The sequence below is a fragment of the Mytilus edulis genome, chromosome 3 (genome assembly GCF_963676685.1).
Source record: "Mytilus edulis chromosome 3, xbMytEdul2.2, whole genome shotgun sequence".
Lineage (NCBI taxonomy): Eukaryota > Metazoa > Mollusca > Bivalvia > Mytilida > Mytilidae > Mytilus > Mytilus edulis.
The window spans coordinates 52,848,325-52,992,503 of NC_092346.1; the positions used below are offsets into that span (position 1 = coordinate 52,848,325).

A 144,179-nucleotide genomic window follows, 5' to 3' on the forward strand; every position below is an offset into this window, starting at 1 on the left:
TCTGTTAAAAAAAAAAAAAAACAGGTAAATATGTATTTTTCATACATTCTGATGCATAGTGGAAAAGTAGATAAAATGTAAATTGCTAGTTACCTCCCCTTAAAACTGTTAATTTTATAAATGGCTCTAAAAAATCCTCCTGTATATCAGATTTATTTGTCTTTGTCTCAATATCTTTAAAAATATCTGCTCTTTATAATTTATATATTTACTTGCATATTTTTGAATATTTGAATAAGATTTTTCCAAACTTAGTAATATGATGTAGAAAGTGACCCTTGTACATGGTTTCTTTCAGATTTGAAACTGTGATCATCTTTAAATGTTTAGTTTGTGTGTAGATTGATTGAATAGGAAATATTTATGTATAAAATAGTCTTACCTTTGCTTTTCTTTTGCAGATTTAACAGGTTTAGCCTTTTTTGTGTCACTAGATTTTGATCGCAACAAAGTGGCAGGTTTGATCCCAGTGTTGGATAGACTCTTATCTTCCTTATATGGTACATTTTTTACAAGATTTGTCATTTCACGGGTAAGTCTAACATAATGTGTTTGTTCACTGTCACTTTGTTTGGAAGAAACACCTTTTCTCATTTTGTTATGTGGCACAAGTCCAACTTTAAAACCAACTTTATGTCCTTTTTTGAATTTTCCCATTGTATATTGCTGATTTTTTTGGTTATTTAATGAATTGTTGTATCAATTTTAATTTTAAATGTGAATTTTGTTATGGTGTCTATACTTTTATACTGTTTTGGTGGTTTTTAGTGCATTTAGTAATGAAGAATGACAGTTGTAACATGGTCACCCATAAATTTTTCAAAAAACAGAAATAATTAGGATAAATCACATTAATTTTTCTGCACATTCTCACCCATGACAGAAATGATTTATATTTTTATACATCATCACTGGTTCTCAGTCAACAAGATAAGGCAGCTTTACTGGTCTTTCAGTACAATCATATCTCCAGAGGTCACTTTTATTTATGAAAAAATAGTAAATAATTGAAATTTTCCCTGTGGTTATAAATTTCTGGGTAGAATCTACCCCTATTAAATATCTGATGAAGACAACCTCATATACAGTATCACTGACCTTCCTCCACCTATATACATATGTAACTTTAAAGAAAACTAGAAACTTTAAGAAAAACATCAGTTTTTCCATGATGATTTTTTTCAAAAGATAGCGAAAACCTGGCCGTGTCATGAAAGGGGTATGCATATTATATTGTTGGTAACTTGGGTATACATGGACAGATAACTCTGATATTTCACACCATATTGCGGACTAGGTTTATTGTTTATAAATAAGTAAATTTGCTAGATTCTGATTTTATTTGGAAATTGTATAGGTATCAATGTACCAAATGAAAATCCATGGGCGCAGCCATCTTGGTGAAGGGAACATGACATAGAGAAGAAAAATGGTAAGTCTTTGTGATTGGTTGTTATATTAAATGGATATTTTTTTTCTGGAAAGCCTCTTTAGTATGACTACAGTTAAGCATAGTTTTCTTGTAAAATTATTTACATAGGAATTATTAGAATTTTTTTTACTACTTGAGGTGAAGTGCTAAAAATCAGTGACATTTTTCTGCGGGATTGTCATGCGTTCTTGACAACCCCAAAATTCACCCGTAAAAGCCATGGGACCATATATTTTTTTGTGTTGTATTTTGATGACAATAAATTGTTCTTTCTTTTGATACCACTTTCAACCACAAAATTTCTTTTATTTAGAAGTAATTAAACAAAAGGCTAACATTGTCGGCAATGGAAAACTATTAAGTACTTTGTATTCTAAACTGGGGGTACTTTCACTTTCATTTTAACTTTTGAAAACGGTCTGTGGAGTCAGATTACTGATGCAAGCGTTTTGTTGATAAACTCATCATGGGAGACTTTTTCCAGCATCTAGAGAGAATTTTTTCATTGAAAACAAGGAAATTGGGCAATGAATATGCATGTATTGTATGGGAGGGCTATGTTGACAAATATGGCTATGGGGTGAAGAATGTAAAATGGCCCACTGAGGGTTTAAAAAAAGAAAGGGCCCACAGGGTGGCATATATGATTAGACATAAACTCAGTCGAAATGATATGCCAAAGCTAGATAAAAATAGCAATACAATTGAGTGTAGCCACCTCTGTCAGAATAAGCTATGTGTTAATGCAGATCACATTATTCTAGAGACCCATGCTACCAACCAAGACCGAATACACTGCAAGGGACAGGGATTTTGCTCTAAAAGCCATGAACCACACTGTTTACTTTGTACATTTTTATTTTTTGCTACTTCTGTGTATCCTTTTCACCTTTGCGTAACCATGTTCTTGTTTTTTTCCAGCAATTTTCTTATTTGCGTCGGATAAAAGTTTGTTTTTTTCATAGTCTCGATTCTCCTTTGCGATTGCGTATGCTTTATAGAGATACTTTCTTTTGTCAGACATAGATTTTTTATATTTCAGAGACTTTTTATGCTCCTTTTGAAGTTTATCAGTTCTTTGTACTAATTTCAGAGATTTTTCGACAGAGGAACCTGCAGTCACTGGTGCACCCAGCTGATCACAAATTAGCATCAAGGATTCTCCAGGACCAAGATTTACACTGTGGACTGCTGCATGGACCCTGCCTTCAAAGTTTTTGGTGAAGGTAACATTTTTGGGAAGTGACCGTCGTAAGCTTCGGTTAAATCCTTCAACTTTTTGCGTATTAAGGTTAAGTTTAGTTTTATTTAAGGCATCTGGGCCAAGACGGTACAGTATGCATTTTCTTATTTCACTAATATTGTCTGTTGTATTCAAAATTTTAAACATGGAAGTTAAAAAGCTACTACTTTTCAGCCAGAATTTCTTGCCACCTTTACACACAAAAGAATGACGACGGCATAGCTCATGATTTCCTGTATAACACATTGGGATGGCATCACATATGAAGGAAATTTTGTTTTTCATTTTTTGGAAGTTACCACCATATTTTTCCATTGCCTCTGTAAATTCAGAGGTGCATCTTGCTGATAAATCTAAAGAAAAATTGTTTTGGAGATTTTCTTTTTCTTTTTTAGTTCTTCCAGGCATCATATTGAGAATTTGGGGATTTTTCTTTATATTTTTCCTGTGATTATCTGCCAGATGTCGGGTGTCCAGGAAATGTTCGGGCTCAGTTTTTGTTATGTTTTCATGATATAAATCTTCCGCAGCTTTAAATGCAGAGCTGTCGGGGTCAGTTGTAAAATGTTTTGCCTCGATTTCATCTGCATTTAAATCTGTCAGGGCCTCCTTGGCCCAGGAATATTCATCGCCGATGCTTTTGAGAAAGGTCAAAGTTGAGCTGCAGTTTTCAGTACACTGTTCAAATTTTCCACTGTTTGGATTAACTGGGTGTATGGAGCACAGTTTATTTTTTGCAACAACTGTCAGTATGCTCTTGTCCTGTGTCTCATTTTCAGCAACAGTGTATACCATTTGGGTCGCAGGCTGAAATGGTGTACGACCGACCCCAGAATACAATGGGTTATTGTATGCACCGTCGCCTTGAAGACTTACGGCAGATGGATTTTCCGCACCACGTAACTTTTTGATATTTATTAATCGTTTACGCAGTCTTTTCATGTCACTCTCATTTATTTCTTTTATCTTAGGCAGTACAGCATTGGCTCTCTTTTGAAGTCCCTTTGCAGATGGAGCAACAGAATTAGTTCCTAGCAAGATTTTTCTAAAGCTTGTGGTTGAAATAGGAGTTTGAGCTAATGCGGCTTGGGCACCTATATTCATTTTAGCAGGCTTTCTACCCTTTTTTCCTGTCTTGACCTCTTCATAAAGTTTATATTTTTTAGACTGGTAACTACATGTGTCACATATAGCACATTCAGAGTTGCCAAGGCCCCATCTTTCTTCTTTGGACATGTCCCATTCAAGAAACCCCTTACAATGTGGACTTAGTTCTGAATGTTCATGAAACACAGCATTCCACATGACTGCATTTAACTTTATGTTGATAGTCCTGTTGGTTTTAGACTCAATTCTGTTAAAAAAAAAAAAAAACAGGTAAATATGTATTTTTCATACATTCTGATGCATAGTGGAAAAGTAGATAAAATGTAAATTGCTAGTTACCTCCCCTTAAAACTGTTAATTTTATAAATGGCTCTAAAAAATCCTCCTGTATATCAGATTTATTTGTCTTTGTCTCAATATCTTTAAAAATATCTGCTCTTTATAATTTATATATTTACTTGCATATTTTTGAATATTTGAATAAGATTTTTCCAAACTTAGTAATATGATGTAGAAAGTGACCCTTGTACATGGTTTCTTTCAGATTTGAAACTGTGATCATCTTTAAATGTTTAGTTTGTGTGTAGATTGATTGAATAGGAAATATTTATGTATAAAATAGTCTTACCTTTGCTTTTCTTTTGCAGATTTAACAGGTTTAGCCTTTTTTGTGTCACTAGATTTTGATCGCAACAAAGTGGCAGGTTTGATCCCAGTGTTGGATAGACTCTTATCTTCCTTATATGGTACATTTTTTACAAGATTTGTCATTTCACGGGTAAGTCTAACATAATGTGTTTGTTCACTGTCACTTTGTTTGGAAGAAACACCTTTTCTCATTTTGTTATGTGGCACAAGTCCAACTTTAAAACCAACTTTATGTCCTTTTTTGAATTTTCCCATTGTATATTGCTGATTTTTTTGGTTATTTAATGAATTGTTGTATCAATTTTAATTTTAAATGTGAATTTTGTTATGGTGTCTATACTTTTATACTGTTTTGGTGGTTTTTAGTGCATTTAGTAATGAAGAATGACAGTTGTAACATGGTCACCCATAAATTTTTCAAAAAACAGAAATAATTAGGATAAATCACATTAATTTTTCTGCACATTCTCACCCATGACAGAAATGATTTATATTTTTATACATCATCACTGGTTCTCAGTCAACAAGATAAGGCAGCTTTACTGGTCTTTCAGTACAATCATATCTCCAGAGGTCACTTTTATTTATGAAAAAATAGTAAATAATTGAAATTTTCCCTGTGGTTATAAATTTCTGGGTAGAATCTACCCCTATTAAATATCTGATGAAGACAACCTCATATACAGTATCACTGACCTTCCTCCACCTATATACATATGTAACTTTAAAGAAAACTAGAAACTTTAAGAAAAACATCAGTTTTTCCATGATGATTTTTTTCAAAAGATAGCGAAAACCTGGCCGTGTCATGAAAGGGGTATGCATATTATATTGTTGGTAACTTGGGTATACATGGACAGATAACTCTGATATTTCACACCATATTGCGGACTAGGTTTATTGTTTATAAATAAGTAAATTTGCTAGATTCTGATTTTATTTGGAAATTGTATAGGTATCAATGTACCAAATGAAAATCCATGGGCGCAGCCATCTTGGTGAAGGGAACATGACATAGAGAAGAAAAATGGTAAGTCTTTGTGATTGGTTGTTATATTAAATGGATATTTTTTTTCTGGAAAGCCTCTTTAGTATGACTACAGTTAAGCATAGTTTTCTTGTAAAATTATTTACATAGGAATTATTAGAATTTTTTTTACTACTTGAGGTGAAGTGCTAAAAATCAGTGACATTTTTCTGCGGGATTGTCATGCGTTCTTGACAACCCCAAAATTCACCCGTAAAAGCCATGGGACCATATATTTTTTTGTGTTGTATTTTGATGACAATAAATTGTTCTTTCTTTTGATACCACTTTCAACCACAAAATTTCTTTTATTTAGAAGTAATTAAACAAAAGGCTAACATTGTCGGCAATGGAAAACTATTAAGTACTTTGTATTCTAAACTGGGGGTACTTTCACTTTCATTTTAACTTTTGAAAACGGTCTGTGGAGTCAGATTACTGATGCAAGCGTTTTGTTGATAAACTCATCATGGGAGACTTTTTCCAGCATCTAGAGAGAATTTTTTCATTGAAAACAAGGAAATTGGGCAATGAATATGCATGTATTGTATGGGAGGGCTATGTTGACAAATATGGCTATGGGGTGAAGAATGTAAAATGGCCCACTGAGGGTTTAAAAAAAGAAAGGGCCCACAGGGTGGCATATATGATTAGACATAAACTCAGTCGAAATGATATGCCAAAGCTAGATAAAAATAGCAATACAATTGAGTGTAGCCACCTCTGTCAGAATAAGCTATGTGTTAATGCAGATCACATTATTCTAGAGACCCATGCTACCAACCAAGACCGAATACACTGCAAGGGACAGGGATTTTGCTCTAAAAGCCATGAACCACACTGTTTACTTTGTACATTTTTATTTTTTGCTACTTCTGTGTATCCTTTTCACCTTTGCGTAACCATGTTCTTGTTTTTTTCCAGCAATTTTCTTATTTGCGTCGGATAAAAGTTTGTTTTTTTCATAGTCTCGATTCTCCTTTGCGATTGCGTATGCTTTATAGAGATACTTTCTTTTGTCAGACATAGATTTTTTATATTTCAGAGACTTTTTATGCTCCTTTTGAAGTTTATCAGTTCTTTGTACTAATTTCAGAGATTTTTCGACAGAGGAACCTGCAGTCACTGGTGCACCCAGCTGATCACAAATTAGCATCAAGGATTCTCCAGGACCAAGATTTACACTGTGGACTGCTGCATGGACCCTGCCTTCAAAGTTTTTGGTGAAGGTAACATTTTTGGGAAGTGACCGTCGTAAGCTTCGGTTAAATCCTTCAACTTTTTGCGTATTAAGGTTAAGTTTAGTTTTATTTAAGGCATCTGGGCCAAGACGGTACAGTATGCATTTTCTTATTTCACTAATATTGTCTGTTGTATTCAAAATTTTAAACATGGAAGTTAAAAAGCTACTACTTTTCAGCCAGAATTTCTTGCCACCTTTACACACAAAAGAATGACGACGGCATAGCTCATGATTTCCTGTATAACACATTGGGATGGCATCACATATGAAGGAAATTTTGTTTTTCATTTTTTGGAAGTTACCACCATATTTTTCCATTGCCTCTGTAAATTCAGAGGTGCATCTTGCTGATAAATCTAAAGAAAAATTGTTTTGGAGATTTTCTTTTTCTTTTTTAGTTCTTCCAGGCATCATATTGAGAATTTGGGGATTTTTCTTTATATTTTTCCTGTGATTATCTGCCAGATGTCGGGTGTCCAGGAAATGTTCGGGCTCAGTTTTTGTTATGTTTTCATGATATAAATCTTCCGCAGCTTTAAATGCAGAGCTGTCGGGGTCAGTTGTAAAATGTTTTGCCTCGATTTCATCTGCATTTAAATCTGTCAGGGCCTCCTTGGCCCAGGAATATTCATCGCCGATGCTTTTGAGAAAGGTCAAAGTTGAGCTGCAGTTTTCAGTACACTGTTCAAATTTTCCACTGTTTGGATTAACTGGGTGTATGGAGCACAGTTTATTTTTTGCAACAACTGTCAGTATGCTCTTGTCCTGTGTCTCATTTTCAGCAACAGTGTATACCATTTGGGTCGCAGGCTGAAATGGTGTACGACCGACCCCAGAATACAATGGGTTATTGTATGCACCGTCGCCTTGAAGACTTACGGCAGATGGATTTTCCGCACCACGTAACTTTTTGATATTTATTAATCGTTTACGCAGTCTTTTCATGTCACTCTCATTTATTTCTTTTATCTTAGGCAGTACAGCATTGGCTCTCTTTTGAAGTCCCTTTGCAGATGGAGCAACAGAATTAGTTCCTAGCAAGATTTTTCTAAAGCTTGTGGTTGAAATAGGAGTTTGAGCTAATGCGGCTTGGGCACCTATATTCATTTTAGCAGGCTTTCTACCCTTTTTTCCTGTCTTGACCTCTTCATAAAGTTTATATTTTTTAGACTGGTAACTACATGTGTCACATATAGCACATTCAGAGTTGCCAAGGCCCCATCTTTCTTCTTTGGACATGTCCCATTCAAGAAACCCCTTACAATGTGGACTTAGTTCTGAATGTTCATGAAACACAGCATTCCACATGACTGCATTTAACTTTATGTTGATAGTCCTGTTGGTTTTAGACTCAATTCTGTTAAAAAAAAAAAAAAACAGGTAAATATGTATTTTTCATACATTCTGATGCATAGTGGAAAAGTAGATAAAATGTAAATTGCTAGTTACCTCCCCTTAAAACTGTTAATTTTATAAATGGCTCTAAAAAATCCTCCTGTATATCAGATTTATTTGTCTTTGTCTCAATATCTTTAAAAATATCTGCTCTTTATAATTTATATATTTACTTGCATATTTTTGAATATTTGAATAAGATTTTTCCAAACTTAGTAATATGATGTAGAAAGTGACCCTTGTACATGGTTTCTTTCAGATTTGAAACTGTGATCATCTTTAAATGTTTAGTTTGTGTGTAGATTGATTGAATAGGAAATATTTATGTATAAAATAGTCTTACCTTTGCTTTTCTTTTGCAGATTTAACAGGTTTAGCCTTTTTTGTGTCACTAGATTTTGATCGCAACAAAGTGGCAGGTTTGATCCCAGTGTTGGATAGACTCTTATCTTCCTTATATGGTACATTTTTTACAAGATTTGTCATTTCACGGGTAAGTCTAACATAATGTGTTTGTTCACTGTCACTTTGTTTGGAAGAAACACCTTTTCTCATTTTGTTATGTGGCACAAGTCCAACTTTAAAACCAACTTTATGTCCTTTTTTGAATTTTCCCATTGTATATTGCTGATTTTTTTGGTTATTTAATGAATTGTTGTATCAATTTTAATTTTAAATGTGAATTTTGTTATGGTGTCTATACTTTTATACTGTTTTGGTGGTTTTTAGTGCATTTAGTAATGAAGAATGACAGTTGTAACATGGTCACCCATAAATTTTTCAAAAAACAGAAATAATTAGGATAAATCACATTAATTTTTCTGCACATTCTCACCCATGACAGAAATGATTTATATTTTTATACATCATCACTGGTTCTCAGTCAACAAGATAAGGCAGCTTTACTGGTCTTTCAGTACAATCATATCTCCAGAGGTCACTTTTATTTATGAAAAAATAGTAAATAATTGAAATTTTCCCTGTGGTTATAAATTTCTGGGTAGAATCTACCCCTATTAAATATCTGATGAAGACAACCTCATATACAGTATCACTGACCTTCCTCCACCTATATACATATGTAACTTTAAAGAAAACTAGAAACTTTAAGAAAAACATCAGTTTTTCCATGATGATTTTTTTCAAAAGATAGCGAAAACCTGGCCGTGTCATGAAAGGGGTATGCATATTATATTGTTGGTAACTTGGGTATACATGGACAGATAACTCTGATATTTCACACCATATTGCGGACTAGGTTTATTGTTTATAAATAAGTAAATTTGCTAGATTCTGATTTTATTTGGAAATTGTATAGGTATCAATGTACCAAATGAAAATCCATGGGCGCAGCCATCTTGGTGAAGGGAACATGACATAGAGAAGAAAAATGGTAAGTCTTTGTGATTGGTTGTTATATTAAATGGATATTTTTTTTCTGGAAAGCCTCTTTAGTATGACTACAGTTAAGCATAGTTTTCTTGTAAAATTATTTACATAGGAATTATTAGAATTTTTTTTACTACTTGAGGTGAAGTGCTAAAAATCAGTGACATTTTTCTGCGGGATTGTCATGCGTTCTTGACAACCCCAAAATTCACCCGTAAAAGCCATGGGACCATATATTTTTTTGTGTTGTATTTTGATGACAATAAATTGTTCTTTCTTTTGATACCACTTTCAACCACAAAATTTCTTTTATTTAGAAGTAATTAAACAAAAGGCTAACATTGTCGGCAATGGAAAACTATTAAGTACTTTGTATTCAAAACGAAAGTAGAACGGACTGGTTTCCCATATCCAAAGAACCAGATCTAGGAGATACTAAAAATGGATCAAGTACGGAGATTTCGGAATTATATTTATTTACGATTATCTGTTGATTTTATGAACCACAAATGACCACATGAATGATATTTATGTCAGCACAGAAGTTCTGACTTAAGGGTTTGCAGGGAGGATCCAGCATTTTGGAAATGGGGCAATAATTCATAAAACAGATTAAAAATTTTGGGCGATTTTAGGCTTAAAAAATCATAACACGAATTGTAAAAGTGATAATATAATATTTTTTTTTAGATCAAAAGGGGGTGAACGAACCAAATGATACCAAGCCACACTCAGTCTTTCCATCTTTCACTAGCTTAAGCTACCCCCAGTGAGTAACTCCAGTTTAGTAAATCAAACATCCCATTCATGATTTAGGACACTGTTACCAAAATAACTTTTGAAATGAAAACATCTACCATCTAAAAAAATGGTGTGAAGAATAATAACAACAAATTTAATCAAAACATTGACATATATATCACACCAAACAGTTAAACAGAGCAAAAATAGTCTCTTACCATTTGACACTTGCGTGCCCTGTCCCATGGAACATGCAGGTGTATAACCATAAGACAACGTTTTGTGTATAATCATGACCTTCATGTGACATTGGTCTTTGACCTGGATATTGAAATTAATTTTTATGATATTTTGTTGTCCAGAAGAGAGATTTTATACTTTGACATTCTTTTTATTTTGGGCACATTGTTGCACCTCAAGACAAAGTGTCATGTATTCTTAAAGATGACATTGGACCTGCACATAAAGGTCAAATGAGTGATTTTTAAGAACAAGTTCTTGTACTTTTTAACCATATTAAAATTCTTGTTTGCCTTAGCATACCTGATTAGGGCACAAAAAAGGTTTTGAAATCTTAATAGTCCCCCAGAGGTTCACCCAGGCATGATCCTCTCCCTAAATCTAAGACTTGCTGTGTAAAAGACCCTTTGGTGGCCTTTGACACATTTCCCGTTTCGATCCACAATTTTATAGGCCAGCTATTCTATAATATGGTAATTTTGGCTTGTGTGACAAATCCTTTCTTCACATCAATGTAAAGAATCAATGATTCCACAGACCAACTGAATATGCAATAAACAAGAATGTGTCCATAATACATAGAAGCCCCAATGGCGCTATCAATTTCTATGTTCAGTGGACCATGAAATTGGGGCCAAAACTTACTAGTTTGAATTAGAAATAGAAAGATCATATCATAGGGAACATGTGTACTAAGTTTCAAGTTGATTGAACTTCAACTTCATCAACAACTACCTTGACCAAAAACTTTAACCTGAAGCGAGACAGACGGATGAAAGAACAAACTAACGGACGGACAAACGATCACACAGACCAGAAAACACAATGCCAATAAATGGGGCATGACTCATATAAACCCTGAAACCAAATTTTAGAAATCCTTGTAATGTAGTAACTAAGAAAAATGTGACAAAAAATATTCATTGGACGGACGGACAGATTGAAGGACAGACAGACAGACAGACAGAGGTTTAACAGTATACCCCCATTTTTTTAAAGTGAGGATATTATAATAAACAATTCAGTCTTTTAAAAATCTATAAATTATGGCATATAAACGCTTATTAAACATAGGCACCATTTGATGTATTTAAGACATTGTGCTAAAAGTAAAACAGTAACGTACGAATTAGAAGATACTTATGCATTTTTTTCTTCATATTTTACCTTGTTCGATAGTCTCACAGACAAATATTACAAAAAGAGAGTTAGCAATAATCCCTACTTGCACCATCATTTTCTATGTTTAGTGGACCGTGAAATTTGGCATTATAATTAGAAAAATCGTATCATAGGGAACATGTTTACTAAGTTTCAAGTTGGTTGGACTTTAACTTCTACAAGAACTACCTTGACCAAAAACTTTAACCTGAAACGAGACAAATGGAGGAACGGACGGACGGACGGACGGATGGATGAACGAACAGATGCACAGACCAGAAAACATAATGCCCCTCTACTATTGCAGTTTGGGCTTAAAAATAAGTAAACTTCTTTTTATCAATTTAGATAATTTTAATAGATTGTCAATAGGACATATCATATCCTCCTCATACACTTGACTATATGAAATTTTTATGTGAAATCTGGTTAAAATGAATTTATTTGGCATATATTTTTTTTTTAATTTGACATTATAACAAACATATGGAGAGTGTTTAAAGTCAATATGACCACGTCTTCTGAGTAAACTAAAATGTTAACCTGATATTGGATAAACTAATGGGCACACATATTGGAAAAAATAATTATATTATAAATAACATCAACAATAAATAAATATCTATAAAACAATATACAAAAATATAAAACGCTACTTTTCATAACAGTGGTCCAAGTAATTGATATATGGTAACATAAAAAAACATATGCAGGTACTTTAATCAAGTATTTATAGAAAAATAAATGAAAAGGGAGCCCAAAGTTTTTTTGAGGACTAATAATTTTCATGAAACATAATTCTAGAGTCTAGAGGTAGATACAATGTATTGTACTTAACAAAATAACTACTTAGAAGCAAGATAGATAGTCTGTTGTACAAACTTGTTCATTCAATGAAATAAATACATGGTCTTTCTAATAAAGCTTTTGTCAAGGTAAAGACATTATTATAAAAAATACTGCTAAAATTAGAATTCAAATCATCAACTTTTCACAAAGAAAGTAGTGCAATTCTGCTTTAATGAAATTGAATCAAAATTAAGGAGCAGTATGGCAATACAAATATTAATAATGTAAACATTGGTCCAAACTCTCTTCAAAGAAAATCCCCAAAATAAGCATGAGACAGCTATAGTACAGATAAGAAAGCAATGCTGTATGATTGTCTTGAATTTTTCTGCTTATCAATATCCTGCATGCTAAGTAAACAAAATACTGCAAACATGTTGTCTAACCAATCCTTTTCTCTATTATATCAGCCAAAGAATCTTTCTCATCTAAAAAACATAAATTAATTTTAAATAAATTTTTATCATTGCAATTTGTTTGACTTTAATTTGATTGATTGATTGATTGATGGTTGCTTAACAGGGTTGATTAAAAACATAATGTAAGTTACAGATTTCAATAAAATTAAAATTGAGAATGGAAATGGGGAATGTGTCAAAGAGACAACAACTCGACCATAGATTAGACAACAGCTGAATCTTTATAAGTATATAAATTTTGCACTTTTAAAATAATACATTTAACCAAAAATCCTCCATTTCAACTAAAAACTGCTATAGAATCATGCATTACAAAAAAATAGTCCCAACAAGAAATTTGTTAGCAAGACAAAAGGGTGAAATGACAAAAAAAACAAACAAATGATAGACATAAATAGCACTGTATAGCCTGGCCAAATAGAAATGGTGGGAGATTAAAATGTTCAATATTTTCAATTCCTGTTTGAAACAAAGAAGTTTTAATATATAATACTTTAAGGCACAAACTTAAGTTTCCATAAATTCAGAAATCAAGAAACTGCCATCAAGCAAGTGTTTGGATCAATCAATCTTTTGTATTGAATATAAAAATAATTTCATTTCTTTCTTTCTGAATTTTGAAATTATTTATCCAGCATACTTAGTTTGCACCCTCAAAAATATTTATCCTTTAAGCTGTTAATTTAATGAATAAATGGTGTTATGGCTAATGGGTACCAAAATGTCAGGAAAATATTAAACCTCTATTTTTTCAGTACAAATTTTATTTATAACACTATTAGTTATAACTTTATAATATGGTACAAAAATCAACCCAAAAAAGCGATTCGGTTTGGCGACAGATGACTTTTAAAATGTTTATATCATTGAAAAAGCTCCAAATTATCTCCCTTTGGAGCAAAAATGCAATTTTTTGGCATTAAATTTGAAATAACTTTATTAACTCATCGGTGACCTATATTTTTTATTATTGTTTTCAAATAAGCTGTTCATAAACTAAATAATTGTAAAATTTAAGCGATTTCTGCAATTAGGTAAATTTTTTATTTCGATATTACCTCTATTTCTCCTATTAGTTCAACAGAAAAAAAGAACATTAACAAAAATGTATGCTTCTTCCCGAGGCATATTGTGAGCTTAAATGAACGGTGACCCCATTTTTTTTATTTCATTTTACTTTTAAGTATATGATAAAGTTCATTTATAAAAAAATATAGCAAAATCCTATATTAGAAAAAAAAATTGATTTATACCCAGGAGCCCCCTTAATACTAATTTTTGGATGTACATTCTGATGATCATGATGTCATTTATAAGGATAATAAGACTGCACAAAGTTGAATTTCTTAATTTGTCAATTAAGCATATTAATCTTATTGATACATATCAAATGCACGGAAAACTCACCATCAAAAAAAATAAATTCACAGCATTTGGCTTTTACAGGATCAGCTGACTCCATAAGATTCTTAACAATCTTATAAAAATTATATGCTTCCGATAAAATAGTGTCTGCAGTAACACCAGCAATCCTCCATTCCTTCATCTCATGTAAACATGTAATAGGTGCAGCATATTGTCCAATAAAATATTTGTTCTGTAAAATATAATAAAATATTCATATTTTTAAACATGTGTATACCAACACTGAGAGAAAATGATTAAAGAAAATAAGAGGGAAAAAAATAAATGCAAACAGCACTTTATAAATTTCATGCGACTGAAGCTCTTTTCTGAATTAACCTTCATCTGGAATGATCAAAGTGGTGTTGTTTACAAAGGGAAAGAAGCATGGCATATGAGAATATGAATAAGTATGAAAACAGACATACCGGCTGATCAGTAATTTTATATATTTGACAAGAAAACGGTCTACTTCCACCAAAAGGATGAATATCAGGAGTAGTTGTAAAGTTAGTAATTCTGTCATCTTTGTCTTTCATCACACCTTTAGCATCACAACTCTTTGGTATAATTATAAACAGAGTTTCAGGACATTTATAATTGCTGATATCCATTTTCTTAAAAGACTGGTCAATGTTTTTCAATGCATCTGTAAAAGAAGAAAATACTGAAAATCACCAAAGCATATCTTATCTGAAAATATGTATGTTCGACTTTCTCTATTTACTCTTATTTGAATTTGAAACAAGAAACACAAACGAAATGTGTTTTACATGTTAATGTCAAGCTAGGCAAAGTTTTGAGTCAACCAGGAACATGCATAAAAACCTTTGCATTAATCATAAGTTTAGCTCCCTACAAAGTGTGGGGGGGGGGGGGGGGGGCTTGGGCTACATATGCCACCCTTTAAATATACCAACTTATTTAACGATTTTAATGGTATACCTTTGCAAATAATCTTTCTTGTAAGATAAAAAATTAGTTTCAGTCCATGAAAATAGCTTCAATATTCCTTTGTCATCACAACAGTCACTCACATTGACAAACCATGCTCTCTCTCTCTCTTTCTCTCTCATAGTATATTAATGATCTTACCTGGTAGGATAACTCTTAGATAATTAACAACATAACCCCAGGCAAGTCCATTAGCTACATCACCAGCAGGTAGTAACATTTCTGTTTTCAATGGAAAATCTTCCCCTAAAAGAAAACCAATCGTTTACAGACCTGCCAGGATTATGTCCCTTTAAAAATGGAAAAAAAATTGAAATATTTGTTTCTGTTCTTTAATTTAAGTTTGCCTCTACTAAATGTTATGAAAATTTTACACAATGATTTTTACCACAATACACAGATCAAGTTCAAAGTTTGGTGGCGTCATTTTTACTATTCTAGAGTGATGTCCCTTTACAAATGGAAATATTTGTGAATTTTTCGTTTCTGTTGTCTTACTTTATTTTGCCTCAATGGGATATTATCAAACTAATATACAATGCTTATTTCATGTACCACAAAACAAAGATTAAGTTTGAAATTTGGTGTCATCACTTTACCTTTCTAGAGTTAAGCTCCTTCACAAATGGATACATTTATGAATTGTTTGTTTACATTCTCTGACTTTAGTTTGCCTCAACCAAATGTTATGAAACTTATACACAATCAAGAGATCAAGTTTGAAATTTGGAGCCTCCCTTTTATGTTCATGAGTTATACCCCTTTACAAATGAAAAAAATAAGTATTCAAATTATTTTTTTCATTTATATGGTCTCCTGACCTTTGGATTTTTTAGCATGACCTGATGAAGGATTATTAACTCTTTTAATAATAATAATAATAATAATAATAATAATAATAATAATAATAATAATAATAATAATAATAATAATAATAATAATAATAATAATAATAATAATAATAATAATAATAATAATAATAATAATAATAATAATAATCTTTATTTCAAGAGGGTATGCTCAATTAGTACAACCACTATTCTCCCTTGAGGCCCTCACACTCCACTCACAATGCAATTCACACAATTTCTTCATAACAAAGAAAAACATAAGAAAAAACATAAATCAAAGTTGATACATAGTCATTTAAATATTTCCTGGATTTTCAAGTAAAAACTTAAAGCAGTTTGTTTTAAAAGTATTTATGTTTGACATGTGTCTTAGTGCTTCTGGTAGTATATTCCATAAAGTTGGGCCAGAATATGAAAAAGATCTTCTAAATGTGTTTGTTCTTGCCTTTGGTATATTAAGTAATTGGGTAGTATTTGATCTAAGTTGCATTCCATTTTTATTTGTAACATAGGAGATTTTGTTAGACAAATATTCTGGGACAGATCCATATAAACATCTATGAACATATAAGGCCTTGTGGTAAATCACACGATCAGTAAATCGAAGCCATGATAACTTTTTAAACATTGTATTAGATGGGGTATCATAAGGAAGTTCAAGAATAATTCTAGCTGCTCGTTTTTGAAGTTTATCTAATCTATTTGTATTTTGGTCACTGGTGTTTCCCCAAATTGTACAATAGTAATCCAAAATAGGGAGAATATAACAATTAAAGTATAACTTTCGTGTTTCTAGGGGTAGGGATTTCTTTATCCTAGACAAAAGATTTAGCCTTGTACTGATTTTGTGCACAAAGTGTCAATTTGGGCTGTCCACTAAAGATTTTCATCAATAAAAACCCCAAGGAGCTTTTCGCAATTAACATCTCTAATGTGTGAGTTACCAACACTCAAATTAAGAACATGGTCTGTTTTTGCTAGTTTCTGTCTAGAACCAATAACCATAGATGTAGTTTTTGTTGGATTTATATACATCTTATTTCCCTTGCACCATTCTTCAATTCTTTCTAAATCATTTGTAATGCTGTCCTGGATGGTATTGAGACTACGACCTGTGCAGTGAATGGTAGTATCATCTGCATAGAGGTCTGCTTGAGATGAGGTTATATGAAGGGGCAAATCATTAATGAACAATAAAAATAAAAGGGGGCCTAATATGGAGCCCTGAGGTACTCCAGTTTTTATTTCTAGTGCCCTTGACTTAATTGTCCCATTTTCCACTTGTTGGAATCTATGAGATAGATATGATTTAAACCAGTTACATGATAAATTTGAAATTTTGTAGCACTGCAGTTTTTGAAGAAGGATAACATGATCTACCAGATCAAATGCTTTTTTTAAATCTAGGAAGATAATACATATAATTTCTCCATCATCAATTGCTTTCAACCACTGATCAATAAGTTTTAGTAAAGCAGTATGACAAGAGTGGTGGCTTCTAAATCCAGACTGACTTGCATGGAGGAGCTTATATTTTAATAGGTATCGGTATAGGTGTTTGCAGACATGCTTTTCAAAAATCTTTGACATAGTAGGCAAAATAGATATTGGTCTATAGTTGTCGACAGTATCTTTAGGACCCTTTTTATGGCTTGGCATGACACGGGCATTTTTAAGCTCAGAAGGAAATATACCAGCAGTGATACTCCTATTCATAATATAAGCTATTGACGGTGAAATAACTTCTGATGATAATTTAAGTATGCGAGGACTTATCTGATCAATGCCTGTAGCTTTTGCGACATTTAAATTGATAAGGCAGTCCTTACCTTCTGCAACTGTAATCAAGGGGATGTAAAACCAAGTATCTTGAGGTACTTTTGCTGCTACCTCCTCATAAATCTTGTTACTATCAAATTTGTATGATTGAGATGTTGATAGGCTATCTTTTGGGGCAATATTTATAAAATGTTTGTTAAAAGCGTCAACTATATGCTGAGTTTCTGTGATACACCATTGTGTGTCTTAAGTTGGGATGGAAAAGGAGAACTTTTAGTTTGGTTGAGCCCCTTGACATATTTCCATAATTCTTTTGGATTTTTAGCCTGTTCAATAGATGTTTTATAAAAATTGTTTTTTGCATCATCTATAAGTGATTTGCTTTTGTTCCTCCAGAACCTGTATCTGTCTAAATCATGCTTTTTATGGTAATAATCCCTGTTTTGTCTGGTAGTTAATATTTCAGGGGTTAACCATTAGGTTCTTATAGTAATATGTGTTGTGTTCACTGAAATTTGTATTATACACTTATAACAAACAAAATAAACCAAAAAAAAAACTAAAAAATTATCTTTCTTAGATAAATAACAGGCACTTACCACTGACAATATTGTGTAGACTTTTAAGATGAGATTTTGTTTGTCCATTATAAGGTACATAAGTAACCCACTGTAGAGCATCAGGAATGTAGATGTCATTACGTCTATCTACCACAGGGATCACCCTTACCTTCCTTTTGAGGATACCATCATGGAGCGCAGCTAGTACCCTCAGCTGAAGCATCTTGTCTTTAACTGAATTCTGGGTCATCAGAAAAATAAACCATCTACAATTCTGCACAGCTTTAATTAGTGTATTAGACTTCACCTCTGGATTATTTGGGCTGTCAGGATTTTTCAGGATACTGTGTATCCCCTTCTGTTCCAGGTATTCAATAATTTCTTTAGCACTCTGTTTGTCTTCTGTGTCTTCAGAATGAGCTATATACACCTGATATTGGTATTCAAGTTCTGGTGTAGGTTCTAAGTCTTCAAGCTTAGGTCTGATTGGGGTCTCCTGAAAATGATTCAAATATCAATACTATTTTATATGATGTGTGTTGTCATAGATAAAAATGTTTTTAAAATTATAGATACTGTATATTTTAAATTAAAACTTATAGTAATAATTAAATAAAACATCATAGAACAACTAGAAACAACAAAAAGGCTGCAGACATTTGTTCTTATTGCCTTATTTGATTCCACTTTGTATGAGCTTTTAATGACTATTGTATTTCTTGTTACAATTCAAATTAAGGAGTTTAAGGGGACAAAATCATATCTTTAATCTGTTTACTGTGTCCCACTCTATTATTGTGCCTGTACTTAACTGTGTCAAGCACAATGTTGTTTCTACAGCCAAAATTCATATACTGTGGATTCATTTATTTTCATGAGTATCAATTTTCGAGGATTGCTGAAAACTTGCATATTCATGGATATTTTATTTCGTAGTTTTGCCAATCTCAGTATGCAAAGCCTATTGAAAATATATTATTCGTTGAACATTTGAATTCATGGTTCACCTGTACCCACAAAACCCACAAAAATTGGTTTCCAACAAATAATAATGAATCCACAGTATACTTAATCAATGTTTCAGTATTAAGTTTGAACAGGTGAACACTATTTTAAAGGAAAAACAAGTTAGACATTAATACAAACCTTTGGCATTACTTTTTCAGTTAATTGTAAATCTTGTTTTATTGCTTTTACTAAAACTTCAGATACTTTCTCAGTTTCATCTGTAAAAAAATATTATTTTTTATGCTACATTAGAGTTTATAAAACAAAAATTTGTCTGCATTTTGCACAGTCTTTATAAGACTGGTAAATTTTAGACAGGAGGTGATTTATATTTGGCAGGAAAGACTTGTTTTTTATGTTGATTTCAAACACTAGACATATTGTAAATAGCAACTTTAATGTCGAATGCCTGTTGGTGACCTTTTGCTGTTGTTTGTTCTATAGTCGGGTTGTTATCTCTGTGACACATTCCCATTTCCTGAGTGATTCTCAATTTTATACTTTATTGTTGAAGACTATTTCTAGGAGACTTCTGGTTATTTGTCTTACCTGGGTTGCTGTTTCATTTATATATAACAGTTACCAGTTCCACATGATGCCAATTCCCTTTTTATTTATTAGATGTGCACAAAATTATCATTATCATTTATTATCACAGTCTGCATGGTTAGCCACTTGTCCGATGCCCCAGACTCGTATAATTTAATTCGGACTGGTTTTGAAAAACTTTGTTTGAACCAATAAGAAAAAAATCAAAATATTGGTCTTCAGACTAGAAGTTGAAAAATATTGTGGTGCAGACTGTTATTACTATTATCTATATCAAGACTTCATTTTGTATTATAAATTTTCAATTTTTGTATATTACCATTGAAAAGAACAACTCTTGCTTTATTTCTACTCATGTCAAAATGGTTTATGACAGAGTTCATGGTATAGTAAAACCTTGCTAACTGTAACTTCTTGTCATCTATACTAAACTTTGCTAAATGGTGATCTTCCATTGCTTTCATTGCCCCTATGGCACTTGGGTATTCACAAATGCAGAAATATGTCTGAAAAGGTATTTGAAAAGCATGAACAAACACTATATAATATGAGTGGTACATTTCTTGTGAAGCAATTATTCTAAAAGTCTATAGATAAAAATACTTTATTTCCTAAAAATCCTTTTGAGAACACTCTTACTACAACATATATCACGGTGTAGAATGATAACGGACTTATCGAGTTTTTATCTGCGTTTCCACACTCATCGGGTTCGACAACAGACTTATTGCATTTTCAGATGACAACATTTGCCAAAAAATAAAAGCCAAGAGTGGTAAAGAAGCAAAATGAAAACTTTTGCAAACTTAGATCAAAGGTGCCTTCCGTGATAATATAAGCATAAACAATAAAGACTTCTTTTTGTCTATTGGCTGATTTAGTGTCACACTGTCTGGAAACAAAACGCGATAAGATAGAATTTGGTTATATGCTGTGGTGGAGCATTCTGTCATTGGCAATCATATTTTCAAACCACATCTTTTTATTTTTTAACTTTTTTCTCTTAAGGTGATTTATTTTGGTCATCTCTGCAATTTTTCAAATGGGTTAATAAATGAAAACAAACACTATGGCAAAGGAGTAGGTTCGGTAAGGACTCATTTTGGCCTCAAATTTCAGTTTCATCTGACAAAAGATTTTGACCACTTTTTAAACCCTCAAATGTCTATTTCACTTGATTCAATTAGTTTTTTGAAAGATTTTAAATAATGTAGTCATTAAAAACGCTCCGATTCAAGCTCAAATATGAAAAATCTCTCAAATATGCCAAAAAACGTCACTTTTCAGATGGTTTTTGTCAAAAATGAAAGTGGCCGCATCCGTGTTCATCCACAACATTTATATATGTTATGCATTATCATAAAATACAAGTTACATTTCAATATTAAGGATGAACACGAATGCGGCCACTGTCGTTTTACACGGAAATCGTCTAAAATATAACTAAAATGATAGAATTTTGAAGATTTCAGTAATTTAGCATGACTTACTAGTGCTACAACCGGATATTTGTGCATTTTATTGTCAAAAACAGCCCATATTTATGTAGCAGAAGCATTAAACTGTCAAATAAATAACTCAAAGCTTACATTTTAACAATTTTTAAAAACTGTTATATTTTGGGACCAAAAAGGGGTCTTACCGGACCTACTCCTTTGTTTAATTTAACTATAATGTCTCATGCAAGCACAACATGATATATCTCTGAGGTATTGATTTTAAAAAGACTGTTTTTTAGCCTGTAATTTAGTGGTTGTCGTTTGTTTATGTGTTACATATTTGTTTTTCATTCATTTTTTAAAATAAATAAGGCCGTTAGTTTTCTCCTTTGAATTGTTTTACATTGTCTTATCGGGGCCTTTTATAGCTGACTATATGCGGTATGGGCTTTGCTCATTGTTGAAGGCCGTACGGTGACCTATAATTGTTAATGTTTGTGTCATTTTGGTCTTTTGTGGATAGTGGATAGTTGTCTCATTGGCAATCATACCACATCTTCTTTTTTATATGTTATGATAAAACATGTACAATCATGAACTATTATAGTGAGGCTTTACACGCTTATATATAGACTGGAGCTCAAGGTATCGTCAATTATGAAATCATTAAATATTCACCTGATCACCATCAGTAATACCGTAAAGTTTGACAGCAAATTTTCTAACGTTTCCCCCTCTAATTGTATTGGAAAGTTCCAAAACTTTGACCAGTTTGATATTTTCATCTATTTTCGACAGATCAAAATGGCAAGTACATGATGTTGGTACCATTTCATAAAACTTTGTTGACACATGGTTCTGAACGGGAGCTAATTGATTTTTATACCATTCAGATTCCTTCAAATTATTTTCTAAATCTGTAAAAAAAAAAAATGAACAAAATTCTCAAAGAGGGTAAAATTAAATTCCAAATAGATTACTAAAGAATAGAAGGTAGAAATTCAAACCAAACAGCAATAGGTTTTAATGCTAAACATTTTTTGTTCATATGCACAAACATTGAGATACTATATATGCGCTTGAATTTTTACTTGATAACATTTTTGTTCACTTTGCAGATTCCATATATCGTCAAGTTATTGGAATTCCAATGGGGACTAACTGTGCACCACTTATTGCAGACCTGTTTTTGTATTGTTATGAGTTACAATTTATGACTGAAGTTAGCAAAGACCCATCGAAACAACAAAAATTTAACAATACTTTTAGATATATGGATGATATATTGACTCTCAATAATGACAACTTCAGTATGTATACTAAAGGAATTTTTCCTGTTGAACTTACTTTAAATAAAGCTAATACTAACAATGACCACTACCCTTTCATTGATCTTGATAACCGGGAAACTTAATACAAAAATTTATGATAAAAGAGATGATTTTTCATTTCCTATCGGTAATTATCTATTTTTAGATGGTGACGTTCCCTTTTCAACATCTTATGGTGTTTATATATCTCAACTTGTACGATTCGCTCATGTTTGTAACAACGTATTAGATTTTAGTGAGAGAAATTTATGTATTACTGAAAAATTGTAACACCAGGGTTTTCGATGTCACAAACTAGTCAAAACATTTACTAAATTTTATCATCGGTATAAGGAAATAATTTGTAAATATAACTCAACATGCAGACATCTTATACGTTCAGGTATTTCACATCCAATCTTTTATGGTTATCTTCTTTACAAAGCACAAAAATGTCAGTATTCACCTCAAAAGCTTACAAAACCTTTAAACAGACTTATTAAGAAAGGATATAATTACGATACTGTTGTCAGGTCATTAAAGATTGCATATTTTGGCTTTAATATTGATTCACTTATAGCATGTATAGGGTCTTTGTATCGGAACTAAAAACATTTATTTAAAAAACAGTTGTTGGCATGACACAGGTTATGTTCTTCTCATATATTTTATGATAGTATGATACTAAACCCCTAACGGGAGGGATTGTGCCTGATATTCATATAATGAAGACATAATATTTCAATCAGTTTAATTGAGGTCTGGAGCTGGCATGTCATTTAACTGCTAGTAGTCTGTTGTTATTTGTATTATTGTCATTTTATTTATTTTCTTTTGTTACATCTTCTGACATCAGACTCGGACTTCTCTTGAACTGAATTTTAATGTGCTTATTGTTATGCGTTTACTTTTCTACATTGGCTAGAGGTATAGGGGAGGGTTGAGATCTCATAAACATGTTTAACCCTGTGGCAATTTTGCACCTGTCCCAAGTCAGGAGCCTTTGACCTTTGTTAGTCTTGTATGATTTTTAATTTTATTTTCTTGTGTATAATTTGGAGTTAAGTATGACATCCATTATCACTGTACTAGTATACATATTTTTAAGGGACCAGTTGAAGGACGTCTAGCGGTGCGGGAATTTCTCGCTACATTGAAGACCCATTGGTGGACTTCGGCTGTTGTCTGCTCTATGGTCGGGTTGTTGTAGCTTTGACACATTCCCCATTTCCTTTCTCAATTTTATTATGATTAAGTTGAACTTATTTTTTGCTTATGACTTTTTATGTGTGGTTTTCTTCCTTCCCCCTGACAGTCTAAAGAGTGGTGAATACTTAGATACACTTGTAGGCTCAAACATTTTCAATAAAAACATACATCTTTGACCTATAATGGTTTTTTTTAAATTACAAATTATGACTTTGATGGAGATTTGTCTCATGGCACATCTTCTTATATCTAAAACCATTCATTTAAAATAAAAGGTATACCTGGTAGGATGTATTGAAGTAACCCTGCATAATGTGACCATACCAGACCATGAGCTACATTTCCTGCTGGCATCAATTGTTTTATAGTTTCTTTTTCTGAAATAGGAAATCAAACATTTTTTTATACACTCTTTTCTTAGGCAGCAACCATTTGATTTTCTGGGGGGGGCTATGGTTTTTTTTTCTGGACAAATTTTTTCGCCTGCGGCGAAAAACAATCTATTTTTTTCAAGACAAGTCGAAAACAATTTTTTTCTTTTAATTTTAGCATTACATATAGTGGCAGCTGAGGGTGAAACAAACAATTATTTTTTCTCAGAATCAAAAACAAATTATTTTTTTCTCCAAAAACTGGAAACAAACTTTTTTTTCCAAAAAAAAACATAGCCCCCCCCAGAAAAACGTGGTTGCTGCCTTAATAGCTATGTGTTCTAAAATTGCGAAATAAGTTTACAATACTTACAAAAAAAGTAGTATAAATAAGTAGTAGCTTAATCTTTACTTCTCATTTAACAGGTCGAGAACTCTAGATTTTCTGACGTCAGAATATATTTGCATAGTAATTTTCAAAACACAAGACCAATACAACCTTGAAAAAATGACCAATCGAGTAGTGAATCGACTCAATGAACTACAATGCATTGTGGGCTACTACGAATTTACTATCACTTGCAAACACGTGGAATTAGTGGAAAACTGTCAACTAATATAGTGTCCGGGACTCTCAAAATAAATGTTTTTGATCTGCGAATATGTTTATTGCAAAATATATATAACACAATCTTCAATTTGCTATGGGTTTTTTTTCTGTACAAACTTTTTTTTTGCCTGCAACCAATATATTTTTTTCGCAACAAGTCGAAAACAATTTTTTTCTTTCAATTTTAGCATTACATATAGTGGTAGCTGAGGGGGTTACAAACAACAATTTTTTTTTTTTCAGAATTCAAAACAAATTATTTTTTTCTCCAAAAACTGGGAACAAACTTTTTTTTCCAAAAAAAACCATAGCCTCCCCCCCCGAAAAATCAAATGGTTGCTGCTTCACAATTCGACTTTCTTTATCGCCTTGTAAAAGTAGATGAACAGGTTTTTTCAATTGTATAATTGTACCTGTGCAATAATTTCACGGCGTGAAATAGTGAAATTTTAGTTGAATTGACCACTGTTTGTATGATTTTTTTACTTCATTTCTGCCTCCTCGAAAAACATGAAAACTGACACGTAATCACTTCTATCTGTACTGGATAGGCAATTTTTTTTTCAGGATCTGTACTATAAGTAAGAGCACCATAATATTCAGTATTCTAAAATTAAGTGTTGTAAACGCGGGGACGGTAAACAGTTAAATTTAGAAACTTTGTATAGTTTCCTTCATCGATAAAGCCTGTCTGTTGCTATTTTTTTCTCAAAATATACCTCAATAATTACTTATGAAGGAGTTTTTTTTCTAAAATGTGTGTTGTATATAGAAATAAGAAAGATGAGGCATGAGTGCCAAATGAGACATCTTTGAATTCAAAACCAAATCTAGTAAAGTAAGCAATTATAGGTTCAATGCTGAAAAGTAAGCTATAAAGGGACCAAAAATTACTTATGTAAAACAATCCAAACAACAACAAAAACACAACAAAAACAACAGCCTTATTTAATATACAAAAGAACAAATTCATCCAATAATAAATGAAATATCATAGTTTATTTCCAACGATTTCACAAAACATATCAAAGCTCCCACCTTGTCGCACATAAACATGGAAACTATTATCTATGGATGTAATAAGGTTGGCAAATGTCCGAGTCCGTTAAAAAAATCCAACAATATCTCCATTAGAAAAAAATCAGACTTTGCAAAGACGAAAAAAAATGAAACTATAGTTGCTGCTTCACTACCTTCAGAAAAAATGGAACAAATTTGAAAGTCCCAAATACTGAAAAAAAAACCAATTATACCTATAGATTTTGTTAACACTGTCAGAAAATAATTTAAAAAGGTTTTGTGCAGTTTTGATGAAATATGATGGATGATATAGGTTTTGTGCATTTTCTGTACCTTTTAAATTCTCAATATGAAAAGATTACAGACGTCAGTAAATATTTCATTATGGAAAACCGTGCTGTCTGAAAGATGTTTGTATGCAAAAATAAGGAGATGTGGCATGATTGCCAATGGTACAACAATCCATCAAATGAAGTGGATGCAAGTAGTGATAGGCATCTGTAATGCCGTCAACGATGAGAAACACCCATACCGGATAATCTGCTATAATTGGCCCCGATAGATGAATATTCATTGTTGTTTCCTAAAGACAGAAGAATAAACACGTTCTTTTCCTCGATTTAAGTTACTTTTTAATCATAAAACTTAGAAAGTTTAGTGAACTCATCAGATATTTGACAAACTCTAAGTCTTCGCCTTTTTACGAAAACAAAACTCAAGGATCATACATTTTTCTACTAGTATGCACAAGTTGCTACCCTCATGAATATTATCCCCGGCTATCATCGACAGCTAACCTTACACTAGTAAGTTTGTCTGGTGGAAATTTTGTTTTACACTGTTGTTTCGCTGCTGTCTGGTGGACGATTACCCGAAATCTCTGTGTCATTGTCAAACATGATAATGGCTGTATATCTGATATTTCAAATGCTTGTTTCTTCGCGTAGAAACATATGTTTGTTAATCTGAGCACGGAACGAATGCTTTACATCACGAACTATAAATATTGATACAAAAAAAGAAAAACTAAGTGAAATTGTGAATCCTGCATTGCACAAAAAATGTGTTGTACTTCAGTAAATAACACACGTTTTTGGTTGATTGTAAACACGTAGTAGTCCATCATGCATTGTTACTCATTTAGTGGATTGGTCAAAAACCCTGGTATAAATAAATTGCGTCACACGTAAATAAACAATAACATGTGCGAAGACATAAGTATGCTAATTCATGCATTTCCATATAATGTAGTGTTCCTGACCTGTTTAACAATATTTTTGAAGTATAAGGACACACAGTATTAGTACTTTTTAGCTCACCTGGCCCGAAGGGCCAAGTGAGCTTTTCCCATCACTTTGCGTCCGTCGTCCGTCGTCCTGCGTCCGTCGTCGTCCGTCGTCGTCCTGCGTCCGTCGTCGTTAACTTTTACAAAAATCTTCTCCTCTGAAACTACTAGGCCAAATTTAATCAAACTTGGCCACAATCATCATTGGGGTATCTAGTTTAAAAAATGTGTCCGGTGACCCCGCCAACCAACCAAGATGGCCGCCATGGCTAAAAATAGAACATAGGGGTAAAATGCAGTTTTTGGCTTATAACTCAAAAACCAAAGCATTTAGAGCAAATCTGACATGGGGTAAAATTGTTTATCAGGTCAAGATCTATCTGCCCAGAAATTTTCAGATGAATCGGACAACCCGTTGATGGGTTGCTGCCCCTGAATTGGTAATTTTATGGAAATTTTGCTGTTTTTGGTTATTATCTTGAATATTATTATAGATAGAGATAAACTGTAAACAGCAATAATGTTCAGCAAAGTAAGATTTACAAATAAGTCAACATGACCAAAATGGTCAGTTGACCCCTTAAGGAGTTATTGCCCTTTATAGTCAATTTTTAACCATTTTTTGTAAATCTTAGTAATCTTTTACAAAAATCTTCTCCTCTGAAACTACTGGGCTAAATTAATCCAAACTTGGCCATAATCATCTTTGGGGTATGTAGTTTAAAAAATGTGTCCGGTGACCCGGCCATCCAACCAAGATGGCCGCCACGGCTAAATATAGAACATAGGGGTAAAATGCAGTTTTTGGCTTATAACTCAAAAATCAAAGCATTTAGAGCAAATCTGATGGAGTGAAATTGTTAATCATGTCAAGATCTATCTGCCCTGAAATTTTCAGATGGATCCGACAACCGGTTGTTGGGTTGCTGCCCCATAATTGGTAATTTTAAGGAAATTTTGACGTTTTTTGTTATTATCTTGAATATTATTATAGATAGAGATAAACTGTAAACTGCAATAATGTACAGCAAAGTAAGACCTAAAAATAAGTCACCTAAGGAGTTATTGTCCTTTATAGTCAATTTTTAACAATTTCATTGTAAATTTTTACTAACATTTTCCACTGAAACTACTGGGCCAAGATCATTATAGATAGAGATAATTGTAAGCAGCAAGAATGTTCAGTAAAGTAAGATGTACAAACACATCACCATCACCAAAACACAATTTTGTCATGAATCCATCTGCTTCCTTTGTTTAATATTCACATATACCAAGGTGAGCGACACAGGCTCTTTAGAGCCTCTAGTTTTTTATTGTATATCTAAGCTAAAAAGCTCTAAACACTTTAGCACATTATACTTCAGCTACTAATTTCTGTTGGAAGTGGAATTTGGAGTACCCTGGGAAAACCATTAACTTTTGACAGGAAAATAGCAATTCTAGTCAATTAAGAGTCAGATGCACCTTGCCAAGGGCGGGGTTTCAACTCACAACCTCAGTGTTGACAGCCTAGTTGTCACTGCAGATGAACTACCTAAACCACTCTACTGCAGTCTAAGCTAGTGTTATATCTGTTGTCCCTCTTTTCATTGGCATACTGTTTTAGTTAAAAATGCATGTTTTTATACTCCTAGTTTAACATAATTTCAAACATGAGGCAGTTTTCCTCAAACCAAATTAACCACTGTGTAAAACATACATTATAATGATTAAATTAAATGTTCATAAAATATTAGTGGTATTTAAATTATGGGTTAAAGACATGGAATGGATCCATTTACTTTTGAAACTTGGGGTTGCTTAACTTGCTTATGCAAATACGCAGCGGAATAACAGAACAGAATGCCATTCTTATTTTTGCAAATTTCTTCAGCTTTGAATGTAATTTTCAGGGTAATGTTTTCTGAAATTGTTTGTCTATTCATTGGTTTTTGTCATAACATATTCATTTTCTCTTTGAAAAAACAAGCTTTCAATTTTCCCTTGGGATCTTGTGCCTTTTATTTTGTATGACATACATCTATGATAAAAGAAGATGAGAGATATTGTGTCAACTAAACAGTCTAAGGTAAGGTCCTGGTGTTGTTTATTTGGATTTTTTATTTCTGAAACTGTCTACATTTGTAAGAAAATGTATTATCTGATGTCTTTAGTGGTTCTTTAATTTACTATTTCAACATACCTCTTAACCTTTCAATGGTCTCTGTAACCCAGGAATCATTTTCTTTCGTAAACACAATTTTTCTAGCTTCTTGTAATACTGCAATTTGTGGAATCTATTACAAAAATTTAATAAATCTAAACTATAAAACTTATTTAATGACAAAAATACAGAATAATAAAAATCAAGAATGGAAATGGAGAATGTGTAATTAAAGAGACAACAACCTGACCAAAAAGAAAGTTGGTTTTGTGGTAATGTTCTAGCCCCAAGTGCAGCTTGTGAGTGAGGCCATATGGTCAAGTTCTATCTAGTTCAAAGACTTGAAAATTGGTGTGCTTTCCTGTTAAGCAAATTCCTGCATTTTGGAGTTAGTGCATACATGGCCAATTCAGAATTAAAATAAAAAAATATTTGTGTGGATGGGTATAAACGCCTACGACCATTATCTTAATCATCTCTGACATCTTTGATAAAAAATATATTGCATTGGACCAAATTAATCTTCATTAATGATCATGTTTCAGATCAAATCTTAACAATTCATCTATGACAAATCCATGATCTTATTAGTTTAAGATTATTCAGACTGAAAAATATTGTTACCTTTTTAAAAAAAATGGTAAAATGTTGACTTTATAACATTACAAAGAATATGCGTGTACCACACAATTATGTAATATGAGTAATAATTTTTTTGATTCCTTCTGTTTTAAAGAAGGGTTGAGTTAAGTGTTAAAATAACAAAAATGTTTATACATACATCTTTCTCTTCTATACCATGAAGTAAAAGAACTACTGAAAGCTGCTGTTTCCTTTGGGATCTCTCTAGACCTATTAGTAATTCTAGATTGCACCAGCTACTTTGCATGGCATTCTTAGTGATGAATAGGAGTGTCTTATCAACTTTATCCACCAATTCTGTTAAACTAGACAGGAAAATTTGTCCTGGTTGTAATTCATCTTGGGTAAGGATGCTTATGTCTTTAAAAACTTCCAATTTTGGAAGGATTTCATCAAATACCAGTTGTTGATCATCAAGTTCATTACTGTGAGAAAGAAATACTTTTATGGCAGTCATTCTTTTCCTGAAACAAATTTTAAAAGTACATTAACTATCTTTTGTGGTGTTGGGGGCATTTCATCATACCTTATCGGTACAGTCATGACAAGATGCTGATCCTTTACTTTGAAAAAAAATGGGGGCCGCCAGTCCTAAAACTAGATAAATTTTGAGTATTTGAAGTACAATCAGTAAAAATTCTAGATACCATAAATGAAGCATTAAGGGGAGCACCATGCACCCTAAATTCACCCCAGCAACTGTGTAGTATAAAATTAGATTATTATCACTTTACATGTTTTATGACAGGGAAGCTTATTTGAAGAATTCACAAACATTTGATGTTTCAATTTCAAAAAGGATAAATTACAAATTACAAATGTAATACATAGATATAGGAAGATGTGGTGTGAGTGCCAATGAGACAACTCTCCATCCAAATAACAATTTAAAAAGTAAACCATTATAGGTTAAAGTACGGCCTTCAACACGGAGCCTTGGCTCACACCGAACAACAAGCTATAAAGGGCCCCAAAATTACTAGTGTAAAACCATTCAAACGGGAAAACCAACGGTCTAATCTATATAAACAAAACGAGAAACGAGAAACACGTATTTATTACATAAACAAACGACAACTACTGTACATCAGATTATATGTATATTAATATATCAATAAACATGTTTATTACCCACCCTATTTTTGCACCTGTCCCAAATCAGGAGTCTCTGGACTTTGTTAGTCTTGTATGGTTTTTAATTTTAGTTCATTTATATCTTTTAGATTTCAGTATGAAACTATTTTCACTGAACTAGTACACATTTTTGTTTAAACATGTTAAAGGCAAGCTGAAGCCTGCTCTGGGTGACAGATTTTCTCGCTGTGTAGAAGACCCATTCATTGCCTTCAGTTATTGTTGTTGTCTCTTTGACACATTCCCCATTTCCATTTTCAATTTTACTAGTAATACATGTATATGATATATTGTAAATAAAAACCAGACTACCTTTGGTCATTACTTTTCACATAGATGTAATCTATGGTTTTCAAAACAATTATTATTTCATTCCATATATTATATTAAACATTTTCTTTTACATTGTGAAAAATACTCAACTAAGAGGGACATATTTTACCATAAAGTTTCAAATATAATCGTTGATCCTACAAAATTTCAAAAACATGAAAATAATATAATCTTTTTATTAAATAATAATTCATACACAATCCTAAAATTAACTTCCTCTTTCATCTCAGACAGTTTGAACCTGCGTAAAGCAGAACAAACTCTATAAAATTGCTAATAATCATTGTTCATAATATTACATATTAATATTGTCATTATTTTCAATACTTAATATGTTTGACCAACTATGTAATTGATATATTTTTTTTTAATCATTTACTGTTGATGATATTGATATCGTTCGATGATATTGTTCTAAATATGCCTAACGTGACGGTACCCGAATTGCACCTATTTTGACAGTTTTTTCACCTACGTTTTTTTATGATCAAGAAATAAATGTCCTTAATGTGTTTATTTTGTAGCCCTATCCTTTTTTATTGTATAGGTACACTAATTTAATTTTTAATCCATATTGAGTCATAAAAAAATTGGTTTGAATCAACCTCCAAACTATCCATGATTCTGTAATGAGGAGTACCCAAATTGCATCCATGCTTAAATTCACATCGTCAAAAGTCTAATAACCGAGCTTTTGTTTAATTTCTTCAAATATTTTGAACAATTGGATATTAGTCCATGCTTACTCTTCATATTTTACGTAATGGATACTTATAATATATTGTATTTGCTAATTTTAAAAAGATGACGTTTTGATGATGTCGCATGATGACGTTTTCGTACATTTTGCTTTTTCAGTAAACAGTCCATCTGTTGATAAATACTGTGAACGTTCAGTGTATATCTAAATATGTTACCTATGTTGAAAGACGTGCATAGTATCAAATCATAAAAATACAAATTGTTTAGTCTCTAGGAAATCTTGTAAGATTTCCGTTGTTGTTTTTTTCTAAATAGGTGCAATTTGGGTACTCGGTGCAATTTGGGTACCCTTACGTTATTGATATTCTATGCATTATTACTATTTGTATACCAGTTGTGTGGGCCATTGCCAATTATTGTAATTGTGTTTGTGCCAATAAAATATTTGTATTTGTATTAAAACAATGTACCAGTAAGGATTTTTTTAACTGTTTATCCACTTCTAAAATTTATAGCTTGAAAAGTTAAAATGATGTTTCCCAAATTGTCATTTATCTAAATAATCTTTCATTTATAAAGGATGTTTAGAAGAATGAGATCATGAATCGCTTTTAGGATCTGAAAAAACGAAGTAAAAAAAAGGGGCAGGGGAAATACAAAAACAGAATATGTGAAATGAGCAACCAACTCACCACTGCAGACAGTGCAATGATCAGATGATATCTAAATATTATCTTGTTGTTCTTGTGTCTGTATCATTGTCATTGATCTATTATAAACTTAAACATATCAGTGGTAGTCATGTCATAAATTGCAATGGTATAAATGTGGCTTTCATTTGTCATCATAATGATTTTGCCTTTGTTGGTAAGGCTTCACTAATTGTATTTCTCTCAAGACAAAGTTACAATCTGCCAGACAGATTATACGCCCAGATGAAAGTGAAAGTAAGGTCTGGTTACTTTCGAAATGTAAGTTCAACAGGACACCAGTTGTAAGATGCTGACAGCCTTCCGGACTTTCCCGAAGTCCTTCGTATAACACCGCGGTCGACCTGTGGTTACTGATAAACAAAAAATCACTGATGATAACTGCGGAGCTCAACTGCGAAAGGGCACTAGACAGTCGAAACTAAATCTAATATTCACTTACAAGTCAGGGGCGGATGCAGGAATTTTCGAAAAAGGGGGGGGGGGGGTGCTAACCCAGGGCAAAAGGGGGGGGGTGGGGGGGGGGGGGGGGGGGGGGGGCAAAACATATGTCCCGATACAAATGCATTGATCGGCAAAAATAAAGGGGGGGTGCGCACCCCCGGAACCCCCCCCACCCCCCCCCGCCCCCCCTGGATCCGCCACTGCAAGTCGAGTAATCCCTTTAAATTGATTTGTTTGTGTTGATAATTTATATTTTCCTACTTTTCAAAAGCAAATTATTAAAATTACCCGGTTATTTACCAAGCATTAAAAATTTTGTATAGTAAGTATACAAATCCTTGTATTTACAAAGCCGAAGAAAGAATGCGGCAAAATAACAAATGCACGATATTGTCGACGCCGGCAAATGGAAATTGGCAAAAAAAAACGTATTTTCTGAAATATTTTCCGTCGCTGCAATTATTTGTTCTGCCAAAAATTATCAAAATTTCAGATTCAATAGTTTCAATGATGAGTAATATTACAAATTTAAAATACAAGTACCATATTCTATTCATAATTATGAGAGAAAAAAATCCACGATAATGCCGACACAAGCAATATGGCAATTGCTTTACAAATATTCTATTTTGACAGCTTTTATAAACATAGTTATTTATAAAATAAGAGCCGAGAAAATGATGGCATATTTTCTAGTTTACTGGCGCAGGAAAAATAGCCACTGCTTTATCAAATCGTACTAAATCGATAAAACATGCTCATCATGTTTGTCTTGAAGTTGTCGCCATTTGTTACCCTATCTAGGAGGTAAGTAGCCGGCTTAATTTTTTTTCAGTTTTTTCATGACTATACTTCACTTGTTTTTCCAACTTGTTATTCTACTCTACTAGACTAAACCTGTCCACGAGATAAGTAGTACTCGACTCAGTATTGTCAAAAGGTTTAACTGCTGATGTTATACCGAGACCGTTCAATTTAAATTCTACTTTCAAGAGCAACCCGAGTTAATAAAATCGAAGTCGACCGAACGGATTGATTTCCAAGTTTATGAACTTCGGACCCTGCTTTGAAGTATTGATTGTTTTCTGTGGAACAGTTCGACAGCTATTTATTAAACATAATTTTAGACTGGGTTCTAGTAAGGATTTGGGGTCATTTGTATATTTCTATACAAATCCTTGGTTCCAGCTATTCATAATCAGTCACCTTCTGATATTTGAACATTTATCTAGACAGGAGAAACAGTCTAATACAGTTTTATGGCTATCTGTAAAAATGAATTATATTATAGGTTGAGACAAACAATTTGGTATAATGATAACTGCTTTTTTTTTTTTTTTTAATTATTCATGTTTTAAAACTCACCGGTCGACAATATAACCACACAATTATATTCCTTCAACGGTGGTTTACGTTTAATATAAATAAATGTTCACTTAATATGACCTGTTCTAGTATTTAACTCCCGAAATGATCCGGAAAACCAGGCTATCGTGGATTTTCGATTTCCAAAAAATTGCACATGTATAGTTGCCAAAAACTTTAGACAATTTCAAACAAAACAAAACTAGTCTGAAGTACTGTTTTATATTTTCGGCCAAAACTTAAACAGCTTCGATAAAACAATACATCTAGAAGGTTTGTTTTCTTCTGCATGCTATGGAATACAAAAAAAAAGATTATGACTATGGATCTTTTCATTCCCAAAAGCTACTTCAATAGGTGTTTTACAAACTGTGAAAATCTATACATTTAAATTTTCACGTCTAAATATATCTGATGAACGTACTAGGCTAAGAAAAGTTCCAAAAATGAATAAATAAGAAAATGAATGGTAGCTAGTATTTAGAAAAGATATTGATTGATGAATTGTTGGTGTTTAAAGCCACTTTCTGCACTATAAGCTATATCGTACGCGTGGTTATCAGTTTTTATTGGTGTCGGTAGCCGGAGTGCCCGGAGAGAAACATATACCTTCGACAGGAAAAATAAACAATTCAAGTTAATTATTAGTAAGATTGGAGTCGAATGAACATGACACGTACAGGGATTAAAATTTCGATAATTAACGCCCAGTGGCATGTATTTCATACATGGTCACACGAGAACAAATTAACAGTATATATGAAGGTATGTCTTGTAATAGAAGCCGTCCGGGAAAAGGGGTCGGGGAAATTTGGACTGCCACTGGGAAGTGAGGGTTAATTGGATAGGGACAGAAAGTTTGTCTTGCAACAGGGCACTTACGGACACCTCAAATAGTGGTAACAAGGATTCTTGGCATACAAAGATCGACCACGTTCGGGGTTAGAACTCACAGACTTTCAAATAGAAAATACTTATGCAGTTATATGATTATTTAAGTATCGTTTTTAGCGTTTAATATAAAATAAGGAGAGGTATCAAGGAATTAATCTGTTATTGTGGAACAAAATCTGAAGGTTTTAACAGATCAGCCAATTATTGTTTATAAAAGATCATTATAATTCTGATAATGCCTTAGAAGTCGGTTTTTTGTTTTATTCAATTCTGATAAAAGCTTGCAAAATCGAAAGAAACTTGTCGGCATTGTATGTATGATACATTTATAACTAGAGGCTCTAAAGAGCATGTGTCGCTCACCTTGGTTTATATGCATATTAAGCAAAGGACACAGATGGATTCATGACATAATTGTGTTTTGGTGTTGGTGATGTGTTGGTAGATCTTTCTTTACTGAACAATTTTGCTGCTTACAATTATCTCTATCTATAATGAAATTGGCCAAGAATGTGACAGTGGAAAATATTTTGTAAAATTTTACAAAAATTACAAAATTTATTTAAATTGTAAAACATTGACAATAAAAGGGCAATAACTCCTTATGGGGTCAATTGACCACTTTTGGTCATGTTGACTTATTTGTAGCTCTTACTTTGATGTACATTATTTCTGTTCACAGTTTATTTCTATCTATAATAATATTCAAGATAATAACCAAAAGCTGCAAAATCTTCTTAAAATTACCAATTTAGGGGCAGCAACCTAACAACTGGTTATCCGATTCATTTGAAAATTTTAGGGCATATAGATCTTGACCTTATAATTTTTTTCCCCATGTCAGATTTGCTATAAATACTTTTATTTCAGAGATATAAGCCAAAATCTACATTTTACCCCTATGTTATATTTTTAGTCATGGCGGCCATCTTGGTTGGTTGGTCGGGTCACCGGACACCTCTTGAAACTAGATACCTCAATGATGATTGTGGCAAAGTTTGGTTTAATTTGGCCCAGTAGTTTCAGAGGAGAAGATTTTTGTAAAAGTTAACGACGACGGACAACGGACACAGGACGACGACGGACGCCGGACGCCAAGTGATGAGAAAAGCTCACTTGGACCTTCGGGCTAGGTGAACTAAAACTTGTTTTGATATGAAAAATTAAATTTTTATAGAAGCGAAATTACCCCTAAAGACTCCGATTTAACATCGCAAGAGATTTTCATGTCAAAGTCAAAAGCCATAATTATGATAAACATAATTTGAGGAAATCATTTGGACAAGTAATGGGTCAGTAAATAGCTTAACCGTTTCTGCACTAGCCCTACAAATTGCAAAAAAAAAATAAAAATGTGTATGTCTAAATCTGACCGTTGGGTTTCTCGCGTTTGAATCATTAAGCATGTTCTAATGTTGTTCATATCCATGTTATTGGGACAACAATGGTGGATAGTTGTCTCATATTGCAATGTTACATCTCTCTCTCCATGGGTTATTATTCCTACCAAATTCGTAAAAACATTCGCTGTTCCCTGATATTACAGCCCACATATAAATTATGTGACGTGAACTTGCACTTTCAATGCGGAAAACGATACCATACGTATGATGAGAACAAATATGACATTATTGTTTGTATAGAATAAATCTATGTAGATATTACACTTAACATATGAGGAAAATGAAATATTAACACGGAAGAAAGAAGACGCTTGATTTTCATATCGGTTATGTCTTCTTGACCTTTTTCAACACGATGTCCTTAAAATATTTCAGAATGACAAGAAGAAAATTCTTTTTTTTGTTTAATTTCTACTTCTTATCTAAACACAGATAAACTACCAGTTCGACATCTTTTTATCATATATCTCTTATAATATTGTCGATTTTTCATAATGTTTGATTATGTTTGTATTTACCATAACCAAAACTGGTTTTTTGTCTGTTTTGCAAATAAAGAATTATTATTTAATACTGAAACTTTAAATAGATAATATACATATCCTTACATCAAGTACATGTACTGATATCCTATCAAAATATAAAAGCTTTAGATCTGATCCACGATATTTAAATGTGCACATCACGCGCTTAAAAAAAAAAGTATACGTCATTTTTCCGCAGGACATACAAATAATTATCATCTACAATATCGTCTCACTTAAAGTTAATTTTTTCAAACAACCAATTAAGATGTTATATATAGAAGAAGTATGTACAACTGCCTAGGCATGCGGCTTAATGATGTTTTCTCTCTCATTTGTCATAAATACACCAATTTCTTGTATCCTGATGGTAAACCACCGTGTTGTATATACCCGGTTCAGATGTTATCTTGATAAACGATACACTGTACGTTAACCTGTATATGTCCTTCTTCCGTTTTTAAAACATGTCAAACATCAAAACAATCTTTTTCGATATTTTTTTGTGTTATCACATTTATAAAATTTACATATAAGAGTGTGATGTATATCGATGCAAGCAGTTTATCTTATAACAATTGATTAAACAACTAATGTGTTCTACTTTCAATTTGTCAATCTATTTTTGAAATATATTAACATAGTGATTATCTTACCCCTGTAATAATGAAACGTAATGTACCTTACTTTAATTGATTTAAATTTTTATTTTTTTACTTTTTGATTTATTATATATATTATCCGCCACGAAATTCTCAATCCATTTAAATCTGAAAGCAAACCCAGTAATTCCTCGAGTAATTCCCAATTTCTGGTAAGGTTGCCAAAACTTTATACATTAAATACTTCAATTTAGTAGAAGGTCATCTCGTATTCTACAACAAGTCAATCAACTGTTGTACACGCTATCAAAACATGATATTGTAATTTTTTTAAATCTATATACAGGCCTAAATATATACATTAGTCTAAATTATAAATGTGTATTTCAACGAATGTTCACTGGCATGGACAAGAAAAGTTCCACTGGACAATGACAATGCAAATTGACTCAAAATGTTTTATATCAATAAATTATAGGAACACACGCAATTATTAAGGAATTTTTTTATTTTATAACTTTCTGATCTTTCGTTCACATGAGAGCTTATCACTAACACTATTCCGTGAATACAAATTCTATATGAGTGAATATGACACTATCAGTGCATTTCTTTCTAGCCGGCACAAATAATGCAAACTACTAAGCGCGCACATGTTTTGATCGTTTGTTTCAAACATACATAAACTTTGACAAACTATGCACTCTCTAGAAATGCGTCTGCAGTTTGTCGTTTGTTAGTACAAACGCTACATTTGTTAGTACAAACGCTATATTTGTTTATAACTTCAACCTTAGATATATATTGAAATCAATCAGGTACAGGACCAATCCAGTATATCTTATTACAACCCTTCGTAATTCATCCATTTTCTATGTGCATATATTTAGAGCTTGTATAACTCTGTGAATGATACATTATTTCTTCTTTTGTAGCGTTTAGCAAACGATAACAAACGACGCACAACGTTTACAAAATTTTGGTTAGAAAGAAATGCACTCTATAACTCTATGAATAAAATTGAGAAGTCTTTCTAACCTAAATTTTGTAAACGTTTTGTAAACGTTTTGTAAACGTTTTGTAAACGTTGTTTGGCGTTTGTTATCGTTTGCTTCAAACGCTACAAAAGCATGGGTCCTTTTTCAAAAATCTCATAACTGTTGCCTTGATTTAGCCAGTTATTCTTTTATAACTGTGATACGTTTATTACAATATGATAGACACTTGGGCGAAGATTTCACTGCATTGTTTGTTTTTTTGTAGATTGTTCCAATCTTTTGTTATGATTTTACTAAAATTCAAGATTGAAGATAGAAAAAAATATAGCGTTTGTACTAACTAACTATGAACGATAAACTGTAGACTTAAGTCGTTTGCATCGTTCGTGTAAGAAAGAAATGCACTCTATATCAGAGATTTTTGTTGTTGAAATGTGCGTGATAAGCCAATGCATTTTCATGATAAAATATTACAAATTTACGACAGTATATCAACTGTTTTATTTTTATAGAAAATGTTGTCCGTTTATACACTGTTTTACTTAGATTGTATAGCAAAGTCAACGTGTTTGAAGAAAAACTATATAAAAAAGCAAATATCTTGCAACTATCATGAATTATTGACGATATATTATTTTTTAATCAGAGGCAAATTTTACAAGCATAATGAAAACATAATTTCTGAAATGTTTACCTCAAAATTTCGCATCAAATTAAACCCTATTGTAGCAATATCAACTTTCTGTTCATTCCTAATGAGTTTTTAAGTAAACTTAAAATGTGTTCAGAAACTGTGATAAAATATTACATAAAATAAAGCCATATTTCTTTGCAAATGAGAAGTTTTTTTGTAAGAGAATATATCGCGACATCGTATACAAATTATTGAACAGACATTTATTCTGAATCATAGATATCTCAAATTAATACCAAATCGTGAAAAACGCACACAAGTTCACCTATAAATGGTAAATTAATGTATGTAAACCGAAAAATGAACATTTGGTGTCGCTGGCTATAAAAACTGATAAAACAATCAATTGATGTCCGTTGCAGGATCACATATAAAATTGTTTTACCGATTCGCAAAGAACAACGACCAAATATTTTACGGATTCCAAATATCAATCCACAGAAGGGACTTTTTGATTTGAATTTTCCTTGGAGTTCAGTATTCTTATTATTTTACTTTTCACACAATGACTTGAAGTCTTTGTTATGATATGAATAATATTAGAAAAAAATGAAAAATGTTCTTCCAAAATGAAAAGAAGTCATCATAAATATGTATAATTAAAACGTATAATCTTTTGATATTTTTCTTCTTTTAAATATATATATTATCATATAAATGCGAAAACGGACACTAAAGGATTCGACAAAGAAACCTTGGCTAGCAGCAAAATATTTTTAGATCCGAATCAGCCGTATTTGTTCTACTAGTTTTTAGTTATACATCAAAGATTTCAATGAATATCGAAACTAAAATGAACATTCTAATCTTGTGGTATATATTTGTATAGTTTATCAAGGACATGCTTTCAAAAACGTCACGTTAATGGCGGCTATTCCTTATCATATTTGTATTATAAAATTCATGGAGCATATCAGAAAATATGAATATTATAAAGACCTTGGACTAAATGTATCTATGTGGAAAACGAAACGGTGCAGGAAACTATTAAACATTTAAAAAAAAAACCCACACATTACCAATACGGAAAACGAAATAGTTCGGATGCACGATGAAATAGCTAAATCAAAAGCGATCAGGACTTTTTTGATTGCAATATGAGGCCTATGGAATGTTCAGACATTTCAAAACGGTGAGATTGCAATAAAGTAGAAGTAATTCTTATTAAAAAAAATCTAAAAAAATAAATAAAAATAATACAACTACAACACAGACAACTAAGCAGGACTGTTTTGACCTCATGCTAATTTCGATATTAAGAAATACAAAAATCGACTATAAATGATAATGGCATAATCATTTTAAAATTCTGTTTATGAAGGCATATACGTTGAATAAGAGTTATAAAAGAAGTAAAAGCAACGGATTTGATTCGTTTTAACCAGCAACATATCAATAACAGCCGCACCTGGTCGTTGAATACGTCCGTATTATAATCTTAATATTGACAAGGAATGAATTAGAATATTGTAGAAGTATTCAATAAAATTGCCAAGGAGAAAAAAAACTTGCATGTGTGTATAAAAAAAAATGCCTTAAATTAAACAGTAAAACAGTACACAAATTGCATCAAATGTGACTTCAAAAAACCAATAACTCTGGTATGACATACTTGTATCAGACTATTTTAAAATAGAAAATAAACTCATCATAGATACGATGGAGCTTACTTTCCCAAATTCAACGACAAAAATATTCTTGAAGTGAATGATCCCAGAATACTGCATCAAAACTAATGGTTATCGTTCCATAACTGAGAAACAAAAAAGGGTTTGTTTTTTTAAATAACAAATTTAAGTCACCTTTTACCATATACAAGATTAAAATCAAGTTTCAATTCAATCTGTCGAAGAATACTCGGAACAATGCCTTCAATCTGACTGTTAAGTCACGTAGCTTTTGAACGACAAACTGAAAGATATGTTCATGATGAAATTTTTACAAAATCATAATAGAACTTATGATTTGTTTCATTAAGTGGTGTAACAGAAGCTAGTATCTGTGTGAAAATAAATCATCAAGGAAACCTTTTGTACGCCGTTTAATGCAAAGACTCGCCAGTCACCACGCCAATCTATTCCTTGGGGTAGAAATTCCTTAGTGTTTCGAACAATTCTATTATTATGGGAGATTTTCATATGACCTAATTAAAATTTAAAAAAAAATGTAACTTCCAAAAAGCACAAAATATTTTGATCATTAATTCTTGTAGAGTGACATTAAACTGTCTTAAAATATCCCTAATGTACACAAAACATATTTTTTTATGTCTATAAGTGTGTCCTAAACAAACCCGCCATGTCACCAAGATCAGTGCATAAATTAAATAATAGTTACTTACCTTTAATCTTTGTACATTTCTCTACTATGTATAATGACCTGAAGATATTGAAAGAATAAAAATGATTTTACAGAAATTTTCATGAATAGAATAAGATTGGGAATTTCCTATTCATATGTAGGTTATATAAGCACGAGTGTACTAGCATATGCAATATATGTAGGAGTGAACACACGGAAACATAACATAATGTGAGGGTTGCTATAATACTGAAATCTTTAAGTCATTATGATTATCTTTTTCTTTTTTCTGAAATGAAAAGTAAACACAATTTTTTAATTTCCTTCTTTTTATTTATTTATCCAAATCTTAAGATTTACATATTTTGTCAAATGTGTACTCACCTATCTTAATGATTGTACGTGAAAAATCTTTTTTTCCTCTAAATTAAAAATAAAAATTGAAAAGAAAGTGTCAAAGTTCAAAATATACGCCTTTCATAAGTGAAAATATTTCAATCTTGCGTTCTTTTATATCTCATTAAGTTTTGTAAGTGCAAATGATGAAGATGAATAGAACATATATATATATATAACCAAGGAAATAGAAACAAGAAGTTGTAAACAATATGTTAAAATAAATACTTCGATTTGAAAGGACAGTCTAGTTGTACAAATCCAGTATGATTATATGGATTGGGTATTTTGTTTTGTTTGATTGAGGACTTTTTTTTTATCTTTAAGTTGGAAAATAGGATATAACTATGGAATTGATAATCCATCCATTTCAAATCATATTATGAAAACATATAACTGAAAAATATAACCCTCAACTTAACAAGTTACCAATCTGGATATTCAAAAGAAACTTTGTATCTACTGGGTAACCACTTTGTTGTCGTGTTCAATTATTACACTAAACTATTTTGTAAAACTGCAAGTTACCGAAATGAATAAATAAATATATTGTTAAAATTAATAAAAAGATGTATTGTTTTTAACATAGGCAAAATGTGTAGATAGTTAGATGTAATTGCTTGAAGAGTCGGACCCACTACACGTACAGAACTCTCACACATTCCTGAAACTTCAAGATTTAGTTTATATTGATTTCTATTGTTATTATCTTAACGTTTCATTAATATGTTGAATGTTTATTCCTTGAATAAATAGTGAAATGTGGTATTCTTACCAATGAGACAGCTATCCACCAAAATTGAAATGAACTCGATGTAATTAGCAATCATATGCAGAAAGTTAGATCACAAAAATACTGAACTCCGAGGAAAATTCAAAACGGAAAGTCCCTAATTAAATGGCAAAACCAAGAGCTCAAACACATCAAACGAATAGATAGCAGCTGTCATATGCCAGACTTGGTACATGCTTTTGATCTATTTCGTGACAGCCAGATTTTATAGGAGGAGATAGCCGGAGTAACCACCGACATTTGATAGGAAAACTGACAATCCTAGTCAATTAAGATTGGAGTCAAGTGCACCTGCACGAGCGTGGTTCGAACTCACAACCTCAGTGTTAACTGGCTAGTGATTTCCGTAGCACCTACTTTGACCAATGGTCACCGAGGCTCCTTAGTTTTTTTTTAAAGACGAACGCCGCTTGATATAAACTATTTTGAACAAGCTTTTGTGTTCTCTTCAATTAATACTAAATGGAATTATTTAGAAATGCAAAGTTGCGTAAAATATCAGTTTTTCAGAGTCAAAGATCTGCTTACCCTTCCGGAGTACACGATATCACCCCCTTTTTTTGGGGGGGGGGGGGGTGGGTGGTGTTGCTTAGTCTTTGGTTTTCTATGTTGTATCTTCTGTACTTTTATTTGTCTGTTTGTCTTTTTATTTTTAGCCATGGAGTTGTTAGTTTATTTTCAATCTATGAGTATGACAGCTCATCTGGTATCTTTCGCCCCTCTTTTAATGTACATACCTTGTCCTATCAAAGCGGAAAAGGAAATTTTGCGGTAAAATGTAAAGTATGTTTTTGCTTGTGTACGTATAATCTTATGTAATTGTAAATTCCACGTACTATCTATATGAGGAAAACGAATAAAATACAACTGATATTTCCAGGAGATTATAACTTTTTAACTTTTTGCAACATGAGATCTTTAAATAAATATTTATAACGATTAGAGAAAAATTCCATGTTTCATTTGTTCTTTATCACATGACAAAATAAGATTACTAGTTCGACATTCTATGTCATTTGAAGAAAATTTATAGAAAAACAAAATTCTGATAAGACTCATATATCATATAGCATTTACAGTTTATATTTTAATACCCTGCATTATACAGAAGCATTTTGGTCTGTCCTTAGTTTGACTGATGGACAGTGTAAATCTGTCATCTAAATACAAATATAAACAGAGTTTCACAAATGATTAACTCATTTTTTTCTATTTTGGCTATATATAATAGATGTAAGTACTGATTAGGTTACTGGTATATTTAAAAAAAAGATTGACTGACATACGGATCAACAGACCGAAAAAAATCAAAGAGTCTCTGCAAGTTTTTACTGTAGATGGGACATTTGAATAATATATGTGTTCTATGATACAGTTATTGACCTTTTGTGTTTAATTTCAATACAACGGATGTGGCGAATCATATTTCCCTTGAAGTACTATTGAGAAAATGTAATTATGTGTTATTGCATAGTATCCGTATTTAATACTCGACAGCTGGCCTAATATATAACTTAATTGGGTTTTCCAATTTAAATACATACTGGAAAGAAGTACGATTGCCCTTACATACTATTTGACAGGTGTATGAGTGCACACACACAAAAGTAAGATATGTATTTTTTGTTAGTTTGAGGATGATCAGGGTATTTCTTTTTTAAAGTCTAGATTCATATTTTGGGTAAATATTATCATTTTCAATCCTTTTTTCTTATGAAATCATATATGATTTGGATTACAAACATCTATAAATTAAACATACTTACTCGCTTATAAAATATCTTTTATTATTATATTTAAATGTTTTAATGTTAAAGTGAAACTGAAAGTACAAAAATGTACGCTTGGCAGTTAGACATATTGTATAATCCTAAGTTCATTTAAATGACTGAAACTTGCTTATAATGAAAAGAATAAACGATGAATACATTTAACCCAAGACAAAAGAAACAAAATATTGAAATGAAAACACCGCGCGTTAAAATACTATTAAATACATACATGTAGAGCGAAAGGAAAGCCTAATTTATTGAAATTATCCAGGCTATGGTCTTGGGATTTTCCAATTATGTGTTATGTTTTATTAAAGACTTTGAAGGGTACACCCTTCTATATTTTTAAAGAACTATATAAATTTAAGATTATTTATACCACCTACATTTGTATGTCTAAACAAAAGAAGTTGTTATAAGGAATGGACAATAAGACATTCATACTGGGCAACATTTACATCGTTATGCAAATAAATACACTTAACTTTAATACTTGAAGTTTGCTTATGTACACATTAATGTTTATAATTGGAAAGTAACGATCTAGAATATTCAGCACGGCAAAATCTAAAACACGCTTTTGAAAAACCAAGAGCACAGGAAAATTATTTATACTGGATCTCAAAAGAGGGGCGAAAGATACAAGAGGGACAGTCAAATTTGATTTTGCCATGTGATTATGGACTTTCCAATTGGATTTTCCTCTGAGTTCAGTATTTTTGTGATTTTACTTTTTACCCATAGATTGAAAATAAACTGACACCGTTATGGCTAAAAAATAGAAAAAAGACAAACAGACAAATAATAATACAGAAGACATAGAACACTAAGGACTATGGGTGATTTAAGGTTCTGCGGAACACATATGGCACACATCGTGTTACTTATGTTATAAAAACCCGGTAGGTCACATTCGTGAAAAGGGAATGGGATTGTAGATACGACATAAGGAACATATCCAATATCAAACGGTTATTCCATAACGGTCAACCAACTCGTGATGGCGTCCGTAAAATTTTCGAAGGGATGATTTCGACTTCACCATTTGGAACACTTGGTTTAAAAGCTTTCTTGTGAGCAGCAATCCTCTATCAAGAAAATCATGATGGGAAATATAACTCCAGGAATATCGTATCAATTCGGAGATACCTACTCCGTAAACAGGCGCTGCTGGAATGATGCTACATAGGAATGGAAAGTTCACAATTTGGAAATGAAATCATCTCTTTTGTCGTAAAGTTTTGTTTTAAATCGACCAAAATTTCTAAATGTAAGTCAAGATGTGAGTCAGGCTTAAAAGAGGGGCGAACGATACCATATGGATATGGATATTCAAACTCATAGATTGAAAATAAACTGCCAACGCCATGGCTAAGCAATAAAAAGACAAGCAGACAAATAATAGTACACAAGACACAAGACTAGCAACACGAACTCCTCCAAAAACCTTACTCTATCTGTAGTATCCTTTAGCTCTAGTTCGATGGGATAGATTCGTTCAATATAGTCACAAAATTTTGTATTAATTAGAGAACATCATCTATATAGCGGAACAGTCACAGTGATACCTTCAACGGAGCTAACTACACTTACACCTTACTGTAATTTAAAGATGTTTTTATCTTGATTTTTATTTTGATTAATTTTGCCTTATTTTACTGATAAATATTTGATTTCGTTACCTTGTTGCAAATATCCAAATAAAACAAAGGAGTTGTAGTATGATCGCCAAATCCAAAGCTGTCCACACAAATTCAAATGACTTAGATGTAAGTAATTATATATCCGTACAAGATTTAAAAAAAAAGTTTTTTCTTGATTTTTGTTAGCTCGTCCCTCTTATTGAACATAACACTGAGAATATAAAAACACTACACACACCTTTGACCAACTTATATGCTCTGTAAAGATTAGTTGTGTTTGCTCCACGTATGATACGGACCCTATGAAAAGTTTTGGGTAGATATTATCCGATGATTATATAGTTAACAGTAGCTGAAACATTTCAGCCTGAATCATGAGCGTATGGGGGTTTTAATCCTGATTTGAGCAAATATTTCATTATGTACCATTTTGTAACCAGGTGTGTTGTACTGACGACACTTGATAACAAAGTTAATTTCCATTAGCTTAGTAAAGTATAAGTTAGAGAAAATGTCCTTGTCTTACTGATCATAGCTTTAGTTTAAATATTAGGCTCTTAATTATAATTTCAGGCTACAGTCAATGAATGATGATATATCATAGATTTATTTAAAGGTCTCGAGTGTTTCTTTGTTTACTCTAATAAAACGCTTCAGTTGGGTGCCAATGAAAATTCCATACAGAAGCGGACGCTTATCATGTGGATTTCCAATGTAGACTTATGCTGAATTCAATTATTTTAATTTATGTATAATGTCTATCTTAAAATATACAAATGTACATTGTTTCATGTCGAATTTGAATATATAAATAAATACGCCCCATTATATTAATGACGTTGTTAATGTAAAAAAAAATATTATGCAAGATTGGTGAAGATTACCACAACCCTTTTTTTTTACACCACCTATACACGAGAGGGATCACAAATACTTCGAACACATATCAAATCAGATACGTTGACAGCACAAACATTTTAGTTTTAGGATCTTTCTTTCTACATATTTACAAACATTATCATAGTCTGTTTTAAGCGAAATATAAGCCTTTGTGAATCCGTGTTTTAATACTACAGCTTAAATTAACACTATATTGTAAAATGGTCTATTCTTATAAAAGTGAAAGATAATTTAAATGATTTCTTAAAATGAATATCTGTTCTGAATCTATAAAGTTTCTTATCGAGAAGGCTTGATTTTTGTCAGTCCGTCCCCTTATTTCACTCTTTGAAAAAATCCTGGATCCGCCACTGATTATTAAATTCACTACACTTTTAACAAAAGATTGGACACCACGAAACATTTGTGAAAAACTCTGATGCTCTGAAAAGGTTACCAATTCCTTCTTCTCTAGTGACAACCGAGTTACTCCGAATACATTTTGTTTTAGAGAATATGTGTTATGCAATAGAGATTTGGTTAGTAATACTCATAGTTGTTTTTAGCTATATCATTATAAAAAAAAATAGACAGATGCATGTTTGTTTGGGATTTAATTTCAAATTGGAAAAGAATTGTGTTATCGGGAATGTTTTTCTGACAACACTTAAACAGATGTTCCATCTGTTAGATATGCAAAAGAATGTCCTTGTATTATAATCTTAGTATAAATATTGGGCTAAGTAAGTAACAAAACAATTGTCATCAAGATCTCAAGTTTCTCTAAGTTTCTACTTTTATACAACGCTTAAACTGAATGATCATGAAAATCCACTACAAACTGAAAACAGAGTAATATCAGATGTGTTACAGAACACATATACCTTGTTCTAGATTTCCATAGTACATTTACACTATGACAAAGGTGGATTTTGAAACCATCTAAATGAAGTCTAAATGATTATTTTCAACTATCAGATAAAAAGACAATAACGTAGTTTATTCTACAACTATAGAAACACTTTCAGTTGTCTTTATTTTCAAAATATAGTTAAAAAGTGAAATTTCCTGCAATGACTTTTAATGTCAAGTCAATTATCATCGAAATTAGATGCTCACGAAGGGATGATAGAAAATTCATATGAGTATTAGCATTTGTATAACTATAAGTGAAACAATTTATAGCTGCAGTATTTACAAACGAAATCAATATAAAAAAGACCAACTTGTAAGTAATTGGCACCGCACTGTATAATGTCCAAATAAAAATAGGTGATGTGATAAGACTGACAATGAGTTCAAGATATTATCATTACAGCAAAATGCATTGAGGGTGTAAGTAAAGGTTATATATTTGGCTAGCTTGCTTGTTACCTGAACTGTCGCTCAGGTTTTTTTTCGAAGTTGTCTTAAATAGACTGTTGATTGTCTTTATTTCGTCTTCCGTTTTTTACCTCGTCGTAGTCTTATAAGTTAAAGTATCCCTTTGGTATCTTCCGTCTTCCGTTTATGCATTTTGTAATCACACTATATGGACTTCCTTCACAAGTATGTGGTCCTGAAACCCAAACAGCACACATAGAGTTAGTATAAAGCATTACTGAAATCAAAGTTACATAACGCTGAATGGTCACCATCGCGGATTTTCTTATCCCAGGCATAGATTACCTTAGCCGTATTTGGCACAACTTTTTGGAATTTTGGATCCTCAATGCTCTTCAACTTTGTACATGTTTTGCTTTATAAATATTTTGTTATGAGCGTCACTAATGAGTCTTTTGTAGACGAAACGCGCGTCTGGCGTACTAAATTATAACCCTGGTACCTTTGATAACTATTGGTTCTAAATGGAATCTTTGACAAAATATTTTCAAACTTTTTACAGTATATGTTTATGTCTACACACGTGCTTAATTGTCGCAGCCACAATCCTATTCACATTTATTTTCACTATGACAGCACCGAAGGTGACTTATTGTCGAAGTTTGCTTGACTTAATGATGTAGGTAAATAGGTGAAATTTATTGGTATTTTAAAACAATGTCTATCTACTACAGATCTGACAAAATCGAAAGTATAGTTGATTGAAACTGTTAAAGAAATTATCAACCAATGAAAATCAACAAATAAATCGAGGAAGCCAAACTTGTAATTGATTCCTAACACAGAGTTTTGTCCTTTATTGCTTCGTTTAATAAGTTGAGAATATTTTTTTATGTTTACACTTGGAGATGAAATAAAAGTGGAACATTGTCAATTGACTTTTAGTTTGTGAAAATTACCAAAATAATTTGATACCAAAATATTTCAAATCGAGATCCATTTTTAGTGACTAACTTGAATATGATGGTTGAATGATCGAACATCCTGTCTGATCATGTACAGAAAAATAACAGATGTCAAGTACGCAATGGACAATCATTCATTGAAGAAGACTTGATAACACATTGTCAAACAGAAAAAGGCGACGAGTGACAAATTGTACACCATAAACTATCTAAAGAAAACACAAAATTACTTAGAACCAATAATATTATTATATTTGTTCATTTTCAGTGATAATATGAATTTTCTCTTATTTTGTGCTATTTTCACATTTTTTGATCGGTGCGGGAAACATATTTTTTCTCACTAGTGAAATATCTGTTCTCGGCAAATGATTAGTCGAAATGTTGTATGACGTTAAAATGTTTTGTTTTCTTCTAAATTTTCCTATTGTGACGTCATTCAAAAAGGTGAACATACCTGATGACGTCGCATAAAAGGAACACAATATTCTGAAAATCTGTGAGAACGAAGGATAAAAATCATCAGGAAACAGATTCCGACACTATAACCCGTACATTACGTTATGTCTCCACTCTTGACAGTTTAATTTCAATTATTTAATTATTTAAAAAGCTCGACAAACCTCTCGCTTTAAATGATAAAATATAACTCTCTCGAGTGTAGAAATATCGTAATACACTTGTTGCAGTTTAGGAATCTATATATCTAAAATGAAATGAAGAGAGGTTTCTTACATTCTTTTATTGTACCATACCCCCACAGAAGTCAATGTTTCGATATGCACAAGGCTTTATTACCTTGTTAGATGTCCAGTTAAAACAGATGAAATCAATTTAATTATCTCCCACAGAACACACATATTCTAGATGAACCAAAGGAGAGTCGTGGGCTCTGAAATGCAATTTCCGACATATATTATTTGGCATATTGGTTAATTTTCATGGTGATGATATAGATTACTTGATATAAAAAGACAAGGGTATTCTTTAAGGTCCACATGGTGCCACTCTATCATCAGTCAGTGCTTCGAAACTGGCATATATCTATACAAAACAATGTTCTGAGTTTTCCAATTCATAATATTTTGTCAATGTAATAACACTAAGATAGAAAGTAACCCGTGCGGATTTGGTCACATGGAGGCAGGAGATAAAATCTACTCTTTTGTTTGATTTTTGCCATTTGATAAGGGACTAACCGATTTTAATTTTTCTTAAATTTTTCTTGAATTTGTTTGATAGTTTTTGTTATCTTTAAGAATTCCCGGTGATACGTTTTGTTCTGACGGAAATTGTATCATTCGATATTTAGAAATAAGTTTCTTCCTAAAGGTTAAAGTCGAAAGATTAAGAGGAAAATGTTTGTGTATATCCATATTTCCTTTCTGACTAAATCCAACATAAAAATCATATAAATACTTTTAACCTTTCGTAAAATTTTCCAAAGATATTTGAAAAAAGGAATCTTGAAATGTTTTGACACATTTTAAAGGGAAATATGTCATCTTTTACAAGCTCGAAGTGGTAGCTTAACTGAATACTAGCATCAAGGCTGTTCGATTGGGTTGATATATATTAAATATACAACAATATTGATAATTTATTTACAGTTGTAGTATGGGCTCTCTGCTATCAAAAGAAAGCACTGTTATAAAGGACAAGTATGTGAAGACGAAAGAACAAGAAGCAGACATATCAATAAAGGTTAGCGAGTTTATTGCAAAGATAATAGCAACACCACCTTTAAAATTGAAACTGATTGACATTTACCATGGGATATATGAACGATTATGTGGACCCTGGGGAAGAGTGACTGGCAGCTATGCTGATAGTCTTTCTATGTCCACATCAGATGTTGATATAATATTGGATAACATATCTGTTAATTCAAGCCCTGAAATGACAATGAACAATTCGTGTACCATGGAACTAGTTATTTTTACAGAGGATAATGCTATACCACCGGGATGCTGTTGGCTACGAGCCTACCAAAAAGTTGCTTTTGTGGAAAAATATGTGCCGTCAGATTCAACTTCTTTTCCTTTTGTAAGGGTAAATGGACTGACTAAACAAGTTACAGATGCTGAATGGAATCTTGTAGATATCAAAGGATACAAATGCTTGTCTTGCCGAAATATTAATGAACAGAGGGCGAAGAGTGGTTTAACATCCTTCCCTTTTATTAATCGATTCCTGCCACACTGGATACCACATGGACCAGCATTTAAACAGACATATTTTTGGATATTTGATGTTGATATCGTGGATGCTTTCAAATGTAAAACACTACCTCCAGTGTTACAAAAATGGGCAAAACGAACACGTAAAACATGGCCATCACAAAGCACTATAGAAAAAGCGTTAGAACAAGGTTGTCATGTAATAAGTCTGCCTTCAAAAATTTCTTCTGATGAATTTACAGAGGTTGAGTTTAGACTCGGTTATGGGGCCATGGAAAAGATTCTAACAGAATCTCTTAGTGACTGTCAAAAACAATGTTATATCCTTCTTAAGATAATACTAAAAGAATACATAGAACCACGATTCCCTGGTGAAGATATTGTATCGTCGTATGTCATGAAGATGTTAATATTCTGGATTTCAGAGGAAACAGATTCAGATACTTGGCGTCCAGAGTGTCTTCTTGAATGTTTGGAGATGTGTCTAGGAAGGCTAATTGATTGGATTGAATCTGGTTATTGTCCGAACTTCTTTATTCCCGAATATAACTTATTTCGCACAAAACTTACAAGTATACACTCTAACAATTTTATCTGCTTGATGCGGAAAGTCGTGGATTTAAAATGGAAGGTATTGCTTCATTGTAAAACAATGCAATGGTTGAATTTATACATACAGAGTTTTGGTAGATAGCATTGTATCTTGTACAAAGAACAACTTTATTGAAATGTTGGTATAATGCTCTATATATGTCATTAACTAGACACGTTAGATTGAATAAAAATCCGTCCCTTAAATCTTTATTCTAGAATTCAATAATACTGATGATTACTTGGTCGACAATTTATGTCCAATTTGAAATTTGTTATGGGCGATCGAACACTTATAACAAGACTTAAAACGTCTAATGAAAACGCATGCCTGGATATTTTTCATCTATAAAAAAAATGAAGAAAGTCGGGCAAGTATTTGTTCTCATTAAAAACAAACCCACAAATACATGATCATTCAGATAGAGTATGTCCAGGTAACCAAGAACAATGGTCCAAAATAAATTTTACAGGAAACTGAAACAAGGATGTATGACTTAATTCTTAACTTTGAACCTAAGATAAGATAAAAGAGTCATGTTATCACAAGCGTACACCATTTAATCTCATTTTTGTTCAATACATTTGCTATTCTAATATCGCAAAGCACAGTTTAACCTTCGATACACAGCAAAAGTTAACACTTCATAGCAAGTTCAGACCGTTCCCTATCAACGTGTATAAGTTCGATGTTTTGTTCAAATATCGATTATACTGTGCATTCATATGTAAGAATTAACACAGCTACGATTCCTGAAAGCCGCTACTGAACACCTCAATGTTCTTAAAATGCATTTGTTTCCTTTATTGCACAATATTGCTTGCTGCATCTAGTGAACGTTCAACCGCATATGATTCTTGTCTTTTAATTAGTGCTCTTACAACCTTAGGAGGATTAAATATCAACTATTGTGACAATGCTTATTTTAATGGCGAGAACAAAATTATCTATGGATGTCTGGTATAATTGTATGTTCCTTTGAGGTTGCACTTTGTAAAAATAGTTGTTTCACAAGACACACCACTTGAGAAGATGCTTAATATTCATAGAATATTGTTTTTACCTAACGATGGAATCCGTGTGTCATATCATAGAGAAATGCCTTTTATCAATATAAATACAGTTGTAATTGTTGTAACCGAATTCTCAGAAAAAACGCAACACAATAAAGAGGGAAGAGGGCGGATTTTTAGTACAGCATTTATTTATAACTTACAACTTTAAGATATTCAAAGGTGAGAATTTTCTATTCCAAGATGTAATCGCTAACAAAACTTCGTATATATATTCATTGTATGTTTTTTCAGAAGTGCAATATTCAGAGCTATATTTCCATCTATGTGTAACCTCTGATATTAATATAAAAAGAAATTCTAGGCGTATACATGAACAAATATTGAAGTATTGATTATTGTCTTGACCGGCCAGAAAAAAAAAATCATGTAACAATAAGAAACAATAGAACCTTATAAAGGCAACAGTAGTATACCACTGTTTGAAATTCATAAATCGATAAAGAAAAAACAAGTCCGAGTCACAAACCAAAACTGAGGGAAACGCATCAAATATAAGAGAACAACGGCACAACAGAAACATACCATTGAAATATAACACACACAGAAACGAAGTATAATATAACAATGGTCATTTCCCTGACTTGGTACATGAAGGTTATTTGGTTCAATCCCTCTACGACGATGTTTATGAACTTTGAAGTTTTGCAAAGTTGCTTGATAAAGTTTATGATTATGTCAGTTTTAGATGAATCAATGATGGTACATTAATATTTGGTATGCATTCGATTAAGCGTACGAACATCTCATGTCCAGGTAGATTATTTGGTTTCATCCTTTCTCCATGGGGATTATAACCCAAACCCTCTTTTAGTTGTGGTTCAGTGATTTTGAAACCTCTGAAAAGTTTACAAGGTCAAGTAGTTGAAGGGGAATCTTTGATTATATTTCATTATATGTGGTATACACTCGTAGTGTAATGGTACATTTCAGAACTAGAATTCATTGACTTTGAAATGTTGCATAGTTTTTTTACTTAAAGTGTTGCTATGTCAACTTCAACATTTGCATAATTGAATAAAGGAAGTTCGACCAGTATAATTTTCAGTTTTGAATATTTTCTGTTTTTTTAAATGAGATAGTCGCTACACGTACAGGTTATAACAGTCAACACATTTACAGTAAGTTTTACTTTTTTGAAATTGAAAATGTATTGAAGAAGTACTTAATGCTTATGGCGTACTAAATTATAATCCTGGTACCTTTGATAACTATTATGATGAGTATAAAATCGTCCATTCGTGTTTTTCTTTTTAATCTTTTGAAATTCATTTTTGATTCCATTAAATTAAACAAAAACGACATTTGAATTTAACTGCTCCTTTCGATTTTTAATTTTTTCATTCTTTCATTTTCGCCGATTTTAAACTTGTTTATAATTCTATTTACAGTATATAGCTCTTCATCTTTTATATAAGCTTTTGATTTCAAATATTTTGGCCACGAGCATCACTGAAGAGACATGTATTGTCGAAATGCGCATCTGGTGCAAGAAAATTGGTACCGTTAATTTTATTAACATCGGTGAGTAAATACTGGCCATACATATCGAAAGGTCAGTGCAGATATTTGCGAGAAAGGTATACTTATTTTTTCTAAACAAATTAATATTGAATGCCTTTGCAACGATATGTCCGCAATATTGATAGATGAAACTTTTAACTGCTGCCCGAAATACTTTTATCAGTTGTAAGGTGTAATACCACTATTGACGTTCCCATACAAGTCTTTGTTAAATTTGCACTTTTCAAAAAATTGTGCAGAATTTATCTTTGTTTCGAATAAAGAAATACTTGGCATGAGTGAAGTTTTATCCTCTTAAGTAAAGTACCTTTAATTGTTTTAAAGTGAGTGTTGTTTCTCTAGTACGTCATTGACTTTTTATTCTGATTTTACGGATGTTTTTATATCTATTTCATTTTCATCACTTAAATGCTTTATCTATACTTATTTTATTTTCCGTTGTTATGTACCCTTTCTTTGTTCACAGATAGAAACATCGAAGAATGGAGGATTAAATTCTAATAAAATAAGGTTACCCCGTATAGTGTCAGTTGATTATCAGACATCGTTAGGGATTGTATATATCATATTGTAATGTGTTATTCATTTGAAAGTTCCTTTAATAGCGTTTGTTTTATCAATTTACACTTTTTTTACGAAAGACACAGGAAAATTAGGAGCTGGACATATCGAGGTTGGACTAGCAATAAAAGCAGGTTTAACCACAATATTCCTGTACGAAGGTAGAACTGTGGCAGCTGTTCACAAATAGTCTGTTTCAAAAAAACTTTTGTGTTGTTTTTTTTCAGTTCAGTGTTCTGATGTTTTCTTCTTAAAGTCTATGTGTTTACCTCGGTATTAGGTTTCAGCCCTGATTTATTTTCTCATAATTGATTTATAACTTTTAAACAGTTGTTGACTACTGCCTTTAATGTATAAACTTTTCCTCGGAGTTCGTGTAAGTCATCTACCAACAACTGTCATGATCGACGAAAACATGGTAAAGTATGAAACAAAACACTTGTGTCCTATATGTTAACATTATTCTTCAAACAAATTAAAAAAAAAACAATTCTTTTGTGTAATTATCGGTCATTAGGTAGTTACAGGAAGTGAAAGAAAATTAATTAAAATTCAATTTAAAAAAAACATCCTCGTTTCAACTTTCTGTTGTAGATATAGTTCTCTTCCTATTCAGGTTATTACAACCAGCAAGTAAGTATTCCTCAGCTGTTGTTCACATTCATGTAATACATGCTGATATAATTGTAATGTATGTAAATATACATACAACTTTCTTCTCTTCAAGGTAAACATTACAATAATTTACTTCATGTATGTTGGATTGTAATGTTGCGTTTCTAAGCTGTTTGAAAAGTCTCATTAAAACAATTTATCCAAAGTTTACAAAAAATTTAACACACATGTAACAGCTAGAAATTTTTCCCACCTGCATCTTCATAATTAAAAAATATGGAAAGTCATGTTTTTGTAATGACAATGTTAAAGACAGCTGATAAATTTTAAATTTTTTTGGGTCAAGCCGAAGACATTCGGTCTACTTGTTAGACTTACAGTGGAACACAGTATCCCCTGTAAGGATTGTTATATCAATAATTTTATATTTCACAGGTTACTTAGTAAACAGAAAAGACAATGCAGATTGCAATTGTTAATTTGTTACTTGTATCCACTTTCTTATGTGTCACGACGGATTCCACTGTGGCCTTGTCTTATGTGTGTACATTCAATATACATTGCCGCTGCTATAATGAAGTAGGAACAGAAAACTTACATGTGGATTGCACAAACGGTAAAATGTCGAAAATTCCAAAATGTCCACCGAATACTTACATTTTAAATCTGCAAAATAACCGTATACGCGTAATAAGCGATAACGCATATCAGTCTTTATCGAATCTGTCAATCTTGGATTTATCATACAACAAAATCAAAGGTATAAAATTACACTCTTTTGGTGGATTAGGAAAACTGAATGAGTTAAACTTAAATTACAATCCTTTAGAATATACAAAATTTCCAAACGAAAGTTTCATCCCATTGGTATCACTAAGACGTCTTTGCATTAAAAGTAAAATTTTCATGGCAGCTGTTAGTTCTATTTTCTCAGATAAAACGATATCCCATTTGAAATTCACTGGAGAAATTGGAAATAGATGTTCCTGCAATGTATCAAAAACGTGATATATTTGGTGAAGGATATAAATATTTAATTCATCTTCGTTCTTTAAATGTAGGCGCGTGTGATGATTTACTGATCAATGCACAAATCTTCGAGTATATGCCACTTTTAACACATATTTCATTTGACGAAAAGTGTAAGATTCATATCACACCTGGTGGACATCGAAGTTTGAAGAACATCAAAGAATTTTACGTTCATCGTTTAGTTGACACGCTACTTCCATATCTTAATAACTTTACAAATGAATTGAGGCTGACTCCAGTCGAAACATTGTCATTTCAAAACACTTTTGCAGAGGGTTTTGAAGACCGTTACTATCCATGGAATCCGATAAGTAGAAATTTGCAGAACTCGTCTTTAAAAGAACTGCTGATGACTGAAAATAAACTTGGAGAAAGTTTTCCCGTATCTAAACTCGATCCTCCTCCTTCAAGTTTACAAGCGCTGAAACTTTCCAGCAATAAACTCGAAAAGTTTTCGTTAGATTTAGGAAATATTCGAAATCTCAGTCTACAAAATAATCATCTAGGAGGATTTCTTAGTACTCATAGTTATAAACTGTCGAAAGAATCTAGCAGTATTGAGTACATAGATTTATCAGCGAATAGTATTGAAAAGCTTACATTTATAGTATTCAAGGGCCAACCAAATTTAAAACATATCAATCTTAGTCATAACAAGTTGCAAAAGGTTACTTTTGATGTTTCTCGACTGAAGAGTCTTCGATATTTGGATTTATCAACAAACAATTTTACGACATTAGACGAGAAAGCAATGTCATTATTCGACGGTCTGTCTAAAAAGACGTTCTTTACTATCAATTTACGAAATAATGCATTACAATGTACCTGCATCACATTGTCATTTCTCAAGTGGATTTCCGAAACAAGAGTTGAGTTGCTGGTTGCTGCTAAATGATAAGTGTTCTTTAATAGATGGCGCCCTTGTAAGTTTAAACCGATAGATTCAATAATAAAATGACTACAGAATGAGTGTAGTACATATACGTACTTAGCAATTGTTTTGGCTATATTATTGGTAGTTATCTTAGCCATTCTTATTTTGGCTTTAGTGTATAAGTACAGATGGAAACTTCGATACATGTTTTACCTTGCCAAAAGTAAACACTACAATTACAAGGTTTTCATAGACAACGGCGAATACACTTACGATGCTTTTATATCGTATTGTGATGATGATAGAGCATTTGTATTAAAAGATTGCATTGCAAATTTAGAAACAGAAGGGAACGCTAAATTATGCGTACACCAACGAGACTTCATACCAGGCCAAGAGATAACAGTCAACATTACAAACGCTATCCATGACAGCAGAAAGACGGTTTGTATAATAACAAGAAAGTTTTTTGAGTCTTACTACTGTATGTTTGAATTTAATATGGCCCGAATGGAAAACATTTATTCTCGGGATGGAAGAAATGTAATTTTCCTAGTATTTCTGGAGCAAATTCAACCAAAAGAAATGCCACTTATGATGCTGGAACTTATAGAGAAACAGTCTTACATTGAATATCCCAATGACGAAGAAGGAAATATTGTATTCTGGGAAAAAATTAAAGAAGCTATTCATTCATGACATTTGTTGTAATATCGAGTTCGTTCTCAAATTTATTTTTTTTAAATTCAATTTCATTACGTTTTTAAATCAATATGAGGAAATAACAAGCAAAAAAAAGAGTTGTATAAGTTTAATAGATAATGCAAATCACCAATTCCTCGATCAGTACACATTTTACAAATCCTCAAAAGAGGATGCTACGGTAGTTTGCGGTTATTTTGGTTGTACAAAAGGGTTAGCCTAAACATGCTAACATGTTCAACCCCGCCACGTTCTCTATGTATTTGCCTGTCCCAAGACAGGTGGTCCGAGTTCACAGTTATCGTCCTTTGATATTCGGTGTCCACAAATATAGTCCCTAGTGTGGACAGTGTGTTACTTGCCAATTTTTTTTGGAGCGATTCCAATATTATTTTTTCATGTTTAATGCCTCATATAGCAAGTAGGGTGATGAAACTACACTGTAAAAAAATGTGGGTCATGAATTTGAAAGTCAAGTAGTGATTTGGTCCAGCTAAAAAGGTTAAAAATTAGCATTTTGGAAGCTGTCAAAAGATTCCAAAACCTCCTTAACAAAAAATTGTCCATATTTTGAGTTAGAGCTGATGTAGTTTTCTATAAATTTGATATAATTTGTCCCAAAAGTAGTACAACACACTGTAAAAATATTATTAAGAAAGCGCAGGTGAGATTTTTTTAATTTTCATTTGTTCCTAAAGAAAATGCACTACGAAATAACTGTGGTCTCGGACCAGGTGCCTGTTATTCAGTAGTTGACGTTACTTTATGAGTTACATATTTGTTTTTCGTTAATTTTTTTGTACATTGATTAGGCCGTCAGTTTTCTCGTTTAAAATTGTTTTATACAGTCATTTAGGGGCCTTTTATAGCTGACTATGCGGTATGGGCTTTGCTCATTGATGAAAGCCGTACAGTGACCTATAATGTTAATTTCTGTGTCATTTTGGTCTCATGTGGAGAGTTGTCTCATTAGCAATCATACCACATCTTCTTTTTTATATAAGATTATATAAATTTCTGGTTTCACCTGCCGCTTATCAAACCCATAACATTCCGCATTCGAAGCGAGCACCATCAATTGATTCTAAATTTTGCTGAGATGTCATCAAAATGATATTTGAAAACAAAACACGTTATAAATAAAACTTATACGTGCACTCATTGAATTTCAAAATTATGTAATTTCAAAAAAAGAATGGTCCGCTGAGCTAGTTGACACGGTGTATAGAAGATTCCTGTTAACTATTATAACACACTATAACTTTTTTAGTTACCAAATAAATTATGTTGCAACATCGTACATGTGTTTCAATATCAGTATAAAGAGCATGTCATCTTAAACGTGTCAAAGCAACGCCATTACACATTAGCTGTATTTGAAAAAAAAAAACGATAAAGCTAATCCGCAGTTTAAACTAACAATCAAAACAGCAGTGTAAATAAGAAAATACCCGCAAGACCAATACTGATGCAAAATAGTAAACATATCATTTTTTCACTTCCCTTAAAGATTTTTTTTCTGAATACCATTTAGAATAAACTACATGTATTGTTTCCTTCACATGTCAGTGTTTTTATATTCTCTCTTTCAATTTCTCATTAGAAAACCAAAAAACTCAATATTAAAAAATAATCATAGCTTTAAAAATCAAGTTAAAAAAAAATAACTACAAAACACTATTTGTCGTATTAGTTATACGGTTATTTGAAAGCAACTATTTGTTTTACGAATTTGTGTTAAATAAACTGAAAAAAGGGAGCACTTAAACATAACTTTGTTTGTAAGTATCTTGTCTTGTCTTTAAAATTATGAGATGTAATGTCATTGTTTTGTTTTTTAGATAAAAATAAAACTATCTGAACCTTTCTCAATGTGATTTTTTTCTACACAAAATATATCCGTAGCAGTTTCAAGCGATTATAACTTACCATACACGTACAGAAAATAAGGTGTTCGTTGATCGCAACCACTGTATCATATATTGTTTGATGTCGCAAAAACATTAAGACTGAATGTTAAGCTTGCACCTTTTAAATCAATCAATAACATACAAGAGCTTTTTGTAAAATTTTAAAAACAATCAAGTATAAATGGCAATTAAATTTTGAAACTTTTTACTGATTCATTCATCAAATAAAATCATAATATTGTTCTTCCCTGGAAGATATTTGAACTCATGCTACTGTCATATTGTGGCACCAAATCGCCTAGCACTATGCCCGACGAGCTAGACTACCGAGGTTCTCCAAAAAAAAAAAATGCTTTCGATGGCAGGGTTACCTTTCCTTCTCAGTTTTAATCTATCGACTTAACACAGTACATGATAAATAAGGCATGAAGATTGAAATTTTACAAACCAGCTGAATTATCTTTCGTAGAGGATCTTACAAAATTCATATGGGAAGCAGTCACAGAAATAATTATATTATAAGAACGTTTGAACCAGTGACAATCGACGTCATATGTTATTCAAATATTTTTACACAAATGAGACAAAAGAACAAAAATTTGCCTCCGCAATTTTCAGATCTAACATTGTTTTCCTGATATTAGGACGAATTATATATATACAGAATGTGTTTTAGCCTTATATCACGATCACTGGGATCCGATGGATACAATCTGCAACATCCGATCAGTGATTTTGTTTGCTGTTTTTCCTGCTTTGTATCGATCTTATAGATTAAGCCTTTTTCAACTGTACTAATGTTTGACTTCAAAACCACTGCCCCAGGTTAAAAGAGGGATGGTGTGTATTTCTCCATCATATTCATTTTTTTCCTTGTCCCAAGCCATGAGCCTGTGGTTCAGTGTTTTCGTAAAATGTTTTGTTATAAAAGAGAGGAACAAGATACACACTCATTAATTCATAGGTCGAAAATAAACTGCTAATGACCTGGCTTGAAATGAAAAGAAAAACAGACAAAAAAGTACACAAAACAGAACATAGAAAACAAAAGACGGATCCACAAGAACACCACCAAAAACTGGGAGTGATTTCAGTTACTTCGAAAGGGTTCACAGATCCTGCTCAATATGTGGTCCGTCGTGTTTTAGTACAAATCAGGCAATAAGTCTAACTCGACATTAGTAACATATCCGCTATCATCTGTGGATATTCCATAATGATCAACCAATTAAGGATGGCGGCCGTAAAACGTATTGATGAGGCTGTTAGCTTTTTTATGTCTGTGCCTTCTTTAATCGACTGTTCGGTATATGTTTACTCATTGTTGAAGGCCGTATTATTGCCTATTATTGCTTACATCTACCTCATTTCAATTTTGGTGCTTAGGTTTTAAAAAAAAGCCAAATAACCACTATATAGATTAAGCAAACAAGCACAATTGAAAGACAAGAATACAAAAGATGAGGATAGCACAATACCATAATGCCTGGATGTATAAATTGCAGACCACGTCAATAAGCTACTTCATAAAAGGGACTCAACCGGAAAGGTTAAAAATATTCATGACAAATAAAAAGAACACTATAACACTTAATTAATATAATAAACTAAGTCAGTATCTAGAATCTACTCTTCAAGACCTTCATGTATAATTTGTGAAGTTAACGTTGATACGAAATATTTGTCACAAGGTCTTGTTGGTTTCTTCCAATAAACCTTTTTTTTTTAAAGACGATACGTTCTTTGATATAACCCTGATTCGTCAAATGTCTGCTCATATATGGTGACGTTTAATATAGTCTATGTAGCAGCTTCACGTTCTTGAATACCGAATAAGTTAAGAAAACTTAATCATAAAAATCAAATTGTATCATCTGTCATAGATTTCTGTACTAAAAACCTCTCTATTTCGTCGGTATATCTAAATAGACTGATTAGCGTCTAATGCCACTCTCAGCACTATATAGCAATTTCGTGGCGGTAAATTTTTATTGGTTCAGGAAGCTTGAGATACTGGAGAGAATCACCAACCTTTGGTAGGAAAACTATCAATCCTATTCAATTAAGAGATTTGAGTTGAGCCTACTTGCCACGTGAGTGATTCAAACTCACAACATCAGTGGTGAGAGGCTAGCGTTACAACAATTTGGTTAAGTATACCACTCGTCCACAGAGGAATGTTGCTACATAGAAATGGAAAATTTAAAATTGAGAAGCTGAATTCATCTCTTTTTGTCGTTATGATTAGTGCTTAATTGACCCTCCTTTTAAATATCTCGACATGATATATTACAAAAATAGTATGGCATGAAATGCAGTGAAAACACATGTAGACACCCTATTTCTATGCTAGTTTCCAGTCATATCCTTTATTTATTATACTTCAATGTACTGAGAATGTTCCTTTACCAATTTGCATAATTGTAGTGCGTGTGTTATTGTCTATTGTCTATTGTTCAATGTCTATTGTCTATTGTAAATCTCTTTCCGAAGCAAATGTAAAATACAAAAGTGACGGGAAATAATGTCATACAATGAGTACAATTAAATAGTTATTTTTTGAAAATTAGAATTAGTTTGAAATGTATTTTATCCTGATTGTCATAAAGCTATAGGTTATCTACATTTGATTTAATAAGTTGTATACCGGTATGTAGTCATCTGAAGCGCAGATTGTGGTGTCCAGTGCTGTCGTTTTTGGAGATTACCGTTGTTTTTTTGCGGCTAACATGTTGTTATGTACTGTTGTATTAATTATTTATGCATTTACCTAGGCTGTGTGTTCTTCCGTTTGCTTGTACTGTATGCCTGTCACGCAGTGTTCTCGTTAAATATATATATTTTTTTATTGCAAAATAAGAGGGAGGTTTGGCTAGCAATCAAACCAGGTTCAAATCACTTTTTTTCCATACAAGGTCATATACCAAGTCTGTTTCTATATTAGTTGGCGTTTGCTTTTGTTGCAGTTCAATGTTTTTGTTGTTCCGTTGTTTCCCTCTTATAGTTTGTGTGTTTCCCTCAGTTTTCGTTTGTAACCCGGATTTGTTTTCTCCTAGACGATTCATGACTTTTGAACAGCAGTATATCCTGTCGCCTTTTTTAATATTATATGATATTTATGTTATATGCTAAATATTCAGACCAGTGAAGATTATAAAACGTTTGTTTCAGGGCACCCATAGAATTGCTTTAAGACACAAAAGTTGGATTACAGATTTATAAACCAAATAATACATTTGTTATCTTGGAACGCAGACAGATTATGACGGTGGTAATCAAAGTATATTATTTTATGTTCATTAGAACTTCATCAAGGCCTATAGAGTCAAGGCAGAATAGGTTTTCAAAGAAAGAATTGAAATTACAAAACAGAAGTATATCTAACTCACCGATGCATCAACCGAGGTTTGTCATCACTTAGAACTATAAGACTAACATACACACATAGTTTTTTTTCTTAGAAACAGATTTCGAACACTTAAAAGAAATCCACTATTTAAGGGTAAGTCCTTCACTAATGAACTACATAATGATCATCACTATGGACCATAAGTTGAAACATACGACAGGTACATACATACAGTTTCTCAGAAATATGGCACATAAAATTCGTATCAAATGATTTTGACAAATAATGTTTTTTCCATGATAGTCTTGAACATTAAAAATAAGTTTTTTGAATACACGGCATTCCTAATTTTGAGTGTTTGAGAAACTTCCATTCTGTCTTAACAAAATCATTCTGTCTTACAACACTATATATACAGACTTGTTTGGATCTGCTTACCCTTCCGGAGCACCTGAGATCACCTCTACTTTTGGGTGGGGTTCATGTTGTTTATTCTTTATTTTTCTATGTTCCGTCCTTCTTTTTTTTATGAGAACTTCAATTTTGTAATTACAAAACTCTTTTTTGTAGACAAAATTCTTTTATGTCGACAAAATTCTTTTTTGTAGACAAAATTATTTTTTGTAGACAAAATTCTTTTTTGTAGACAAAATTCTTTTTTGTAGACAAAATTCTTTTTTGTAAACAAAATTCATTTTTGTCATAACAAAATTCAATTTTGTCAAATAGGTGTGCAAATGAGAACTTTTTTGGGCACAAAATTGACTTTTGTTTTCTGATATGGAAATTATAACACACATGTTGAATAAATAAGCACTATGTAATTCTGTTATTAAAATCATTTTATGTGAAGACAAATTTTTTTTTTGGTAGACAGAAGTGAAACTTTAACACAAAATTGACTTCTGTCACAAAAGTCAATTGTATATGCAAATTTGGATCCGCAACTGAATGATACACAAAAGAATTTGCCATGGCAAGAGTATATTTTGTCCATTCAACGATAATTTTGTATGACAAAATTTAAATCTGTAGAATGCAAACTAACTTATTAAACTGAACTAATTTTTGTTAAACAAAACGTACTATTGTCCGTACAAAATTTAACTTCGAGTAAAAGACCACAAGAGTCCCGTTCGGCACCCCGTATTTCGTAGTACTCTAAAATTCAGAATATCTTTTACTATGGAGCACAGATTAACATAAAATCCTAGAGAATAACAAATCCCACAGAAAAGGGACTTGTCATAAACACTGTCAAACTATTTAAACCGATCAATTTTATCCACACTGATCTTTGTCCACTCTTGATAGACCAAAATTGTATTCTTACATCCTTCATTATTCTAAAAGGTCATGCATAAACCGCCTATTTATTTGTTAACTTGGCATTTTCTATATATTTTCATTTATCTTTATTTCAAGTGTATGCAAGTAATTTTTCTGCTAACGCTCACTTACATTATAAGGAGAAATATAGACACAAACTCTGATCAACAGTATGTTGAATGAAATGCTGGACATTTCGGTATTTTGGGGTTTCACTTTTTAGTGATCTGACTGTTAAACGCATATTGCTTTTAGTAATATTCTAAATCAAAATGAATATTATACCAGCACGTTTAACCTCACCCGGGCATAAGCTGGAAAGTAATACACAAATTTTCTTATAGTTTTATGTACATAAAGAAGAGAAGAGAAAAAAGAAAATATGTTGCCATCCACACGGGTAGTAAGGTCGTCATATCGAGGAGCGTTTAGTACAGTGATTTTGTCATAGTTTGGATAAGTTTGACATGGTTAATTTATGTTGCTTCCCTAAACTATTGCCTCAGTTCTATTCACACGAGCAGATAAAAAGCAAATAAGATGCTTGAATCTGTATTGGAGGTCAAACGATCTATATTGGAATTGTTGTTTCACGAAATTAACGCAGAATGAGCAAGATATCGGAATTGCTATGGTTTGGTTAAGCGATTGACATGGTTCGGTTAAGAGTCTAGAAATTCGTCATGGTTTTGGTCAAGATTGTCATGGTTTAGATCGAAATAAATATATATGTGTTTCACTTTTAATACTGAAAAGTTGATTGATAGCGCCTGTTATTGAACTAAGTTACACTATATATTAACTGTCTGAGAAGAAAAAAAGCCTGTTTAACCAAATTTAGTGGGTATAATCGTCAAAGCGTACAAATGTATGTTAAACATGTCATGTTACTTTTCGTAAGTTTTCTACAATATAAATTTAAAAGTCACTGCTCTTTTAAACTAGCTTTCGATATAATTTAACAAAAAAAAAGATAAAACTTTGCTTCTGTTTCACATATAATCGTTTGTCCATATGTCCATGCTTGACTCTACCGGGGATATCATGAGCGGCATCACTAACTAAATAGCTAAAGACTTCTATTCAAAAGTGGCAGCCAGTCAAAAAGTAATTCTTGTTTTTCATTTTCTTTTCTAGAAAACTATTCATTTGTTGGTTTTTCTTTATTGTAAATTTTGAACTAGTTAATGCTGAATAAAAGGAGATGTGGGGTTATAGGTCCACGATACAGTAACCCAACAACTACAAAACTAACCAAAGGATATTAAGAAGACATCATAAGTTTTCAACCATTTACGAAACCGAATAGTTACGCGTGACATGGACAACAGTTTTAAAACTTATTCGTTTTAAAACTATAATAGGTGAAATTACAATAAAAAGTACTTTCAAAGTTTGAATTTAAAATATGAAAGATCACAACTCCAATTTTGGATTTAAGCCGATATAATGTTCAAGTTTATCAATTATTATTAGGAATCAATAAAAATCTTTGTAATATTGTATAAATGCATCGTGTATACATATTAACATTGAATTATTTCAAATCTTTTACTTTTTATGTAATACAGTTTCTATATTATCTGAAAAAAACTCCTGCTATCTAGTTTTAAGTATGAGGTGGTATATTATTAAATGTGATTGAGAAAAGGATTGAAATTCAAAGAAACACGTGTTATATTGTCTGCTACATGTACATTAATTAAACTGTGTACGACCTTAATTTTGACCTGGCTAGACAAGAAATCATCGTTTGTAATTGGACAGAACGCATTACAAGATGGACGAAGATGAAACAGATGGTAAGTTTGTTGATATATATCACAAGTACACTTCATTTGAACTTCTTAGAACATTCAATGATATTTTTATGCTATCTATATTTGCCCTTTATCCTTTTTGCTTATTTGATTTTCAATTTACAAGGTAATATCAAATGTAAGATGACGTGGAAATACATAAATGAGACAGCAAATCAGCAACACAAACATGAGTTCTTCAACCATAGGATGAATTAAATTGGCCAAACTCTATATCTGCCTGTTTCTATAAAATGGGTAAATAAATTGAACAGAGACAACCAGAAATCTGAAACCATCAAACTATTCTCAGTATAGCGTAAAACAGTAAGGTATGACATAGGACAACTTGTCGCGTCACTAGGTTCTGGTGAGTCGCAACTTCGGAATTCAGTGAATATGTTTTTGAAATGAAATGGGTAAAACCCTTCTTTTCACAATAGTTAGCACTTATGAATGCCTGTTTGGGGGAGGGTCTAAAACGCGGAAATGAAAAACGCGGAAGAGAAAAATGAGTGTATTATAACAGATATCTTTGGAACCACTAAAGCTAAATTAATAAATAAAACTGATTTTGAAAGCTAATATAATAGTCTATAAGATAAAATAAAAAAAAAATATATTTGAATATATTTTTTTATCAAAAAGTTGACCGGAAGACTTTCTTAGTGTGACTCTGGCAACACATTTTTGAACATTAAAACTTAAATTCACAAAAAAGCTTATAACCCGGTCAAAGTCTGTAAATTGACTCTTAAAGATATTTAAATGACAAATAATATGATATAAAGAACAAAATAAATATATTACTATAAAAGGGCTAAAAGTTGACCGGAAGGACTCCTTGTACACAAATATTGAAGTGAAATTTTCAACTTTGAATTAAAATTCACAAAAATATAAAAAGCCCGGTCAAAGTCTGTTAATTGACTCTTAAAGACATTTATATAACAAATAATATGATATAAAGACAAAAATAAATATATTACTATAAAAGGGCAAAAAGTTGACCGGAAGGACTCCTTGTACACAAATATTGAAGTGAAATTTTCAACTTTGAATTAAAATTCACAAAAATATAAAAAGCCCGGTCAAAGTCTGTAAATTGACTCTTAAAGATATTTAAATGACAAATAATATGATATAAAGAACAAAATAAATATATTACTATAAAAGGGCAAAAAGTTGACCGGAAGGCCCCCTTGTACACAAATATTGAAGCGAAATTTTCAACTTTTAAGTAAAATTCACAAAAATATAAAAAGCCCGGTCAAAGTCTGTCAATTGATGCTTTAAGACATTTGAGTAGATAATAAATAATATGTAATAAAATTAATGAGCAAAACATTCAAATAAAGATAGGAAATTGTAGACCGACATTCTCTTTAATGATTTTGAATCTATCTCTTAATATTAAATTTTATGAAGATTTTTTAATTACCTTACACGCTATATCTTATTAGGTGATGCTTATTAATTATTTTATTTAATTTATGTTTGATTGCATTATTCAAGTATAAATTATATATTAAATGATTAATAATTAGCTTTTTCGCTCTCATCATGTATGTAAGGAATGTCGGCATGTGGACTAATTATGTTGTCACAAGTGAGCACGTGTCACCTTTAATGAATATCGGCATGTTGATATCAGCATGACTAATTATGTTGTGACAATTGAGCACGTGCCACCTTGTGTATATATATTTACCGTAAAAATTACAGTTAATCATATTTATTGAAAGTTATAGAGACTAGTGCTATCTAGTGTAATCTAAGAAAAAAGAAAAAAAAAAAAAAAAAAAAAAAAAAAAAAAAAAAAAACTAGTGCTATCTCAAATTTCGATATTTTCATATTTAATTTAATTAATTTTTGTTCTTTGTGTATATAATAGTGTATATATGTTCACAGTGCTCTTTTCATTTATTTTTTAGTGCTTTTTTCTAACTTTTTAATATATTTCTTAGTGCTTTTTTAAATCTGTCATGGCTAAACGTGTTTTGATTGCAGGTCATTCTCAAGTTAAATATTTTGATCAGTATTTAAAGTTGTCTAATGTAGATGTTGTTTCTTTTTCAGGATACCGCATAGAACAGATGTGGGGTGTCATAGGGCACAGGGTTCCCGACTACAGGATTGTTGTACTTCACATCGGAGCCAACAACCTGTGGAATGACACCCCAGCTGATGTTCTGACTCATTACCAGAGTCTGGTTGAGAGTATACTAAGACTCAACCCAACATGCCAGATCCTGCTTTCTGGGTTACTACCCCGCGGTCAGGACATGTTCCCTGGTAAGATGAAGTCCATGAGATTTCTCTCTTTGGTCAACAGGAAGGCGTCTTACATCAACAACAAGTTGCGCATCATAGTTCAATCTGTTCCCAGAGTGAACTATGTTGCACATCGTTCCTTTGTTGTTGATGGCAAGCTCCAGCGCCTACTGTTGAGTAAAGACGGCCTTCATCTTACCAGGGATGGTGCTACCACTGTGGTTAGAAACCTTGAGGCAGAGATCCGTCGGCTCCGTAGACCACCTACTTCAACACCGTTCATCAGATTACCAAGTATGAGACCATACTCAGTCCACTACAAGCAAGAGTCAACTGGTACTACTCCACAACAGAATCAACTACCAAAACCAACACCATACTCAGATGCAGTAAAGGTTCCAACTCAAAGGTTCACACAACCACCAACTCACACCAAACCATTGATAGTTGACAACGTTATCGACTTTCCATCTCTACCATCACGTGAAGTAAGTATATGGGTACTGTCGCCAGTTCGTGATTCGGTTCGCTCTCGTATGCCAGTTCCTTCTCGTGTCGTCTCTCCATCTCGTGTTTCGGTACGCTCTCGTATGCCAGTTCCATCTCGTGTCGTATCTCCATCTCGTGATTCGGTTCGCTCTCGTGTGCCAGTTCCTTCTCGTGTCGTATCTCCATCTCGTGTTTCGGTACGCTCTCGTATGCCAGTTCCATCTCGTGTCGTATCTCCATCTCGTGATTCGGTTCGCTCTCGTGTGCCAGTTCCTTCTCGTGTCGTATCTCCATCTCGTGTTTCGGTACGCTCTCGTATGCCAGTTCCATCTCGTGTCGTATCTCCATCTCGTGTCGTATCTCCATCTCGTGTCGTATCTACATCTCGTGTCGTATCTCCATCTTGCGATTCGGTTCGCTCTCGTATGCCAGTTCCTTCTCGTGTCGTCTCTCCATCTCGTGTTTCGGTACTCTCTCGTATGCCAGTTCCATCTCGTGTCGTATCTCCATCTCGTGATTCGGTTCGCTCTCGTGTGCCAGTTCCTTCTCGTGTCGTATCTCCATCTCGTGTTTCGGTACGCTCTCGTATGCCAGTTCCATCTCGTGTCGTATCTCCATCTCGTGATTCGGTTCGCTCTCGTGTGCCAGTTCCTTCTCGTGTCGTATCTCCATCTCGTGTTTCGGTACGCTCTCGTATGCCAGTTCCATCTCGTGTCGTATCTCCATCTCGTGTCGTATCTCCATCTCGTGTCGTATCTACATCTCGTGTCGTATCTCCATCTTGCGATTCGGTTCGCTCTCGTATGCCAGTTCCTTCTCGTGTCGTATCTCCATCTCGTGTTTCGGTACGCTCTCGTATGCCAGTTCCATCTCGTGTCGTATCTCCATCTCGTGATTCGGTTCGCTCTCGTGTGCCAGTTCCTTCTCGTGTCGTATCTCCATCTCGTGTTTCGGTACGCTCTCGTATGCCAGTTCCATCTCGTGTCGTATCTCCATCTCGTGATTCGGTTCGCTCTCGTGTGCCAGTTCCTTCTCGTGTCGTATCTCCATCTCGTGTTTCGGTACGCTCTCGTATGCCAGTTCCATCTCGTGTCGTATCTCCATCTCGTGTCGTATCTCCATCTCGTGTCGTATCTACATCTCGTGTCGTATCTCCATCTTGCGATTCGGTTCGCTCTCGTATGCCAGTTCCTTCTCGTGTCGTATCTCCATCTCGTGTTTCGGTACGCTCTCGTATGCCAGTTCCATCTCGTGTCGTATCTCCATCTCGTGTCGTATCTACATCTCGTGTCGTATCTCCATCTCGTGATTCGGTTCGCACTCGTGGTCGTGTTGTTACACCGCCTGATTCCCCAGTACGCGATCGTGACTTTTCACCTCCGACCGCGGCTAAGCGTACATTTACAGAGCCTCCGATTTACATTAAGGGGTCGTCTTCGCCTTTGTCTAATTTTTTTCCATGTACCTTAGTATTTAGAGGTATGACTTTCCCATCGTCTGAACATGTGTATCAGTATGTTAAAGCTGTCGAGCATTCACATTTTACTTTGGCAGAAAAAATTCGGCATTCAAAGACAGCTGAAGATGCAAAACATCTTTCAAAATCTTATCATAAGATTTCATCAAATTGGCGAATGTTTAGAGGTGTTTTTATGTATAACCTCTTCTGGCTAAAATATCTGCAGTGTGAAAAATTTGCAAAGTGCCTTTTAGGCTCTGTAAAATCTGAACTGATACACATGGTTAATGACAGTTATTGGGGTACAGGTAAGAATGGTGAGGGTAGGGGCATGTTTTGCCAACACCTCATGGCTCACCGGAGTCTGCAGTACAAGGGGTTAATTTCGAATGCTACTCCTTTCTTCCATTACCTTCGTTCATACCTGAGAGATGAACCTATTCCATCAGTCCCTATTTCTAGTGTTCAGTCTAGTCCATCAGTACCTCTTTCTAGTGTTCAGTCTAGTCCATCAGTCCCTATTTCTAGTGTTCAGTCTAGTCCATCAGTCCCTATTTCTAGTGTTCAGTCTAGTCCATCAGTACCTATTTCTAGTGTTCAGTCTATTTCATCAGTACCTATTTCTAGTGTTCAGTCTAGTCCATCAGTACCTATTTCTAGTGTTCAGTCTAGTCCATCAGTCCCTATTTCTAGTGTTCAGTCTAGTCCATCAGTACCTATTTCTAGTGTTCAGTCTATTTCATCAGTCCCTATTTCTAGTGTTCAGTCTATTTCATCAGTACCTATTTCTAGTGTTCAGTCTATTTCATCAGTCCCTATTTCTAGTGTTCAGTCTATTTCATCAGTACCTATTTCTAGTGTTCAGTCTATTTCATCAGTACCTATTTCTAGTGTTCATTCTATTTCATCAGTACCTATTTCTAGTGTTCAGTCTATTTCATCAGTACCTATTTCTAGTGTTCAGTCTATTCCATCAGTCCCTATTTCTAGTGTTCAGTCTATTTCATCAGTCCCTATTTCTAGTGTTCATTCTATTTCATCAGTACCTATTTCTAGTGTTCAGTCTATTCCATCAGTCCCTATTTCTAGTGTACCTATTTCTAGTGTTCAGTCTAGTCCATCAGTCCCTATTTCTAGTGTTCAGTCTATTTCATCAGTCCCTATTTCTAGTGTTCAGTCTATTCCATCAGTCCCTATTTCTAGTGTACCTATTTCTAGTGTTCAGTCTAGTCCATCAGTCCCTATTTCTAGTGTTCAGTCTAGTCCATCAGTACCTATTTCTAGTGTTCAGTCTATTTCATCAGTACCTATTTCTAGTGTTCAGTCTATTTCATCAGTACCTATTTCTAGTGTTCAGTCTATTTCATCAGTCCCTATTTCTAGTGTTCAGTCTATTCCATCAGTCCCTATTTCTAGTGTCCATTCTAGTCCATCAGTCCCTATTTCTAGTGTTCAGTCTATTCCATCAGTCCCTATTTATAGTGTTCGATCTATTTCACCTCCCTCTTCACCACAACGTGGGGATGGTATTTTACCTTATTTGACTGGTGTTACAGTTATGTTTGAAAATGAAAAGGTAAAAAATATACTTCAAATTCCCATTAAAGAAAAAATTGGTTGTCTTCCTCCTGTAAAGCCTAATGGTGGTGAAATATACCTCATTCAGTCTAAACATCCCAATGACTGGAAATGCGACCAGTACACTTGGATTAATGAAGGTAAATATGTTTTTGAAATTGAAGGTGTAAAATTAAACAAATGTTACTTTAAACTAAGATTGCCTGGTTTTGAAACAAAAAGTGGTCGAAAGCGACCTCGTTCTACATCAGATTTTAAACGTATAGCTTATTGGTTAGACAGTAATCCAAATTTGGTTCTCATTCATTATATAGGCAACGAAGATTTATATCAACCAATGCCGCATGGAAATAGTAAACATGATACTGAATTTGTTCGTACTATGCCTTCAGTTATTGGTACCATTAAAGAGAAAGAGGGTAATCCACATAAGATTTATAAAAAAATGATTTGTACAAACGATGTAGACGGGTCACACCAAGCCGTAGCAAATCCCCGAAATACAAAACAGGTAAAAAATATTTTAAGTAAAGAGAGACAAGAAAAGGCCTTATCAAAAGATGACATATATAATTTAGTACTTTTGGCATATCAGTTAGATGGGTTTGTTTCTGAAGTTTTAGTATATCCAGATCTTTACGCTGTTGTCGCACTCCCCGAAATCATAAACGCATTCAAAGATATAATTGAGCTTAAAACTGAAGACCCAGTTTACTTAGTTTATGACACAACTTTTAAACTTGGCGATTGTTATGTATCACCGATAGTTTTCAAACATGTCATATTTGATGAAACGCCACTTGTTCCTTTGGCATTTTTAATCCATGAACGTAAACACGCTAAATGGCATGAAGTTTTGTTTAAATTTTTGAAAGATAAAATTCCTAGAATAGATAAAAAACAAATTCCTTTTGTCATTGACCAAGAACCAGGTTTAAAAAGAGCTATTCGAGATACTTTTCCAAATTGTCCGATTATGTTTTGTTGGAATCATATAAAGGAAGATTTTAAATTCTGGTTAAAAGGCAAAGTTGATAGTGATAATATTAAAATTTATATAGATCATTTGAATCAGATGTTGCATTCTGATAATGAAGAAGAATTTTTGGAAACAAAATTGAAATTAACATCAAAATGGACTCCCGTAGTTTTAGAACATTTCAATAAACATATATCTCCGGCAATTCAAAATCACTCTGGTAAATGGTTAATTGAAAAATATCCCGGCATGTTTGATCCTTATTCTGGAATAACAAACAATCTTTCCGAAAGTATGAATGCCGTTTTAAAAAGAGAAAATGATTGGAAAGAGCTACCAGTAGATTTACTGGCTTTGGGTTTTTATTACATACAAAATTTTGAGAATTATGAAATTTTACGTGGACGTTCTGGTTTAGGAAATTATCATTTGAAAAAAGAGTTTAGTAGAGCATTTATTTCACCATCAGATGTTATTTTTCCAAAAAGAATTGTAAGTCCAGATGAGGTAATTGAATATTTAAAAAACGACAAGCCACTTTTTCAGTCTAATTCTTTCCAATCTGACACTGATCCTTTAGGCAATTTAAATTCACAGGAAATCATAAAACAAACAAAGTCTGATGAGAACACTAGTACTAATCAGGTCAAATTAGAAAATAATGAGGTAATAGCTAATCAACAACCTGTCATAGAATACCCGACTGATAGCAGTCAACAAAGTTTGGCACGATTTATTGTTGACAAGAATTTAATTACTTTGGTTCCACAACAAGGTGCGTTTATTGTAAATGGCAGGAAAGGAAAATACTGTGTAACTCTTTTTCCAAAAGAAACATGTCAATGCGAATCCTCATCTACTTGTTTTCATATTTTGGCTGCAAAAATGAGTATAGGGTTACAACCAACAAAAAAAGATAACGTCGTTAGTTTAAGGGCCCTTTCAAAAAATAGCAAGAAAAAAATTGACAAAAAATCAGGAAGAAAACAACCAAGAGCAAATGATTATGGAATTGAATTCGAACCTGCGCCAGATTCACAATTTTCTATAAATACTCCCTTAAAGCAAAAATTGATGACAACACCTTCAACGAATGGTAGCATAAAACCTAATAAAACGCCTAAAATATCAACCGTATTTTCAACTCCTAAATCAAAAAAAAAACTTGAACTAAGTGTTATCGAAGAAGATGCGGGGGAAACACATATTATAGATGAGAAAAAAAATTCGACCGAAATTAATAAATCACTGCCTGTGAAAAAAAGAAAGATAGACGATATCAACTTAGATGAAATGGAAACCCCCACTAAAAAAACAAAAACTCTATCAGATCTCCCGTGGGTAGGGTATTGCAGTCAACAACACAAACAAAATATTTTGAATAATAATTATCTTTGTTCTGATATCATTATTTCAACACAAAATCTTCTGAAATTTGAGTTTCCAGAAATAAATGGGTTCCAGGAAACAACTTTAGCGCCTGTTAAATTAAATGGTAAATGGGTAAGTGAAACAGGTTTTCAATCACAAGAGTCACCAAGTCTACAAATACACCATAATGGTAATGCTCATTGGGTTTTGTCTCTTCAAACTAGAGATGGAAACATTTATCTTCTAGACAGTTTATCACTTAATTTAACAACTTCACTAGAATATCAGTTGACGCAAATCTACGGTAAAGACAAGAAAAAATTAATTATAAGAATACCCGATGTCCAAAAACAACAAAACAGCATAGATTGTGGACTTTTCGCAATTGCAAATGCTCTTTTCGCAATTGCAAATGCTCTTGAATTTTGTCAAACTGGGTTTAAAGGAGGTACTCATATCACATACGAGCAAAAATATATGAGAGAACATTTAATTCATTGTCTTGAAAATGGTAAATTCACGCATTTTCCAAAAAATAATTTCGGTAAAACTCCTAAAAATCTGAAAACTAAAACCCACATAATCTCAATAAACTGTGACTGTGGAAAACCCGATACAATAGAGGATATGGTAGGTTGTGAAGGGAAAACAGGGCGTAAAATGTGTGATGTCTGGACACATCGGTCTTGTGCTAAAAAAAATATGAAAGAAAACAGCTGGTTCTGCGAAGTTCATAGATAGTTCAACTGAAATTTTATATCAATTTAAAGCCCCGATTTACAGTTTAGATAAATCTGAAATAAATCTTAAAAATGTTAACAATAATAGCTATTCTTGAAATTAATTAAAACATTAATTATCCTACATAAATAGATAAATTAATGCCACTGAGTTAATCAATAAATAATTAAGCAAAATAAGGAGAGAACAAAAGAAATAAATCTTAAAAATGTTAACAATATTAGCTATTCTTGAAATTAATTAAAACATTAATTAGCCTACATAAATAGATAATAAATAGGGCCACTGAGTTAATCAATAAATAATTAAGCAAAATAAGGAGAAAAAAAAAAAAAAAAAACAATAACTCTGCCAACGCCGGTCCCAAGCCCGGGTGAAAAAGGAGGAGGGTTGTTAATACCAAAATGGAACATTTGAAATATCAGAAATGATAAGTATGTTGATACTATCGAAATTAAATTAAATGTAATAGAAATAGCTAGTTCAAAGTTAAATTTCACTTAAATATTTGTGTACAAGGGGGCCTTCCGGTCAACTTTTTGCCCTTTTATAGTAATATATTTATTTTGTTCTTTATATCATATTATTTGTCATTTAAATATCTTTAAGAGTCAATTTACAGACTTTGACCGGGCTTTTTATATTTTTGTGAATTTTAATTCAAAGTTGAAAATTTCACTTCAATATTTGTGTACAAGGAGTCCTTCCGGTCAACTTTTTGCCCTTTTATAGTGATATATTTATTTTTGTCTTTATATCATATTATTTGTTATATAAATGTCTTTAAGAGTCAATTAACAGACTTTGACCGGGCTTTTTATATTTTTGTGAATTTTAATTCAAAGTTGAAAATTTCACTTCAATATTTGTGTACAAGGAGTCCTTCCGGTCAACTTTTAGCCCTTTTATAGTAATATATTTATTTTGTTCTTTATATTATATTATTTGTCATTTAAATATCTTTAAGAGTCAATTTACAGACTTTGACCGGGTTATAAGCTTTTTTGTGAATTTAAGTTTTAATGTTCAAAAATGTGTTGCCAGAGTCACACTAAGAAAGTCTTCCGGTCAACTTTTTGATAAAAAAACATATTCAAATATATTTTTTTTTTATTTTATCTTATAGACTATTATATTATCTTTCAAAATCAGTTTTATTTATTAATTTAGCTTTAGCGGTTCCAAAGATATCAGTTATAATACACCCATTTTTCTCTTCCGCGTTTTCCATTTCCGCGTTTTAGACCTTCCCCCTGTTTGGTGTCTGTGTTGAAAACTTATATTTTCATGATTTCGTAGTTTATAACTTCTTTTCAATTTGTGTAACTAAATATGTTTAGCATAAAAAAAAAACGCAGTCAAATTCATAATTGTTTTTTTTTTTGCTGTTATTTATTCAAACGATAAGGCTACAAATTTTACACAAATGCATTGAATTGGACTCGTACATTTTTTCAGAGGCAATTGCATCTATTGCTCCTTTAGACGGGTCATTTGAAGCTGTTGGTGATACTGATTTAATTGAAGAAACAGTGGTTTCGCTCAATAAAGATGATGACAAATTAGATGAAAACAATAATGAAAATCAACAGGGTTTGCCAAAAAAAACAACTTAAGTTCAGTGCGACATCTGTTCTAAAATTGTGAAAAAAAAGAAGATGTCTAACACGCCACATGAGAACACATGGGTATCAACGGATTTGTTCTCATTGTCAAGCGAAATTCTCAGATAGATGGGCCTTGACGGAACATGAAGCACGACATTCAAACCCTTTAATGTGCGATGTTTGCGGCAAAAAATATGCTTTAAGAATCGATCATTCCGTGACCAGACACTGTAAAATATGTAAAACAAAATAATATTTAATAAATTTAACATTTGATTTTTGATTCATTTCTAGCAAACATAAAGGTTAAATGATATATTGTTTCATTTTCAAGATAATAACATTTTTAGATATCATAACATGCTCTTTTATGAGGAAGGATTTTTTCTTCATCTTTCCTATATATGGTACTGACGAATTCCTTGAGCACCATGTGCAAATCCATCATATAGGTTCACGATTGCACTATTTACGTTTAGCAGTAGATCTTCGGGGTTGGTTAAACTTTGCATGGCTTCTGTAATAAATAAACGTAGTATTGTTTAATTAATTCTTTTGGATTTAAGTTTATAATATGACTGCGGCAATAAAAGATTTAAAGATTAAAAAGCAAATATTGAAAAATAGGATCCTCTCAATATTGTTTCATATAATGCTGTTCAATGAAACGACAGTGTTAAATATATATCGTTATTTATTTGTGACTTTAGTGTTTCTGTTACTTGAATTTCTTGTTTAAACCCGATCTGGTGAGTTTACATGTGTGGCATGGTTAAGGCGAAGAAGAGGTTGGGGAGCCCACAAACATGTTTTACTCCGCAATATTTTGTATATACTGTCTCAAGTTAAGTGTATGTAATGCGTGAATATTGGATGTAACTGTGTATCATATTTTGCTATTTATTTTGGACAGAAATTAGGCTGATGATTTTCTAATTGGAATTCCTATACATTGAATTTTGTCGCAGCCTTTTATATCTTGCTAAGAAATATGGTTTTGCTCATTGTTAAATGTTGAAGGCCTCTTGGTGACAAATAGCTGCTAACATCTACGTCATTTGGTCTCAGGTGGATAGTTCTCTCATTGGCAATCATATTGCATCTACTTATAACATATTACTACATTGTTTGTGCGTTTTTATGTCCTTCAAATGGAACGATTTTTGTTAATTTTGATAGTAACTCTTCATTATAAACGAGAAGAACTACATAACTGAACCATGTCGAACATGCACTTAACCATGACACTAATGAACCAAACCATGACACAGATATTTCAGTAATTTTGAATTGATTGCAAATGTAGGTATTTTTCAGAATAATTGACCGCAGTGTTATATCACGAAGATATTTGTGATGTAACAGACTGTAAGAAAGTAACTTTTTTTATGCACGATAAACCAATTAGCAAGTTTTAAATTTTGACATACGCAAGCTTTGTTCTGTGTTAAATCATTTACCATATGATACCACTTGTGATGTACTAACATATTTACTTTATACAAAGGTACTTACCAGCTTGAATTAATGATCAGAAGTTCCGTTTACAAAATATCCCAATGTTTACTTTTTTGCATTGATTGTCATCAAAAAGACTTAACACCGTCATGTCAAACTTATCCAAACTATGACAAAATCACTGTACTAAACGCTCCTCGATATGACGACCTTACTACCCGTGCATCCACCCTTTGTTAGAATTTCTTGACTTTGAAGGTTTGTATATTTATACGTTAAATGTTTGCCAATTTAAATTCAACATTTGCACCGTACTATCATATGATATACAGGCAGGATATATCTCTGTTAAAAAAAAATTTAAACAAATTAAGCAAATAAATTTCCTCTTTGTGATGAATGAGTATGACGTAGAAATAGAAAGTTCCACCAGGCTGACTTGATTATATAATTTTCAGTTTCAAAAACGTCCTTCATTCAATTTGTGGATCTCTACAAGTTCAGGTTGATACATTAAATACATGAAGAGTAAGTTTAACTTTTTTTAATACATTCATAATAAATGAATAAAGTACTTCAATTATCAATTTCAACGACTATCTAGAATTGATTACTAAAAGTTTAAATTACTTCCTTTGCCCATTTCAGTTTTTTAATAATGAAAACAAAAAAACGAAATGTTTCTATATACATTTTATATATAAAAAAAAATAATAAAAAGACGAGTCACGAATCATTTGCTGTTAAAATTTTGGAGATTATTTACAACTAGGCAATGTACCTTCCTGGTGCAAAGCTTTTTTCTTTGCCCGGCTTTGCCTATACTTTTGGTCTTTTTTTTTGTTTACAGCTCTTCATATTTTTGATAAGCTTTGGATTTTCAACTATTTTGGCTTCGAACATCACTGATGAGACATTGATTGTCGAAATACGCATTTGGTGAAGAAACATTGGTACCCTTTATGTTTTATTTTCATTATAATTGCAGAACGAAAACTATAGGCGACTTGTAATGTGATTTATTTTTACCAAATCTTGAAAATATAAATAGTTTTCTTGTATTGATGAATAGTTATCGACATAGGGTCAACTATCATGTATCGTTTCCCTGTTAGAATTTCAACCCTACGTTTATGTCTGTTTTTGTCGTATTAGGATGTTATTTCATACATGTATACAAAATTATATAAACAATGCCTTTTTCCACTCCACAGAGACACTTAATTTCTTGTAGGCTATATTACATCGGTCTGGTTTTGCTAACGGAAGAATTGAATTACATTTCAAATGTTGATATTCGATGAAATAAACCAGATATAGTATCATGATCAACAAGCCTTTGCTTATTTGCTTTATATTCCAGTCTTGAGATGAAATTTCTCGCAGCTGGCAGCTTTGTTGCGAAATTAACAGTTTTCAGATGAAATTTCCGTCCCCCAACAGGTTAAAGAATGTTTACCTTCTTTCAAGTGGTATTTTTCTGTACAATTTACATACATGTATTAATGTGGGGGGGGGGGGGGGGGGGTTATATACCATAATTCCGCGTGGTACAGGTTTTCTACATTTTCGTCGTCAACCTTATAAAAAAAATCTTATGGGGACAAAGGATGTTGACACTTTTCACTTTTGACAACATTTACTACTTCCGAAAGTTCCGAAACAATTCTCAGCTCAGAACAAAAGATGCGCTGTTTATATTCAATAAAATATTTCAGAATATGCAATAAAGAAAGCATCATTAAAGGATGTTGTTTAACTTAGTGGTTAGATCAACCGTTGGACAAACAGTAATTGCGAGATATTTTTCTGAAGCATTTTTCCATGATATCAAATAATTAAAACAAAAGTGTAAAACACACTTTCTTCTACATTATAATGTTAAAAGAAAGATCTGTAGGATTTTTTAAAAATTATTTTACAGGTCCCTTAACCAACAAAGAACAATGATACTAACTACATTTGTTAATTTGTTATTTGTGTCAACTTGCCTTAGTGTGAAGATGGATTCAAATTTAAAGTTATCCTCAGTGTGTATTTTCAACACACAGTGCCGGTGCTTTAATAAGACAGGAACATCACAACTACATGTTGATTGCGCATACAGAATGATAAATAATATTCCAGAAGTTCCACGAAATGTTTATATTTTTAATCTCCAACATAACCGGATCAAGCAAATAGAGGACAGCGTATTTCAAAGTTTAACGACTTTAGTCTTCTTGGATTTATCATATAATGAAATTACCAGTTTGAAATCAAACTCAGTAGAGGGATTGGGAGAATTAAAAGTGTTAAACTTAAATGGCAACCCGTTGATGTATACATGGTTTCAAAATGGAACGTTCATCCCGTTAGTATCTCTCATACGTCTTTGTATGAAACTTACAACTGGACCGATTGCTACACAAATTATCTCAGATAAAATAATGTCAGACTTAAAGACACTGGAGAAATTGGAAATAGACACTCCTGTACAAGTCAGAAAAACCCTTATTTTTGAAAAAGGTTATAAATATCTGAAACATCTTGTTGCACTCAATATCGGCATTAAATTTTGTCATTTTCCACTTCTGGTTGATGAAAAAACCTTCATGTTTATGCGACACTTGACAAAAATTTCTTTTGACAATCAATGCAGTATGTTTATTGTTCCAGGGGGACATCAAAGTCTACAAAGTATAAGACAGCTTTACGTGCACCGTTTATATCAAAATTTCGTACCCGAATTACTATATTTTAATAATTTCAAAAAGGAATTAAAAATGACACCAATAGAAATATTGTCATTTCAAGACTCTTTTCCAGATTGTTTTGGTTACTATCCATGGAATCCAATAAGTTTAAATTTATACAACTCGTCTCTAAAGAATCTGAGAATGACCGACAATAGACTTGGTGAAAGCTTTCCACCATCTAAACTTAATCCACCTCCTCCAAGTTTACAAGATCTAAATCTTTCAAGAAATAGACCAGCAATTTGCTTTAGATTTAGGAAATATTCGAAATCTAAGTCTACAAAATAATTTTCTTAGAGGATTTTTGAGTACTCATAGTTATAAAATGTCAAATGAATCTAACAGTAGTCTCGAATGTATAGATTTGTCGATGAATGGTATTGAAAATCTAACATTTCTATTATTCTAGGGACAGCCAAATTTAAAATATATCAATCTGAAATATAACAAGTTGCAAAAGGTTACGTAATAGAGAATTGATAAGAAGTAGTGGATTCGTAAACGATCATCAACGAGCGACTTTAGTCGCGAGTTGATTATCGTATTCGAATCCATTACTTCTTATCAATTCTCTAGCTTAACCCATTTCTAGTAAAACGACTATCTGTTTCATCATCCGACAATGAATCAACGGAATCTCATGAAAATAGTTTTGTCTTTTTTATTCTAGAATAGCTGGAAAGGATTAGATCCACACGATTCACATTTATATTTAACGTAATTTAAGTTCAATTTAACTTAAATATGTTGTTATCTTCTCTTTTTGATACCAAATTTTATATTTTTAAATACTTATTTCATTCAATGTTTAATCATTACAGATAATTTATATAGTTTAGATTTTAGTATTCATGATTCATTCAAAAAGACATATAATTAATATATGAATTTATTTTAATCTTTTTTAGAAAGTTAAAAAATTTAATTACCAACATTCAAAAACCTTTAATATTTACATATATAGTTTTTAGTAACCTAATGTGCAAGTCAATGGTGTTAATATCTCATATTTGATTGAGTTTACATCACACCTATAAAATGAATAAAAACATTTTAAATTTAAATGAAGTGCAAATGTCACACTAGCATCACTTCACTAGACACCATTTGATGATAAAATAGATACAATGGTTATTCTTTATTCAAAACTTATATATAATTTTAGTGTAAACTGGTTCCCTTTCATTGTGTTTTAATTATTTTAATGTTATTACAGTTGGCATCCATCGTCAATCTGTTAATCAATGAAGTGGTATTATTTTACATGTACAATATATAATCATGTCAATTTTGCAAGGAAACATGTAAGCTGTACATAGCCGTGATCGTATAGTCGTTGGCACCGAAAGATGTAACTGTGTTATTAACAGTGCTTAGTTCAAGCCTAGTACCCTGAATATTTTTTTTTATTGTAATGTTTTTCTCTACCAAAATATTGGTTTTAATCTAAGAGGTATCTATATTTCATTTTTCATATAAGGTTGACGATTTTGTTTCTAGTTAAACCATCACAGAAGTAGTTTTACAGTCGGAGTTTATCACATTTTATTCAAATTAGAGTTAAATGTTGATGTTTATTTGGCCCATTTATAATCAAACAAAGGAAAAACTAAGTGATCATGGTATGATGTCATTATAATACTGAAAACAAAAGTAAGCATTTGTTATGATGAAAAGGGAAAAGCCTTTTACGTTAACAGTGATAAGTGAAATGTGTACATGGATTTTTTTTAATCATGGAATAGTACATCTATGTAATATTTACAATTCCTTGATTCTTTACTGTTTATATATTTTATTAAATAACAAAAAGACAGACATACAGTTTATTGGCATGTATTGACAGATATACGCTATAAGAGTGATATTTAAATACTAATATTTATCAGCACTTTCGTGGTATCACGCATAGACTTCAGACTTTACTATAGAAAATACGCGCGAGTTCGAGCCTTGCATCAGTCACTCGTTTTTGAGAGGATAACATATTGTAAGTGAAAAGTTATGATATAAGTTATCTTAAGTTAACATGGTGATCAGTGGATTCTTGAAAAATAGTTCACTGTTAGAACAATAGACTGACGTCAGAGAAATGGGTTAACCATTAAGAAGTATCGGTGAAGTTGAAGAAAGGTATAAAGCGATATCAATTTATGAGTTAAATGCGTTTGTTTTAAAAAATAACAAAAATTGTCGTTTGATTATAAAATTTTGGGCACCCGCTTACATGTTTAACCCCGTCACATTTTTCAAGTGCCTGTTTTAAGTAATAAGTCAGGAGCCTGTTATGCAGAGGTTGTCATTTGTTACTGTACATTTATTTCGTAATTTCCGTATGTTTTATAGCTAAATTTACAGTCTGGATTTTATTGATTGTTTTTATGCACTACGATGACCTATTGTGTTATGCACTACGTCTATTGGCCTTAAGTGGAGTGTTGTTATATCACAAATTCTTTCATATTCAATAGGAAACGGGTGTAACAGCATGAAATATGAAGTATCAACTTCAGGTTGATACGATATTCCAGAACTTTCGTTTCCTATCATGATGGAATTTATTGAACAACGGATACCAAGCGGTTATGTTGAAGTTAGTAATCAAGCAGTTTGTTTGGTCGCGAATCCTTCCCTTGATGGTTGATAGATGTAGGTTATCTTTGTCACAAGTGAACATGTATATGTTCTAATGACATAACCATACTTCCCTGATTGTGTTATCACTGAATGGGATTTATCACAGCATATGTACTTACCGCGAACATAATACCGTGTGTCAATAGTACACCAGGATATGCTTACCTTCCAGAGCACATGATATCAACCAAGTTTTTCCTGGGGTTTAGGTAAAAGAAAAACAGAAAAGAACTAAAAGTGTAGTCAAACACAAACAAGAAATATTTCTGAATTTAAAAGAATCCCTTAGTTTTATATCACATCTGTTTTAATTATAATGGTTTTACACAGGTAATTTTAAGGGCCCTTTATAGCATGCTGTTCGGTGTGAGCCAAGGCTCCGTGTTGAAGACCGTACTTTGACCTAGCATGGTTTACTTTTATAAATTGTGACTTGGATGGAGGGTTGTCTCAATAGCGTTCTTTCACACCTTCTAATATCTATTTGATACCAAAAGTACTGAGCCAATTCTAACACAATGAACATATTCACTTGTAAGAACTGGTACTTATTCCGTCATTTTTAATTTCATCTGTTAACATGTTTTCCTAGTTCAGACAGATTCGAATACGCTTAAACCATCGTAGTTTAGAACATATGCAATAGCCATTTAATTTGTTTCTTTATTTCTGACAAATCACTTTACTCGATGTTTTAAATGGAAAGAGGAATAACTCCGAATATCATACTTCAGATTGTAATAAACAATTAATTTCCCCGTAGGTGACAATGATAGCCTTTTTTGAGATACAGACTTTAGAAAGTTGTTTTTTTTTTTAACGAAACCTTGCTAAAATTTCAGAAAAGTTATTTGGACAGTATTTTTTGGTCCCAAAAATATAGGTTCGCGTTGCTTTTCTTAGCGTATTTTGTACTTATCTCCCATGCCTATCAATTTTGCACTTAAAAAAACGTGTCTCGTCCTAGCGTTGAAAAGACGTCTCATTTCCGTTAGGGCTAAGAAAAATAATTTGTTTGGCCTATGATATAATGCAGAATGCACGAAGTCTCTAATAATGAAAACTAACAGGCGCACATATCAACCAATCAGGATTAGCCATACTTTTAATTCTGAATACCATGTTATGCTCATAAAACGGCTGCGCCCATACAATCTAATGGTGTATTGTAACCTTCAATCTAATGTAGATAGCTAGTACCTTTATCGATTTAAATGCGCATCTGGTGCAGGAAAATTGGTACCGTCAATTTTATTACTACCACTGGGTCGATGCCTCTGCTGGTGGACTATTAGTCCCTGAGGGTATCACCAGCCCAGTAGCCAGTACTTCGGTACTGGCATGAAAATACGGATTTTTTTTGCTGTTACAAAATATTATAAATTATTATAAATTAAGGAATGTATCTCCCTCATGCAAAGCTCTGATTCCTTTCACGGATTTGGCTATACTTTTTGAACCTTTTGGATTATAGCTCTTCATCTTTTATATAAGCTTTGGATTTCAAATATTTTGGCCACAAGCATCACTGAAGAGACATGTATTGTCGAAATGCGCATCTGGTGCAGGAAAATTGGTACCGTCAATTTTATTAATACACACAACAGTGTTATTGGAAGTCAAATGTTGAAGAAAGGTAAAGATACTAGAACGTTGCAATTCGTATTTCTTCATTGATTAAAAAGGTCCCATCTCCCTCAGGCTTAATCAACTTTTCACTGAAATTGGCCATTTCTTTTTTGTAACCTTTTGCCATATTAATGTGGATTTATTTAAAACCAAGTCATCAGATAATTTTCAGAAATTATTCTACAGATAACACCTTTGCCCGGCTATTGTTTTTTTTTTAATATATTTTCATCGTATAAAAATGGTTGATACTATGCTGTAAATCTTCTGTTGTCGTTCTCATTTGGAGCTGTGTCTTTTGTACAGTACCATGTGAAGTGGTATAACTATACTTCTATACATTCGTTGTCCGTATATGCATTTTGTGTTTATTCAAATAACATAAGAGTGATATGTTGTTTGTGAAATATTACTTATTAGATTAATTCAAAGTCTGATGTGTCCTGGTATTTTATCAGTTTGTCGAGTTTTGTACGTTTTTCTGGAATTATTTTCATGATGTTAAAACTGGAACATGTGAAGCCAAGGCTGTATTCATAAATACTTCAATACAATAAGCACATGTCTATATTTTATTTTTATAAAAATTGTAGTATACACATATATGTGTGTGATTGAGTTTAAATTTCAAACAGGAATGCCGAACATGAAAAAGTACATACGAGCAAGCAGTTGCTAACCTTATCATAATATATAGCACGGACATTTCCAATCCATCCTTTTTTAGTTAGAAGCTGCCGCTCTTGTTTCCCATTAGAGGAAATAACCACGATACTCTCAGTTCCAAGTGACGCTACGTAAACGTTATGTTGACTGTCAACGGCAATTCCTCGCGTTTTTTTTTTGAACCTTTTCATCTTCATAAGTCCACAAACTGTTGCCGTCCATATTGAAACATGTCACACTATTGGTCTTCCAGTTTGTATGATATATTTTGTCACCGAGTGACGTAAGATAAGTATCGACAGTTATATTTGCTTTATGAATTGTGGAAATATGACCACTGTCTAAGTGTAACACATGTATACCCTTGAAGTCGACAGAACAAAATAAGTTTTCCATCTGCATGAGATATTCCGTCGCATTGCCAGGTTGTGCCGATAGACTTTTTTTTATTTTCTTCGACAGAATATTTGCGAAAGCTATTTGTCCGCTACTTCCGGTTGTTTTAGCGGTTGTTTTATTGTCTATACACGTGACATCAAATGCAAACAAAGGTGACAACGAAATTTCACCACTAGATGTGCCAGTGCTATCCATTATTACTATTCGATGGTTGTATGTGCCATCTACAAAAGCAAATTTACCATTTGGCAAAATAGCACAACTTGTAATTGTATTTTTATTTGAGCCTGCTGGAACAATAAGAGTACGCTTTACTTTCGCCTTTACAGCAGGTTCAGATCGTGATTTATGAGTTTTTGACTCTGAAGTTTTACTTTTTTCATGTGTTTAATTCGTATGTTGAATATCTACCGACAACAAATCCTTCGCAAAACTTCTTTCTTCTTGAATATCTCCAAATGTTTGTAAGTCAATTAAAAAGTGTTTAATCTTTTCATTTATATTGCAATGGATATTGATTCTATCTAGCCGGGTATCCCCATATAATACCTGTAGATATTTCTTTTTATTTTCCACATCATCTTTTAATTCATTCATTCCAACGAATGCCTGAAAATCTGTGGCATGTTTTTTGATCGCATCAATTTTCATAACTTTGTTCTTGCCGTCTGTGACCTCCGTTATAAACTCTTCAGATTGTTGAATGATTTTCTTTTCGATAGACTCCAGTTCATCTTGTAACTTTCTTTCAAGTTCATCAAAGAGATTTACCAACTTTTCTCGAATTTCTTTGATCTCGCTTTGAAATTTCATTTTACTCTCATTAATAGTTTTCAAATTTGTTTCTTTATCTTTTAGAATTTTGTCCATATTATGTTGGATATTTTCGATTGTTGAATACATTTCTGAAAAAGCAGCAGACTTTTTGACTCCATGCACAATGTCACTAATTGAAGATAAGCCTCTGCAGTTTTTGTGCTCGGTATCGGATGATAGTAGTGCAGTAGTGCTTTTGCTCATGAATGAAGGCCGGAAGTTTTTCATAGTCATCAATTGAGATGATGCCATGTTTTCTGGACGTTTTTGAATGCGTATGGTGAGTATAGCAATCAACACACAGCCCTTCCTCACATTCGGAACACCAATGCGCGGCCGGATTATCATTTTTCCTGTACATGCATGTGTCACAAGGGAGCACAGATGTCGAAGACATTTTAACTAAAATATAAATAATGATTATCTTATGCTGGTGGACGTTTTGTCCCCGATGGTATCACCAGCCCATGGCCAGTAGTCAGCACTTCGGTGTTGACATGAATATCAATTATATGGTCATTTTTATAAATTTCCTGTTACAAAACTTTGATTTTTTTGAAAAACTGAGGATTTCTTATCCCAGGAAAAGATTACCTTAGCCGTATTTGGCACAACTTTTTGGAATTTTTGGGTCCTCAATGCTTTTCAACTTTGTACTTGTTTGGCTATTGACTATTTAGATCTGAGCGTCACTGATGAGTCTTATGTAGAAGAAGCGCGCGTCTTGCGTATTAAAATATAATCCTGGTACCTTTGATAACTGTTATGTAGTTGTATTTTATTTAGAAGCACACAACTAATTCAAAGCAGGTATGAAGTATTTGTTTCTTTTGATTTGTTAAACTTTACAAGTAAAGAGAAAGCGGTATACAAACGGCGATCAGTACCTAAGCCATCAATAAAGAAGACAGGAATCACATAATCACAACTTATAAAAGTAATATTTTTCCAGTCAATTGAAAACGAGTATTTAAAGTCTGTATCTTACATCTGAGAAAATGGTCCTCATTTATTATTTAAAATCTTACTAGTAGTATTAATGATAGATAAAAAAGAATTAAACGAAATTATAACCTTATTATTCTCTGAATGCCCTCGATATAATGCACAATATATTGTATTGTTTAAAATACTTAAAGTTTCTATAAGTCAGTAATACAAAAGAACGTTTGTCAACCAGCTCATTGCACTAATAAATTATCAAAAGCTATTGTAATCCTGTATTAATTTACAAATTTTACGCGTTAACAAGTGAAATTTTTTTTTACTTTTAAATGTAAGTTATTTTCTATATTTCATTAGCGACAAAAATATATAACGATTTAACTGTAAGCTGATAAGAGTTTATATAAAATCATAAACCGATGATACAAACAAGTTGTAATTCGAACAGACCTAAATTTTGCAAAAGCGCTTCCCCCCTCCAAATAGTTATAAACACTAATTATTTTGCAAGGGTTGTGCTACACATGTATACGAGCAATAAGGGCAATATGGTACTGAGGTATCATTTCCGCAAAACGAAAACAAATTATAGAGTTTGACATAAGGCAAAAGAAGTTTAACGATGTTCAAATATCGTAAATCGTTTTAAAAGCGACAATCCTGGTATCATACACAAACTGGGCGAAACACGGGTGTCCTTTTTTGTTTTTCTTTGTTGATATATCTGTTTGTTTTTATTGTGATTTAGATAATAACACAATATTGACTGGTGTACCCCTATATAAAAAAGAAGATGTGGTAATGATTGCCAATGAGACAACTATCCACAAAAGACCAAAATGACACAGACATTAACAACTATATGTCACCGTACGGCCTTCAACAATGAGCAGAGTCACTACCGCATAGTCAGCTATAAAAGGCCCCGATAAGTAAAACAATTCAAACGAGAAAACGAACGGCCTTATTTATGTAAAAAAATTTTTTTTTTACCTTTTATGTCGTTGTCAATATAATGGAATTTTTAGAGACTATAATACAAGAGAAAGGTTTAGCTAGTTGAAAAACTAGACTCAATTCACCATTTTCTACATAAAAAATGCCTAAACCAGGTCAGGAATATGACAGTTTTCATGTTATCCATTCATTTGATGTGTTTGAGCTTTTTATTTTGGCATTTGCTTAGAGACATTCCGTTGAGAATATTTCTCGAAGTTCAGTATACCAGTACATCCTTTAAGTTCTCAATTGATAACTTTGGTACTTGTCCATATGTTTCAATATTTTGGAAAATATCAAGATGTATAGCAGACCTTCAACGGTATATAGTTTCCTTTATTTCAAGTCCACCACGATATATGAGATGAAAGCAATCATTAAAATATTAAGATGTTGATATTTGAGTGTAAGGACATTATCTGCAAGTAAAGTTTTTTTTATGATGTTCAGTATAAATATTGCTCCATATGAATAAATAAATAAGACAGCCTGTAGTGGTGCACAATGCAATCTTATTCGATTACCGAATGTCTACAGAATTCCATTTTATAAGAAGCCAACAGAACAAGACCATATAGAAAAGGAAATTGAAATAAAGGAATAAGTGTCGATCAGTCTTTAGTTTTGTGTGTAGTGTATTGTAACTTTGTTTGCCTTAGTCGTTGTTTGTAATAGCGTTGTAAGTGTCTCTCGATTTAAGGTGGTATGGGCGTCTTTCGCCATCTTGGATTGTAAAAAACAGAGAACCTAAGGTCCGTATTTTCTATCAAGTTAGCAAAATTTGATTCAGGAATGCAAATATTTAATGTGAATTTCATTTAAAAGAACCGATTTATAAGAATATAAATTATAGATATTGATATTTTTACAAATGTAGATTATTTTTTGTTGTTTTTAAATATTTTCATATTGGCATTTTAAGGGGAGGTAACTCTAAAACAGTGCATTTTCTGAAGGAATGTACATTGAATTTTCCTATTTTGTATTTTAGCCGGAAAAAACGTACGGTGACACTATCTTTTCTTTTGATATTCTCAAAGCATTGTCTGAAAGCTATCTTTTTCTCATTTATTTTACAATTCTATCATTTTGTTCAGTTTCTAATCACAAAATGGTGTTATTCCCTGTATAATCCATACAAAATGTGTCATTTTATCACAACCTGTAGCTTAAGAAAGTGCGCGGTGACCTATCATTTTTATAATATTTTTGAAAATATATCAATAGATACTACGTTTTGGCAAAGTATGAACAAATTCTATCATTTTTATTTTAGACTCCCATACCACCTTAAAAAGTGAGTTTTCAATGATTTTTTGGGCATTTTCTGTCTCTTTTTGCTATACAGAAATGAAATGGTACAAACTTGAAAGATGAACACATCTCTATTGATAAATAAGCATGAGAATTAAATGAAAAGGGTTTTAAAAATTGTATTTTATAAAACACAAAACTTAAACATAAAACGAACTGAATGTTGGTTTTTGAGTTTAAATTGTGACACATTTTGTCATGTCGGGTGCATTTGTTCGTTAAGTATGCGACACGGGTGCTGTTCAATGTTGATCGCTGTCTGGCGCAAATACAAAATTACAATATTGGTATGTATGATGAGTTTATTTACAACCAACGGGTCGATGCCACTGCTGGTGGAGTTTTTATTTCCAGGGGGGGGGGGGGGGGGGGGGTATCACAAGACAAGTAGTCAGCACTTCTGTGTTGACATGAATTATCATTGATATGGTAATAATTATAAATTAACTGTTTACAAAACGTTCAATTTTATAAATACTTCGACTTTTCTACCTCAGGAATAGATTTCCTTATATCTCTATTTGGCAAATTTTTTAAGAATTGTTGGTATTCAGTGCTGTTCGACTTCGTACTTTTTTTGCCTTTTATTTTTCATTTTATTTGAGCGTCAATGAATATTCTTTTGCATACGAAACGCGCGTCTGGTGCAAACACAAAATCTCAATACTGGTATCTATGATGAGTTTATTTATTTGTACTTATTTCTCATCTATCTAAACACAAGACCTATGATGTTAGCTAAATAAGAAGATATATATGCGTCCTACTAATGAATATTTTTTGTTTTATTCTGATTAAAGTGTTTCGTCTTTCAGCATTTAAATGTTCGCTAGTAAGAACACAATTTACTTTGTATTATCCATTTAAGTGTTAATGTTTGGTGATTATGGCGAACGCATGTATTTTTGATTTTGTCAGTCCTATTACAGTCTTCCCCATCTTTGAATTAAACAATGGAGTTTTATCTTATTTTGTAAATACCTTTTTTCTTGTTAATCGAATTAACAAAAAAGGATATAAGTCACTAGACATAGTTTGGTGTGCCTCATATCTTGGCTATAACACCAAAAAATTAATAATGATGACAGGTTTAGAACAAAATTATCGGCTAAAGGGATGGTTTTTCAGTTTCCCAATTGTAAACATTGAAAACAAGCGTTTAAAACAATTTCGTTGTTTCTTTGCTGAATCAATTTAATTTGGTTTTACTTATCTATGTTGCATTGTATTTCAATGTATGTAGTTAAGGTCTCGGTGGCCAAGATTAATTTTTCTCTCATTTCAAGGTCTTTTTGGTCGTATAAGTTTAACTGTTTTGGTCTATAGTCTTTCCAGGCTTTCAAATAATCGGCTTTGGGGGTTCCTGATAAATGTAGATAAAAAAAAGCGATTCGAAGAAGTGTTGTTTTTTTATTTTTTACATCACTGAGTTGATACTGCTGCTTGTGGTCTATCAGTCCTTAAAAAAAGCATTTTCATGTGTTTAGGCCTTATAACTCCAGCTTTTCAATATTTGGAATTTAGCATTTCTGAGAAAGGAAAACACAGAAAAAATGCTTCGAACACACTTTTATTTTATTTTTTTCAATCCCGGCTAATATATGACCGTCATCGATTGAAAGGTTAGCTGCTAGGCCAAGTGTTAAGCTCTCCATTTCCCTTATATCTTAAATGTTAACATGCGTTCAACTACTAACTATGGATTGTACAGCAAAACATAATTCGTATATGGACAACAAAGAGTGGAATGGCAGATCCATTTGTTTTTTTGGGGGTAAATTTATTCACAGAATTATAGCCTTTCCTTATTTTCTTAAATGGAAAAACAAACTGACAATGCCATGACAAACACGAAAAACAACGAAAAGACAAACAAAACACAAGTTAAACCAAATTTGTGAAATGCTTAAACTTATTTTACCATGTGGAAGCATTTTAATATTTGCATTTTTTAAATGTTTCCGTGTTTAAACATTGATTTAGTGCTTGTTTATTCTATTTTTTCTCAACAATAGATACTGTACTGAAATGTCTACTATGTATAAATCAGAACACCTTGGAAATATTAAAAATTTGCCAGAAAATGTAATTTTGGTAACTAAATGTATCAACATATGTCTACAAATTTTTGATTTTTTTGAAATACTAAGGATTTTCTACCTCAGGCATAGATTACCTTAGCTGTATTTGGCAAAACTTTTAGGAATTTTGGTCCTCAATGCTCTTCAATTTCGTACTTTATTTTGGCTTTTTAACTTTTTTGGATTCAAGCGTCACTGATGAGTCTTTTGTAGACGAAACCCGGTTTGGCGTATATACTAAATTTAGTCCTGGTATCTATGATGAGTTTATTTACAACCACTGGGTCGATGCCACTGCTGGTGGAGATTTATTTCCCTGAGGGTATCACAAGCCCAGTAGTCAGAACTTTTTGTGCTGATATGAATTGTCATTGATATGGTAATATTTATAAATTTACTGTGTACAAATTTTAGAATTTTTTGAAATACTAAGGCTTTTCTACCTCAGGCATAGATTACCTTAGCTGTATTTGGCAAAACTTTTAGGAATTTTGGTCCTCAATGCTCTTCAACTTCATACTTTATTTTGGCTTTTTAGGTTGCATTTCTGTAAATATTGACAATGCAATTTCCCATAGGAACTCCTTTTACGGCTAAAACTGTACCAATTTTACTATGAAGTTTTGAAAAAAATCTTATCCTAGAATTGAAAGTTCATATGCACCACAATTTTTTTCAAAGGTCAAAATATAGGGCTGTGCGGCATATTTTCAACGTTTATATGCCCTGAACTTCTCAGAGTTTAAACTTACACTAATTTTCTTAACTACCCCTACCTCAAATGAAAGGTTACCACAGATTTCAATGTAAACAATATGCACGTGTTTATTTACTGGTAACATTCCCAAGTTCTGTCTCTGCGATATGGAACACAGAGAGTATAACTGGGAACCAGTATGTAAACAAAATCAATTTTCTATGAATATTCAATTACTCCCCAAAAGAGGCGTGTTTTGAGAAACAGCTGTATTTACAAAGTGCAACCTATAGAGACATTTATTCAAATAGAAAACTCTCTAAAATCAGTTTTTCTCACATTAATACTCATTTATCAGAATTAAAGTCTTAAAGAAATCACTGTGTATACTCTAAGTTTTTCTTTACTATACATTTTATACCCCCTCCCCTGTTTCAATTTTTTAAAGAATTTGAAAACAAGACTTTAATGATTGCCAGCTTACCCTATTTGCATATTTTCTGATAAAAAAATGCCTAAAACCTGTTTAAAAACTGTTTTTATAACATATTGAAAGCATATCAGAATATCACAATTGTAATGTTCAGCAGTCAATCATTACAACATTCAAGATTATATAAAGTATCCAATCCAGCCTCTATCTCCAGTCCACATCTTACTGTATGCAAATTTGTCAATTAAAGAACACATTTTCTGCCTCAAGTGGTCAATTTAGAATTCTTGTCACAACAGTATCATCTGTAACCATATATCTGACACAATTTAGCTACTATATATACTAGAAGTGTTCAAACAAAGCCATATTTGCAATAGTTGTATGTAAGCAGATACCAGTCTGAGATATAAATTCACTTAAAATGTTGTAGAGATGACTGCTAACATCTGATTTTTGCATAACTTCCAAGCATAGTTATTGTTTTCTATATCAAGAACTTTAAAATCATAAATTCATAGCATTTACAAGTTAAATTATTTGTTTTATGACCTAGGGGGTAGACAATTTGCTATGTTTTTTGCCCCTGGGGCCTCAAATTTCCTAAATCATTCTGCTGTTTCTAGCAATTTGGAATATTTAGTACATATTCAGGATAGAACACACTATTGTAAGTTTTCTTGAGATATTTTTGTTTTTCTAGCTTGTATTTATTATGCCGTGGTGACAAAAAAGCAGACTTAGGTGTTGCGGCTTACTTTTGGGTTATCGAAAGGACACAAATACCCCATAAATAATATTCAGGAAGGATCTATGAGTTTCAATGACTGCGAAGAGTAAATATAAGCACTTCTTAACAATTTAACTTACAAATATGCAAATATTATGATTTAATTTTGTATCCAGGACTTTAAGTAAACTATGCATACTGTAAACTGTGAATTTATGCTGAGTCATCATATTTAAGGCCCAGGATTCTATCAATCTTCATTAAATATTTATAAAACTTCTTATTTCAGTTAATTTCTTAAAAATCTGTGAAATAAAGCAAATTTGGTTAAATTCTGAATGTTCCCCTTTTTCACCCTATATAGGTTGCATTTCTGTAAATATTGACAATGCAATTTCCCATAGGAACTCCTTTTACGGCTAAAACTGTACCAATTTTACTATGAAGTTTTGAAAAAAATCTTATCCTAGAATTGAAAGTTCATATGCACCACAATTTTTTTCAAAGGTCAAAATATAGGGCTGTGCGGCATATTTTCAACGTTTATATGCCCTGAACTTCTCAGAGTTTAAACTTACACTAATTTTCTTAACTACCCCTACCTCAAATGAAAGGTTACCACAGATTTCAATGTAAACAATATGCACGTGTTTATTTACTGGTAACATTCCCAAGTTCTGTCTCTGCGATATGGAACACAGAGAGTATAACTGGGAACCAGTATGTAAACAAAATCAATTTTCTATGAATATTCAATTACTCCCCAAAAGAGGCGTGTTTTGAGAAACAGCTGTATTTACAAAGTGCAACCTTTAACCTTTTTGGGTTCTAGCGTCACTGATGAGTCTTTTGTAGACGAAACGCGTGTCTGGCATTTATACTTAATTTAGTCCTGGTATCTATGATGAGTTTATCTACCAGTTAATAACAAGTTGGAAAATGACAGTAGTATATGCATTTTCAGAGAGTACCTGAAATTTAAGAGGGAGAATACATTCTTTTGGCAATCTGAAATTTATATAAACCATATACTTTCTTCTCTCTGTAACAGCTTCCTTTGTAAGAAATAAGTAAAATCCAATAAAAGCAATACACCCTTCTATTTTTACCCATAAATTCCAATATGCATAAAACAGAAAACGTTAAGCTGATTTGTCTAACTAAAATGTCTACGTTTCAGAGACTGCCAACCACCATACAAGAGAATGTCTTTGACATGTTTATTCAGAAAGAAATTATAAAATAGAAATTCAGTTTACATTTTATTTGATATTTCTGACTTTTATTTATTATTTCAAAGTTCTAAACACATCAAACATTTTTTTTAGAAAAAATATAACATTTTTTAAAAAGAAATGGCTGTAAATACCATATATCAATGTCATGGTACCCTACATACATCCATTACCTCTGACAAATATAAAATTTGGTATGAATTGCATCAAATTTTGGATACTTCTATCTTATTGCAAAATTCAAATGTATATGTAATTCAAATCTAAATTAAGTATGTAAAATACAACAAATTAAAAAAAAACACCTTTAAATATACAACTGTATTACCAGAAGCTTGTTTCAAAAGTAACAACAATATAATCAATTGAAATGTAAAATACAACAAATTTTAAAACAAAATATATCTAGTGGGAAATAAGTAACATGGAAATGATGTGTAAATGTACAAAAAAAAAAAACATAAAAAAAAACCAAGAATGTGTCCATAGTACACGGATGCCCCACTCGCACTATCATTTTCCATGTTCAGTGGACCGTGAAATTCGGGTCAAAACTTTAATTTGGAATTAAAATTAGAAAGTTCATATCATAAGAAACATGTGTACTAAGTTTCTAGTTGATTGGACTTCAACTTCACCAAAAACTACCTTGACCAAAAACTTTAACCTGAAATGGGACAGACGGACAGACAGACGAACGAACGGGTGGACGGACGGATGCACAGACCAGAAAAAACATAATGCCCCTCTTCTATCGTAGGTTTGGCATAACAAGTAAAAGATGAAACAAATTTCTATTTGGTATAAATTCTAAAAATTAGTATGTATAAACATCTTTGGCATTTAAAAATACATGAAGTGAACTAGAGAAAAGCTAACAGACTGTTTGAAAGTTGAAATGCTAAAGTAATTGACTAAATACTTCATTGACTGATCCAGTTTAGAAGTAAGAGGCTATATAGAATTCTGAAAATAAGATATTGTAAAGTTTTTTTTTCACATAATTAACAGTAAATAATATTTTGTTGAGTTTAAAAACATGATACATCATTACTCTTTAACAAAAAACTATGGAAAATAAAATCAAGTGTATACAAATTCATATTACTAATCTATGTACAATGAAAATCTGACACTTTTAATCATTAACCTGTTGTATTACTATAAAAAGTTGCTATTAAAAAGGTAAAAATAAAAAAAAAACAGAGGCAGGAATGTTCAGATGGAATGAAATTAAAAAAAATATCTCAAATCATGTAGACCTCTCGGCCTCATATGGGGCTGAAAGATATGAGTCGTCTAAAATCTTTAAATATACAACTGTATTACCAGAAGCTTGTTTAAAAGTAACAATAACAATATAATCAATTGATATGAGATGGAAATGAAATATATGTGTATGTAAAAGTGCTCTTTTTCTGTTCTTTTTAACTCTTACTGCTTGGAGATGTGCTATACAAAACAGGACTACACATAAAAAGTTGATATAATGAGTTATTGTTCAATACAGTTAAAGTTTTTAATTGTTTTGTAGACCAATGTTCACCAACTTTAGAATAACTGATTTACCTTTTAAAAATTGTAAAGGAATATTTCTTTCTGCACTTCCAACACTTTTTTTCAAGTATGAATTGACCTAAACCAAACTTGGATTATTATGCAACATAGGTATAATGAGACAACCAAAAGTCACAAATGATATAAATCAGATAAGTATTTATCACATAATAAGTATGATTAGCTGACTGAGATCAGCATTTATGTTGATTGTGTCCAAAGAAATGAGATATCCATATCACCAGTAAAGATTTGGGACATTGCAATAAAAAAATCTAAGATAACAGGTCCAGTAAACCTTTCATTGTCAATCTTTCATACTCTGGATTTTCTGCTCCATTATATCTGCTAAGGAATGTGTCATATCTGAAATAAAAATTCATTACATATATTATGTTAATATCCAAAACATTTATTTCAAATGATGGTTTGTATTAAAAAAGGTTTAAAATTTAATAAGTTATGGTCTTATTTTTGCATGTTTCATATTGATTTATATTTTTTTTGCTTACAAATATCATGAACTAATATAATAGCTTCAAGTTTATTTCAAAACTTTCAGGTCACTAGGAATAATTTACAACTTCAATATTTCCATCACATTAAATATGTCTGCTCAGAAAACAAAGTCCTTCTAAATCTTCAAGATTGGCCTAATACATGTCCTAAAGTCAAGCTTCATTTGAGAGATTTCAGAAAAACAACTCAATACCACAATTACTTCCACTTTATTACAGCAACCTTGCATATCTTTTTTATATGAACCAGAATCACATTTGGTCGCTCATTGTCATTAGAGTTTTTAACATGAATTTATGAATTGTTTATACCTGAGTATAACAGCTCTTAAGATGTAGTCAATAATTTAACACCTTTTTCTTTTATGCATTATGTCAGAGATTGGAACATTTGAAAAGTACATTAATTTCAATATATGTAGATATGCAATGGTGTGATTACATCCTAGTACATGTATTTTAGATAATTCCATAAGAAAGAACAAATCTAATGCAGTATTTGCTATTAATTATACAATGCCTACCGTCATAGTAAATAAATTCACAATACTGAGCCTTCTCTGGTACTGCATTTCTCATCAATTGACTAACAATTTCATAAAACCTATTAGCCTCTGATGCCATAGTTTCCAGGTTTACTCCAGCAATATTCCATGTTTTCATTTCTTGTAAGCAAGTCACAGGTGCTGCATACTGCCCAACAAAGTACATTTCCTACAAAAATTCAACATTTTACAAACAATTGTTATTCACCATCGTAGTACTCTATTAAGCACAGCACTGAATGTCAATATTTGTTCAAACTAATTAGACAGTAACAGCCCTTTGAATTTTGAGATGTCTCCCTCCTCATTAAGCCGTAAAATAAAGGCAACAGTAGTATACTGGTGTTCAAAAGTCATAGTTTATTATGAACCCTCTATTATGTTTTTGTCACTTTACTTTTTAACCCAAATTTTATAGTGACCTGACATTGAGTAATTCATTGATCTTATTACAGTTCATACACTAATCTAACACTACCCTAGTTTGTTTCATCTCATTAAAATATTCAGTAGGTAACATTTTTTTCCAAACTTCACAAAGCAGTGTCAATTTAATGCATGTATTAAATTTCAAATATAAGAAATATGTAATATTCTTAGGATTGAAGCACTAACATTCATGCCATGACCCTGGTTTTACTGGAGCAGTTTGGTCAAATTACTTTTATACTAACTGAATGATAGATGTGATGATATAAATTGCAATTAGGTTAAATCTTTTAAGTCTGGAATTGAAAGAGTAAAACAAAACAATAAGATTCAAATCACATTAGGGAACCAAAGATATTTGTTTAAAAAAACAAACTAGAGGCTCCAAGGAGCCTGTGTTGCTCACCTGATATTTTTATAAACTATTGATACATGAAATTATGCAACTGTTATACTGCTTTAGTTTCAGAAGACTTTTGTAAAAGATTACCAAAAATTTATGAAAAATTGTTGAAAATTGGCTTGAAAGGGCAATAACTCCTTAAGGGGGTCAATTGACAATTTTGGTCATTTGACTTATTTGTAGATCTTACTTTACTGAACATTATTGCTGTTAACAGTTTATTTCTATCTTTAATAATATTCAAGATAATTACCAAAAACTGCAAAATTTCAGTAAAATTACCAATTCAGGGGCAACAGGTTGTTTGATTCATCTCAAAATTTCTGGACGGATAGATCTTAAAACCTGATTAACATTTTTACCCATAGTCCAATTTGCTCTAAATGCTTTAGTTTTAGAGATATAAGCCAGAAACTGAATTTTACCCGTATGTTCTTTTTTTAGCCATGTTGGCCATGTTGTTTGGCAAGCGGGATCATCTGACACATTTTTTTAACTACATACCCTAATGATGATTGTAACTAAGTTTAGTTGTATTTGTCCCAGTAGTTTCAGAGGAGAAGATTTTTTTAAGATTACAAAAATTTGCGAAAATTTGTGAAAACTAACTTTAAAGGGCAATAACTCCTTAAGGGGTCAATTGATCATTTTCTTCATTTGAATAATTTTAGATATTACTTTGCTGAACATTACTGCTGTTTATAATTTATCTGTATCTATAATAGTTTGCAAGATAACAACCAAAAACTGAAAAATTTCCAGGGAAGCAACCAAACAACGGGTTGTCTGATACGTCTGAAATTTTTCAGGACAGATAGATATCGATCTGATCAACAATTTTACCACCTCAGATTTGCTCTAAATGCTTTGGTTTTTGAGATATAAGCCAAAATCTACATTTTACCCTTATGTTCTATTTTTAGCCATGGCCCCAATCTTGGTAGACTGGCCGGGTCATGGAACACACCTTTTAAACTATATACCCCAATGATGATTGCGGCAAAGTTTGCTTGAATTTTGCCCAGTAGTTTCAGAGGAGAAAATCTGTACAAACAAACAGACGACGACAGACGCCAATAGATGTTATATGTGCATTTGTTGTCCTTTTCCATCTCTAAACCTTCTAAAAACACTTCTCCTCTAAGACTTAAATTCTGCAGGAGTGAAATTGTATCTGAATTTGGATGTTGAAATATAACAATAATTTTTATAAATTGAATTTAGAAGAGTTGAAATTTTGAAACTTAATAAAAATTCTGAAAGTATAAATAACAATGTAAATTTTGTTTGTTTAGTTGAAAAGTTGCACATCTGTCAAAAATTAGGTGTCTTAGGCATGCTTATTGGCAATTTACTAGTACTTTTATCTAGTGATCATTATTTTTTTTTCTAAAAACGTTATTAGACAATTAGTTGTGTAATTATCAAATAAAGTATTTATTTTTTTAACTGTACCTCATTATTAAAACTGCCTGGTGACAATTTATAAATATTACAGTGGAATGCTCGACCTGGTCCAAATGGATACACAGCTGCAGTTTTTGAAAAGTGTTCAATCCTTCCAGAGTCATTCTGTTTATCATTCAAAACATTACCAGCACTGCAACTTTTAGGAATGACTATGAACAGCTTGTGAGGACATCTGAAGTTTTTAACTGCATTTTCCTCAAAAGCAGGACTAATTCCATTTAAAACCTCTACAATGCAGTAAATATTCAAAATTTAATAATTTTCAAAGAATTTGTAAACATTTGTATTAAAATTGTTATACATCTTAAGTTTCTGTATAATACTCTTTGAACAATTTTTGTTTTTGTTGTTTATTTTGACTAGGATTTTATTTGACTATGATTGCTGCCAAAGCATCTTCTTTTTTAGGCATACAATATCTAATCAGCTTTCTATTGAGATGATAAGGAAAAAATGTGATACCTATTTATATTAAGGTCAAGAAACAGTAAATGGACTGTATCGCAGATTTTTCTAAAATTTTGCATGCAACTTTGGCTCGTTGAACTTCAACTGAAAATAGTAAAAAATAATATATTTATCTCTTTTATAATCTGAAATATTGCAGATTTATTTCTTTCAATATGGGTGAATATTTGTAAAGTAAGCACATAAAATCGGCAAAATACTTCTAAAATTTGTCTTCAAATTGCCAAAATGTCAAAAATCAACACGGTGACATAAGGATTATTTCGAAGTTTTGTTGAATTTTTTCACAAAGAACACAACTTTGAATGATGTATACTGTAAAAAGAAGTTGGTGACCCTATCTTTATTTTGCATCATTATACAAATTTACAAATTAACAACATATATTTTTTTTTAGAAAAATCAGAAATTTGATGATTTTAAGACAAATTTTAGAAGGTTTTTATGCCAATTTTATGTGCTTTCTATACAAATATTCACCCCATTTTGTAAGAATTCAATCAGAAATATTCTAAATTATAAATAAGATAAATGCATTTTTTTTTTTTTACATTTTCAGTTCATGGAGCCAGAGTTGAATGTAAAATTTTACTGAAATCTGTGACATAGCCCATTTACTGTAACTTGACCTTAAGTTGTAACTCATTTAAAGTATTGGGATTCTCTTGAAAGCCTACAGAAAAAACAGTTTGATAAAAATATTTCAACTTTTAGTTTAGAGCAACCCCTGATAATGTATAGTGAAAGAAAAATGCACATGGATAAGAGAAAGAAAGAGTATGTCACATGTAACAATAGCATACCTGGTAATATCTTCATCAGATAATTTGTGACATATCCCCAAGCTAGACCATAGGCCACATCACCTGCTGGCAGTACCATCTGAGTCTCCATTGGAATATCCCTTCCTGATTAAAGACCAAACTTATTTTATTCGAAACTATCTTTTAGCCTTTTACAATTTTGAAGGCTGTGAAAAATTGCATTTAATTTAGATAAGCTGTGCATTCACATTGTAACCAAGGATGATTTCATTTAGTGTTAAAAAAACAATTTCACATAAGGTCTTACAACTAACATTTTACTCAAAACTTATGCAAGGGCCTTAACAAGTTTCAGATGAAAAAAAAAAAAAATTTTGTTATGAAAATCAAATGTAGTACTGCAGATTCATTTTTTTTTGTGGGTATCAATTTTCAAAAATTGAGGAAAACTTCCATTTTCTAGGATATTTAATTTCATGGTTTTGCCAATCTCTGCAAACAAAGCCCATAGAAAATTTGTAATTCTTTGAACATTTGAATTCGCAGTTCACCTGTAATCATGAAACCGACAGAAATTGGTATCCGTCGAATAATAATGAATCCACAGTATGAGCTAGTATTCCAAATTGCTGTACTGAAAGTTGAATCTTTGCAGTGACTTTAATTTCAATAAAATAAATCTGTGTTCTTATGCAGCCTTTATAGAAGTGATGAAGCTATAGTTTTTTGTACTATGTAAGAAATATTTCAAAGATTATCTACTAGTAACATACAGTTGATGGGCATTTACTTATTAAAACTGCAGGTCAGTCTAGATGGAGGAACCCCCTCTTTTATTTTTTTCTGTGCAGACATTCAGTCATCTGAACAATTGTTGACTTATAATTGAATGTCTTTTTTCTAGTTTAACTTATAAATTATAGCATCTCCATGGATCAAATTCTAAATTGGTGGATAACAAATAATTTTGTCACCAGAATTATTAGTGTATATGCTAGTCTTATTATTAACCATAATAACTACCTATAGTTGTTAATGTCTGTGTCATTTTGGTCTTTTGTGGATAGTTGTCTCATTGGCAATCATACCACATCTTCTTTTTTATATCATAAAAAATTAACTGCATGCAAGAAGCAAGTTATTTCAGATTGGTCTAATTGAAACATGATTTTCTAAATTCGTTCCCTTGTGCTTAATTGAAAAGAAACATACCACTGACAATACTATATAAACTCTCCAAATGTCTACCATTTATGTCAAATGGAACATAAGTGATCCATCTCAGTGCCTCAGGAATAAACAAATTTTCACAGCGGTCCACAACAGGAATGACTCGAACTTTTCTTTTATATATGCTATCACCCAGTGCTGATATAACATTATAATTTAAGGACTTATCTTGAAGAGCATTTTTGGTCAAAAGGAAGATAAACCATCGACATTTGCATGAAGCTGCCTTCAGTTTTTGAGACCATGTAGACCCTGCTAAAAATGAATCAGCATCTAATATATCACTATCAGCAATCCCCTTTTCCCTAAGATAATCCATTATATGCTGTGCCTTCTGCCTATCATCATTGTGGTCTGTACGAGCAACATACACTTGGAATTCATACCTTAGTTCTTCTTCAGACTCTAACCTGTCAATCTGTGGAGGTTGATTACCTTTCTGAAAAGATACATACAACAAGATGTACTGTGAGCAACTGCTAAACAAATATACTGTAAAGCGTTTAATCATAAACTAAATAAGACAACAATCTCATATAGGTGTATGAGATTGTAAGATAGGTTTTGAGCAAATAAGCATAGTACCAGGAAGGATTTTGTTACATGTCCAACTGGCATAACCAGATAAAGCTTGGTGGCATATGAAAATAAATTTTGTTTTGTCACAGTTGCAGAGCCTGAAAGAGATACCATAGGGAGAGTCAAATTCATAACTCAAAAAAAAACTGACATATGATATTCCAGGGCAAAAAATAGATAAACAGAGAAGACATAGATGATGCCCCTGCTTGCATAATATATAAAGTTATAAAGGGACATAACTAGAGAACAGTAAAAGTGACCCAACCAGAATTTGTACTTGATCTGAGTTATGTGGTATTAAGTATTGTGTATAAGTTTCATAACATTTGGTTAAGGAAAACTTAAGTTGGAGAAAGAAAACAAACAATTAAGCAATATTTTTTTTTGTAAACAGGCATAACCCTGAGAAGGCTGAAGTGACACCACCAAAATTTAAACTTGATCTGTATTTTGTGGTAATTGATTGAGGCAAACTATAAAGTTAGAGATTGGAAAAGAAAAGTTCAGCGTTTTTTATTATATGTATAGTGGCATATCTCTAGAAGGGTAAAACTAACAAAAATTCAAACTTGATCAATTTAAGAATAACAGTGTGTATAACTGTTATTATCATGATATTTTCAAAGTCCAAAGCCTGAAACTTGGCAAAAATCAGCAGATCAGAACCAAACATAATCTTGATCTGTAACTCATCATCGTTGATTCAAATTCAAATAATCAGCTCAATATGTAAAGGCATTTAGAAAACAAATTCTCTATAACTGTTATTTTTGCAAAATTTTCAAGGTCTAAGCCAAAAATTTGGACAAAAATTAGTGCAGCAAAACCAAACGTTAACTGGATCTGTAAATCATCATAATGTACTTATATACTTAAAACCTGCTCAATATGTGAAAGCACTCAGATTCACAGTCTTTATAAAAAAAAATTCCCAAAATTTTCCAAGCCTGAAGCCTGTTATCTTGACAAAATCAGCAGAACGAAACCAAACTTAAACTTGATCTGTAAATCATCATAGTTGACTCACATATAAAAAATATGATGAAAAAGGAAAAACTATAGGCCCTGACAACTTTGTGGATGGGTCATAATAAATGAAAAATACCTTAAATTTCTTTTCCTGAAAATTTTCTTCTTTTAAGTCTTTTTTTATGGCATCCATCAAAATTTTTGAAAGTTGATTTTTCTTATTTTCATCTGCAATGTAAAAAATACCTCAGGGGGAGATCATTTTGATATGAAAGGGTCATTTGGATCTGAACAGCTCCTTTAAGACTGAACAGCAAACTATTCAGTCAATTTTCAAACTTATTTATTATAGTAAATACAGTAATTATGTTCAAACAATTTGCTTGCAGTAAATTCAGTATGATGTTAATATGATCAGGTAAATAACAAATACTAGAAGTCTGAAAATAGAAGGAACAGATCTATAAACTGATTGCAAATGAAATTTCTGAACAGTACAGAAGTTTTAAACCACAGCAGATAAGTCTGAAGTTTGACTGAAAGACTTCTATTTACTCATACTAAAGTAATTGTCCGGAAACCAAATGTCTTCGGACAACACCGACACCAACACTGACAACAACCAATATATGACTACAAATTTTTTTGCAATTGTATAAAAAGCTAGAAATTTGACTAACAATCTCAATTTGGAGCAAGCATGCTGCTTGAAATATATAATCTGCAAATATGAAAACATCTACATGTATAAGCAAAATAATTGACATTAATGTTATTGAAATAATACTACATGTACTATTGAATCTAAAACTTATAAATCTAGCATAGGTAAATAAATACCTCAAAAAATATTCAGTAGCATAGAAATTATAATCCTGGCATGCAATGAAATTATGAACTAACAATTTTAAGGAATTCCTTTAATACATACCATTGAATAGCAATACTCGAGCTGTGTCTATACAGTCAAGAAAATGATTAAGAGTAGAATTCATAGTGTAGTAAAATCTTCCTAACTGTAACTCCTTGTCTTCAGTGGTAAATTGGGCAGCAGTTGTGGAGCCTTCTTCTCTGACTCCTCCTGGGTATGTGTGAGAAAATCTGGCCAAATGCTTGTCCTCCATTACTTTCATTGTACCAATCACACTAGGAAACTCACACATACAGTAACAAGTCTAAAAATATTTTAATCAAACCTGAATAAAATGAGATGTGGTGTATACATCAATGATAAAGCTAACTATACATACCACAAAAAACAAAAAAGCAAACAGTCCAACAAAAGACAAATGTCTATACAAGAAATACATGTACCATTATGTTTAACTTGTATAATGCTGCCTCTTTTTGATGTGATTATCCTTAGTCAGAAAACTATTACATGTAGTTAAATTGTTTTCTTGTCCTTTGAAAAATAGGATGTAAACAGCATATTTTGGTAGTTTGTTACTTTTATGTTTAATTCGAACAATATGTTCATGATTTTGAAAAAAAGTTTGACAACTTGCATGATGTTAATTACCATATTTTGTCCATTTTTAGATGTCTTTTCAACTGTCTTAGTGACATAAGCTGCTTGATAGATTTTTTATGTTTTTATGAAAGTATGGTATAGAGTTTACCTGTTCTAAGCATTTTCTTTCAGAGCTGATTTAGAAATTGTGATAACAAAATCTTTAAAATAAAGTAATCTCATGACAAAATTATTTTCATACATTCATTTTCTCTTTTTGAAAACGTTATAATCTTTGAAAAATTTAAAACAAAAAATCTTTGAAAATTGAAAACTTTCTCTAGCTTTGGATTAAAGATTTGATTTGTATTTTGTGAACATTTACCTCTTCTTCAATGGTAATACTGTACATTTTTAGAGACATATTTCTGTAATTTCCACTTCTCCAGGTCTCTATTTCAAATTTTGTAACATACTTGATGTTGTCATCTTCCTTTGGTATATCATATTTAACATCACACGTCCTTGGCACTAATTCATATAATTTACAGGATACATTTTTTCTTACTTCTTCAGTCAAATTCTTGTACCATTCAGACTCTTTCACTGTTTTCTCCAGTTCTGAAACAAAGTCAGGAGCCTGTATTTCAGTGGTTGTTGTTTGTAACATTGCTGTGTACATATTTGTTTTTAGTTCATTACTTTGTACATGAATTAGGTGGTTAGTTTTCTCCTTTGAATTGTTCTTACATTTGTCATTTCTGGATCAATTACAGCTAGCTGACTATACTGTATAGGTTTTGCTAATTATTGAAGGTAGTATGTTGACCTAAAGTGAAGAATAGTTGTTAATTTCTGTGTAATTTGGTCTCTTGTTGAGAGTTCTCTCCTTTGCAATCATACCATATCATTTATAAAAAAAACACAAAAAAAACAGTAAGTTATTCACTAAATTAAACTTCTACAAAACAATATTTCCCTCATGAAACTAACATTAAAATAGCATATAAAGATTCATCATAATTCTGTGTTCTATGTTCATCCAATTTTATTTGTGAATTGGGTCTAATTGTTAAACTGTAATCATATGAAAACTGACCATTTAGTCTTAAATGCATGATTTTTTTTATTAGGTCTTAGTGGCATTGAACTAGCTGTCAGTAACTGAGTACTCTCAGATCTGTACTTAGTGTCTTTTTGTTGATGGGATATACAAGTACCCTTCCACATCCACTGTGTATTTTTTTTTATGTATTTCTATTTGTATCCATCTGATGAGTTAAGCCTTTTTTAAGTGATTTTTATAGTTCTTTTTTATGTTGTACTGTTACACCACTGTCACAGGTTAGGGGGAGGGTTTTAATCCCACTTACATGTTTAACCTAGCCACATTCTCTATGTATGTGCCTGTCCCAAGTCAAGGGCAAGTTACATAAATTAGGCCTGTAGTTTTCTCCTTTTGATTGTTTTACATTTGTCACTTCAGGGCCTTTTATAGCCGACTTTGTGGTATGAGCTTTGCTCATTGTTGAAGGCAGTACAGCTAGTGACCTATAGTTAGTTTTTTAGTATGTGAGTTAACTATGATGAGTTACAGATCAAGTTTAAGTTTTGTTCCGCTCCACTAATTTTTGCCGAAATTACGGGCTTTGGACTTTGAGAAGTTGTTGAAAATCACAGTTATACAGACTTTTTTTCTAAACGCCTTCAGATATTGGGCTGATTTTTGGTTTATGAGTTAACCATGATGAGTTACAGATCAAGTTTAAGTTTGAGTCGCTCTGCTAATTTTTGATTTAATTACAGGCTTTGGACTTTGATAAATTGTTGAAAATCACAATTATACAGACTTTTTTTTCTAAATGCTTTCAGATATAGGGCTGATTTTTGGTATGTGAGTTACTCACGATGAGTTACTGATCAAGTTTAAGTTTCGTTCCTCTACGCTAATTTTTGCTGAAATTACAGGCTTTGGACTTTGATAAATTATTGAAAATCACAGTCATGTGTTATTGAAATTGCAGATTTTTCAACTTTTTGGGACAGGGCCATTCGTGTCGCTTTGACACATCTAGTTCCAAGTGATTCTTTTTCAGATTTTTCATGAGTAGTGAAATAATGCAAATATATTTTGCCTTGAAAGTTTCTAACTTTGATATCAATCATATAAACACATAAATAAAATAAGAAAATAGCGAAGATAAATAGTTATGAAGTCGAATAAAAATGGCTAAATGTAAAATAAAGTATCTGCTAAAATAAGGCCAACTAAAATTAATTAGTAGATTTTCATCCAAAGTTTTGAAAAAAATGGGGCGGGTGGGAGGATTTTATTTTTTACTGTGTTTATCCAATAACCTTTGTGGTAGTGAATTACCTATTGCCTGGCCAGTTTAAAAAATTGTCAATACAATTTGTCCATTTAAATTGTACAATAGGTATTGTAAGAGCTGTTATCAACAGGTGGTCATTTAACTACCTGTAGATTTACCTGGTTGTTTTTGACAGAGCTAATTTAAATGACTGATAGCTAGCTTGCTTTCCTCATGTCCAATGTCCTGAAGAACGGACTATTCTATATAGGTATAGGACATTTTACATTTAATACACAATTTGTTCTTTCTACAGATGTTCTAATAAAGATATTTATTGTAAAAAAAAATTTTTGCTTACAATCACAAATAAATCATTCCTTGTAAATCCGACTTTCATAATGAAGAATAAATTAAGCACTAATATTTCTATTCACTAAACCATTTGTTCTTTTTTTATACAATGTATATTGAAAATAAATTTTTAACAGTAATTCCAATTGAAGTAGATCCTGAATATTCAGAAATCGTAATATAACATGAAAATATATCCCATTAGAAAACACCAAGACACACATAATTCATTTTGTAGAATTATTCACAAATAGATGGGCTATCCAAATATATCCATTTCACAAACACTTTAATTCCATATCAGAAATCAGAAACTTAAAATATATCCCATGAAGCAAACATATATTTTTTTTTTTTATAAACTTAATTCACTGATTGAAATTTCCATCTTCACTGTTTAGAGACACAAAGAGAAATGGCTTAAAATGTTCCATATCTAAATAGAATAGTCTATTCAGGACATTGGTCATGATACATGAGGAAAGCAAAGCAAGCTAGCTATCAGTCATTTAAATTTTACCTTTTAGTGATTTTTTTTTTACTGGGTAGTTAAATGATCACCTATTGATAACCTCTCACAAAACCTATTGTACAGTTTAAATGGACAAATTGTGTTGACAATTTTTTTATCCAGGTAACACTGTAGGTATTATAATACCCCAAAGGTGATTGGATAGGCACAGTAAATTTTATTCAATTTGAAACCTTCTTGTGGCGTGAACTTCATATATATGCAAGTGTTATAATTACAAAATTTAGCTTATACCATGTACATGTTTAAACATGTATAAAGAATCGTACATAATTCTTGAATAAACATCTCTGATTTGCAACGCGGACTGTTCTACATGCAATTGCTACTTTAGAAACATATTTTCAGCAAACAGTAAAACCATGGAGAAATTCTCTATTCATTTGACTACCAACTCCAAATTTATTTTGCTCTCTAAGCGATGGTTTGTAGTCCCCATAAACTTATGCAAATGCAATGGTATGCAGCACAAGTATTATGAGTGAAATGAACACTCAAACAAGTGTTGCCAGGAATAGTAAAGTTGGCGCTTTTAAGATTCTCAAGTTATGCAAGAAGTGACGCATATATAATTACATTATAAATGGTATTTTGTGTTTTTAAACAAAAACAATAGCCATAGGTAAATCTAAGGGTTTTCTAGTACACAATGTGTATGTTTGCCGACTTTTTGAACTCTTTTTTTCTACCAATTTGTTCCACGATTCTTGCACTTTGGAAATCATTCACAGCCCAAATTTGCTTACACAAAGTCAGTGTATTATTAAATAAATCCACAATTTTCTGATGAAAGAAATTTCCAATTTGTGACATACCGCGATTTGCGTTGGACACAGCGTATTTAATACTCGTAACCCGAATATTTCATGCCCTTTTGGTAATCTTTCTATATTCTACTTATATTTGATAACTAGACACACACTTATTTCATGTTCTGTGAATTTGATAAAAAAAAAAAAAAACTTTTCTCATGTTTTTTTTATTAGAGAATCCTAAAACAGGTAAAGAAATAAACATTGTTATAAGTCTTTTTGTTATGGAAATGGATGTTTTCCCTGAAATGATTAATCATTCAAATGCCAAAAAACATAACATTTAGACGGAAAAAGAGATTTTTTTTTGCTGTCTTTTAAAATTTTAGAAGGGGGCAACATATATATTTTTATAAGGGAATTTAATTGCATGTCATATAATTCACTACATTTCCTCTTTAATGTTTTCATAGCCAAATACTATGAGAGCTTAGATTTCTTGTATATTGTTGAAAAAAACCTTCTTAATATCTCTTTGGCTTTTCAATGGGAAAAAACTCAAAATAAATTGTTTTTGACATATTCCTTGTACAAATTGTTATTGTATATTCATATTGAAATATAAAAATCATATTTGAATGAATTATTTTATTTACTCTACATATTTTACATCTGATCATCCAGTATTCCATTTTCTTTATCAGAAATAATTTATAACATTTTTCTAATTTTATGAACATGATGAAAGTTTTCGCATATTTGTTCATGCTTTTGACTATATAACTAGATTTTCTCTCTATATGAGTATTCTGTTAAATTTCCCATGATATATATCCTAAAATCAGGTACAGAATTTTGCAATATTTGATTATTTCCATCACATTTAAAATGAGTATCCTCACTTTACAAATATTTTGGATAAGTTTATTCATATATTTTCACTATATCACTTGATTTTATATATCCACAGTATTCAGTTTTTATTTCATTTACATGTATATATTTCAATCAAACAATTTTAGGTCCAGAACTTTATAATGATTACTTCCAATTTCACATTCATATTATCCCAACATTAGGAATATTTTGAATATTATTAATTTACTTTTTCATTTCACTTTATCACTACATTAGATTATATCCACTTTATGAATTTAACATTTTGTTTCATTTCCATGATAATTCCAATGATATATATTCCATTTAAACAGGTGAATCAATCTTATAATATATCCAAAAATTTATAATGAATGTGTTGCAATTATTTCTCCTTCTTCACGTTTGATTTTTTATAACCTTTTAGATAACTTATTCCATATTATGCAAATTGAATTTCCATCAATGAACACAGTATTTTTTCCACAAAAATCCTCTTATAATAAATTTCAAAGAAAAACACTGCAAATATCATAATCCAAAATGAAAATCTTGAAGGCACATTATAAAGAAATGCACAACATATAATCCATCTGAAAATTGAAACTAAAATCACCTGGATAGCTTTTTCATGTGTCACTGACAAATGGACAATACTATGTATGAGGGTTACAAATTTAAAGAATCATTTATTATTTAAAAACAGTTTTAATTTTCATGCATATTACATATGCAGTTAACAAAATATTTTACTGATTAAGATTTTTTGGTAAATTTTAGAAATATTATCAATACTGGGGATTTAAACAATGAAAACCTAAAAACATTTCTACCCTTTCAAATTATTGATAGAATAATCATAGGTAAAGAAAAATTTTAGGAAAAAAGCATGCTGAAATTTTGGGTTAGGTGAATGAATTTTTTTACAGGTAGCATCAAGGTAGATTTAAATCTTACAAACCAACTGGTCAATTTAAACACGGTGGGTATGGTTGTCCTGCGAGAGAACGTTCTGTGCTGGTGATCAATGAAAAAATGTAAACAAGGACGAAAATGATGATTTTTGACGTTTTCACTGATAAAAAATGGAAGAAAACAGTTGACATTTTTCAATTTTGTTTCTTATGGGTTCATATATAAACCATTAAAAAGTTGACCCTCTAAACTGTTTCAGTAAGCGTAACCCAAAAATGCTCATTTTCAGAAAATCTAGAACTGAAAAAATAAAACAAAAATGCTCATAGAGTCCGCTTTCTATACCGCAATCCACACGACAAAACTATTTTGTGAAAAAACATTGCAATTTATTAAAATTTAGCATTTTCTCAATTTATTCATGTCCTGATACTGTGCTGGTGGGTCCTGTCATTGTGCTGGTAGGTCCTGATACGGTGCTGGTGATTTTGGATAAGAAGTTGGTCATATTTGAAACAAATGTTACAAAATCAATAAAATTGGGCAGATAATTGTTGTCAATAGGATCTATGACTCCTATTTTAGCTCTTGTGCATCCATTTAGCTGTTTAATATGTGTTTACAAATGATCGTAACTTGTGTTACATAATTACATAAAAGGGCAACATCTTTCGTCCAATATAAGATAACAATATATAGTATCTAAAATAAGAATAGTTTTATTAAGATATTAAATGCCCCTTACATTGATGCTTCAACAATGATCAAAGCCCATGCCGCATAGACATGTTTGTTAGCGCTCCGCATACGCCTCCCCACTTCCACCCAACCAACCCTCCTCATTTCCTCCATTCATTGTTACAGTGGTGTACCAACACAACAATTTATCACATAAAATAATAACACAAAGACACACATTATTGAACAACGAATGCTCGCAGGTACTGAAAGCTAGTTCAAAGCCGCATTTTCAACTAATAGATAAACCATGTTCTCATATACAAAAATCCCAATCGTGTCGATTAAAAAGTCTCAAAACTTAAGTTCACATTTTAATGTTTGATGAAGCAGAACTTTAAAAGTGTGCAGCGAATCTTGTGCTCACACCAGTTATTTCATAATTATATTTACATAAGACTTATAAAGGAATTAAGAAGGTACGAAGAAATATTTTACAGTTAATGAATGGCTATTATCTATTTTGAATTTATTGAACCATAAAACTAATTTTTGACTCTTCACATTGAATAATCCGCGAAGCGGATTATGTAAAATGTGAAGAGTCAAAAATTAGTTTTATGGTTCAATAAAATCAAAATAAATTATTGCCATTCATTATAAATAAATTTCTATAAAAAATAAGGCTCAAAGAACTTTTAATATTATTTATATTAACAATAACAACGTACACACATGTTGGCGTATGAATACACAACGTCAGAGTGGGCGTGTCGCCATCAAAATTGACAACATTGAAAATAAAACTAATAATTTAACCAATCAGAAGACAGTAAATACACCAAATTTATTTATTTCAATTTAATGATCATGAATGGAAGGAAATGGTACAGAAGTTTACATAGGACAAAAAGAAATTGATAGTATTTTTTGGCGAAAGACTTAAACGCTTCTTTGCATTATATAGTACAGCTCTTCTATAAAAGCATGCACAAAAAAACTATGATTGACTTGCTTGCTATGTTAGCTTGGATGTTTTCAAACAATAGGTAGGCTGAGTTTCAATACATACTGGGATTTGATTGGACAAATACAAACTGACAGGAATTGAAGTTAATGTTTATTGTCCAAACAAATTCTAGTATATAGTAAACAGACTACTTACCTGTCGTTTACAAACATCCAAACAATCATAGCACGCAATTTGATCAATAGTTTGCTTTGCATATATTTATAGAAGAGCTGTAACTTCTAAAAAAAAAAATCTTGTTGTCGTAGATGGTAAAATTCTCAACAAAATCTCAATAACTTTGTTGGAACGAATATAGGTTTTAAATCAAATTTTCGTGGACTTTATAGCTTCCACCCTGACGAGGCATTTTAGCTGTTCGTATGCTGTTGCACCTGACGCACGGAAACTTTCACATTTCCATCTTCTTTTCTGAAATATTTTACCCGGGCCGTTTTACCCAGCTCATACTTGACAGGATTGTTATTCTAGTAAAAGATGTAACCAATGAATTGAACACAAGTTAAAAATTCCACAATACTATATAATTCATTTTATGTGTCAATTTGTTCGAAAAAAAGTCGAAAAGATGAGAGTTTTTTTAATGTCATGATTATCTGTCGCTTTCTAGATCAATGCTTAGCATTTATTTCAGATGACAAGGACTCCTCACTCTGGTGACCCTGCTGCCTTTCATAACTTTATCCGTATACATATATTAATAGATAAACAAAAGGCTGCAACTGCTATTTTTGTATTTAAAATGATTCGTTGTAACGAGAATATTTGTGGTGAATGGAAACTGTGGGGTCAAAATATTAAATTGCTTATAAATTTTGCTGGACCCAGTTTCGTTATCTGATCTGAATTTTCTGAAATGTGCAAGGTAGATAGACATTAGCCTTTTGATTTTTTTTACTCGTTAAGTTTTGCCCTAATTGCTTGAACTTTTGCAATATTAAAGCCGATTTCAATGAGCGTGTAGACAAAGGGAATATCTTTGGTTATCTTGCTTGCTGAACATAAAAGTCATTGTTAAAGGTTATGTAAACTACCCTACTTTAAGAGTAGAGTAGACTAGTCCGACAAATGACACATCTTTCTGTCTGTAGGACCAGGCTACTTCGAAAGGAGGGTAGTATACCTTACCTAACAATGACTTCACAGTTTAGCTAACAAGCAAGCTAACCTAAGATATTACCTTTGCCTACATACTCAATGAAATCGGCTGTAACTAAAAACTTGAATACATTTTAACAGACAGTGGTCATGTTTGTTGATGAATATTTTTTTTTCCTAGATTCACTCTTGAAAAATCATTTGGTAACATTTGGTCAAGTAATTTCAGAAAGATCTTTTTGTAATTGCGGACGTCAAGACAATACATGAACCTCACACAACCCCTCGACACAGGTGAGCTTATATATGATCTTATAGCGATTCGGGTTGATAACCAGTTGAAATTAAGCCAGTTTTTTGTTTTTGTAGATTTGTATTGTTTTATTAAAAAGAAGATGTGATATGATTGCAAATGAGACAACTATCCACAAAAGACCATAATGACACAGACATTAACAACTATAGGTCACCGTACGGCCTTCAACAATGAGCAAAGCCCATACCGCATAGTCAGCTATAAAAGGCCCCGACAAGACACTGTAAAACAATTCAAACGAGAAAACTAACAGCCTTATTTATGTAAAAAAAAAAAAATCTATATTTTTGCTCTCCATTTTTATGCAAAACCTTTTACATTTTTATTTTATGGGTTATTGTTGAAGGTCATACGATGACGTCTGGTTGTTAACATATACTTCCTTTGGTTTCTTATGGAAATTTGTCCATTGACAACAAACATACACATCATCTACTTTATATAAGTATTGTAAAAATTACAACGTATTTTGGTGATCTTGCAAAATGATCGTTATCCCGAAAATCGTAAACATATGTTCTTATTTTAAAAGGGGGCAAGAAGGGTTCCATTAACAGGCCAATAAATAAGATTACAGTTAATTTAAAAAAAAAAATTAAAAAAATAGGGGTATTTTTTCTCTCATAATAACAGTAAACAGATTCACAACAATGTCAATTTCAAGAAAGCAGACAACAGTTAATTAGTCAATAACAGTACAGCATCAATGATCTTGAATATATGCCACTTTTAACTAAAATATAAAGGCACAGAACCAGGACCGTTTTTCTTATCACCAGCACAGCGTCAATTCCGTTTAACGAACTTGCACGACTTTTGCAATATAATATTGTTGTAATATACTTTGCATGGTACTTATGACGTATCAGAGAAAAATTAAGCAACAAAACAGTCGTTTTATTGCCATTCTGATACAATGTAAACAAACCCACCAGCACAGAATCAGGACCCACCAGCACCTGACAGGACCAAATCACCAGCACAGAACGTTCTCTCGCAGGACAACCATACCCACCGTGTTAAATGTCCCAATTGTATTGTCAATGTTTCAATCTGGTTGAACAATAGCTACAGGTAAACGGTAACACCTATAGTCAACTCACTGTAACATCAAATAGATAAGTTTATTTGTGTAGTCTAAAGTTCAATTGAAACTAGATACAAAATTCAGGGTGCTTTGTTTGTAGTTCCTCAGAAAAATGCTAGGATAATTTCATACATTACGGAAAAAATATTCAAGTATGTAGGAAAACAAAAGTTTTGGTGGTTCCTGAGAAAAATTGAATCCATATTACATACATAGATAGAAGGAGATGTGGTATGAGTGTCAAGGAGACAACTCCAAGTCACAATTTGTTAAAAGTAAACCAGTTTAGGTCAACGTACGGCCTTCAGCACATAGCCTTGGCACACACCAAACAGCAAGCTATACAAAGGGCCCCAACATTGACTAGTGTAAAACCATTCAAAGAGGAAAACCAACAGCCAAGCCAAGTTTAATAAAACAAATTGCAATTTGGTCAAAATTTTGAATGAGTTGCAATTGGCGGAGAGCAACACTAACAGTCAAGTCACTGTAAATATTTGACAAATAACAGTTCTTACAAAGAATAGCTGTATTCAAAGAACTTAGAATTGGTTATATGATTTGAATTTGTTAATTTTTTTATTTTTTTGCTTTTGTGCAATCCACTTTGATGTTGTGAATTGATCCCCCCAAAACAAAATTAAAAAAATACCCCTCACTTTTTTTTCTTTTTTTTTGTGCAATACACTTTGCTGTTGCAGCATGACACCACCCAATCCTAACCATTCCTTTGTGGTTTGGAAACTTGCGGCAAAATTTCAGAGTGATTTATACACAGTTCAACAATTTTTTGTCTGAAAACTAGAAAAATGCTTATTTGGGCCCCATTTTGGCCCCTTATTCCTAAACTGTTCAGACCATAACCCCCAAAATCAATTCCAACCTCCCTTTGTTTGGTTGTAAACCTTGTATTTATATTTCATAGATTTCTATTTACTTATACTAAAGTTATTGTCCAGAAACCAAATGTCTTTGGACAAGGCTGACGATGACGTGATACCAATATAAAACTGCAAATTTTTTTGCGGTCGTATAAAAATGCGAAACCACATAGATTTATAGCTCTGGGCACTGGCTCATAATAAATAGAGGATATCATATGAATTTTTCAATATCACATCCCTATCAACTCAAGACAACAATATAATTCAAAGAGCACTGCTTGAGGGATTATATGGGTGTAGGGTTGATACGCTATGTGAAAATAAAAAAGCCGTATCATACATGTACATATACTTTATCATTTTTACTTCACATAGATGTTTTTTTATGTGACATGACGTCAAAGCTCTAGAGATTAATATATTGGTGTCTTGGGTTGATAATACAGACTTGATTTTGAAAAAGCCATACGCTATTCTTTGTTTATTTATAGTCTTACCAGGCAAGACATACTGTAGAAATCCTGAATAATGAGACCAGACTAATCCATGGGCAACATTTCCAGCAGGCATGATGTCACCAATTGTCTTTGTTTCTGCAAGAAAAAATCAAGAAAAGCTATCTTAAAATCATAGAAGATTTCACACTAAAAATCTCCCTTCAGCTCTTTTCATTTTATTTAACCAATCTACTATCTTTTAACAGCATCTAAAAAAGAATCCTATGCAATTATTTATCATTCAACATTCAACTTTCAACTGTATTATATTTGACCTGAAGAAAGCAAAGGGATACTACTAGTGTATCCTTGTTTATTTTTGTATTTGCATACATGTACAGTTTAAGAATACTTATCAAACTGATGTGTTAAAAAATAAATTTAAGTTTTGAAATTATTTTATGTCTCCCTCACTTACAAATCTAGACACTAAATGATAGAAAACTCTTTATTTTATCTATCATATTCTAATATTGAGTGGTTAGAAGAGAAGACAGTATTATAAGGTGACCTAGGGGAGGTCAACACCGACACAGACGGACGGACATAGCCAGCTTTGACACGACAATATATCCTATGGTAAATTCCTAGTAACTAACTAATACAGTATATATATATATACAAGTTTATTAACACAAGTTTATTAACAAATGTACATTACTTCCAACATATAGACAAAGTTAGCTACAAAGTTTAAACATATAAACTTTAAATACAAGTCCTCCAGAATCTTACTGATTCAAGACTTTAAAGGGGCACTAGCTGCCAAATTCATGTTCACAGATTTGACTCAAATGCTCATATTTTATTTATAACAATGTAAAACATTTTTCCAAACTCAAAAGTATAAAATAAACAATTTACAGGAAATGGTTTCAAAAAGATAAAGCTTTGTTTCGCGAAAATTTTAGCCAAGACGCCATCTAATTAACTATTAAGTCGACCTTCTATGACCATATAAGCGATGTAAACATAAACATAGATATAAATAGATTAAGCAACACATGCAATTGGATTTTTATAAGTCTGTTAAATTTTGTATTATAGATTCAAAATTTATGTTTACCGTCGTCCTTACCATTATAAGAATGACTCTTTGTGGATCGAATCAGTTAATCAAATTATTTACCTTTGCTTCACTTTCAATGTTGACATTCTTTTCCTTTAAATAACCGTACACGGACATTGCATGCGTTTTTCTATCCCTTTCTACGAGGTTAGATTGGAGTTCACATGAATACAGGTTTAATAAGGTTGAGTTACTCACTTGCAAGTGAATAATTCATTATCAATGTTTATTAGCTTAATTTGACAAAATTGGATCATTTTAGCTGATAAAAGCAAATTATTATTTCACTATTTCACTTTCATTAATGATTGAACAAAAAATAATCATACTTTTGATTTTTTATAAATCTCGTAGATAGTGCCCCTTTAAGCAATACACATCCTTACAGTATCACAGCTGATACACAATCTCCCAGTTGCTTGACCAATTGAAATTTATCGTAGAGTTTAATTACTTCATCTCTAGACAAACAAATATTCATAACTAATTTTATTACCCTACACACCAAGACATCCTTTCTGGTCTTAATCACATCTGATGGTTCAACTTTAACTGCAGATAATAAAACTAGCCACTTGTCAAATTAGCTTGCGTCATTAATTTTCTCTGTACACAAATAAACAGTTATAAAGGCAAACTAACTAGAGGTCAAAACTTACAAAACATTAAAATATTACAGTATGTCAAACAAACTAAATACAACATCATTCTAAAAATAAGTTACGTACCTTCTATCTTATTGAATCAGAACTTATCCTGATTTTATGTGACATGAAATTGAATACTTTAACAGTATTGACAAAAAGAATGTAATTCAACAAGCATTCTGTGAGTATTTCATGGCAATACATAGTCCCCTACAGATGAAAAATTCAATATCTTCAAGCATGACTAAAAAAAGGGGGGAAAACTGATTACTTGACTGATTTTTTTTATGTCCAAGGACCATAACTCTGCACAAAATTTTCAGACCAGAACTAAAATCAGAGATGACAGATAGACGACAGATAGATTGCAAACTTAAAGTCTCCTTGATGAAGTCAGTAGGGGACTATTATAATGAATAATTTGAACCTGCTTTCATTTTGCTGAAAAAGAATTTGTATTGTATGGAAAGCTAAGATTATGCTTTGAAATATTTTTTTTTTATCTAATCAGTATAAGTCAGGCTTTTCCCATGCATCATTCTAGGATGCCCTTAAATTCACTTAGCTAAATATTTTCCTGTCATGATTTGATCACACTCTCTGTATGAAATACAAATATTTGTCTAAAGAGAAAACAGTACTATGCAATATCTATATGTAACTTATTGAAGGACATCAACTGGGCCTAATGACAAAGACCTTAAACATAAAAGACTAGGTTCATAATGCACAAACCTCGTAATCCCTCCACTACTTCTCTCACCCATTCATCATTATGTTCATCAAAGTGTATTTTACGAGCTTCTTGAAGAACTGCAATATGTGGAAGCTAAAAATAATTTAGTTTGAAATGTTATTTACCATTCAGAAGAAAATGAGGATTGTTTGTAGAAAACTAATTCCTTACATTATTACTGCCAAGTTGGGTTAAAAGTAGTTTCTGTTACCAAGTGACGGCTATATATTAGCTTATGTTGGGCAAAGTAAGATAAAACTATGAATGATTATTTTTCTTCACTTTCAAAATTTGAAGTTATGCTATAAAATTTACTTTCAATGTGCATTTTCTTAGAAGGAATTTATATGGTTTCAGCGAATTACTAAAATTAAGGAATCTATAATCTAACTAGACTAACCTGGATTTTGAGGAATTAAAAGCTAAAACTTTGATGACCTATTTAAAATCTTGTCTTATTGCTGAAATTTTTTTGCTGTTTACAGTTTCTGTATATTTTTTGCGAAAAGCATAATAAATTACTTTGCCAAATGCAGCCTGAAATGACTGGAAAGGTCGACCTTAAACAGTTGGTGCAAATTTTGGACACAATTTTCAAGCTTGATACTGTCTGAATTTGGACTGTGATAAAAAAAATTGACATAAAATAGGTTTCTGACACAAAATAAATGTGGTGAAAGATCTTTAAAAAATTTGAAATGGGTTAAAATATTTGTATTAATTTTAAATTGAGTATTTCTTGCTGTTGCCCAATATTGTGCTATTGTGCAATACTATGATATTGTGCAGTACTGTGCTATTGTGTAATACTGTGATATTAATTGTGCAATATTGTGCTAGTACTGTGTTATACTATGCAATAGAAGATGTTTTGCTATTGAGCATTTACTGTGCTTTGGAAATACTGTACAACTGAAAATTTCTTGCTATTGCTCAATTCTGTGCAATTGAAGATTTCTTTCTATTGCACAACATTGTGCAAGTGGTTTTTTTTTTGCTATGTTGTAATACTGTGCAATTGAAGATTTCTTGCTATTGCGCAATAGAATATACAAAGCCAACATGAGCTTTTTTTGTTAGAGTTTTTATCAAAAGCAACTGTGGTAAAACTAAAAAGAGCTAGAAATCAATACCATATTATATACCTGAGACTCTTCTATTTTATGAAGTAACAAAACAACTGCAAGTCTGTTAGTCCTCTGAGATTTCTCCAAACTAATCAGCAGCTCAAATGAACACCATGAACTGCCTAAGGAATTTTCTGAGATAAACAGCAATGTTTTATCTGCTTTATCTACCAACCCTGTAATGGCTGGTAAGACATGTGTCCCTGGTTGTAAGTCCTCCTCTTCATAAATATTTATACCGTTATCTTTCAGCTTTGGAATAACTACATCATTTACAAGATGACGGTCTTCAAATTTATTGCTATGAGATATGAAGTATCTGGAAGGATTATCTTCCATCCTTTTACTGAAAATAAAAATACAATTGGTGCTTAATAAGTATAAACCAAATTAGAATTTGTTTTAATAATGTTGTTTTACATGAAGACCCTGGTATAAACAAATTAATTGCTTCTATAATTTTATGTGCATGATGTGGAACCTTAGTGTCTGTTTGTCGTTGTTTTTGCTGTTAGTATTTCACAATGAGATTTCTATTATTTCTTCATTCTGTTAAATTAAACTAATTAAAACTAAGTTTATACAGCAAGTTCTGACCGAAAAAAAAGATTGAATTTTTACTGTTGAAAGTTTATAACTAATAATTTTCATCTGTTAATTTGTAAAAACAAGAACTACATGTAAAAATGGTAGTTAATCCAGCATTGGATTTAAATACCAGGATAAAAATAATATCTACATTGTTGGCAAATATAACATTTATTTATACATGCTACGAATAAAGATGAAAAAATCTGTGAGCCTCGCTTTTGGTCCAGTTTCTAAATCTTGTACAAATAAATTTTATATTTTAAGACATGCACAAAAAATTATATTGTATATATATTTATTGTGTAATATGACAAAAGCATTAATCATCATGATCATTTATATGATCATAAAAAAAGGGTCCCCTCCCAGTCCCACCACTGCAACCATCATAGTAAAATTAAAAATAGCCTTTTAAGAAGTCATACATTTGATGGATGTAGATTAATAATTGAACTAGTTAGAATCCTGACAGGATCACAGGACTGTCAGGAGTTTGAAAGAAGCTCTACTGTGATAGTCGAGTTTGGTACATATGTATATTTGTAGGACTCTAAAGTGCGATGGTACTCTAAAGTGCAATGGTCGCGCTAAAGTACGGTGGTGCCTTACGCTAAAGTGAGATAGTTGTTTGTTTGCTAAAGTACGATGGCATATCACGCTAAAGTGCAATTGACCAAAATGGTACGATTATTAGGCTTAAAACGTGAATGTATTGGATGTTAAAGAACATGCATGTCCTTTTGCAAAAGCTAGTAAGCTAAACTTGTATAAATATGTGATAGGCTTCATGATTTACTGGTAGGCTTATATCATTGTTTCTAAATTTATAAGACCGACCATGTTTTTATTGTTAAAAAAGTAATTTAGGTGTCACCAAATGCTATATTTCCTGGAAATGAGTTTTTAACAATTTGGGCATATTAAATATTTGGATCATTGGTGTAGCTTAACATTCTCACAGTTTACCAATTAAAAGAACATCTCCCCTTACAGTCGTTATTGAAAATTGGAAAGACAAATTTCGTTCATTTTCGAAATGTGTAACATTTATTTGTATGGGCTTTAATTCAAATGCGAGAAAAAGAAGATGTTGTCAAAGTTTTCTCCATTTTTGTAGCAATCAGTTATTTACAAAACTGCAATTAACGTAAAAAGAATTTAAATGAGTATATATTTTGTATCTATACAGTAAACTGCAATTAACGTAAAAAGAATTTAAATGAGTATATATTTTGTATCTATACAGTAAACTGCAATTAACGTAAAAAGAATTTAAATGAGTATATATTTTGTATCTATACAGTAAACTGCAGATACAAGTCCTCGATTCTTCCAGCAGCCGAAAAAAACACACAGATTTGCTTCAGCCGACAAAGCACGGTTAGGTTTAAATCAATTAAGTCATGGACACTTGCTTCCCGACTGCTTGGGTTATAAGTTGTTAATGAAATATATTATCCGGCATGTACATTTATGGTTTGTATAAAGGACTGTTTACGTCATAATTCAACTACGTGTCGTACTCTATACTTCCCGTAACTTCCGTGGGCCATCACACTTTAGACCATCGTACTTTAGCGTCCCCATCACACTTCAGAGTCCTACATATTTTCAACCAGTTATTGATAGGATTTCAAACTCTTGTGATTATGATCTTTGGGAATTTTCACTTACCTTTTTCTTCTTCCAGGTAAAGAACAATAATCAAACGTTGTACATATATATGTGGTCCCGAAATTGGAAACTTATATCGACTATCGGCAAAGTTTACATCTAATCTTCTTTTAGTCTACCTTTGTTCTTTATATTAAGTGACGCTTTCTCAGATAATAATGAACATGATGAAATAATGCTTCCCAGCTTTCACTTTGAAATAGTTGCTGGAATTACCAGCGCATAGGTTTTTCTTTTTAACTGTTCAAAACGAAAGTAGAGCGGACAGGTTTCCCACATATCCAAGGAACCAGATCTAGGAGATACTAAATAATGAAACAAGTACGGATATTTCGGAATTCTATTTATTTACGATAAAATGTTGATTTTATGAACAGATAATGACCACATGAATGATATTTTTGTCAGCACAGTAGTTTTGTTTAAAGGACTTGCAGGATGCATCCATCGTTTTGGAAATGGGGAATAAATTAATTTCATAAAATGGATCAAATTAAAAATTTTGGTCGATTTTAATCTACCTTTACCAAGGATTTGTATAGTAAGTCTTACTATACAAATCCTTGCCTTTACAAAAATGGTGTCAAGAATAATAATAACAAATGTTATCAAAACATTGACATATACATATATATCACATCAAATATCTTAACATAACAGAGCAACACAAATCTTTCATAATTTGACACTTGGGTGCCATGTGAAATTGACAATGCAGGTGTACATGTATAACCATAAGACTACATTTTGTGTAGAATCAGGACCTTCATGTTACCTTGGTCTTTGACCTGGATATTGAAATTAATTTTAACGACATTTTGTTGTCCAGAAGAGAGATTTTATACTCTGACATGCTTTTTAAATTGGGCACATTGTTGCACCTCAAGACAAAGTGTCATGTATTCTTGAAGATGGCATTTGACCTGCACATAAAGGTCAAATGAGTGATGTTTAAGAACAAGTTCTTGTACTTTTTAAACATATTACAATTCTTGTTTGCCTTAACATACCTGATTAGTGCACACACAAGTATTGAAATCATAGTGCACCAGAGTTTCATTAAATCATGGTCCTCTCCCTAAATCATATACCTTCATTGTAAGAGAGCCTTTTGGTGGTCTGTTGGACTGTTTTTTGCTTTTTGGTCAAGTTATTGTCTCTTTGACACATTACCCGCTCACTCCTCAATTTTATAGACCAGCTATCTCTATAATATGGTAATTTTGGCTTGTGATCCTAGACAAATCCTTTCTTTACATCCCTGGTGTAATGGGAAATAGAACTTTATCAATGTAAAGATTCAATGATTCCACAGACCACCTGAATTTGCAATACACAAGAATGTGTCCATAGTTCACAGATGCTATCATTTTCTATGTTCAGTGGACCCTGAAATTGGGGTCAAAACTCTAATTTGGCAATAAAATTAGAAAGATCATATCATAGGGAACATGTGAACTAAGTTTCAAGTTGATTGAACTTCAACTTCATCAACAACTACCTTGACCAATAACTTTAACCTGAAGTGGGACAGACGGAAGAAAGAACAATTAATAAAAGTAATAAAAGAACAGATGCACAGACTAGAAAACATAATGCCCATAAATGGGACGTTACTAATATAAACCCTGAAACCAAATTTCAGAAATCCTTGTTATGTAGCCACTGAGAAAAATGTGATGAACAATATTCATTGGAGCGATGGACAGACAGACAGACAGAGGTAAAAAAGTATACCCCCATTTTTTTTAAAGCTGGGAAGTTATAATAAACAATTCACCATTTTATTTATAAATTATAAATTATGGCATATAAACACTAAACATAGGCACCATTTTACGTATTTTAGATATTTTGCTAAATTTAAATCAGTAACATACAATAGAAGATACTTTTGCATTTTTTTTCATATTTTACCTTGTTCAATATAGTCTCACAGACAAATGTTACAAAAAAGATAATGATCAATAAAAATAGGTAAACTTCTTTTTATCAATTTAGATAATTAGAATAGATTTAAAGGTCCTAGTGAATAAACTATACAGAGAACAATACCTGTTGTATTTGTTCAATGGGACAAATGAACTGCCAAAAGTTTAAATGGACAGGTAACTATCAGGTGAATCTGTGGTAAGGTATAATTGGGTTAGCAATAATAGATTGTCGATAGGACATATTATATCCTCCTCATACACTATAGGAAATTTCCATGTAAAGTGAACTGTGAAATCTGGTGAAAAAAAGAATTTATTTGGCATATATTTTTATTTTATTATTAATTTGACATCATAACCAACATGTATATGTTTGATGTAGATGTGATCACATCTTCTTAGCAAACTAATTTTAACCAAAATGTTAAACTGGTATTGTATAAACAAATGGGCACACATATTGGAAAAAATAATTATATTATAAATAACATCAACAATAAATAAATATCTATAAAACAATATGCAAAAATATAAAACACTACTTTTTAATAACAGTGGTCCAAGTAATTGATATATGGTAACATAAAAAACATATGCAGGTCCTTTAATCAAGTATTTATAAAAAAATATATAAAAAGGGAGCCCAAAGTTTTTTTGAGGACTAGTAATTTTCATGAAACATAATTCTAGAGTCTAGAGGTAGATACAATGTATTGTACTCAACAAAATAACTACTTAGTAGCAAAATAGTGCTGTAGTCTGTGGTATAAACTTGTTCATTCAATGAAATAAATATTTTAGTTTCTTGTGTATAATTCGGAGTTTAGTATGACGTCCATTATCACTGTACTAGTATACATATTTTTAGGGGCCAGCTGAAGGACAACTTCGGTGTGGGAATTCTCGCTACATTGAAGACCCATTGGTGGCCTTCGGCTGTTGTCTGCTCTATGGTCGGGTTGTTGTCGCTTTGACACATTCTCCATTTCCTTTCTCAATTTTATGGTCTTTATAATAAAGCTTTTGTCAAGGTAAAGACATTATTATAAAAAATACTGCTAAAATTAGAAAAGTAGTAGTGCAATTCTGCTTTTATGAAATTGAATCAAAATTAAGGAGCAGTATGACAATACAAATATTAATAATATTAACATTGGTCCAAACTCGCTTCAAAGAAAATCTTCAAAATAAGCATGAGACAGATATATAGCACAGATAAGAAAGCAATGGTGTTTGATTGTCATGAATTTGTCTGCTCATCCATATCCTGCATGCTAAGTAAACATGTTGTCTAACCAATCCTTTTCTCTATTATATCAGCCAAAGAATCTTTCTCATCTAAAAAACATAAATTAATTTTAAATAATTTTTTATCATTGCAATTTGTGTGACTTTAATTTGATTGATTGATTGATGGTTGCTTAACAGGATTGATTACAAATACAGATGTTAATCTTGATCAATATAAACAATTTGTATGTTTCAAATACATTTAACCTAAAATCCACCATTCCAACTAAAAAACTGCTATAGCATCATGCATTACAAAAAAATAGTCACAACAAGAAAGATGTCCCCAACACAGAAGGATGAAATGATAAAAAACAAAAACAAATGATTGACATAAATTACACTGTATAGCCTTGTCAATTAGAAGTAGTTGGATATTAAAATGTTCAATATTTTCAAATCCTCAGTTTCAATAAAAGTAGTTTTAATGTACAATACTCTTAGTCCTAAGCTTAAGTTTCTAATTCAAAAATCAAGAAACCCCCATCAAGCCAGTGTTTGGATCAGTATATCTTTTGTATTGAATGTAAAAATAATTTCTTTTATTTCTTTTCTGAATATTAAAAAGATTTCTCCAGCAAAATTTTTAAGTTTGCCCCCTTAAAAATATATATTCTTTAACCTTTTAATTCAATGAATAAATGGTGTTTCAATTGATATTTTACAGTGACAAGGCAATCCCGGTGTTCATTTGAGCTGCTGATTAGTTTGGAGAAATCTCAGAGGACTAACAGACTTGCAGTTGTTTTGTTACTTCATAAAATAGAAGAGTCTCAGGTATATAATATGGTATTGATTTCTAGCTCTTTTTAGTTTTACCACAGTTGCTTTTGATAAAAACTCTAACAAAAAAAGCTCATGTTGGCTTTGTATATTCTATTGCGCAATAGCAAGAAATCTTCAATTGACAAGGCAATCCCGGGTTATAGACATGTGTCTTTCTATGTTGTGATGTTACACTATAGTTTCAGATAAAGGTGAAGGTTTGGTACCATTCAAACTTTTAAACCCGCTGAAATTGTTTGCGCCTGTCTTAAGTCAGGAATCTAATGTTCAGTAGTTGTCATTTGTTGATGTGGTTCATAAGTGTTTCTAATTTCTTGTATAGATTAGACCGTTGGTTTTCCTATTTGAATGGTTTTACACTAGTAATTTTTGGTGCCCTTTATAGCATGCTGCTCGGTGTCAGCAAAGGCTCCGTGTTGAAAACCATACTTTGACCTATAATGGTTTACTTTTATAAACTGTGACTTGGATAGAGAGTTGTCTCATTGGCACTCATAGGGCACATCCTCTTTAACTAATTAATAATAATTTGGGATGTTCTGATGATCAAGATGTCATTCATCATAAAGGATGATAAGACTGCACAATATATTGCAATTCCTAATCATACCTGTCAACCTGTGACGATGAAAATGCAGGTCATGACCTGCATTGAAGAATCAAATCTCAGGTCATAACGCGTACAAACTTTTTCGAGCTGAATTTCAGTATTTATGGTACATTTTCTTATAATGTATATCAAAGATACCAAAACATCATTGCATGTTCACTTTGTTAAGTCATTTTAAATCTTATTAAATATTATTTCATTCCACTTTTAAAGATTTTTATAAATTTGTGTAACTCAGTCTTATGTGCTTTACTTTTTGAGAAAAAATACTACAATCATCAAACACTGGAATTTAATGTACTTTTTATATATGTTTGAGTCTATTGACTATGTAGCCTTTAACCATAAAAATGAGAAAGGAAATGGTGAATATGTCAAAGCGACAACCACCCGACCATAGAGCAAACAACAGCCGAAGGCAACCAATGGGTCTTCAATGTAGCGAGAATTCCCGCACCCGTAGGTGTCCTTCAGCTGGCCCCTAAAATATGCATAATAGTACAGTGATAATGGACGTCATACTAAACTCCGAATTATATAGCCTTTAACCATAACTTTTTACATTTAACAAAGACATTAGACTATGATAAAATATAGTAATACAGTTATCAAAATGCGCATCTGGTGCAAGAAAATTGGTACCGTTAATTTTATTAAGGAAGTATAAATGTAAAAATAAAATTGAGAAAGGAAATGGTGAATATGTCAAAGCGACAACCACCCGACCATAGAGCAAACAACAGCCGAAGGCAACCAATGGGTCTTCAATGTAGCGAGAATTCCCGCACCCGTAGGTGTCCTTCAGCTGGCCCCTAAAATATGCATAATAGTACAGTGATAATGGACGTCATACTAAACTCCGAATTATACACAAGAAACTAAAAATTAAAATCATACAAGACTAACAAAGGCCAGAGGCTCCTGACTTGGGACAGGCGCAAAATTGCGGCGGGGTTAAACATGTTTATGAGATCTCAACCCTCCCCCTATACCTCTAGCCAATGTAGAAAAGTAAAAGAATAACAATACGCACATTAAAATTCAGTTCAAGAGAAGTCCGAGTCTAATGTCAAAAGATGTAACAAAAGAAAATAAATAAAATGACAATAATACATAAATAACAACAGACTACTAGCAGTTAACGGACATGCCAGCTCCAGACCTCAATTAAACTGATTGAAAGATTATGTCTTCATCATATGAATATCAGGTACAATCCCTCCCGTTAGGGGTTTAGTATCATACTATCAATATTTTTCAACTTTTTTTAAAAAATTGTATGAAGGTATAAAAATAATGAAAAGTTATTTTTCAATATGTATTTGAATTTTATATTTTTATGATTTAATCTTTGTCAACCATAAAACGTAAATATAAGGAATAATTTTGAATGGTGACAAATAAGGGGAAGTAACTCTAGTTCAGTTTGTAAACCATGGTGCAATTTATTTACGACCTGAAGCTAAGGTAATTGGTGTTAATTAACAGTGTGTTTGACACCAAAGCTGTCAAGTAAAGCCATGCACTTAATGGGTCACTTAATTTGACAGTTTACATAGCTAGATGAACTTCCTGTTCATGGAAGAATTACGAATTTGCCGGTATTTCAAAGAAATATTACTTATGAAATCAATCTCAAGGCTAAGAAATACGGGTGAAATCGGGTCATTTTCGGAATTCCCGGGTTATTTCAATGACCCAGCGGGTGTCCGGGTGATCCCTCAAAATTGAGAAAATCTAGGCACACACCCGCAGAATACAGGTCAGTTGACAGGTATGCCTAATTTGTCAATTGTCAATCTTACTGGTATCAAATGCTTGGGAAAACTCACCATCAAAATAAATAAATTCACAACATTTGGCTTTTTGAGGATCAGCTGACTCCATAAGATTCTTAACGATCTCATAAAAACTGTATGCTTCTGATAAAATTGTGTCTGCAGTAACACCAGCAATCCTCCATTCCTTCATCTCATGTAAACATGTAATAGGTGCAGCATATTGTCCAATAAAATATTTGTCCTATAAAATAGAAAGAAATTTTTGCATACCAGCACTATTAAAGAGAAAACAATGAAAGAATTTTTCTTTTTTTTAAATAATTTTTTTGTTTTCATTATAAATTATTTATTACACTCTTAATTGTAACTTTATGATATGGTACATAAAAAGTCAACCAAAAAAATCAATTCTTTTTGGTCTGAGATGCCTTTTAAAATGTTAATATCATTGAAAAACATCCAAATTATCTCCCTTTGGTGCAAATTTTTTTTTAACATTAAATGAATGGTGACCCCATCTTTTTATTTTATTTTTTTATTAAGAATATGATTAAGTTCATTTATAGAAAAAAAATAACAAAATCCTCTATTTAAAAAAAAATCGAGCTATACCCGCGAGCCCCATTAACATTCATCAAGAGTGATCCAAAGCAGAATATTTAAAAACCAAGGATGAATAAAGAACTGAATCAATTAAAGAGTTATATAACCAAAGAGTCTTCAACCTAAATAAATAGCCAAATCCATCGAATGTCAAGTTAGTCTAAGGAAGTTGAAACCTTAGTTTCTTAAAAATTAGAAAGTATAAAATGTAAGTAAGTGGTTTTAACTTTTAACACTGTATTTCTTTTGCTAATCAATCAGTTTATACCACTGGTCTCATTCTGTTTCTCATATCATCTTCCCGGTATTTAAAGTGTGAATTTGTATGAAAACAGACTTACTGGTTGATCAGTAATTTGATATATTTGACAAGAAAACGGTCTGCCTCCACCAAAAGGATGAATATCAGGAGTAGTTGTAAAGCTAGATATTCTGTCATTTTTATCTTTCATCACACCTTTAGCATCACAACTCTTTGGTATAATTATAAACAGAGTTTCAGGACATTTATAATCGCTGATATTCTTTTTCTTAAAAGACTGTTCAATGTTTTTTAAAGCATCTGAAAAAAAGAAAATACTGAAAATAGTGTGAATATATCTCTTTTCAGATGAGATTTTCTGATGAATTAAATTGAATTTGTATGTCAAATCACTTAAAAATATAATAGCTTGACAAATTCGAGGTTTATGTTTGGGGCCTGCATACAGGGACAGACTATGAGAAAGAGCTACCCAACAGAAAACTCAAAGTCTTCACAATGCTTGTCACCACAAAACACAGAACAAATTTAAATGTTGGTGGTGCACTTTAACTGTTCTAGAGTTGTACCCCTTTACAAATGGAAAAATTTCGTTTCCATTCTCTAACTGAAGATTGTCTCATCCAAATCTTATGAAATTTATACACAATACCTATTACCACTAAAGTCAGATCAAGTATAAATTCGGGTAGCACCACTTTTACTGTTCTACAGTTATATCCCTTTATAATTTTATATGATATGCAAAGGGGGGGGGGCATAATCTGTGATCTGTGTCACATATGGACACATTTTCCATTTATTTAACATAATATGTTGTCAAGGTCATGCCAACATTATGGAAACAGTGAGAGGCAGATCCTCAGCACCCCCTTTTTTGTTAATTATTCAATCAAAGAAGGATTTTCTTAGTACTATTACAACTTTAATGAAACAGAGACATGTATAAAAAATTGAAAGTTCAAATTACACAAAAACCTAAATATTTGAAACCAGAAATCTGTTTAATCTTCTAATTAAAAGCAAATTTCTACTCATTTAATAAATATGCAAACTAATAAATCAATGATTTTCTTCATCTAACGTTGAAGCAATAGGCAATCATTCATGTAGCAAATAATCTTTGTCATGAGATAAAAACAAAAATGTGTCCAAAGTACATGGATGCCCCACTCCCACTATCATTTTCTTTGTTCAGTGGACTGTGCAATTGGAGTATAAACTCTAATTTGCCATTACAATAAGAAAGATCATATCATAGGGAACATGTGTAATAAGTTTCAAGTTGGTTGGACTTCAACTTCATAAAAAAAACTACCTTGACCAAAAACTTTAACCTGAAAGCGGACGGACAGACAGACAGATGAACGGACGGAAAAAAAGAACAGACACACAGACCAGAAAACATTATGCCCCTCTTCTATCATAGGTGGGGCTTAAAAAATATATTTGGTCCATTAAAATAGCGTAAATATTGTTTTGTTATCATAACTGTCTCCCACACTGACAAACTAGTTATACCCTCCCTCTCTGAGCATACTAATTCACTTACCTGGTAAGATAACTCTTAGATAATTAACAACATATCCCCAGGCAAGACCATTGGCTACATCTCCAGCTGGAAGTAACATCTCTGTTTTCAACGGAAAGTCTTCTCCTAAAACAAAACAAATCATTAACAGATCCGTCAGTTTCTTTTCAAGCGTAATGTGTTAAAACTAAATTATCTTGCAAGACGTTAATTCTATTTTGATTTTACAGGTCAAATACAAAAAATATAGTGCAATTTGAACCAAATCAAACCAAAATTGTCCAAGTTGACTCCTGTAAATTGATAGTTAAAATCACCTGAATAATTTGTTTCACTACAGCAACATTAATATCTGTACTTAACAGCAGAAGTGATTTTCATATTCTTTTTCATTTAACTTATAAAAACAAAAATTGCAAGCATAAACACTGTGTTAAGTTTGGTAGTTTTTAAAGTTAAGTTTTTTCAGCAACTGAAACTTTGGTCATGATTTACACACTAAATATTGAAGTCCCAGTAAATTGTAAAAACTGTAGCAAAGGAAGCAGTGGCAGATCCAGGGGGAGGGTTTTGGGGGTTAGAACCCCCCCTTCTTTTTTTGATGATCAATGCATTTGAAAGGAGACATATAGCTGGACCCCTCTTTTATCCTGCATTGAGAACCCCTTTTTTGAAAATGGCTAAATCCACCCCTAGGAAGATAGAATTCCACTTTAAGAAAGTAAATGAAAAAAAAAAATATTTGAAAAACCCTTTTTTGGTTTACTGACCTTTTGATTTTGAGCAGACCTGATGAAATTTATTCAAGGAACATGTGTCCTGTGTGCAATGAAATTTGTATTATACATCCATAACAAAACAACTAAACCAAACAAAGAACTTCAAACAGTTTCATCTATCTTTGATAAATAACAGGCACTTACCACTAACGATATTGTGAAGACTTTCAAGATGAGATTTTGTTTGTCCATTATAAGGTACATAAGTAACCCACTGTAGAGCATCTGGTATGTAGATATCATTACGTCTATCTACCACAGGGATAACCCTTACTCTTCTTTTAAGGATACCATCATGGAGGGCAGCTAGTACCCTCAGCTGAAGCATCTTGTCCTTAACTGAATTTTTGGTCATCAGAAAAATAAACCATCTACAATTCTGCACAGCTTTTATCAGTGTATTAGACTTCACCTCTGGGTCATTTGGGCTGTCAGGATTTTTCAGGATACTGTGTATCCCCTTCTGTTCTAGGTATTCAATAATTTCTTTGGCACTCTGTTTGTCTTCACTGTTTTCAGAATGAGCTATATACACCTGATATTGGTATTCAAGTTCTGGTGTAGGTTCCAAGTCTTCCAGCTTAGGTCTGATTGGGCTCTCCTGAATTATTAAGTTATCCAAATTATTTAGATGCTATAGGTAAAAAAGTGTTTTTAAATTATAAAGACTAAATTATGAATAAAAACTTTTAGCAATAACTTCAAAGAAGAACATCAAAGACCAAGAAACAACAAAAAGCCATCAGCCATAAAACATTGGTTCTCATTGCCTTATTTGATTCCACTTTGTATGAGCTTTTAATGGCTATTGCATTTCTTTAACAATTCAATATCAGGGGTTAAAAGGGACAAAATCATATTTTCAATCTGTTTACTGTGTCCAACTCTTTTACTGTGCCTGTACATAACTGTGTCAAGCACAATGTTGTTTCTTTAGCCAAAATTCATATTATTAAATACCTAATCAATGTTTCAGTATGTTTGAGCAAGTGAACACTATTATGGAGGGAAAACAATTTAGACATTATTACAAACCTTTGGCATAACTTTTTCAGTTAGTTGTAAATCTTGTTTTATTGCTTTTACTAAAACTTCAGACACTTTCTCAGTTTCATCTGTAAAAATAAATAAGGTGATTTCATAATTATTTTTTTTTATGCTACATTAGAATTTAGAGTTTATAAAACAAAAAGTTGTCTGCATTTTGCAGAGTCTGTTTAGACTGGTAAATTTTAGACAGGAGGTGATTTATAATTGGCAGGAATGGCTTGTTTTTTATGCTGGTTTCAGTCCCCAAATATATTGTAAATAGACAACTTTATTGTTGAAGACAGTCTCTAGAAGTCTTTTGGTTATTTGTGTTACATGGGTTGCTGACTCATTTACAAAACTTTCCGTTTTGAATTTTCCTTCCTCGGAGTTCTGTATTTTTGTGATTTTACTTTTTACATATAACAAGTACCAGTACCACATACTATGCCAAGTTTCTTTTAATTTATATAATGTGCAATCATTTATTATCATCATTTATTATTACTATCATCAATATCAAAACTACATTTTGTATTATAATTTGATTTTTTTTGTATATTACCATTGAAAAGAACAACTCTTGCTTTATTTCTAGATATATCAAAGTGGTTTATCACAGAGTTCATGGTATAGTAAAACCTTGCTAACTGTAACTTCTTGTCATCTATACTAAACTTTGTTAAATGGTGATCTTCCATTGCCTTCATTGCTCCTATGGCACTTGGGTATTCACAAATGCAGAAATATGTCTGAAAAGGTATTTGAAAAGCATGAACAAACAAAATATATAATATGAGTGGTTCATTTCTTATGAAACAATTATTCCCAAGGTCTATAGAAAAAAAATGTAGATTCCTAAAGCCCTTTAGAAAACACTTAGACTACAATATTATATATAACCACAATTTGAGAAATCTGAAAATTTGTTAACATCCTCTGGTGGAGTGATGCTCCATTGAATTGGCAATCATATACTAATACCACATCTTTTTGTCTTTAAGGATGTCTGCTGCTCAAAATCAAAATAACAAGAATCATTCAAACTATGCATTAATTGATAGGGCTGATATGTTAGTTAAAAAAAAATAATATAAAAAAAAATTTTCGTGTCCAGTTTTTTTGCGGCCGTAACATCTTTACGTCCACAATAACATGCATTGGAAAAGTCATCTCTGCAATTATGCATTAATTTTTTCAAATGGGTTAATAAATGAAAACGAAAACATTGACATTCAACTACAATGTCTCATGCAAGCACAAAATGTAATGCCCTTGTGAAAACTATTTGGACAGGAGCTCAAGGTTACTGAACATAAACAATGAAATTATGACCAACACATGATTTTCCAAAACTGGTGATATAGAAGGAAAAAAAAATAATCAAGGCTCCTTGATAAAGACACCAAAAATAACTATTCACCTGATCACCATCAGTAATACTGTAAAGTTTGACTGCAAATTTTCTAATGTTTCCCCCTCTAATTGTATTGGAAAGTTCTAAAACTGTGACCAGTTTGATATTGTCGTCCACTTTTGACAGATCAAAATGGCAGGTACATGATGTTGGTACCATTTCATAAAACTTTGTTGACACATGGTTCTGAAGGGTGGATTGATTTTTATACCATTCAGATTCCTTCAAATTATTTTCTAAATCTGTAAAAAAAAAAATGAATAAAATGTCAAAGAAGGTAAAATTAAATTCTAAATAGATAACTAAAGAATTATTGAGAAGGCAGAAATTCAAACCAAACAGCAATAGGTTTTAAAGCTAAAACAATTTTTGTTCATATGCATCATGATGCATAGCAATGACTAAGTTGAACTACTGTGAAAGTACTTTTATTCATGGGGAACCAATTTTCGTGGTTTTCGTGGATGACTTTATCCACAAATTTAAGTGTCCAACGAAATAAAACAACCGTTGTCCAAATCAATACATGGAAAGATAACCATGTAGGTTTGACTACTGATATGGTCTAGAGAATATATTGAATATCTCCAAATCTGAGAATACTATAGTAGTAGTCATGCACAGGGCAAATGCACTATGAACTACAACTGCAGACAGGATTATACCCTTTCAAAAAATGTCCAACTAATAATCTTTTAATTTTCATAAAAAAATATTTTTGATCGATGCAAGTCAGATTTATGGTATTGATATGCTATGATAAAGTGTTCATTTTATATCCTCATAAATCTCGTACGTATTGGAAATATTAAAAATGCTGGGCTTGCTTTTAATAATAATTATTTTACAATTCAAGATACGTTTATAACATATGTTTATGTAACTGTTTTCTTTAGGTGACATGTTTATGGCCTAATAAACACCTTTGATGGTCTTTAATCTGTTGATCATATTATCTCGGGTTGATACATGTGATCACTACGGTTTACATGGGTCAATGTTTACTTTGCAATACAGACAATTAGTAACCTTCGTTTCTAATGGCTTCAATTTTTCATTATTTTTTTTTTTTTAAACTAAAATCCACGAATTTAAAAACCCACGATCATGTAAATGCTGCTCAAACCATGAAAATTGATAACCACCAATTAAAGTACTTTCACAGTAATTTTTTGTTCATGACTTTTTATGCTTGGTGTTATTCCTTTCACCTGACAGTCTAAGTAAGGAGTGGTGAATAATTAGGTACAGCTGTACACTTGTGGTCTCAAACATCTTCATTGAAAGCAGATAAAAAACATTCATTTAAAAATAAAAGTATACCTGGTAGGATGTATTGAAGTAACCCTGCATAATGTGACCATACCAGACCATGAGCTACATTTCCTGCTGGCATCAATTGTTTTATAGTCTCTTTTTCTGAAATAAAAAAATCAACATCTTTTTTATAATACACTTATTTTTTTTTTAATTGATGTCTGTGCAAAAAAAAGTTTACTGTATTAACAACACAATATTGTTCTATCAATATGTACTAGCTTAACATTTACTACTTATTAAAAAATAGTTTTGAAGCTGGTAAAAAAGACACAAAGTTCAAAACTGGTAAAAAAGACACAAAGTATTAGTACCCCTTTCTTTTTATGGTATGTCTTAGCTAAAAAGCTAAAGACACTTCTAGCATTCTAAGCAACAATTTTTTATTAGTGAAAGAGGTTGGAGTGCCATTGACCTTTTACAGGAAAACTAGCAATCTTAGATCAGACGAATACACCTTGTTGAGAGAACAGTATCAACTCAAAACCTCAGAGTTGACAGCCTTAGTGTTCACTGCAGATGAACTACTCTAACCACTCTGCTACCGTCTAAGCTAGTGGTACATCTGTTCATCATCATACTTTTTTAAGTTTAAATACATGTTTTCATACAACTAGTTTAATATTAAACATACCTCTTATCCTTTCAACTGTCTCAGTAACCCAGGAATCATTTTCTTTTGTAAAAATAATTTTTCTAGCTTCTTGTAAAACTGCAATTTGTGGAATCTATAAAGAAATAAAAAAAATTAGATATGAAAATTATATTATATCCTGTCACCAATATACGGAATAATTGTGTTTCATGGCAATGAGCTGTCCTCAAACATGTGCAGCTAAGGACTGGGCCTTATTATAATAACATTACAAAGAATATGGCTGTACCACACAATTATATAATATAATTTACAAGTGTTTTGATTCCTTCTGAATAAATGAAGGGTTGAACTACTGTGGATTCATTATTAATCGCGGGATAACAAGGATTTTGTGGGTACAGGTGAACTACATACATACATGTTCGACGAATTGAGCATATTCCATAGGCTTATGCAGAGATTGTCTAAACTACGAAATCAAATATCCACGAAATGGTGAGTTTTCCTCAATCCATGAAAATTGATACCAACGAAAATAAATGAATCTACCATTACTGTGTTTAAAAAAATAAAAAACAAATAAAAATGATTATACATACATCTTTCTCTTCAATACCATGTAGTAAAAGAACAACTGAAAGCTGCTGTTTCCTTTGGGATCTCTCTAGACCTATTAGTAATTCTAGACTGCACCAGCTACTTTGCATGGCATTCTTAGTGATGAATAGAAGTGTCTTATCAACTTTGTCAACCAATTCTGTTAAACTAGACAGAAAAATTTGTCCTGGTTGTAATTCATCTTGGGTAAGGATGCTTATGTCTTTAAACACTTCCAATTTTGGAAGGATTTCATCATAAACCAGTTGCTGATCATCAAGTTCATTACTGTGAGAAAGGAATACTTTTATGGCAGTCATTCTTTTCCTGAAACAAATTTGAAAAGTGCATTATCTATCTTTTGTGGTGTTGAGGACATTTCATCATACCTTCTTGGAACAGTCATATGACAAGATGCTGATCCTTGATTTTGAAAAAAATTGGGGGGCCCTAGTCCACCAAACTATATAAATTTTGAGTATTTAAAGTAAAACGGTAAAGAGTCTTGATAAACCATAAATGAAGCTCTATAAGGGGAGCACCCTGTCCCCCCTAAATCCACCTCAGAAAACTGTGTACCGGGTAGTATAAAAATTAGATTATATTTATATTCACTATAAATGTAATTATGACAGGGCAGCTTATTTGAAGGCTCCATAAACATTTGACGTATCAATTTTAAAAAGGATAAACTACATATTACAAATTTAATACATGTATATTAATATACACGTATCACTAAACATGTTTGTTACCCGCCCTATTTTTGCACCTGTCCTAAATTCGGAGTCTCTTGCCTTTGTTAGTCTTGTATTGTTTTTAATTTGAGTTCGTTTATATCTTTTTACATAATACTGCGAAAGGGCACTAGACAGTTGAAACTTAAATCTTGTATTCACTTACAAGCCGAGTAATCCCTTTAAAAAGATTTCTTTGTGTTGATCAATGTACATTTTCGTACTTGTCAAAAGCAAATATTAAAATAACCTCTTTACAAATGCACGATATTGCCAGCGCCGGCAAAAAAACCCGTATTTTATGAAGTATTTTCCGTCGCTGCAATTTGTTCTGCAGAAAATTATTAAAATTCCCTCTACAAATTAAAATAACAATTCCAGATTAAACTTGATATTTTAAGATTCAATACTTTCAATGATATATTACAAGGTTAAAATACCGTAGTACCATATATTCTATTCAGAATTATGAGAGAAAAATCAACGATAATGCCGGCACAAGCAATATGGCCATTGATATAAAAATCGATAAAATCGATAAAACATTTTCATTTTGTCTTGAAATTGTCCACGAGATAGGTAGTACTCGAGAATTGTCAAATTAAAGGTTTAATCAGTGGTGATGTTTTAGACCGTTCTACGAGCAACCCGAGTTAATCGAAAATCGAATTCGACCGAACGGGTCGATTTCCAAGTTTATGAACTTCGGTCCCTGCTTTGAAGTATTGATTGTTTTCTGTGGAACAGTGAGAGAGCTATTATTTCAACATATTTTTAGACTGGGTTTTAGTAGGGATTTGTGGTCATTTGTATATTTCTATACAAATCCTTGGTTCCAGTTATTCATAATCACCTTCTGATATTTGAACATTTATCTAGACAGGAGAAATAGTCTAGTTATGGATATCTGTTAAAATTAATTATATTATTATAGGTTGAGACGAACAATTTGGTATATTCATAATTGTTTTGGATTAATCAGTTATTTATGTTTTAAAACTCACCGATAATATAACCACACAATTATATTCCTTCAACGGTGGTTTACGTTTATTATAATGTTCAAATACTATGACCTATACTAGTATTTAACTCTCGAAATGATCCGGAAAACCAGGCTATCATGGATTTTCGATTTCCAAAAAATTGCACATGTATATATAGTTGCCAAAAACTTTAGACAAACAAAACAAAACTAAGCTAATCTGAAGTACTGTTTTATATTTTCGGTCAAAACTTAAACAACTTCGATAAAACTATACATCTGGAAGGTTTGTTTTCTTCTGCATGCTATGGAATAAAAAAAAGTTATTATTATGGATCTTTACATTCCAAAAAGCTAGTTCAATAGTTGTTTTACAAACTGTGAAAATTTATACATTTAAATGTTCATGTCTAAATATATCTGATAAGCATACTAGGTTAAGAAAAGTTCCAAAATGAATGAATAAGAAAATGTATGCTATATATATATAGTAGCTAGTATTAAAAAAAAAAGATATTGATTGATAAACTGTTTGTGTTTAAAGCCACTTTCTGCACTAAAAGCTATATATATCGTGGTTGTCAGTTTTTATTGGTATCGGTAGCCGGAGTGCCGGAGAGAAACGCATACCTTCGGGAGGAGAATAAACAATTCTAGTTAATTACTAACTTATTAATAAGATTGGAGTCGAATGAACATGACACGTGCGGGAATTAATTTTTGATGATTAACGTCCATTGGCGAGTATTTCATACATGTTCACACGAGAACAAATTAACAATATATATGAAGGTACGGTCCTGTAATAGAAACCGTCCGAGAGAAATTTAAGGTCGATGAAATATGGACTGCCATTGGAATGTGAGGGTATATTGGAAAGGGACAGAACGTTTGTCTTACAACAGGGCACTTACGGACACCTTAAATAGTGGTTATAAGGATTCTTGGCATACAAAGATCGACCACGTTCGGGGTTAGAACTCACAACCTTTCAAATAGAAAATACAAACGTAGTTATATAAATATTCATATATATATGTATCGTTTTGATCGTTTAATATAGAATTAAGAGATATATCAAGGAATTAATCAGTTATTAGAGTGGAACAAAATCTAAAGGGGTTAAAAGATCGGCGAATTATTGTTTTATATAAAAGATCATTATAATTCTGATAATGCCTTAGTAGTCGTTTTTTGTTTTATTCAATTCTGCTAAAAGCTTGCAAATATAACGGGGCTTTCTTGTACAAGATGAAAGATCATTAAACTGATTAAGAACTGACCATCAAATCTTAGATGGAATTGATTACACCACACAAAATCGAAAGAAACTTATCGGCATTGTATGATACATTTATAAAAACTTGTTTTGATATGAAAAAAGTAAATACGTCACTCAACCGAATTTTTATAGAAGCGAAATGACTCCTAAAGACTCCGATTTAACATCGCAAGAGATTTTTCAAAAGCCACAGTTATGATATTTATGATTAAAAAAAATATTTGGATAAGAAATGGTGTCAGTAAATAGACAAACCGTTTCTGCAATAGTCATACAAATCGCAAAAATAAGACATCATTTTGTTTTATTAGAAAGACTTCGTGTTTCTCATTAACGGACAGAAAAATTCCTGCAACAGCCGTGGCAGTGATATCTTAGTAATGATTGTTTCAATCATAATGTGGAAATGATGGAGAACAAGCTAAACGTTGTTCACGTTCAAAAACAACATTATTCAAATCTATTATATATTGTCTATATGTATTTGGTGATATCACGGCTCCGTGTTCAATCCTTACATCATACATATGGAACCGTTAGATATACCAGTGTTGAAGACCCTCCTTAAATCAGAAGGTTAAATTGATTATCATAACATATATATGTTATAGATAATGCATATTTTAAGGTTCTTTGAACAATCCTGACACCCTGAGGTGTGTTCTACGACAAGAAAAACCTTAAAATATGCATTATCTGACTTATATACCGTAAAAAAAATTAATTTTATAATGATTTGTAAAATTTAGTATCCTATTTTACTAACAACACTAAAGTGGGATATTCCTTTCTAATGCGTTCAGGTTTTAATACGCCCTGCGGCTCATTTAGAATGTGAAATTAAACTCTTCAAAATATTATCCATACACAATTAAAATATTACTTTAACTGCATGAAGTAAGACACAAATGTATTGTTACCATCCGTGTATATATGACAAATACTAGACACATTGTAAGTACTTTATTGTACCACTTAGCTTATGAAAAAGGGGGAGGGGTATGTTTTTTCTATTTTTTATGTTATTTCTCCTGATCGCGGAAAAGTTGTTATTTTTTTAACAATATTACTTGAATCGAATGAAAAATTCAGAAAGATTGTCTTTTGAATAGCAATACATTTTATTAAAAGATAATCAGGATATAATTATATACCCTCCGCACCCGACCCTTTCGTGAGTTACGTTAATGTTATTCAATAGAATATAAGATTATCTTATTAGTTGATCATTTGATAGAGTAAAAGGTATACATAAATTTTAAAAAGTTAAGAACTGACACGAAGACGAATTTAAATACATGTAGGTCACAGTATGATTTCCTATTCAGTGTGTATGACTATCGTTCTGAACATGCATGAAATATTTGCCACTGGACGTTAAGCAAACAACCAAAAATCAATGAACCTACTCAGTTTGACTCAATAAGATTTTCAAAATCTTACACACGAATATGTTAAATCTGGATTTATTTTATGAAAGTCTACATTAAAATTCATCTGACATATATGATAATGTTTCTTTATTGTAGCGATAAATTAACAAAACTTCACGTTATTTGTCTCTTTAATTAAAATGCGGGACTACAATGACGGTTTTTTTCCAAATAGGCAACAAAAAACTATTAGACGAATAAAGTTTTGAAGTAAATCATAGATTGCATGTTTATCAAAGAAAATAATGACCTCACACAGGTCATTATTTTACTGATGCCTTGGAGCATATATCATTGAAAGATGGTGTCGTCCGGGTTGATTCTGAAAAAGAATGACCTGTCGTTCTGAAAGAAAATTACTCCATATAGGTATATAAAACACCATTAACATTTTCATTACTATCAAGTGTGTCAATAGTGTGTTTTGAACAGTGGTCTGATTGATAATTTAGTCATGATTTATTTATCAGATGTTGTAGATTTTGTAATAACTTTCAATTAATGCTAACAATGGCCACCCTACAAATGTTCGTTATGCATTTTGTCTTTATGCAAATTGTTTTGCACATCATGCAAATCTGAAGAGTCAAGCTTTGTTGTGCGCCAAGCTTTGATGTGCGCTCACGAACATGTTAAACACCGACACATTCTTTATGTGCAGGTGGTTCAGTGGTTTTCGTTGGTTCTTGTTTGTCCTATTTGTGTTCCGTTAATTGTTTAATTATAAATCATGATCAGACATTTGGGTTTCTTGCGTTTAGAATCGTTTAACATGTTAATGTTAATAACATCCATATGACATCTGAACAATGGTAGATAGTTGTCTCATTTTGCAATGTCATGCCATATCTCCTTGGTTTATACTCATCCAAATATTCGCCGTTCACTAGTATTATATAATAGAATAGCCCACATAAATGTAA

The 144,179-nt window shown here is 32.0% G+C and overlaps 4 protein-coding genes across 10 annotated transcripts in view; 1 reads left to right on the forward strand and 3 right to left on the reverse strand.

Moving 5' to 3' along the window:
- Nucleotides 1–11,959: 11,959 nt before the first annotated feature.
- LOC139516814 (uncharacterized) lies at nt 11,960–42,617 on the reverse strand. 2 transcript variants are annotated; one of them, XM_071307139.1, is made up of 13 exons: nt 42,520–42,617; nt 42,176–42,213; nt 30,171–30,495; nt 29,429–29,522; nt 24,239–24,334; nt 22,117–22,355; nt 20,319–20,505; nt 19,589–19,668; nt 18,482–18,938; nt 15,394–15,498; nt 14,727–14,947; nt 14,302–14,491; nt 11,960–12,903 (listed from the first exon to the last, which is right to left on the reverse strand). In XM_071307139.1, the coding sequence occupies exons 3-13, from the start codon at nt 30,486–30,488 to the stop codon at nt 12,857–12,859; spliced, it is 2,034 nt and encodes a 677-aa protein (XP_071163240.1). In that variant the 5' UTR covers nt 30,489–30,495; nt 42,176–42,213; nt 42,520–42,617; the 3' UTR covers nt 11,960–12,856. The 2 variants fall into 2 exon arrangements, with proteins under 2 accessions (XP_071163240.1, XP_071163239.1); XM_071307138.1 differs by lacking the exons at nt 42,176–42,213; nt 42,520–42,617 and adding an exon at nt 32,893–33,031.
- A 2,215-nt stretch (nt 42,618–44,832) lies between these two features.
- On the forward strand, nt 44,833–53,907 carry LOC139516798 (uncharacterized). The gene is made up of 2 exons (XM_071307107.1): nt 44,833–44,931; nt 51,517–53,907. Exons 1-2 carry the CDS (start codon nt 44,912–44,914, stop codon nt 52,778–52,780), a joined length of 1,284 nt encoding a protein of 427 aa, XP_071163208.1. The 5' UTR covers nt 44,833–44,911; the 3' UTR covers nt 52,781–53,907.
- A 42,786-nt stretch (nt 53,908–96,693) lies between these two features.
- Nucleotides 96,694–124,592, reverse strand: LOC139516815 (uncharacterized). The gene is made up of 12 exons (XM_071307140.1): nt 124,286–124,592; nt 122,039–122,366; nt 120,893–120,986; nt 118,442–118,537; nt 107,496–107,731; nt 106,589–106,832; nt 105,794–105,885; nt 104,089–104,545; nt 102,916–103,020; nt 101,630–101,871; nt 99,322–99,511; nt 96,694–98,645 (listed from the first exon to the last, which is right to left on the reverse strand). Exons 2-12 carry the CDS (start codon nt 122,357–122,359, stop codon nt 98,587–98,589), a joined length of 2,136 nt encoding a protein of 711 aa, XP_071163241.1. The 5' UTR covers nt 122,360–122,366; nt 124,286–124,592; the 3' UTR covers nt 96,694–98,586.
- A 1,939-nt stretch (nt 124,593–126,531) lies between these two features.
- Nucleotides 126,532–144,179, reverse strand: part of LOC139516817 (uncharacterized) — a 24,631-nt gene continuing 6,983 nt past the window's right edge. For 5 of the 6 annotated variants that reach the window (XM_071307142.1, XM_071307143.1, XM_071307144.1 and 2 more), the window contains exons 2-12: nt 138,822–139,146; nt 138,259–138,352; nt 137,631–137,726; nt 136,314–136,549; nt 135,456–135,642; nt 134,897–134,976; nt 134,006–134,462; nt 133,104–133,208; nt 131,631–131,851; nt 130,738–130,927; nt 126,532–127,557 (exon numbers count right to left, since the gene is read on the reverse strand). In XM_071307142.1, coding sequence (XP_071163243.1) covers nt 127,511–127,557; nt 130,738–130,927; nt 131,631–131,851; nt 133,104–133,208; nt 134,006–134,462; nt 134,897–134,976; nt 135,456–135,642; nt 136,314–136,549; nt 137,631–137,726; nt 138,259–138,352; nt 138,822–139,139 — 2,031 coding nt within the window. In that variant the 5' untranslated portion in view covers nt 139,140–139,146 and the 3' untranslated portion in view covers nt 126,532–127,510. Of the gene's footprint in view, nt 127,558–130,737; nt 130,928–131,630; nt 131,852–133,103; nt 133,209–134,005; nt 134,463–134,896; nt 134,977–135,455; nt 135,643–136,313; nt 136,550–137,630; nt 137,727–138,258; nt 138,353–138,821; nt 139,147–140,560; nt 140,847–144,179 lie in introns of those variants that run through there. The other variant, XM_071307146.1, reaches the window with a different exon arrangement.

What these genes read in the sequence shown, in the direction of transcription:
- LOC139516798 (XM_071307107.1), top strand. Translation starts at nt 44,912, where the DNA reads ATGAGTGCACACACACAAAA. An exon ending in ATGAGTGCACACACACAAAA is followed by an intron (nt 44,932 to 51,516) that starts GTAAGATATGTA and finishes ATTTATTTACAG; the next exon opens with TTGTAGTATGGGCTCTCTGC.
- LOC139516815 (XM_071307140.1), bottom strand. Translation starts at nt 122,359, where the DNA reads ATGGAAGATAATCCTTCCAGATACTTCATATCTCATAGCAATAAATTT. An exon ending in ATAAAATAGAAGAGTCTCAG is followed by an intron (nt 120,987 to 122,038) that starts GTATATAATATG and finishes AATTATTTTTAG; the next exon opens with CTTCCACATATTGCAGTTCT. An exon ending in AGTAGTGGAGGGATTACGAG is followed by an intron (nt 118,538 to 120,892) that starts GTTTGTGCATTA and finishes TTTTTCTTGCAG; the next exon opens with AAACAAAGACAATTGGTGAC.
- LOC139516814 (XM_071307139.1), bottom strand. Translation starts at nt 30,488, where the DNA reads ATGACTGCCATAAAAGTATTTCTTTCTCACAGTAATGAACTTGATGAT. An exon ending in AAGAGTTGTTCTTTTCAATG is followed by an intron (nt 19,669 to 20,318) that starts GTAATATACAAA and finishes ATTTTTTTACAG; the next exon opens with ATGAAACTGAGAAAGTATCT. An exon ending in CTGAAAAAGTAATGCCAAAG is followed by an intron (nt 18,939 to 19,588) that starts GTTTGTATTAAT and finishes AATCATTTTCAG; the next exon opens with GAGACCCCAATCAGACCTAA.